General features: G+C 54.5%; 9 protein-coding genes across 19 annotated transcripts; 5 read left to right on the plus strand and 4 right to left on the minus strand.

Moving 5' to 3' along the window:
• Positions 1-45,948: 45,948 nt before the first annotated feature.
• Positions 45,949-48,808, plus strand: CIMAP1A (ciliary microtubule associated protein 1A). Its single transcript, XM_089914231.1, has 6 exons — positions 45,949-46,129; positions 46,300-46,500; positions 46,985-47,086; positions 47,230-47,357; positions 48,187-48,327; positions 48,650-48,808. Exons 1-6 carry the CDS (start codon positions 46,021-46,023, stop codon positions 48,737-48,739), a joined length of 771 nt encoding a protein of 256 aa, XP_089770357.1. The 5' UTR covers positions 45,949-46,020; the 3' UTR covers positions 48,740-48,808.
• Positions 48,809-50,189: 1,381 nt separating this feature from the next.
• Positions 50,190-55,946, minus strand: BET1L (Bet1 golgi vesicular membrane trafficking protein like). Of its 2 annotated transcripts, none has more exons than XM_022565358.3 (4): positions 55,311-55,946; positions 53,030-53,121; positions 52,732-52,788; positions 50,190-52,605 (listed from the first exon to the last, which is right to left on the minus strand). In XM_022565358.3, the coding sequence occupies exons 1-4, from the start codon at positions 55,339-55,341 to the stop codon at positions 52,438-52,440; spliced, it is 348 nt and encodes a 115-aa protein (XP_022421066.1). In that variant the 5' UTR covers positions 55,342-55,946; the 3' UTR covers positions 50,190-52,437. The 2 variants fall into 2 exon arrangements, with proteins under 2 accessions (XP_022421066.1, XP_022421067.1); XM_022565359.3 differs by having other exon boundaries at positions 54,337-55,945.
• Positions 55,947-56,065: 119 nt separating this feature from the next.
• Positions 56,066-61,203, plus strand: RIC8A (RIC8 guanine nucleotide exchange factor A). 2 transcript variants are annotated; one of them, XM_022565360.2, is made up of 10 exons: positions 56,066-56,290; positions 56,583-56,630; positions 56,717-57,307; positions 57,796-57,887; positions 58,358-58,508; positions 59,365-59,460; positions 59,546-59,690; positions 59,777-59,921; positions 60,341-60,460; positions 60,861-61,203. In XM_022565360.2, exons 1-10 carry the CDS (start codon positions 56,207-56,209, stop codon positions 60,979-60,981), a joined length of 1,593 nt encoding a protein of 530 aa, XP_022421068.1. In that variant the 5' UTR covers positions 56,066-56,206; the 3' UTR covers positions 60,982-61,203. The 2 variants fall into 2 exon arrangements, with proteins under 2 accessions (XP_022421068.1, XP_022421069.1); XM_022565361.2 differs by having other exon boundaries at positions 56,068-56,290; positions 57,128-57,307.
• A 60-nt stretch (positions 61,204-61,263) lies between these two features.
• On the minus strand, positions 61,264-79,027 carry SIRT3 (sirtuin 3). 4 transcript variants are annotated; one of them, XR_002643416.2, is made up of 7 exons: positions 78,881-79,026; positions 74,119-74,304; positions 73,803-74,035; positions 71,994-72,094; positions 66,059-66,220; positions 62,690-64,878; positions 61,264-62,272 (listed from the first exon to the last, which is right to left on the minus strand). XR_002643416.2 is itself a non-coding variant. In XM_022565349.2 (7 exons), exons 1-7 carry the CDS (start codon positions 78,961-78,963, stop codon positions 63,069-63,071), a joined length of 1,005 nt encoding a protein of 334 aa, XP_022421057.1. In that variant the 5' UTR covers positions 78,964-79,024; the 3' UTR covers positions 61,264-63,068. The 4 variants fall into 4 exon arrangements, 3 of the variants coding, with proteins under 3 accessions (XP_022421057.1, XP_022421056.1, XP_022421058.1); XM_022565349.2 differs by having other exon boundaries at positions 61,264-63,098; positions 64,669-64,878; positions 78,881-79,024; XM_022565348.2 differs by having other exon boundaries at positions 61,264-64,878.
• A 711-nt stretch (positions 79,028-79,738) lies between these two features.
• PSMD13 (proteasome 26S subunit, non-ATPase 13) lies at positions 79,739-91,703 on the plus strand. Of its 2 annotated transcripts, XM_022565271.3 has the most exons (13): positions 79,745-79,910; positions 81,562-81,640; positions 83,510-83,544; positions 83,628-83,683; positions 83,915-83,958; positions 84,144-84,230; positions 85,188-85,359; positions 87,843-87,922; positions 88,003-88,128; positions 89,667-89,729; positions 90,317-90,397; positions 90,582-90,698; positions 91,260-91,703. In XM_022565271.3, the coding sequence occupies exons 1-13, from the start codon at positions 79,816-79,818 to the stop codon at positions 91,353-91,355; spliced, it is 1,131 nt and encodes a 376-aa protein (XP_022420979.1). In that variant the 5' UTR covers positions 79,745-79,815; the 3' UTR covers positions 91,356-91,703. The 2 variants fall into 2 exon arrangements, with proteins under 2 accessions (XP_089770356.1, XP_022420979.1); XM_089914230.1 differs by lacking the exon at positions 90,582-90,698 and having other exon boundaries at positions 79,739-79,910.
• A 370-nt stretch (positions 91,704-92,073) lies between these two features.
• On the minus strand, positions 92,074-93,716 carry LOC111170285 (cytochrome c oxidase subunit 8B, mitochondrial-like). The gene is made up of 2 exons (XM_022565274.3): positions 93,606-93,716; positions 92,074-92,334 (listed from the first exon to the last, which is right to left on the minus strand). Exons 1-2 carry the CDS (start codon positions 93,714-93,716, stop codon positions 92,233-92,235), a joined length of 213 nt encoding a protein of 70 aa, XP_022420982.1. The 3' UTR covers positions 92,074-92,232.
• A 3,618-nt stretch (positions 93,717-97,334) lies between these two features.
• On the plus strand, positions 97,335-107,210 carry NLRP6 (NLR family pyrin domain containing 6). The gene is given in 15 exon segments (XM_089914206.1): positions 97,335-97,346; positions 99,228-99,301; positions 100,981-101,099; positions 101,531-101,592; positions 101,594-101,876; positions 102,124-102,162; positions 102,433-103,284; positions 103,287-103,523; positions 103,526-103,633; positions 103,636-104,176; positions 105,046-105,135; positions 106,156-106,308; positions 106,387-106,415; positions 106,418-106,553; positions 106,996-107,210. Coding segments are annotated over 15 exon segments (2,874 nt in total). The 3' UTR covers positions 107,135-107,210.
• Positions 107,211-107,462: 252 nt separating this feature from the next.
• On the plus strand, positions 107,463-115,004 carry PGGHG (protein-glucosylgalactosylhydroxylysine glucosidase). 5 transcript variants are annotated; one of them, XM_089914233.1, is made up of 14 exons: positions 109,273-109,845; positions 110,089-110,372; positions 110,691-110,901; positions 110,978-111,413; positions 112,257-112,376; positions 112,816-112,947; positions 113,170-113,281; positions 113,489-113,561; positions 113,654-113,790; positions 113,953-114,086; positions 114,219-114,314; positions 114,389-114,486; positions 114,542-114,771; positions 114,874-115,004. In XM_089914233.1, the coding sequence occupies exons 2-14, from the start codon at positions 110,114-110,116 to the stop codon at positions 114,927-114,929; spliced, it is 2,094 nt and encodes a 697-aa protein (XP_089770359.1). In that variant the 5' UTR covers positions 109,273-109,845; positions 110,089-110,113; the 3' UTR covers positions 114,930-115,004. The 5 variants fall into 5 exon arrangements, with proteins under 5 accessions (XP_089770360.1, XP_089770361.1, XP_089770362.1 ...); XM_022565269.3 differs by having other exon boundaries at positions 109,276-109,845; positions 114,560-114,771; XM_089914235.1 differs by lacking the exons at positions 113,953-114,086; positions 114,874-115,004 and having other exon boundaries at positions 107,464-109,845; positions 114,542-114,676.
• A 2,303-nt stretch (positions 115,005-117,307) lies between these two features.
• On the minus strand, positions 117,308-119,530 carry IFITM5 (interferon induced transmembrane protein 5). The gene is made up of 2 exons (XM_022565272.3): positions 119,300-119,530; positions 117,308-118,693 (listed from the first exon to the last, which is right to left on the minus strand). Exons 1-2 carry the CDS (start codon positions 119,489-119,491, stop codon positions 118,481-118,483), a joined length of 405 nt encoding a protein of 134 aa, XP_022420980.1. The 5' UTR covers positions 119,492-119,530; the 3' UTR covers positions 117,308-118,480.
• Between the last annotated feature and the right edge of the window lie 3,960 nt (positions 119,531-123,490).

Raw genomic sequence — 123,490 nt, forward strand, 5'->3', positions numbered from 1 at the left:
CGCTAACACTAACCCGTACCCTAACACGTACGCTCACCCTAAACCGTTGTCGTGCCCTAACCTGTGCCCTAAACCGTCCCCGTCCCCTAACCCTAACCCTAACCCTAACCCTTACCCGAAGCCTTACCCTCACCCGTCCCCTAATCCTAACCCGTACGCTAACACTAATCCGTACCCTAACACGTACGCTCACCCTAAACCGTTGTCGTCCTCTAACCTGTACCCTAAACCGTCCCCGTCCCCTAACCCTAACCCTAACCCTTGCCTGAAGCCTTACCCTCACCCGTCCCCTAATCCTAACCCGTACGCTAACACTAACCCGTACCCTAACACGTAAGCTCACCCTAAACCGTTGTCGTACACTAACCTGTACCCTAAACCGTCCCCGTCCCCTAACCCTAACCCTAGCCCTAACCCTAACCCTAACCCTTCCCCGAAGCCTTACCCTCACCCGTCACCTAATCCTAACTCGTACGCTAACACTAACCCTTACCCTAACACGTACGCTCATCCTAAACCGTTGTCGTACCCTAACCTGTACCTTAAACCGTCCCCATCCCCTAACCCTGACCCTAACACTTCCCGAAGCCTTACCCTAACCCGTCCCCTAATCCTAACCCGTACGCTAACACTAACCCGTACCCTAACACGTACGCTCACCCTAAACCGTTGTCGTACTCTAACCTGTACCCTAAACCGTCCCCGTCCCCTAAACCTAACCCTAACCCTTACCCAAATCCTTACCCTCACCCGTCCCCTAATCCTAACCCGTACGCTAACACTAACCAGTACCCTAACACGTACGCTTACCCTAAACCGTTGTCGTACCCTAACCTGTACCCTAAACCGTCCCCGTCCCCTAACCCTAACCCTAACCCTAACCCTTACCCGAAGCCTTACCCTCACCCGTCCCCTAATCCTAACCCATACGCTAACACTAACCCGGACACTAACACGTACGCTTACCCTAAGCCGATGTCGTACCCTAACCTGTACCCTAAACCGTCCCCGTCCCCTAACTCTAACCCTAACCCTAACCCTAACCCTTACCCGAAGCCTTACCCTCACACGTCCCCTAATCCTAACCCGTACGCTAACACTAACCCATACCCTAACACGTGCGATCACCCTAAACCGTTGTCGTACCCTAACCTCTACCCTAAACCGTCCCCGTCCCCTAACCCTAACCCTAACCATAACCCTAACCCTTACCCGAAGCCTTACCCTCACCCGTCTCCTAATACTAACCCGTACACTAACACTAACCCGTACCCTAACACGTACGCTCACCCCAAAACGTTGTCGTACCCTAACCTGTACCCTAAACCGTCCCCATCCCCTAACCCTAACCCTAACCCTAACCCTAACCCTAACCCTTACCCTAACCCTTACCCAAAGACTTACCCTCACCCGTCCCCTAATCCTAACCCGTACGCTAACACTAACCCGTACGCTAACACGTACGCTCACCCTAAACCGTTGTCGTACCCTAACCTGTACCCTACATCGTCACCGTCCCCGTCCCCTAAGCCTAACCCTAACCCTTACCCGAAGCCTTACCCTCACGAGTCCCCTAATCCTAACCCTTACACTAACACTAACCCGTACCCTAACACGTACGCTCACCCTAAACCGTTGTCGTACCCTAACCTGTACCCTAAACCGTCCCCGTCCCCTAACCCTAACCCTAACCCTTTCCCGAAGCCTTACCCTCACCCGTCCCGTAATCCTAAACCGTACGCTAACACTAACCAGTACCCTAACACATACGCTCACCCTAAACCGTTGTCGTACACTAACCTGTACCCTAAACCGTCCCCGTCTCCGTCCCCGTCCCCTAACCCTAACCCTAACTCTTACCCGAAGCCTTACCCTCACCCGTCCCCTAATCCTAACTCGTACGCTAACACTAACCCGTACCCTAACACGTACGCTCACCCTAAACCGTTGTCGTACCCTAACCTGTACCCTAAACCGTCCCCGTCCCCTAACCCTAACCCTAACCCTAACTCTAACCCTTACCCGAAGCCGTACCCTCACCCGTCCCCTAATCCTAACCCGTACGCTAACACTAACCCGTACCCTAACACGTACGGTCACCCTAAGTCGTTGTCGTACCCTAACCTGTACCCTAAACCGTCCCCATTCCCTAACCCTAACCCTAACACTTACCCGAAGCCTTACCCTCACCCGTCCCGTAATCCTAACCCGTACGCTAACACTAACCCATACCCTAACACGTACGCTCACCCTAAACCGTTGTCGTACCCTAATCTGTACCCTAAACCGTCCCCGTCCCCTAACACTAACCCTAATCCTAACCCTAACCCTAACCCTTACCCGAAGCCTTACCCTCACCCTTCCCCTAATCCTAACCCGTACGCGACCACCAACCCGTACCCTAACACGTACGCTCACCCTAAAATGTTGTCGTACCCTAACCTGTACCCTAAACCGTCCCCGTCTCCTAACCCTAACGCTAACCCTAACCCTAACCCTAACCCTAAACGTAACCCTAACACTTACCCGAAGCCTTACCCTCACCCGTCCCCTAATACTAAACCGTACGCTAACACTAACCCGTACCCTGACACGTACGCTCACCCTAAACCGTTGTCGTACCCTAACCTATACCCTAAACCGTCCCCGTCCCCTAACCCTAACCCTAACCCTAACCCTTACCCGAAGCCTTACCCTCACCCGTCCCCTAATCCTAACCCGTACGCTAACACTAACCCGTACCCTAACACGTACGCTCACCCTAAACCGTTGTCGTACACTAACCTGTACCCTAAACCGTCCCCGTCCCCTAACCCTAACCCTAGCCCTAACCCTAACCCTAACCGTTCCCCGAAGCCTTACCCTCACCCGTCACCTAATCCTAACCCGTACGCTAACACTAACCCGTACCCTAACACGTACGCTCACCCTAAACCGTTGTCGTACCCTAACCTGTACCTTAAACCGTTCCCATCCCCTAACCCTAACCTTAACCCTTACCCGAAGCCTTACTCTCACCCGTCCCCTAATCCTAACCCGTACGCTAACACTAACCCGTACCCTAACACGTACGCTCGCCCTAAACCGTTGTCGTACTCTAACCTGTACCCTAAACCGTCCCCGTCCCCTAAACCTAACCCTAACCCTTACCCGAAGCCTTACCCTCACCCGTCCCCTAATCCTAACCCGTACGCTAACACTAACCCATACCCTAACACGTACGCTTACCCTAAACCGTTGTTGTACCCTAACCTGTACCCTAAACCGTCCCCGTCCCCTAACCCTAACCCTAACCCTTACCCGAAGCCTTACCCTCACCCGTCCCCTAATCCTAACCCATACGCTAACACTAACCCGTACCCTAACACGTACGCTCACCCTAAACCGTTGTCGTACCCTAGACTGTACCCTAAACCGTCCCCGTACCCTAAACCTAACCCTACCCCTAACCCTAACCCTATCCCTTACCCGAAGCCTTACCCTCACCCATCCCCTAATCCTAACCCGTACGCTAACACTAACCCGTACACTAACACGTACGCTTACCCTAAACCGATGTCGTACCTTAAGCTGTACCCTAAACCGTCTCCGTCCCCTAACCCTAACCCAAACCCTAACCCTAAGCCTTACCCGAAGCCTTACCCTCACACGTCCCCTAATCCTAACCCGTACGCTAACACTAAACCGTACCCTAACACGTACGCTCACCCTAAACCGTTGTCGTACCCTAACCTGTACCCTAAACCGTCCCCGTCCCCGTCCCCGTTCCCTAACCCTAACCCTAACCCTTACCCGAAGCCTTACCCTCACCCGTCCCCTAAAACTAACCCGTACGCTAACACTAACCCGTACCCTAACACGTACGCTCACCCTAAACCGTTGTCATACCCTAACCTGTACCCTAAACCGTCCCCGTCCCCGTCCCCGTCCCCTAACCCTAACCCTAACCCTTACCCGAAGCCTTACCCTCACCCGTCCCCTAATCCTAATACGTACGCTAACACTAACCCGTACGCTAACACGTACGCTCACCCTAAACCGTTGTCGTACCCTAACCTGTACCCTGAACCGTCCCCGTCCCTGTCCCATAACCCTAACCCTAACGCTTACCCGAAGCCTTACCCTCACCTGTCCCTTAATACTAAGCCGTACGCTAACACTAACCCGTACCCTAACACGTACGCCTACCCTAAACCGTTGTCGTACCCAAACCTGTACTCTAAACCATCCCCGTCCCCGTCCCCATCCCCTAACCCTAACCCTAACCCTTACCCGAAGCCTTACCCTCACCCGTCCCCTAATCCTAACCCATACGCTAACACTAACCCGTACCCTAACACGTACCCTCACCCTAAAACGTTGTCGTACCCTAACCTGTACCCGAAACCATCCCCGTCCCCGTCCCCTAACCCTAACCCGAAACCTAACACTTACCCGAAGCCTTACCCTCACCCGTCCCCTAATACTAACCCGTAAGCTAACACTAATCCGTACCCTAACACGTATGCTCACCCTAAACCGTTGTCGTACTCTAACCTGTACCCTAAACCGTCCCCGTCCCCGTCCCCTAACCCTAACCCTATCCCTTAACCGAAGCCTTACCCTCACCCGTCACCTAATCCTAACCCGTACGCTAACACTAACCCGTACCCTAACACGTACGCTCACCCTAAACCGTTGTCGTACCCTAACCTGTAACCTAAACTGTCCCCGTCCCCTAACCCTAACCCTAACCATAATCATAACCCTTACCCGAAGCCTTACCCTCACCCGTCCCCTAATCCTAACTCGTACGCTAACACTAACCCATACCCTAACACGTAGGCTCACCCTAAAACGTTGTCGTACCCTAACCTGTACCCTAAACCGTCCCCGTCCCCTAACCCTAACCCTAACCCTAACCCTTACCCGAAGCCTTACCCTCACCCGTCCCCTAATCCTAACCCGTACGCTAACACTAACCCGTACCCTAACACGTACGCTCACCCTAAACCGTTGTCGTACCCTAACCTGTACCCTAAACCGTCCTCGTCCCCTAACGCTAACCCTTACCCGAAGCCTTACCCTCACCCTTCCCCTAATCCTAACCCGTACGCTAACACTAACCCGTACCCTAACACGTACGCTCACCCTAAACCGTTGTCGTACCCTAATCTGTACCCTAAACCGTCCCCGTCCCCTAGCTCTAACCCTAACTCTAACCCTAACCCTAACCCTAACCCTTACCCGAAGCCTTACCCTCACCCGTCCCCTAATCCTAACCCGTCCACTAACACTAACCCGTACCCTAACACGTACACTCACCCTGAACCGTTGTCGTACCCTAATCTGTACCCTAAACCGTCCCCGTCCCCTAACACTAACCCTAATCCTAACCCTAACCCTAACCCTTACCCGAAGCCTTACCCTCACCCTTCCCCTAATCCTAACCCGTACGCTACCACCAACCCGTACCCTAACACGTACGCTCACACTAAAATGTTGTCGTACCCTAACCTGTACCCTAAACCGTCCCCGTCCCCTAACCCTAACGCTAACCCTAACCCTAACCCCTAACCCTAACCCTAAACCTAACCCTAACACTTACCCGAAGCCTTACCCTCACCCGTCCCCTAATACTAACCCGTACGCTAACACTAATCCGTACCCTGACACGTACGCTCACCCTAAACCGTTGTCGTACCCTAACCTATACCCTAAACCGTCCCCGTCCCCTAACCCTAACCCTAACCCTTACCCGAAGACTTACCCTCAACCGTCCCCTAATCCTAACCCATACGCTAACACTAACCCGTACCCTAACACGTACGCTCACCCTAAACCGTTGTCGTACCCTAACCTGTACCCTAAACCGTCACCGTCCCCGAACACTAACCCTAACCCTAACCCTAGCCCTTACCCCAAGCCTTACCCTCACCCGTCCCCTAATCCTAACCCGTACGCTAACACTAACCCGTACCCTAACACGTACGTTCACCCTAAACCGTTGTCGTACCCTAACCTGTACCCTAAACCGTCCCCGTCCCCTAACCCTAACCCTTACCCGAAGCCTTACCCTCACCCGTCCCCTAAACCTAACCCGTACGCTAACACTAAACCGTACCCTAACACGTACGCTCACCCTAAACGGTTGTCGTACCCTAACCTGTACCCTAAACCGTCCCCGTCCCCGTCCCCGTTCCCTAACCCTAACCCTTACCCGAAGCCTTACCCTCACCCGTCCCCTAATCCTAAAACGTACGCTAACACTAACCCGTACCCTAACACGTACGCTCACCCTAAACCGTTGTCGTACCCTAACCTGTACCCTAAACCGTCCCCGTCCCCGTCCCCTAACCCTAACCCTAACCCTTACCCGAAGCCTTACCCTCACCCGTCCCCTAATCCTAATCCGTACGCTAACACTAACCCGTACGCTAACACGTAGGCTCACCCTAAACCAATGTCGTACCCTAACCTGTACCCTAAACCGTCCCCGTCTCCGTCCCCGTCCCATAACCCTAACCCTAACGCTTATCCGAAGCCTTACCTTCACCCGTCCCTTAATCCTAACCCGTACGCTAACACTAACCCGTACCCTAACACGTACGCCTACCCTAAACCGTTGTCGTACGCTAACCTGTACTCTAAACCGTCCCCGTCCCCGTCCCCTAACCCTAACCCTAACCCTAACCCTTACCCGAAGCCTTACCCTCACCCGTCCCCTAATCCTAAACCGTACGCTAACACTAACCCGTACCCTAACACGTACGCTCACCCTAAACCGTTGTCATACCCTAACCTGTACCCTAAACCATCCCCGTCCCCTAACTCTAACCCTAACCCTAACCCTAACCCTTACCCGAAGCCTTACCCTCACCCGTCCCCTAAACCTAACCCGTACGCTAACACTAACCCGTACCCTAACACGTACGCTCACCCTAAACCGTTGTCGTACCCTAACCTGTACCCTAAACCGTCCCCATTCCCTAACCCTAACCCTAACCCTAACCCTAACCCTAACACTTACCCGAAGCCTTACACTCACCCGTCCCGTAATCCTAACCCGTACGCTAACACTAACCCATACCCTAACACGTACGCTCACCCTAAACCGTTGTAGTACCCTACCCTGTACCCTAACCGTCCCGGTCCCCTAACCCTAACCCTTACCCAAAGACTTACCCTCAACCGTCCCCTAATCCTAACCCATACGCTAACACTAACCCGTACCCTAACACGTACGCTCACCCTAAACCGTTGTCGTACCCTAACCTGTACCCTAAACCGTCACCGTCCCCTAACACTAACCCTAACCCTAACCCTAGCCCTTACCCGAAGCCTTACCCTCACCCGTCCCCTAATCCTAACCCGTACGCTAACACTAACCCGTACCCTAACACGTACGTTCACCCTAAACCGTTGTCGTACCCTAACCTGTACCCTAAACCGTCCCCGTCCCCTAACACTAACCCTAACCCTAACCCTTACCCGAAGCCTTACCCTCACCCGTCCCCTAATCCTAACCCGTACGCTAACACTAAACCGTACCCTAACACGTACGCTCACCCTAAACCGTTGTCGTACCCTAACCTGTACCCTAAACCGTCCCCGTCCCCGTCCCCGTTACCTAACCCTAACCCTAACCCTAACCCTAACACTTACCCGAAGCCTTACCCTCACCCGTCCCCTAATCCTAACCCGTACGCTAACACTAACCCGTACCCTAACACGTACACTCACCCTAAACCATTGTCGTACCCTAACCTGTACCCTAAACCGTCCCCGTCCCCGTCCCCTAACCCTAACCCTAACCCTAACCCTTACCCGAAGCCTTACCCTCACCCGTCCCCTAATCCTAATCCGTACGCTAACACTAACCCGTACGCTAACACGTACGCTCACCCTAAACCGTTGTCGTACCCTAACCTGTACCCTAAACCGTCCCCGTCCCTGTCCCATAACCCTAACCCAACGCTTACCCGAAGCCTTACCCTCACCCGTCACCTAATCCTAACCCGTACGCTAACACTAACCCGTACCCTAACACGTACCCTCACCCTAAACCGTTGTCGTACCCTAACCTGTACCCTAAACCGTCCCCGTCCCCTAAACCTAACCCTACCCCTAACCCTAACCCTATCCCTTACCCGAAGCCTTACCCTCACCCATCCCCTAATCCTAACCCGTACGCTAACACTAACCCGTACACTAACACGTACGCTTACCCTAAACCGATGTCGTACCTTAACCTGTACCCTAAACCGTCCCCGTCCCCTAACCCTAACCCTAACACTAACCGTAAGCCTTACCCGAAGCCTTACCCTCACACGTCCCCTAATCCTAACCCGTACACTAACACTATCCCGTACTCTAACACGTACACTCACCCTAAACCGTTGTCGTACGCTAACCTGTACCATAAACCGTCCCCGTCCCCGTCCCCTAACCCTAACCCTAACCCTTACCCGAAGCCTTACCCTCACCCGTCCCCTAATCCTAACCCGTACGCTAACACTAACCCGTACCCTAACACGTACGCTCACCCTAAACCGTTGTCGTACCCTAACCTGTACCCTAAACCGTCCCCGTCCCCTAACCCTAACCCTAACCCTAACCCTAACCCTAAACCTTACTCGAAGCCTTACCCTCACCCGTCCCCTAATCCTATCCCGTACGCTAACACTAACCCGTACCCTAACACGTACACTCACCCTAAACCGTTGTCGTACCCTAACCTGTACCCTAAACCGTCCCCGTCCCCTAACCCTAACCCTATCCCTAACCCTTGCCCGAAGCCTTACCCTCACCCGTCCCCTAATCCTAACATGTACGCTAACACTAACCCGGCCCCTAACACGTACGCTCACCCTAAACCATTGTCGTACCCTAACCTGTACCCTAAACCTTCCCCGTCCCCTAACTCTAGCCCTAAACCTATCCCTAACCCTTACCGAAGCCTTACCCTCACCCGTCCCCTAATCCTAACCCGTACGCTAACACTAAACCATACCCTAACACGTACGCTCACCCTAAACCGTTGTCGTACCCTAACCTGTACCCTAAACCGTCCCCGTCCCCTAACCCTAACCCTAACTCTTACCCGAAGCCGTACCCTCACCCGTCCCCTAATCCTAACCCGTACGCTAACACTAACCCGTACCCTAACACGTACGCTCACCCTAAACCGTTGTCGTACCCTAACCTGTACCCTAAACCGTCCCCATTCCCTAACCCTAACCCTAACCCTAACCCTAACCCTAACACTTACCCGAAGCCTTACCCTCACCCGTCCCGTAATCCTAACCCGTACGCTAACACTAACCCATACCCTAACACGTACGCTCACCCTAAAACGTTGTAGTACCCTAACCTGTACCCTAACCGTCCCCGTCCCCTAACCCTAACCCTAACCCTAACCCTAACCCTTACCTGAAGCCTTACCCTCACCCGTACCCTAATCCTAACCCGTACGCTAACACTAACCTGTACCCTAACACGTACGCTCACCCTAAACCGCTGTCGTACACTAACCTGTACCCTAAACCGTCCCCGTCACCTAACCCTAACCCTAACCCTAACCCTTACCCGAAGCCTTACACTCACCCGTCCCCTAACACGTACGCTCACCCTAAACCGTTGTCGTATCCTAACCTGTAACCTAAACTGTCCCCGTCCCCTAACCCTAACCCTAACCATAATCATAACCCTTACCCGAAGCCTTACCCTCACCCGTCCCCTAATCCTAACTCGTACGCTAACACTAACCCGTACCCTAACACGTAGGCTCACCCTAAACCGTTGTCGTACCCTAACCTGTACCCTAAACCGTCCCCGTCCCCTAACCCTAACCCTAACCCTAAACCTAACCCTAACCCTAACTCTTACCCGAAGCCTTACCCTCACCCTTCCCCTAATCCTAACCCATACGCTAACACTAACCCGTACCCTAACACGTACGCTCACCCTAAACCCTTGTCGTACCCTAAACTGTACCCTAAACCGTCCCCGGCCCCGTCCCCTAACCCTAACCCTAACCCTAACCCTAACCCTTACCCGAAGCCTTACCCTCACCCGTCCCCTAATCCTAACCCGTACGCTAACACTAACCCGTACCCTAACACGTACGCTCACCCTAAACCGTTGTCGTACGCTAACCTGTACCCTAAACCGTCCCCGTCCCCTAACCCTAACCCTAACCCTAACCCTTACCCGAAGACTTACCCTCAACCGTCCCCTAATCCTAACCCATACGCTAACACTAACCCGTACCCTAACACGTACGCTCACCCTAAACCGTTGTCGTACCCTAACCTGTACCCTAAACCGTCAACGTGCCCTAACACTAACCCTAACCCTAACCCTAGCCCTTACCCGAAGCCTTACCCTCACCCGTCCCCTAATCCTAACCCGTACGCTAACACTAACCCGTACCCTAACACGTACGTTCACCCTAAACCGTTGTCGTACCCTAACCTGTACCCTAAACTGTCCCCGTCCCCTAACCCTAACCCTAACCCTAACCCTTACCCGAAGCCTTACCCTCACCTGTCCCCTAATCCTAACCCGTACGCTAACACTAAACCGTGCCCTAACACGTACGCTCACCCTAAACCGTTGTCGTACCCTAACCTGTACCCTAAACCGTCCCCGTCCCCGTCCCCGTTCCCTAACCCTAACCCTAACCCTTACCCGAAGCCTTACCCTCACCCGTCCCCTAATCCAAACCCGTACGCTAACACTAACCCGTACCCTAACACGTACGCTCACCCTAAACCGTTGTCGTACCCTAACCTGTACCCTAAACCGTCCCCGTCCCCGTCCCCTAACCCTAACCCTAACCCTTACCCGAAGCCTTACCCTCACCCGTCCCCTAATCCTAATCCGTACGCTAACACTAACCCGTACGCTAACACGTACGCTCACCCTAAACCGTTGTGGTACCCTAACCTGTACCCTAAACCGTCCCCGTCCCTGTCCCCGTCCCATAACCCTAACCCTAACGCTTACCCGAAGCCTTACCCTCACCCGTCCCTTAATCCTAACCCGTACGCTAACACTAACCCGTACCCTAACACGTACGCCTACCCTAAACCGTTGTCGTACCCTAACCTGTACTCTAAACCATCCCCGTCCCCGTCCCCTAACCCTAACCCTAACCCTAACCCTTACCCGAAGCCTTACCCTCACCCGTCCCCTAATCCTAAACCGTACGCTAACACTAACCCGTACCCTAACACGTACGCTCACCCTAAACCGTTGTCATACCCTAACCTGTACCCTAAACCATCCCCGTCCCCTAACTCTAACCCTAACCCTAACCCTTACCCGAAGCCTTACCCTCACCCGTCCCCTAATCCTAACCCGTACGCTAACACTAACCCGTACCCTAACACGTACCCTCACCCTAAACCGTTGTCGTACCCTAACCTGTACCCGAAACCGTCCCCGTCCCCGTCCCCTAACCCTAACCCTAAACCTAACACTTACCCGAAGCCTTACCCTCACCCGTCCCCTAATCCTAACCCGTAAGCTAACACTAATCTGTACCCTAACACGTACGCTCACCCTAAACCGTTGTCGTACTCTAACCTGTACCCTAAACCGTCCCCGTCCCCGTCCCCGTCCCCTAACCCTAACCCTAACCCTTACCCGAAGCATTACCCTCACCCGTCCCCTAATCCTAACCCGTACGCTAACACTAACCCGTACCCTAACACGTACGCTCACCCTAAACCGTTGTCGTACCCTAACCTGTAACCTAAACTATCCCCGTCCCCTAACCCTAACCCTAACCATAATCATAACCCTTACCCGAAGCCTTACCCTCACCCGTCCCCTAATCCTAACTCGTACGCTAACACTAACCCGTACCCTAACACGTAGGCTCACCCTAAAACGTTGTCGTACCCTAACCTGTACCCTAAACTGTCCCCGTCCCCTAACCCTAACCCTAACCCTTACCCGAAGCCTTACCCTCACCCGTCCCCTAATCCTAACCCGTACGCTAACACTAACCCGTACCCTAACACGTACGCTCACCCTAAACCGTTGTCGTACCCTAACCTGTACCCTAAACCGTCCTCGTCCCCTAACGCTAACCCTTACCCGAAGCCTTACCCTCACCCTTCCCCTAATCCTAACCCGTACGCTAACACTAACCCGTACCCTAACACGTACGCTCACCCTAAACCGTTGTCGTACCCTAACCTGTACCCTAAACCGTCCCCGTCCCCTAACTCTAACCCTAACCCTAACCCTAACCCTTACCTGAAGCCTTACTCTCACCTGTCCCCTAATCCTAACCCGTTCACTAACACTAACCCGTACCCTAACACGTACGCTCACCCTGAACCGTTGTCGTACCCTAATCTGTACCCTAAACCGTCCCCGTCCCCTAACACTAACCCTAATCCTAACCCTAACCCTAACCCTTACCCGAAGCCTTACCCTCACCCTTCCCCTAATCCTAACCCGTACGCTACCACCAACCCGTACCCTAACACGTACGCTCACCCTAAAATGTTGTCGTACCCTAACCTGTACCCTAAACCGTCCCCGTCCCCTAACACTAACGCTAACCCTAACCCTAACCCCTAACCCTAACCCTAAACCTAACCCTAACCCTAAACCGTTGTCGTACCCTAACCTGTACCCTAAACCGTCCCCGTCCCCGTCCCCGTTCCCTAACCCTAACCCTAACCCTTACCCGAAGCCTTACCCTCACCCGTCCCCTAATCCAAACCCGTACGCTAACACTAACCCGTACCCTAACACGTACGCTCACCCTAAACCGTTGTCGTACCCTAACCTGTACCCTAAACCGTCCCCGTCCCCGTCCCCTAACCCTAACCCTTACCCGAAGCCTTACCCTCACCCGTCCCCTAATCCTAATCCGTACGCTAACACTAACCCGTACGCTAACACGTACGCTCACCTTAAACCGTTGTGGTACCCTAACCTGTACCCTAAACCGTCCCCGTCCCTGTCCCCGTCCCATAACCCTAACCCTAACGCTTACCCGAAGCCTTACCCTCACCCGTCCCTTAATCCTAACCCGTACGCTAACACTAACCCGTACCCTAACACGTACGCCTACCCTAAACCGTTGTCGTACCCTAACCTGTACTCTAAACCATCCCCGTCCCCGTCCCCTAACCCTAACCCTAACCCTAACCCTTACCCGAAGCCTTACCCTCACCCGTCCCCTAATCCTAAACCGTACGCTAACACTAACCCGTACCCTAACACGTACGCTCACCCTAAACCGTTGTCATACCCTAACCTGTACCCTAAACCATCCCCGTCCCCTAACTCTAACCCTAACCCTAACCCTTACCCGAAGCCTTACCCTCACCCGTCCCCTAATCCTAACCCGTACGCTAACACTAACCCGTACCCTAACACGTACCCTCACCCTAAACCGTTGTCGTACCCTAACCTGTACCCGAAACCGTCCCCGTCCCCGTCCCCTAACCCTAACCCTAACCCTAAACCTAACACTTACCCGAAGCCTTACCCTCACCCGTCCCCTAATCCTAACCCGTAAGCTAACACTAATCTGTACCCTAACACGTACGCTCACCCTAAACCGTTGTCGTACTCTAACCTGTACCCTAAACCGTCCCCGTCCCCGTCCCCGTCCCCTAACCCTAACCCTAACCCTTACCCGAAGCATTACCCTCACCCGTCCCCTAATCCTAACCCGTACGCTAACACTAACCCGTACCCTAACACGTACGCTCACCCTAAACCGTTGTCGTACCCTAACCTGTAACCTAAACTGTCCCCGTCCCCGTCCCCTAACCCTAACCCTAACCCTTACCCGAAGCCTTACCCTCACCCGTCCCCTAATCCTAATCCGTACGCTAACACTAACCCGTACGCTAACACGTACGCTCACCCTAAACCGTTGTCGTACCCTAACCTGTACCCTAAACCGTCCCCGTCTCCGTTCCCGTCCCATAACCCTAACCCTAACGCTTACCCGAAGCCTTACCCTCACCCGTCCCTTAATCCTAACCCGTACGCTAACACTAACCCGTACCCTAACACGTACGCCTACCCTAAACCGTTGTCGTACCCTAACCTATACCCTAAACCGTCCCCGTCCCCTAACCCTAACCCTAACCCTAACCCTTACCCGAAGCCTTACCCTCACCCGTCCCCTAATCCTAACCCGTACGCTAACACTAACCGGTACCCTAACACGTACGCTCACCCTGAACCGTTGTCGAACACTAACCTGTACCCTAAACCGTCCCCTCCCCTAACCCTAACCCTAGCCCTAACCCTAACCCTAACCGTTCCCCGAAGCCTTACCCTCACCCGTCACCTAATCCTAACCCGTACGCTAACACTAACCCGTACCCTAACACGTACCCTCACCCTAAACCGTTGTCGTACCCTAACCTGTACCCTAAACCGTCCCCGTCCCCTAAACCTAACCCTACCCCTAACCCTAACCCTATCCCTTACCCGAAGCCTTACCCTCACCCATCCCCTAATCCTAACCCGTACGCTAACACTAACCCGTACACTAACACGTACGCTTACCCTAAACCGATGTCGTACCTTAACCTGTACCCTAAACCGTCCCCGTCCCCTAACCCTAACCCTAACACTAACCGTAAGCCTTACCCGAAGCCTTACCCTCACACGTCCCCTAATCCTAACCCGTACACTAACACTATCCCGTACTCTAACACGTACACTCACCCTAAACCGTTGTCGTACGCTAACCTGTACCCTAAACCGTCCCCGTCCCCTAACCCTAACCCTAACCCTAACCCTAAACCTTACTCGAAGCCTTACCCTCACCCGTCCCCTAATCCTATCCCGTACGCTAACACTAACCCGTACCCTAACACGTACACTCACCCTAAACCGTTGTCGTACCCTAACCTGTACCCTAAACCGTCCCCGTCCCCTAACCCTAACCCTATCCCTAACCCTTGCCCGAAGCCTTACCCTCACCCGTCCCCTAATCCTAACATGTACGCTAACACTAACCCGGCCCCTAACACGTACGCTCACCCTAAACCATTGTCGTACCCTAACCTGTACCCTAAACCTTCCCCGTCCCCTAACTCTAGCCCTAAACCTATCCCTAACCCTTACCGAAGCCTTACCCTCACCCGTCCCCTAATCCTAACCCGTACGCTAACACTAAACCATACCCTAACACGTACGCTCACCCTAAACCGTTGTCGTACCCTAACCTGTACCCTAAACCGTCCCCGTCCCCTAACCCTAACCCTAACTCTTACCCGAAGCCGTACCCTCACCCGTCCCCTAATCCTAACCCGTACGCTAACACTAACCCGTACCCTAACACGTACGCTCACCCTAAACCGTTGTCGTACCCTAACCTGTACCCTAAACCGTCCCCATTCCCTAACCCTAACCCTAACCCTAACCCTAACCCTAACCCTAACCCTAACACTTACCCGAAGCCTTACCCTCACCCGTCCCGTAATCCTAACCCGTACGCTAACACTAACCCATACCCTAACAAGTACGCTCACCCTAAAACGTTGTAGTACCCTAACCTGTACCCTAACCGTCCCCGTCCCCTAACCCTAACGCTAACCCTAACCCTAACCCTTACCTGAAGCCTTACCCTCACCCGTACCCTAATCCTAACCCGTACGCTAACACTAACCTGTACCCTAACACGTACGCTCACCCTAAACCGCTGTCGTACACTAAACTGTACCCTAAACCGTCCCCGTCACCTAACCCTAACCCTAACCCTAACCCTTACCCGAAGCCTTACACTCACCCGTCCCCTAACACGTACGCTCACCCTAAACCGTTGTCGTATCCTAACCTGTAACCTAAACTGTCCCCGTCCCCTAACCCTAACCCTAACCATAATCATAACCCTTACCCGAAGCCTTACCCTCACCCGTCCCCTAATCCTAACTCGTACGCTAACACTAACCCGTACCCTAACACGTAGGCTCACCCTAAACCGTTGTCGTACCCTAACCTGTACCCTAAACCGTCCCCGTCCCCTAACCCTAACCCTAACCCTAAACCTAACCCTAACCCTAACTCTTACCCGAAGCCTTACCCTCACCCTTCCCCTAATCCTAACCCGTACGCTAACACTAACCCGTACCCTAACACGTACGCTCACCCTAAACCCTTGTCGTACCCTAAACTGTACCCTAAACCGTCCCCGGCCCCGTCCCCTAACCCTAACCCTAACCCTAACCCTAACCCTTACCCGAAGCCTTACCCTCACCCGTCCCCTAATCCTAACCCGTACGCTAACACTAACCCGTACCCTAACACGTACGCTCACCCTAAACCGTTGTCGTACGCTAACCTGTACCCTAAACCGTCCCCGTCCCCTAACCCTAACCCTAACCCTAACCCTTACCCGAAGACTTACCCTCAACCGTCCCCTAATCCTAACCCATACGCTAACACTAACCCGTACCCTAACACGTACGCTCACCCTAAACCGTTGTCGTACCCTAACCTGTACCCTAAACCGTCAACGTGCCCTAACACTAACCCTAACCCTAACCCTAGCCCTTACCCGAAGCCTTACCCTCACCCGTCCCCTAATCCTAACCCGTACGCTAACACTAACCCGTACCCTAACACGTACGTTCACCCTAAACCGTTGTCGTACCCTAACCTGTACCCTAAACTGTCCCCGTCCCCTAACCCTAACCCTAACCCTAACCCTTACCCGAAGCCTTACCCTCACCTGTCCCCTAATCCTAACCCGTACGCTAACACTAAACCGTGCCCTAACACGTACGCTCACCCTAAACCGTTGTCGTACCCTAACCTGTACCCTAAACCGTCCCCGTCCCCGTCCCCGTTCCCTAACCCTAACCCTAACCCTTACCCGAAGCCTTACCCTCACCCGTCCCCTAATCCAAACCCGTACGCTAACACTAACCCGTACCCTAACACGTACGCTCACCCTAAACCGTTGTCGTACCCTAACCTGTACCCTAAACCGTCCCCGTCCCCGTCCCCTAACCCTAACCCTAACCCTTACCCGAAGCCTTACCCTCACCCGTCCCCTAATCCTAATCCGTACGCTAACACTAACCCGTACGCTAACACGTACGCTCACCCTAAACCGTTGTCGTACCCTAACCTGTACCCTAAACCGTCCCCGTCCCTGTCCCCGTCCCATAACCCTAACCCTAACGCTTACCCGAAGCCTTACCCTCACCCGTCCCTTAATCCTAACCCGTACGCTAACACTAACCCGTACCCTAACACGTACGCCTACCCTAAACCGTTGTCGTACCCTAACCTGTACTCTAAACCATCCCCGTCCCCGTCCCCTAACCCTAACCCTAACCCTAACCCTTACCCGAAGCCTTACCCTCACCCGTCCCCTAATCCTAAACCGTACGCTAACACTAACCCGTACCCTAACACGTACGCTCACCCTAAACCATTGTCATACCCTAACCTGTACCCTAAACCATCCCCGTCCCCTAACTCTAACCCTAACCCTAACCCTTACCCGAAGCCTTACCCTCACCCGTCCCCTAATCCTAACCCGTACGCTAACACTAACCCGTACCCTAACACGTACCCTCACCCTAAACCGTTGTCGTACCCTAACCTGTACCCGAAACCGTCCCCGTCCCCGTCCCCTAACCCTAACCCTAACCCTAAACCTAACACTTACCCGAAGCCTTACCCTCACCCGTCCCCTAATCCTAACCCGTAAGCTAACACTAATCTGTACCCTAACACGTACGCTCACCCTAAACCGTTGTCGTACTCTAACCTGTACCCTAAACCGTCCCCGTCCCCGTCCCCGTCCCCTAACCCTAACCCTAACCCTTACCCGAAGCATTACCCTCACCCGTCCCCTAATCCTAACCCGTACGCTAACACTAACCCGTACCCTAACACGTACGCTCACCCTAAACCGTTGTCGTACCCTAACCTGTAACCTAAACTGTCCCCGTCCCCTAACCCTAACCCTAACCATAATCATAACCCTTACCCGAAGCCTTACCCTCACCCGTCCCCTAATCCTAACCCGTACGCTAACACTAACCCATACCCTAACACGTAGGCTCACCCTAAAACGTTGTCGTACCCTAACCTGTACCCTAAACCGTCCCCGTCCCCTAACCCTAACCCTAACCCTTACCCGAAGCCTTACCCTCACCCGTCCCCTAATCCTAACCCGTACGCTAACACTAACCCGTACCCTAACACGTACGCTCACCCTAAACCGTTGTCGTACCCTAACCTGTACCCTAAACCGTCCTCGTCCCCTAACGCTAACCCTTACCCGAAGCCTTACCCTCACCCTTCCCCTAATCCTAACCCGTACGCTAACACTAACCCGTACCCTAACACGTACGCTCACCCTAAACCGTTGTCGTACCCTAACCTGTACCCTAAACCGTCCCCGTCCCCTAACTCTAACCCTAACCCTAACCCTAACCCTTACCTGAAGCCTTACTCTCACCTGTCCCCTAATCCTAACCCGTTCACTAACACTAACCCGTACCCTAACACGTACGCTCACCCTGAACCGTTGTCGTACCCTAATCTGTACCCTAAACCGTCCCCGTCCCCTAACACTAACCCTAATCCTAACCCTAACCCTAACCCTTACCCGAAGCCTTACCCTCACCCTTCCCCTAATCCTAACCCGTACGCTACCACCAACCCGTACCCTAACACGTACGCTCACCCTAAAATGTTGTCGTACCCTAACCTGTACCCTAAACCGTCCCCGTCCCCTAACACTAACGCTAACCCTAACCCTAACCCCTAACCCTAACCCTAAACCTAACCCTAACACTTACCCGAAGCCTTACCCTCACCCGTCCCCTAATACTAACCCGTACGCTAACACTAACCCGTACCCTGACACGTACGCTCACCCTAAACCGTTGTCGTACCCTAAATTGTAACCTAAACCGTCCCCGTCCCCTAACCCTAACCCTTACCCCAAGACTTACCCTCAACCGTCCCCTAATCCTAACCCATACGCTAACACTAACCTGTACCCTAACACGTACGCTCACCCTAAACCGTTGTCGTACCCTAACCTGTACCCTAAACCGTCCCCGTCCCCTAACCCTAACCCTAACCCTAACCCTAACCCTTACCCGAAGCCTTACCCTCACCCGTCCCCTAATCCTAACCCGTACGCTAACACTAACCCGTACCCTAACACGTACGCTCACCCTAAACCGTTGTCGTACCCTAACCTGTACCCTAAACCGTCCCCGTCCCCGTCCCCTAACCCTAACCCTAACCCTAACCCTTACCCGAAGCCTTACCCTCACCCGTCCCCTAATCCTAATCCGTACGCTAACACTAACCCGTACGCTAACACGTACGCTCACCCTAAACCGTTGTCGTACCCTAACCTGTACCCTAAACCGTCCCCGTCCCTGTCCCCGTCCCATAACCCTAACCCTAACGCTTACCCGAAGCCTTACCCTCACCCGTCCCTTAATCCTAACCCGTACGCTAACACTAACCCGTACCCTAACTCGTACGCCTACCCTAAACCGCTGTCGTACCCTAACCTGTACTCTAAACCGTCCCCGTCCCCGTCCCCTAACCCTAACCCTAACCCTAACCCTTACCCTCACCCGTCCCCTAATCCTAAACCGTACGCTAACACTAACCCGTACCCTGACACGTACGCTCACCCTAAACCGTTGTCATACCCTAACCTGTACCCTAAACCATCCCCGTCCCCTAACTCTAACCCTAACCCTAACCCTTACCCGAAGCCTTACCCTCACCCGTCCCCTAATCCTAACCCGTATGCTAACACTAACCCGTACCCTAACACGTACCCTCACCCTAAACGGTTGTCGTACCCTAACCTGTACCCTAAACCGTCCCCGTCCCCTAACCCTAACCCTAACCCTAAACCTAACACTTACCCGAAGCCTTACCCTCACCCGTCCCCTAATCCTAACCCGTAAGCTAACACTAATCCGTACCCTAACACGTACGCTCACTCTAAACTGTTGTCGTACCCTAACCTGTACCCTAAACCGTCCCCGTCCCCTAACCCTAACCCTCACCCTAACCCTTACCCGAAGCCTTACGCTAACACGTCCCCTAATCCTAACCCGTACGCTAACACTAACCCATGCCCTAACACGTACGCTCACCCTAAACCGTTGTCGTACCCTTACCTGTACACTAAACTGTCCCCGTCCCCGTCCCCTAACCCTTACACTAACCCGTCCCCTAATCCTAACCCGTACGCTAACACTAACCCGTACCCTAACACGTACGCTCACCCTAAACCGTTGTCGTACCCTAACCTGTACCCTAAACCGTCCCCGTCCCCTAACCCTAACCCTAACCCTTACCGGAAGCCTTACCCTAACCCGTCCCCTAATCCTAACCCGTACGCTAACACTAACCCGTACCCTAACACGTACGCTCACCCTAAACCGTTGTCGTACGCTAACCTGTACTCTAAACCATCCCCGTCCCCTAACACTAACGCTAACCCTAACCCTAACTCCTAACCCTAACCCTAAACCTAACCCTAACACTTACCCGAAGCCTTACCCTCACCCGTCCCCTAATACTAACCCGTACGCTAACACTAACCCGTACCCTGACACGTACGCTCACCCTAAACCGTTGTCGTACCCTAACCTATACCCTAAACCGTCCCCGTCCCCTAACCCTAACCCTTACCCCAAGACTTACCCTCAACCGTCCCCTAATCCTAACCCATACGCTAACACTAACCCGTACCCTAAGACGTACGCTCACCCTAAACCGTTGTCGTACCCTAACCTGTACCCTAAACCGTCACCGTCCCCTAACATTAACCCTAACCCTAACCTTAGCCCTTACCCGAAGCCTTACCCTCACCCATCCCCTAATCCTAACCCGTACGCTAACACTAACCCGTACCCTAACACGTACGTTCACCCTAAACCGTTGTCGTACCCTAACCTGTACCCGAAACCGTCCCCGTCCCCTAACCCTAACCCTAACCCTAACCCTTACCCGAAGCCTTACCCTCACCCGTCCCCTAATCCTAACCCGTACGCTAACACTAACCCGTACCCTAACACGTACGTTCACCCTAAACCGTTGTCGTACCCTAACCTGTACCCTAAACCGTCCCCGTCCCCTAACCCTAACCCTAACCCTAACCCTAACCCTAACCCTACCCTAAACCATCCCCGTCCCCTAACTCTAACCCTAACCCTAACCCTTACCCGAAGCCTTACCCTCACCCGTCCCCTAATCCTAACCCGTACGCTAACACTAACCCGTACCCTAACACGTACGCTCACCCTAAACCGTTGTCGTACCCTAACCTGTACCCTAAACCGTCCCCGTCCCCGTCCCCTAACCCTAACCCTAACCCTTACCCGAAGCCTTACCCTCACCCGTCCCCTAATCCTAATCCGTACGCTAACACTAACCCGTACGCTAACACGTACGCTCACCCTAAACCGTTGTCGTACCCTAACCTGTACCCTAAACCGTCCCCGTCCCTGTCCCCGTCCCATAACCCTAACCCTAACGCTTACCCGAAGCCTTACCCTCACCCGTCCCTTAATCCTAACCCGTACGCTAACACTAACCCGTACCCTAACACGTACGCCTACCCTAAACCGTTGTCGTACCCTAACCTGTACTCTAAACCGTCCCCGTCCCCGTCCCCTAACCCTAACCCTAACCCTTACCCGAAGCCTTACCCTCACCCGCCCCCTAATCCTAAACCGTACGCTAACACTAACCCGTACCCTAACACGTACGCTCACCCTAAACCGTTGTCATACCCTAACCTGTACCCTAAACCATCCCCGTCCCCTAACTCTAACCCTAACCCTAACCCTTACCCGAAGCCTTACCCTCACCCGTCCCCTAATCCTAACCCGTACGCTAACACTAACCCGTACCCTAACACGTACCCTCACCCTAAACGGTTGTCGTACCCTAACCTGTACCCTAAACCGTCCCCTAACCCTAACCCTAACCCTAACCCTAAACCTAACACTTACCCGAAGCCTTACCCTCACCAGTCCCCTAATCCTAACCCGTAAGCTAACACTAATCTGTACCCTAACACGTACGCTCACTCTAAACTGTTGTCGTACCCTAACCTGTACCCTAAACCGTCCCCGTCCCCGTCCCCTAACCCTCACCCTAACCCTTACCCGAAGCCTTACGCTAACACGTCCCCTAATCCTAACCCGTACGCTAACACTAACCCATGCCCTAACACGTACGCTCACCCTAAACCGTTGTCGTACCCTTACCTGTACACTAAACTGTCCCCGTCCCCGTCCCCTAACCCTTACACTAACCCGTCCCCTAATCCTAACCCGTACGCTAACACTAACCCGTACCCTAACACGTACGCTCACCCTAAACCGTTGTCGTACCCTAACCTGTACCCTAAACCGTCCCCGTCCCCTAACCCTAACCCTTACCCGAAGCCTTACCCTAACCCGTCCCCTAATCCTAACCCGTACGCTAACACTAAACCGTACCCTAACACGTACGCTCACCCTAAACCGTTGTCGTACGCTAACCTGTACCCTAAACCGTCCCCGTCCCCTAACCCTAAACCTAACCCTAACCCTAACCCGAAGCCTTACCCTAACCCGTCCCCTAATCCTAACCCGTACGCTAACACTAACCCGTACCCTAACACGTACGCTCACCCTAAACCGCTGTCGTACCCTAACCTGTACCCTAAACCGTCCCTGTCCCCTAACCCTAACCCGAAGCCTTACCCTAACCCGTCCCCTAATCCTAACCCGTACGCTAACACTAACCCGTACCCTAACACGTACGCTCACCCTAAACCGTTGCCGTACCCTAACCTGTACCCTAAACCGTCCCCGTCCCCTAACCCTAACCCTAACCCTTACCCGAAGCCTTACCCTAACCCGTCCCCTAATCCTAACCCGTACGCTAACACTAACCCGTACCCTAACACGTACGCTAACACTAAACCATTCTTGTTCCCTAACCTGTACCCTAAACCATACCCATTCCCTAACCCTAACCCTTACCCGAAGCCTTACCCTAACCCGTCCCCTAATCCTAACCCGTACGCTAACACTAACCCGTACCCTAACACGTACGCTAACCCTAAACCGCTGTCGTACCCTAACATGTACCCTAAACCGTACCTGTTCCCTAACCCTAATCCTAACACTAACCCTTACCTGAAGCCTTACCCTAACCTCTACCCTAATCCTAACATGTACACTAACACTAACCCGCACCCTAACATGTACGCTAACACTAAACTTTTGTCGTACCCTAACCTGTACCCTAAACCGTACCCGTACCCTAAACCTAAGCCTAACTCTAACACTAACTCTAACCCTTACCTGAAGCCTTACCCTCACCCGTCCCCTAATCCTAACCTGTACACTAACACTAACCTGAAAGCTAACACATACGGTAACCCTAAAGTGTTGTCGTATCCTAACCTGTACCCTAAACTGTACCTGTTCGCTAACCCTAACCCTAGCCCTAACAGCTTCCCGAGGCCTTACCCTAACCCATACCCTAATCCTAAACCGTACACTAACACATTCACTAACACGTACACTAACCCTAAACCATTTTCGTACCCTAACCTGTACCTAAAACGTACCCTTTCCCTAACATTAACCCTAATCCTAAACCTCACCTTTACCCGAAGCCTTACTGTAACCCGTACCCTATTCCTAACCCGTACACTAAAACTAACCCGTACCCTAACACGTATGCTAACCCTAAACCTTTGTCAGACCCTAACCTGTACACTAAACCATACCCGTTCCCTAACCCTAACCTTAACCCTAAACCTAACCCTAACCCTTACACGAAGCCTTACCCTAACCCATACACTCATCATAACCCATACACTAACACTAACCCATACCCTAATACGTTCACTAACCCTAAACCGTAGTCATACCCTAAACTTTATCCTAAACCGTACCCGTTCCCTAAACCTAACCCTCATCCTAAACCTAACACTTAACCGAAGCCTTACCGTAACTCGTACCCTAATCCTAAACCATACACTAACACTAACCCGTACCTTAAAACGTATGCTGACTCTAAGCCATTGTCGGACCCTAATCTGCAGCCTAAACCGTACCCTTTCCCTAACCCTAAGCCTAAACCTTATCGGAAGCCTTACACTAACCCATACCCTAATCCAAACCATACACTAACACTAACCCATAACCTAACACGTACGCTAACCCTAAACCGTTGTCGTACCCTAACCTGTACCCTAAACCGTATCTGTTCCCTAATTCTAACCCTGAACCTAAGCCTAACCCTAACCTTTACCCGAAGCCTTACACTAACCCGTATGCTAATCGTAACCCATACACTAACTCTAACCCGTACCCTAACACGTACCCTAACCCTAACCCATTGTCGGACCCTCACCTATACCCTAAACTGTACCTGTTCCCTAAACCTAACCCTATCCCAAACCCTAACCCTTACCCTAAGCCAACCTCACTAATTATTAGAGAAATGCAAATCAAAACTACAATGAGGTATCACCTCACACCTGTTAGAATGGACATCATCAGGAAATCTACAAACAACAAATGCTGGAGAGGGTGTGGGAAAAGGAATCCTCTTCCACTATTGGTGGTAAGGTAAATTGATACAGTCACTATGGAGAACAGTATGGAGGGTCCCTAAAATCTAAAAATAGACTTACCATACGATCCAGCAATCCCACTACTGGACATATACCTAGAGAATATGATAAATCAAAAAGACACATTCACCACAACAATGTTCATTGCAGCTCTACTTACAATAGCCAGGACATGGAAGCAACCTAAGTGTCCATCGACAGATGAATGGATAAAGAAGATCTGGCACATATATACAATGGAATATTACTCAGCCATAAAAAGAAATGAAATTAAATTTTTTATAGTGAGGTGGATGGACCTAGAGTCTGTCCTACACAGTGAAGTAAGTCAGAAAGAGAAAAATAAATACCGCATGCTAACAGAGATATATGGAATCTAAAGAAAAAAAAGTTTATGAAGAACCTAAGGGCAGGACAGGATTAAGGACACAGACGTAGAGAAAGGACTTGAGGACACGGGGAGGGGGAAGGGTAAGCTGGGATGAAGTGAGAGAGTGCCATGGACATATATACATTACCAAATGTAACATCGATAGCTACTGGGAAGCAGCCACATAGCACAGGGAGATCAGCTCGGTGCTTTGTGACCACCTAAAGAGGTGGGATATGGAGGGTAGGAGGGAGATGCAAGAGGGAGGGGATATGGTGATATATGTATATGTATAATTGATTCACTTTGTTATACAGCAGAAAGTAACACTCCATTGTAAAGCAATTATACTCCAATAAATGTGTAAAAGGAAAAAAGAAAGAAAGAAAGCCCAGAGATAAACCTACACACCTATGGTCAACTAATCTATGACAAAGTAGGCAAGACTATACAATGGAGAAAAGACAGTGTCTTCAATCAGTGGTGCTGGGAGAAATGGACAACGACATGTAAAAGAATGAAATTAGAACACTCCCTAACACCATACACAAATATAAACTCAAAATGGATTAGAGACGTTAATGTAAGACTGGACAGTATAAAACTCTTAGAGGAAAACATAGGAAGAATACTCTAACATAAATCACAGCAAGATCTTTTTTGATCCGCCTCCTAGAGTAATGCCATAAAAAAGAAAACTAAACAAATGGAACCTAATGAAACGTAAAAGCTTTTGCAAAGCAATGGAAACTACAAACCAGACGAAAAGACAACCCTCAGAATGGGAGAAAATATTTGCAAATGAATCAATGGACGAAGGATTAATCTCCAATATATATAAACAGCTCATGCAGCTCAATATTAAAAAAAACAAACAACCCAATACAAAAATGGGCAGAAGACCTAAATAGACATTTCTGCCAAGAAGACATAGAGATGGCCAAGAAGCACATGAAAAGCTGCTCAACATCACTAATTATTAGAGAAATGCAAATCAAAACTGCAATGAGGTATCACCTCACACCTGTTAGAATGGGCATCATCAGAAAATCTACAAACCACAAATGCTGGAGAGGGTGTGGAGAAAAGGAACCTTCTTCCACTGTTGGTGGGAATGTAAATTGATACAGTCACTATGGAGAACAGTATGGAGTTTCCTTAAAAAACTAAAAATAGAATTACCATATGATCCAGCAATCCCAATACTGGGCATATACCCAGACAAAACCATAAATCAAAAAGACACATTCACCACAATGTTCATTGCAGCACTATTTAAAATAGCCAGGTAATGGAAGCAACCTAAATGCCCAGAGACAGACGAATGGATAGAGATGTGGTACATATATAAAATGGAATATTACTAAGCCATAAAAAGGAATGAAATTGGGTCATTTGTAGAGACGTCGATGGATCTAGAGACTGTCATACAGAGTGAAGTAAGTCAGAAAGAGAAAAACAAATCTTGTATATTAATGCATATATGTGGAACCTAGAAAAATGGTACAGATGAACCGGTTTGAAGGGCAGAAATAGAGACACAGATGTAGAGAACAAATGTATGGACACCAAGAGGGGAAAGCCATGGTGGGGTGGCGGTGGGAGGAGTTGGGAGATTGGGATTGACATGTATACATTTATATGTATAAAATAGATAACCAATAAGAACCTGCTGTATAAAAAATAAATAAAATTAAATTAAAAATAACATTTTTTAAAAAACGGAAAAAAGTTATTTCCTTCACATACATGTATTTATATGAATAAATTATTTCCATGCTTATATCTATAAGTACAAAAAAGAGGAATAAAATCTACCTTGAACCAAAAAAGAAAAAAACACAGAACCCACCAGTTATACAGAGGAAAACCCTATCAGGGCACTTGCTCCAGTTGTAAACAATTCTGAAGTTGGTCAGTGGTGGGGAATCGTCTCCCATTCAGCCAGCAGCCCCCATGCAACAAGCGTCCTCATTGCCAAGCTGGGGGACCATGCCGAGGCGTCTGTGAGTAAACGTGAGCTGAGCCCCAGGCCAGCTGCTGCTGAACTGTTCCCACCCTTCCCAGGTAAAACACCTGAATATGTACAAGGACTTGAAAGCCTAGAGGAAGGGCCATGGAGCCACACCACCGACAGGACGCCATCCGACTTGGTGCCTGCAGGCCAGCCAGGATTGTCCTGGCCCCGGGCGCTCTTCTGGAAGCTTTCCATTTCCCTGCCTGAGGCACCCCTCCTGTCCCGGCCCCCACTGCTTTTTTCCTTCCTCACCTCTGTCCGGGGAGAAATTCCAGTGGCAGTTACGGGTGACACATCCTCTTTAGCAGGTGGCAGCCCGGCAACTCCTGCAGAAAGTCCAGCAGAGCCCCACTCACACCGGGCCACCCACAATGCCGTGGCCCCTCACTCCCACCCACCAGCCCAGCCCCGACACTGCTGACGGGGCAGAGAATATGGCGTCAGGCACAGCTGCAGGGGCTCTTGCTCCCTGGAGCGGTGTTTATATTGACCTCAACCCAGGCACACCTGGGGAGGGCTGGCCCGCACGGTAAGGCTGCCCAGGTCAGCCAATCCTCACCCCTCAGGGGCTCACAGTTGCAGAAAATGGGCCTTGCTGCACCGGCCAGGTCCAAGGAACAGGTGTGGGCTCCTGAGTCAGGATACACAAGGGGCTGCGGCTCCGGCTTGTTTTCTAATCATTTTATCTGGCCCATGAGTGGGAGACAACTTCAAGAAAACCCTCTCCTAATGAGAGGAACCCAGGAGTCAGGGAGAGGAGGGGTGGGTGGTGGGTGGAGACACAGGCCTGGTGCCCCGGCTGCAGTGGAAGCCTCTGGAAGACCAGGCGGAAGGAGGCCACACAGAGTGAAGCCCAGGGTCACAGACGTGTCCCGGAGCTGCTGTTTGTTAGTTCAGGTCCTGCTCTGAGGTGCTCTGTGTCAGCTCTGACCGACAGGTGGGCTGGGGGTGCTCTGCAATGAGGGCTACATGCACGGTTCCTGTGTGCCCAGACTTGCTGGGTGCCTGCCCAGGTGAGCTCCATATCCCGGGAGGGGCCTGACCACGAGAGCCCTGTGTGCTGCTGGGTACCTGCACATGTGATCTCCATTTCCAGGGAGGGGCCTGGCCACGAGAGCCCCGTGTGCTGCGAGGGGGGCGTGTGTATGAGCGTCCTCTCTCTGCAGCCCGCACAGAGTTGCTTGGCTACTTCCCTGTGGGCAGCGCTGGGATGAGATGAGAACCGGGAGATGCCACGGGCCCCCTGAACCCCTGTCCATCTAGAGTGATGGGGTGAGTAGCCGGGTGCTGGCCACTGTGCTGCGTGAGGGAGGCCCCACGGGTACCTCTTGTGTCTTCCACCTGACACCACAGAGGCCTCCCCCGGGCAGAGCAGACAGCCTGCCTGGGGCAGGTGGGAGCTCCTGGTGACGCTGCAGGGGACATGAGAGGGACGGACCAGGCAGGAGGGGGTGGGAGCCCAGGCAGAGCCATGGGGCTCGGGGCCGAGGGGGCCTTTCTGGGTCTGAGCTGGGAGTGGACGTGCAGGTGGTGAGTGTGATCCAGGAAAGCTGCCCTGGTGACGTGAGGCTGATCCTGCTTCAGTGACAAGCTTCCGGGTGACCCCAGAACAGGATAGTGAGACGGATCCTGTTAGAAGAAGGTAAGTGAATCCCCCCAAGAGGAGGCTCTGCGAACTCGTCCCGGGAAGGGGGTGAAGGGAACAGGCGTGGAAGCTGTGGGGAGTGGGCAGTCCCCCTGGGCGGGCAGCGGGTGCAGACCCCACTCCGTGGTCCCACAGCTGTGCTTCCGGCTGCATTACTTGGCCTCTCGGAGCCTCAGCTTCCCGGTCTGCTCATGGGGTGATGGTAGCATGGACTGACTAGTGATTTGCTCAGAGCAGGGTAGCAAGGGGTCTAATGGAAATTCCACAGAACACCGTCAGTATGGGAATCGCAGGCCCTGTTTCCCACAGGTCTGTCTTCAGGATCGGGAGAGCAAATCCAAGCAGACTTGCAGCAGAGCCTGGGGACGGGCTCCGTTTGCTGGGTCCCCCTGTTTCCTGAGTCTCAGAAGGAGCAGCTCCAGTGGGCAGTGGCAGCTTCATCCCACACCTGGGAGCATCCAGACCTCAAGTCCCAGCAGCCCCGAGCCCTGTGTCTGGGCCCCCGGGAGGCAGGTGGGACAGGCCGCCATCCCCCTCAGCCCTCTTCCTGCCCAGAACATTCGGGGTCCGGGCCGTCATTAGGGAGAAGCAGGGATGGGGGTGTCCCATATGGGAACAGGACATGGAGCAGCTTGTGCACGTGGACGTCCACACCGGGAATGTGGGTCGGTGGGACACGGGCACCGGGAGGGGCAGGCGGTGGGCCTGCGGAAGCAGGGTGGGGCTGGGGGTCGGGGTGGGGGGGTACGGGCTTCGCCTGTACCGGGCCTCAGACTCCACGGGGCTTCCCTCCCCTGGTCACTGGGCAGGAGGGGCCAAGCAGTGTTGGTGGAGGGGCCCCTCGCGTCCCCAGGCCCTAGCAGCATCAGCCCTCCAGGCTCTGGGTCCGGGAGCCTGAGGGGCACAGGCCCAGCTGTGCCCGCAGGGAGGCCTGGAGGGGTCGGGCGGGAAGCACGGGTGTGGTCTCGCCTGTGCGGAAGCTCCCGAGCCACTGTCCAGTGGGAGCCCTCACCTCGCACGTGGGTTTCAAGTCCATGGCTCAGATCACCTTCTAGCCACTTGGTTTGTTTTCTAGACAAAAAGTCCTAATATCTCCTATGTCCCCTGCCTGTGAAAAGGCACGTCTCACCTGGCACCAGGTGCTGCCTCTGGTCCCACCTGACTGGACGCCCAGCAGCCAGTGTCACCACGTCACGACTGTCAGGGGTGTCAGGCGTGGGGGGACGAGAGCACATGGTCCAGGCCCACGAGGAGCCGTGCCGTCCACGGAGCCGGTGCTGTGGCTGTAGGTGTTTCCTCCCCACCCCGCGGGCAGAGACCACCGTCCCCTTACAGACTGTTACCAAGTGAAGTCATGTGCACCCTGCTCGGGCCCCAGCCTGCGAGGCGCTCTGCCTCAGCGGGGAAGGTTTCCTTTTCCCACGTGGGTTCAGGTAGGCAAATAACAGAACCAAAGCCGAGACCAACACAGCACAGGCTCTGTTCAGTGGCCAAAGAGTGGAGAAGCGGGAACTGAGCTCACAGATCACCTTCTCGCCCTCCTGGAGACAGTGGTCTAATTTTAAAGAGTAAAGACAAAGGGAGGAGGAGTGAGGCTAGTGGTGGGATGAAGAGGCCTTCCGGGGAAGGGGCGGGGCTTCTTCCAAGGGGCTGGGGTACCACCTCCTTTTACCCGTTTCTGGTCCTTCATGTCCAGTCATGGCCGCCGGTGGGTGTGTCACTTAATATGCTGATATAGTAAACTCAACACGTGATGAGACTCGGGGTCGGTTGGAGGTCACACTCGTTGCCATCCTGGTCCCAGCTGGTTCCATGTTTGTTTGTTTGCAGCGTCCTTTCTTACCTCTGGACCCGTTAAATACTTAGGGGAACTCCTGCTGAAGGTGGGGGTGCAGGACAGCCCTGTGAAAGGTGGGTGCACGGGTTTGAGCAGGGCCTGGAGCAGCTCTGACAACAAGAGGCGGAGGCTGAGACGGGCGGGCAGTCTGACGCCCACACTGGGGCCTGTGGTCGGCATGCGGAGGGGGTCAGCCGGCGGCACGTGTCAGGGAAGGTTCTCGGTGTTTACACAGAAGATGTGAACGTGGCCCCCAGAAGCAGAGCTGCCTGCGGATGCTGCTACAGAAACCCCTGATTCTTTCCTCAGAAAACTGGTGGGCGGTCATTCAGGCAACAGGGCAAACAGCTTGCTCTAGAGGCTCTTGTGGGGAAGTGGGGACTTAGCCACAGGGGCTCAGCCTGCATAACCCCAGAAGCCCTCCCAGGACAGCCCCAGGACCGCTTCCGGAATGGCAAGCAGAAGTGGGTCTTCCACCTACTAGACGTGGAGGAGAGGGCTGGGGTCTGCAGGGCCGCCCTCACCTTCAGGTATTGGCTGGAAGGCTCACAGGACCCAGCACATGCTTGTGACTTGTGTCCTCACAGCTGAGATGGGTCACAGCACGCAGTAGGGATGCCCGGGAGGGAGGGGCCCTGCTCCAGTCACCTCATGACCCTTCATGCCCCCTCCTTCCCTCGAGGGTCTCTAGGGTGTCTCTTCCCCCAGCGACGAAGGGCAGAACCATGACAGTTACCACCCCCGTCCCCCCAGGGAAGCTCATTAGAGACTTGGCACCTGGCTGGGGACTGGTCACGTGGTGTTGTCTGCCCTCACCCTCCAAAATGCCAGTGCCCAGAAGGGCAGCCGGGGTTCAGCATGAACCACATGGTTTGTGCAATCAGCACAGGAGCAGGGGGCTGCCCCTAATGGGAGGCGGGAGGGTTTAGATCAGGCCAGAGAGCTGCTCACCAGCTGCATTAGCTTCCCGGGGCAGCTGTGACAAACGACCACAAACGGAGGCTCAGAGCAACAGAAACCTGTCCTGAGACCAGACGTCTGAGGTCAAGGTGTCCCAGGGCTGCGCTCCCTCCAGAGACTCCAGGGGAGGGTCCTGCTTGCCTCTTCCAGCTTCTGGGGGCTCCAGGCATCCCTGGGCTTGTGGCCGCATCCCTCCCGTCTCTGCCTCCGTCTTCACATGGTGTCTCCTGTGTGTCTGTGTCTCTCTGCTTGTCTCTTAGAAGGACACTGTCACTGATTTAGGGCCACCCTGATCCAGGATGACCTCATCTTCAGATCCGTAACTAATTATACCTGCAAAGACCCTACTTCCAAATAAGGTTCCATTCTCAGATTCTGGGGGACATGACGTGGACATAACTTCTGGGGGCCCCCCATTCAACCCACTATAGCACCCAGTTCCCAGATGCCAGCCGACCTTCCTCAGGACAGCATCAGGCTGGTGATGTTCTGTGTTTCCTCACGGAGTTGTCTCTTGTTTCTTGTGGTAGCAGTAAGGTTGGGTGGGGGGCGCTTCTGGCTGACCTCCCGGTCATCCAGGGACCATGCTGACGTGTCCTTCCCAGGAGGGTGTGAGCACAGCCAGGGCTCCCTGTGAATACTCCACACTGACCACTCGGTGGTCAGACACCTGCATGGGCTGGACCGGTCCGCAGCACCTTCTACCACATCCATAGCCTGGTGGACTCTGTGCGGGCCTATGACCATGAGGTGTGGACTGGCAGGATCAGTGGGAGCCCCCCTGCCTGCCATGTGGCCTCCAGCCCACCACAGGCCCTCCAGTCCTGCCATGGACACCCCCATCCCATTAACCCCCAAGAGACCTTCTGGGAGGGGTGAGAACTTGACCATGAAGAAGACAGGGCAGGCCCTAACTGCAGCAGGTGGAGGCAAGTACTGGGGGTGCTTGGCTATTTGTCCCCCAAAGACCCCGAATGTGGGCTCTGACTTGATGGGTCCACCTCCACCTGGGCTCACCTCGGGGGTCGCTGCAGGGATAGTGCGTCCTTGGGAGATTTCCAACTCTCCCCACATCAGCCTCACTCCCTGGGCCCCCCTGGGCCCATTAATAGTCTTTAAATAGTGTCTCTCACCCAACAGGCCTGCGTGGGAGATTTTAATATTGTGTGGGAGTCCAGCGACCAGCGCCCATGTGTCCTGTGTGTCTTGGGAGGGGAGGGAGCCTCGCTCTCACATTCCTGCCCCAGTGCACCTGGGTTCGGGGGCAGCAGACCCAGGCTTTGTTCTGGCAGAAGCTCCCTTTCTGTGAACAGGTCTTCCCCCACTCCCTTTATCCTCACTGGAGGCTCAGGAGGCCACAGCATCGGGGCAAATCCAGCACCAGGACCCCACCCTAGGGAATCTCTCAAGAGTAGGGACCAGGCCTGCAGGTGGAGGGGAGGAGGGAGCCGGCCTCTTCAGGATCCCCGGGGCTAGGAAGCCTCCTACGCAGGAGGGCCTTGGACTCAGCTTAACTGCCACCCAGGGTCTCCTACCCCTCCCCTGGTAGGGGGGCCCTTCAGATTCCAGGGCCCCAAGATCCTCCCCACCGACTTCTGACCCCAACTGCAGGGTGGGGGATCCCCTCCGAGGCTTCTTTTTTCTTGCTCCCAGAATTCCCTGAAGCTGTTATACTCAGGGCGGGATCAGGGCTGCTCCCTGCAGGGCCAGACCCTGATGTCCGGCCAGACCCCAGCCGGCAAGAAAAAGGAAGCCCCGTCTCCGCGGCTGAAAACACCAGTGTGGGACGTTTGCCGTCCACTTCACCTGGCGGGGAAACGGGCACACTGAAGTGGAGAGTGATGGGGTGCAGGTGGGAAATGCGGGTGCTCGGAGCCTGGAGAGGAGGGTTCCTGAGAGGGTGAGGTCACAGGGTGCAGGAGGGGGCCGGGAGATGGGCAGGGGGACGGGCAGTGCGTGTCCGGCGCTGGAGCACGTGCATCCTCGCTTGGGCCGGCCCCCTGCCCTGAAGGCTGCGTCTAGTAACACAGGGGACCCTGGAAGGCGGTTTGCTGTGTGGCCAGTTCACTAAAGCTGGGTGTCTGTGGGCACATGGGCCCAGCTGCAGTCCCGGTGAACACACTGTTCTCTCCAGGGAAATGAGGTGGACACTCAGTTCCCGGTCTGTGGATGGTCTAGTCCTCTGGGTGTCTTGTCTTTTCTTGGGGGTCACTGGAGCTTTATCCTCACTCCGTGGGGTACAGGAGGGGAGGGATGCACACGCCCTGGGCTCACTGTGCCTGGGCTCCTGGGGAGGACCTCTCTGGCCCACATGTTCACAGGCCTCAGTCACCCCTGCTCGACAGCCCCCCTCCAGAGACTCGGTAAGAGGACCTGCCCTGTGAAACAGGGCGCCTGGGTCGGGGGGCTTGTGGGTCCCTTCTCAGATGGCCACACTCAGGTCTCGGGGTGGGGTGGGGTGGCCTGTGGCCACTCGCCGAGGTCACCACGCCACTGCGGCTCCTTTCTGCGGCCTGAGGTGCCCCGTGGATGGCTGGGTGAGGGGGGAAGGTCGCCGTGACAGGGGTGTATGGATCAGGAGTCCTGGGCCCTGGGTCCCTCACCGAGGAGGAGTGGGGGTCACGCCCAGAGGGGGGGAGGCGGGTGACGGTCCTGGGTGTCAGCAAGCACAGCGCCGCGCCCCACAGGCCGGGTGTGGGATTCCTGCGGGCCCCGCACAGAACACCAGACAGGGGATGGGGTTGGGACAGGGGACGCTTCCTCTCAGGCCTGGAGCCTGAGGTCAAGGTGCTGGGGGCCCACTCCTCTGCGGGTTCTGGGGTCAGTCAGTCCCAGGCCACTCCCAGCCCCGTCTCCATCTCTGCCGTCACATCGCCTTCTCCTCTGTGTGTCTGGGTCCAAATTCCCCCCATGAGGAACCCCCGCACACAGGTCAACCTGGGCAGCTCTGTGGTGGCCCATCTGCACACAAAGTCCCAATCTGAGGTCCCAGGGAGTCCATCTTCCCGGGGGAAGATGTGAGCGGCGGGGGGGCCTCCAAGGCTGGAATCCAGGAGCCTCACAGAGGAAGAGGTGTCCTGACTCAGGGAGGACAGACAGACAGGCAGAGGCGGGAGGGAGGCCAAGTGGGCAGTCACCCCTGTCCTCTGGGGGATGAGGAGTCTCTAGAGGGCCGGGCTGGAGCTGGCGTGCAGGACGCAGAGGTCAGAGGCAGGTGGCCTGGTCTGGGATGTGTGGGGTCACATAGGGCAACCATAACCCAGTCCCAGCCCTGATGCTAACCCTTCAAACCACCAACACCAAGCCAAATCTAATCAAGTCACACAAATACATCATAAAAAAGAAAAGTACAGCAGTATACCTCATAAATATGAACGCAAGAATCCTCCACAAAATTAGAGCAACACGAAACCAACAGAACATTAAATGGATGATGCCATAAGCAAGTATCTCTACACCAGAAATGTCAGGGTGTTCAACATATTAAAACTAAGCAATGGGGCTTCCCTGGTGGCGCAGTGGTTGGGAGTCCGCCTGCCGATGCAGGGGACACGGGTTCGTGCCCCGGTCCGGGAGGATCCCACGTGCCGCGGAGCGGCCGGGCCCGTGAGCCATGGCCGCTGAGCCTGCGCGTCCGGAGCCTGTGCTCCGCAACGGGAGAGGCCACAACAGTGAGAGGCCTGCATACTGCAAACAAAAAAAAACGAAAAAAAAACCTAAGCAATGTATTGAACAACTATAAAGATGTGAAGTAAAAACACATGATCGTATCAATTACTGCAGAAAACGCTATAATCAAAATCCAGCGCTATTTCATGATACAAACACTCAAGAAAGTAGGAACAAAAGGAATTTTGTTCAATATGAAAAGGAGTAGCATACAAAGCCACAGCAAACATCATACTCCATGTTAAAAACTGAAAGATTTACTCCTGAAATCAGGAACACCACCAGGAAGCTGGCCTCCACCACTGATAATAGTGTACTGGAAGTTCTACCCAGAGTTTTGAGGGAAGAAACAAAAGGCATCCATATGTGAATGGAAAAATTAAAACTGTGTCTATTCACAGAGCATAGGTCACATCATCTTATATATAAAACTACCTATAATCAGCAAAGAAATTATTTGAGCTAATCAACTAATTAAGCAAAGTTATAGAACAAAATATCAATTCATGAAAATCTGTCTTATATGTATACGCTAGCAAAAAATCTGAAAAAGAATTTATGAAAACAATTCCATTTTTAATAATGTCAACATCAATATTTAGGAGTATATTTAATCAAGGTACAAGACTTGTTTTATGTATGTAAATTTGTACGTTTGAAATTACTGGAAAGTAAATTACTTTTCAAAATATCATGTATGTCAATAGCACGCCAGAAAAGCAAAGAAAACATCAAGCTTCCATATAGAAGCCAAGCTTTACCCATATCCAGTTCACCCAAAGTCCGCGTGTCATTTAGAGGCACTGGGGGAAGGTTATATTAGGAGCCACTGTCCTCCGTGTTGTGGACGACCTGGATACGGTAGAAACCGTGGGATTTTGGAATTCCAATTTTCCACTTCATTCCACAAAAAAACTATTAGAACTAATAAATGAATTCAGTAAAGTTGCAAAATCAATACACAGAAATCAGTTGCATTTCTAAACACTAATAATGAACCATCAGAAAGAGAAAGAAAGCAACCCTATTTACAATTGCATCGAAAAGAACAAAATACCTGGGAATAAAGTTAACCAAGGATGTGAAAGACCTGCACACTGAAAACTTTAAGACATTGATGAAGAAATTGAAAAACACACCAATAAATGGAAAGACATCCTGTTCTCATGGAATGGAAAAATTGATATTGTTAAAATACCCATTCTACCCAAAGCAATGGACACAGTGAATGCAATCCCTCCCAAAATTCCATGGTATTTTCCCCAAAAATAGAGCAAATCCTCCTAATATCTGTGTGGAACCACAAAGGACCCCAAATAGCCAAAGCAACCCTGAGAAAAGAGAACAGGCTGCAGGCATCTCCCTCCCTGACTTCACACTACATCACGAAGCTACAGTCACCAAAACAGCGTGGAACTGGCTCAAAACAGGCGCAGGGACCAGAGCAACAGAATAGAGAGCCCAGAGATAAACCCACAGGTATGTGGTCAGTTAACTCACAAGAAAGGAGCCAAGAACAGACGCCAGGGAAAGGACAGTCCCCTCAATAAACGGTGCTGGGAAAACCGGACGCCACACGCCAAAGAACAACTCTGTGCTCTGTCTACACCATACACACAAACTGGCTAAAACCCACAATTTTCCACATCAGCTCCTTCCCCTCCTGGGTCCTCTGAAGATGGAGCCCCTCCGCGGTCAGCCACGCACAGGAACCTTCTCCCCACCTTCCCTCACCTCTTCTCCTGCTGCACTGCTTCCTGGCAGGTCCTGAGGAGACCCGGCTCCTGTCAGTGTCGATGTGACCCCGCACTATCCCAGAGCTGAAGCCCTGGACAGCCCTGATGAGACCCAGATCCCATCAGCTGTGTACAAACCCAACTCTGAGTGTGGAACACGGGTCAGCAACGAGGGCTACACGCCCCCCATGGGCCATCAGGGAAGTGCAGACCATGCACGCTCACAGTTCAGCGAGACCCCACTCCCAGTGGGCAGATCGGCTACACACACTAGCCTTTGGAAATTCAAACTGAAATGCAGTCAAATATCCTGCCGTTGAAAGGGTGGAGTTACAATTTACAGCCACTGTTCTCCAGATCCCAAGGAGTACTGAGACCATGCAGGGTTGCAATGAAATGCTATTTTCTTTTATTCATGGGAGCATAGCTGAAGATTTCCCAATTTTGCAAAATATACCTTAGGGGACTACAAGACAGAACAGAGCTCTGATCACCCATACTTAATTATTCACTGTCAGTTTGTGAAATATCAAGCAAACAGCAAACCAATGCAGAACAGTCTCTCACGGTCGCAGTTCCCTAGGCCCAGAAAAGGAGATTCCCAATCAACGGCCCATGAGTCAGAGACGAAACCAAAGGACCCAGCTTGAATCCAAAGGGGAGAAACCCAACCAATGCCCCATCAGAGATGGGGCCAAATGACCAAGCCTTAGTCCCAACCAATGCTCTGCAGTAAGCCAAGCCAAAGCAATAGGGAAGAATACCCTGGTGTCATCACATGTGAGCTCCATTACCAGAGATGTCTCAACCACCCAATGCAAGTACTGGTACACACATACATACAAACAACAAATACAATCACACAGACAAGAGATCAGATGAGGCGTAGTCCAAACATTCCATTCCCACTCCCAGATGGAGGCCTCCAGACAGATTGGCCCAGCTCCTAAAAGACAAACGGGCCCAGAATGGTTCACAACAAGCCCAGGGTGGCTCACTGCTCGCAATGGAATGAACCCAGATGGAACGGGTAGAATTCCCAGGCTGTGCAGAGTGGAGTGAATCAGCCCCAAATGACACGGAGTGCGGACTGGAGAGCTCAGGACATTCCTCATCTCCAGACAGCCTTGGGCCGGGATGGTCAGTGTCTGTCAGGAAGAGTCCCTTCGAGTTCCCTGGAGCAAAATGAGCTCTGGCAGCTGCTGGGGACTCAGGGAAGGGGATGCCCCGGCTGGGGTCCACCCACCATGGATACAGACTCCTGGCTGGCTCGACAGAATTGTTGTCAATCCCAAGTTCATGTGCCCAACACACAGTGAGGACAAACAAACTGAAACGTCAGAGTTTGGAGCAGAGAAAGGTTTATTGCAAAAGCCAAGCAAGAGAACAGGTGGCTCGTGCTCAAAACACTGGAACTCCCTGATGGTTTGGGGGGAAGAGTTTTTAAAGGCAAAATTTGGGGTGAGGGCTGCAGTGTGTGATTTTCTTCTGATTGGCTGGTGGTGAGGTAACAGGGTGGTGCTCCAGGATTCTTGTGCTCAGCCAGAATTTACCATCCTCCGCTGGTTGGAGGCCTTAGTTCCTGCAGAAGAACTCAGAGACATATTGTTATGTACATCTCTCGAGGAGGAACCAGGACCCTGCCTTATGCTGCTCTATTATTAGCTGACTGCTCCTCCTTTATTTCTGTATTCCCTCCCCTCCCTAATTAGTAACCGTTTGAATCTGTCCTTTGGAACTCTGGGAATGTCCAGGAGGCTGAAGCCTTTTTCCTACAAACAAGAAACAGGGGACATGGAAAGGCTTTTGTAGCCAGGAGGGCCCCTCCTGCTTGGTTTCAATATTTTTCATCGTAACTTGATGAATACAGTTATTGATAAAGATATATGTAATTTGAATACAATGATGATGATGTAAAAAAAAAGACTTTTTTTTTTAGCTTTATTACGAACAAAAACGTTAGCTCTAAACCATATAAGGTCTAGACCATTTTCCGATATGATAGTTACCCAGGGGAGGAGTCCTGCTAAGAAAATTTGACTACCGAATGAACTCTCAGTGTTTCTATAAGAAAAGCAGCCGTGTTCAGTCCTGCCTCATTAACAAGGTGAATCAGACAGTCTGACATACTGACTTGTCTGATATCTTCAGTATTTAATAACCTTAGTATTTCTGTCCCAGAACGGAATGTCACATATTTTCATGAGGGCACCTAAGGTCATAGAGCACAAATAAATGTTCAAGAACTAGAAGAACAGAGCCTTTGCAGGTTGCGGTGATGAGTTCCATAATTTAACAAATGTGATCTTGGTATTTGCACGTCTCTGAAAATTAGAACCAAACACGTTATGAATTGATAGAACCTGGTGGGTTTTTTTTTTTTTAAGAACATTTTGACTGTAATTTTCCATCAGAACAAGATCCATGACTAGAACGTTAATGAATGCAGAATCTATTTGTCCCTCCCCGTTAGCCAAATGCAACCTGAAGACAGAAGGCTGGGAGCCTCCTCTGGCTCAGGGTGAGATAAAGCCGAGGGGAGCGTGGTCTGAGGACCACGGGGAAGCCTGCAGCACTAGTGCTAGGGGGTGGCTTTTGTTGTGCTGTGTTCTGCTTCCAGATGGGTGACGTTACAGCAGGAGTAGATGCTGGTGATGTTACCGAGTCCAAGCTCGCTCTGCTCGCCGCACGACAAGCCAGTAAATCGGAGACGAGGCAAGGAGGCAAGGAGCACGACATCATTCGGAAAGCCGGCAGACGGAGAAGATGGCGGACTCGGTGCCCCCAACCATCTTATGAGGGATCTGGGTGCCACTTTCTTTTATAGGATCAGAGAGGGAGAGGCGGTGAGGAAGTCAAGTCAAAAGGACTATCAGTCTTGCAAAACGGGTGAGGGGATGTGTTACTTTCTTCTTTCTTGCGGCCATTCACAGGTAGGCAGGGTCAGATTGTCTCCCTGTGAGCTGAACAGAGGCACTTTAACATTCAGGCAGAGGGTTCCCTGGGGCAGGCTTTATGTATGATTATAGTAACAAAAGCAACGAAAAGCAAAGGTTAACGTCAAAGAAACAGATCCAACATGGAGTCAGAATTGGCTCTTCCCCGTTACACTGAGAATGATGCAGTAGAGATAAAAACATGATACTGCAGAAAGAGATGACAAAGCCTTCATGTGGGGAGAAGTAATAGAGGAGGGTTGCCATTGGTATGCGTGAAGACAGGTCATCTCTTGCAACAGGAAGAAACACAAACCTGGAAATGAAGGCAGGTTGATAGATTTGGTGATAAGACTATGTGTAGTTTTTTTTCTGACCTATTCAGTTTCTGAGGCCCAGAGGGTAAGACAGGAGGGGCAGTGTGACAATAGCCATCTCAAAGTATGGGAGGACACCCATCCTGGGAATCTAGAAGTCGTGGGCAGCACTAAGGCCCCACCCAAGGCGAGGTCTTGACATGAGGTCAGCACACCCTGCTGAGTGGGCAAGTGGAGAGGAAGAGGTGGAGTTATCCAGTGTCGGGGGGAGAGGGTGGGACAGGAAGGGGGTTTGACCGTGAGCGAGGGAATGTTCTTAACCATGGTGCGGTAGATCCAGGCCAGGTGGACTGGATGTGTGTAGGACTGTGACGGTTGGCCAGAGCAGTTCCTGAGTAACTGCTGCGCACCAGAGGCAGCGAGCTGAGGGAAAGGACATGGCCAGAGGCAGGGGCACCTGAAAAAGAAATTGAGCAGGGAGTGCAGTTATTGGTATTGCAAAGACCAGGGGATAACCTTGACAGTGACTGACTGAAGCGGGTGGAGGGCAACACCACAGGAGGGGAGGAGGCCAGGCGAACGAAGGTCAAGGTGTGGGATGGGCTAGGTATGTGCATAGCAAAGTCACCAAGAATGGTACCTGGAGGAGTGAGCAGAGCAAGACAGAACTGAGAGGCTCAAATCCTCAGCAACCGTGAGAGATTGTTGGGGATTCCGTAACTGACGGCGCCTGTGAAGGGCTGCAGGAGCAACGTTCAATAGCATGTGATTCCAGGGGCCTGGTGTTTGGGGAAAAAGAAAAACCGCAATCCAAACGTAGTAAAGGGGGGCACCCAGCCCACCTCCAGTCGGGGCAGCTGTTTTGTTGTGGGAGGGGGCGGCAGATCACTCTCAGAGACTGAGACTGTCTTTGCCAATAGTTTATTCAACACAGGTTCACGGCGGGAGTTACAATAACTGCTCAAGCCAGTAGCATACAGGATAATGTCTCTTTACAATAAGCCAATAAAGAAATAACATAATCCAAACAAGCGACAGGTGAATTACACTGTTGTCCCACACAACAGTGACAGGAAGGTGACAGGAATAAAGTCCACATCTAGTCGAGGTGTACCTCTTCTGTGAGATTCTTGAGAGAGTCGGCTTAACCAGCCGGGAGCCGGCTTCCAGTGCCCTGTTGCTAGGGAGTGACCCTGACACAGCTCACTTCATTCTTAAATCAAAACAACTTTTCTTCCAAAAAAAACTGATTTTGGTCTTGGTCATAAAACAACTGGTGGATTAAAACAACTTCACTCAAGTCATAAAAAAGTGCATTTGAAATCATATCAAACCAACACACAGCACTCTGGAGACTGGGAGAAAAGTGCAGAGGAAGGGGAATAAATGCTGGGCGGACGGTCTCCACTGGGGCCGGAGGGATTCAGAAGGGCAGATATCCAGGCCCTGCCCCCGGAACCCTGCTTCCATGGGTCTGGACTATGTCACAGCCCAGGGACAGCGCCTTTAAACATCTCTCCAGGTGGCCCAGCAAGCAGCCAGAGGACCACTAAGTTAAAGAAGATGATGTGGGTCCATCAAAGCATAATCAGAGCAAGGCCTGTCCCACTGACCAGAACCCCCTGGGCCTTTGGGGACGGGGAGGGGCTCAAATTTGCCGAAAGCAGTCTCACTCATGAAGCCACATTGTTTTGTTACAGATGACCTCATTACACGTTATTTCTCCTATATTCTTGGAATTGTGAGCAGAAGTAGGTTATATCGCCCATGGATTTCATTTCATGTTAGCAAAGGGGACTACAGACTATTTGTTATAAACAGACACTCAAGTGGATGAGAAGCTCTGAGTGCTCAGAGGATACAGGACAAGGGTCTGTGGTCTGTGACACACTCAGGGACAGCTAGGGGCAAGTGAGGGGCAGGGTGACAAGCAGAGGCAGGGTAACCAATCCGGACAAGGTTGGTCTGGAGGTGTCAGTACTGAATGAGGAGCCCCCGGGGGCCAGGTAGGGCCTGAAACCCTGGATCCTCACAGGGACCCTGTGGAGAGTGGGCCTGTCCTGCAGGATGCCATTGGCCACCAGGTGGCAGCATGGGACAGGAGAAGAGGGCCCACAGCATAAGGGCCAGACTGCAGCACTGCTCTAGGGGCCATCTAGTTATGGGCCCAGGTGTTGCAGCCCCCTTTCTCCATCATAGCACTGGACTGTCTCCCCCAGATCCTAGACTTCCCCAGGCTGGATGACCACAGAAGGAAGCTGAGTCACACTGCAGCCCCTCCTCACTTCCTGCAAGTGACTGTAATCCCACCAGGTCCCAGAGATGGCCCAGCTCCTCACCCCTCAGTCACTCTCAGGCCCACCCTCCATCCCCTGGAGGCTGCTGCCCACTTCGGGCCTCCCGTGGCCCTGGGCCCATCTCCTACCGCCCAGATCTGCAGACCCCAGGAAGTCCCCCACCCCTGCCCCAGTGGAGACCTCCAGGCTGTCTCAGGGATCAGAGCCCAGCGCTGGCCCGCAAAGCATGCTGAGTGGAGGGGGGATTCCTACCCCAAAAGAAAGGCCTGGGCCTAGCCCAAGAGCCTGCCACTCTCAGCCACAAGCCAAGCGAGGCTAGAGGCCCTCAGCATCCCCAGCCACACCACCCTTCCTTGCTGACCAGGCTCCCGTTGCCCCCTTACCTCTGTCCACTCACCCCAAACGTTTGCCAAGCACCCCTCACACAGCACCCCAGGCCCCTTGCTGCTCGGCAACCACTGCTGGGCAGGGGGAGAGGACACACCCTCGGCTGCCCCACCGCTGCTCGCACTGGCTGGGTCCTGATGGGCAGGTCGGACCCGCCCCCAGGACAGGTGCCTGTGAGGCGTAAAGCAGGCCCAGGCAGCTCCTGAGGAGCCTGCGCGTCCGCCATGAAGGGGGGCGGCGCCCTCCTGCTAGTGGCGCTCTCCTTGCTCGGCACCCGTGCTGAGTCTGTGCGCTGACAGGTGCTTCTAGCACATTCGGGGGGCTGGTGTCGGGGGAAATGGGCGGGAACGTGGGAAGCTAGAAATCCAGGCACTGGGCCCCGCAGTGATTGGTGCCCACCTTCCCAGGCACCCCAACCCACCTCCATCACAGAACACAGATGTGGACAATGACCCTGTTGCCCTTGGCGACCCCAGTCCCCAGGCAACCCTACCCCAACCCCAGCCCAGCTCAACCTCTCTCCCAGCCCCTATGTCACCACCAAGCCCAATGTCACCAACCCAGCCCAGCCCAGGCTGACCCTGACCCCGATCCAAGCTCCAGGTCAGCCAACCTCACACGGAGGGGAAATTCCCACTGAGTCAGAGGCTTGGCTTTCCTTCCTCAGTGACGCTAGGGAACCCAGAGCGGAAAGAGGCCGCTGAGGTTAGGGTGACGGGAGGGGTCTGCGGGCAGGTGGAGCTGAGGGATGTTTTGGAGGAAGATCTGGGGCAGGTGAGGGGGACATTGATGGGGAAGGTCTGGAGACCGCTGAGGTTAGAGGTGGGAGGTCTGGGGGTGGAGCTGGAAGGAGTCCTGACCTGGCCTCATCTCATCCCAACACAGGACTGGCCACGGGGGAGGACAACAACGAGTTTTTCATCGACTTCCTGCAAACGCTGCTGGTGGGATCTGCAGAGGAGCTCTGTGAGGGGCCCCTGGGCAAGTACGACGTCAGTACAGATGCCAAGGCAGCGGTAACCAAGCTCAAGTCCTGCACACATGGCCTGCAGCCCATGCACAAGGCGGAGCTGGTCAAGCTGCTGGTACCGTGGCCAGGGAGGCACCCCACTCCCTAAAGGCCTGCAGCCCTAGCAGGACCCACAGTCCTACTCCTCAGGCCCTCCACCAAATGCCATAGCCCCTCATCATCCACCCAGTGCAGCAACCCCGTACCCCAGCACCCCACAGACACCCTGACCTGCCTCAGCCAGCAGGGGTGGACATCCCAGACCTCATTGCCTGCAGAGCAGCCCTCAGCCTCCCCCTACATGCACATACATGCATACGCACACGCTCACACCTGACACACACACAAATGCAAACACACATGTGCACACCCCGCTTCCCCAGCTGCTGGAAGGGGACCTGCTGCCATGTCCAGAGCCCACCATCCCCCCAGAGGCTGGCCCGGGCCTGTTTGCCTGATGGAGCCGTGGCTCTCTAGTTACTCATTACCGGGCACGGGAACCCCAGGCCTCTTGGCCCACACGTGTCTGCCTTCCGGGTGCAAGTGCTGGGCAGTCAGGACGATGCCTAGTGGACCCCAGATGTGGCTCCAAGCAGCCGTAGGACCAGCCGCACAGGCAACCATGACGACGACACCCCTTCCACTTCCCTGTGCATGAATTTATCCTCAAGCCATCCAATCAACAAAGCCTCCTGCAGCTCAGCCTCCGGCTCCTGTCTCTCCCCACCCTCAGGCACACAACTACAGGCTCACACATAGGATCATGTGAGCGGAGCACACACGTCTAAGTAACCCCACACAGAGGGCAGACCCACCAACAGAAATCCAGGCAGAGGCCCTTGTAGGCAGGTGGACAAAGCAAGACAGACAGATAGGCGAGACATGTAGATGCAGGGAGGCATCAGGACACAAGAAGGCCTGCGGAGGCAGAGGTCGGGGGCAGGGGCTCAGAGCGGGGAAGGGCAAAGAGCCCCAGAGAGAGGAAGCGGCCAGGGCTGGGGGAAGAGGCTGGGTGCTGGCGCTCTGCATCTGAAGGTTATCATTTTGAGACAATAAATGTGCACAATATACACATGACACGGGTCCAGGGGATTGAGAAGTCACCCAAGGAAAGAGACGGAGCCCCAGCCGGAGCCCCAAGAAGGACATGCTAAGGAGGACACTCAGGGTCCGACGGGCGGGCACAGCCAGCATGATGCAGGAGGGAGAGCAGGGTCAGGGAAAGGGCCCTCAGCAGAGCAGCAGCTTCCGATGCCAACTCCTGCCCCCACCCCAAACCAGGGCAGCCCTACTGCACCCTGGATCCCAGCATCCCCAACAGCCAGAGCCTTCTTGTGCCTCAGTTTCCCCAGCTCAGTCCTTCCCCGGGGGCAGGACTGAGGAGGTTCAGCTCTGCCCCTGAGGACCTTACTCCTCGGCCACTCGGACTCTGGGTCCCATGGCCTCACTGTCCTAGTCCAGGACCTAGTTGTCCCCTTCCTGCCCTCTGCGCCTCTGGCCTGCACCCTGCAACAAGGAGCAAAGACCCGGTCCCGAGCCAGGCATGGGCGGGGGGGCGGGTTCCACGGGCTGAGGTCATTGTCTCCATCACACGGACAGTGATCTAGAACCCACCACCCCACAGAGCCACATTCTAGAGCTCAGGGGCCGGGCCCCTTCCCCAATTCTCGAAGCCCCCAGGGGGAGAGGAGAGAGAAGGAGAGGCCTTCCTCGCCATGCTCCTTTTCTGGGACTCCCTGGCACCGAGGCCGGTGCGACGGGATTGCCTCTGAGAAGGCTCGGTCCATAGGTTGCTCTGAGCATTGCTCCTGGACTAAGGAGGTGAGGGCCCCTCCAGAGCAGACCCCTGCTCAGCCCACGGCACAGTCTCATCCCAGAAGTTCCCCCCGTTTGCCCACTGCTCCTTGCCCAGTCACGTCCAGGGTCCTCTGAGTGGGAAGCACCTGCGCAGACCCCCTCAGAGCCACTGTGGGGTGGCCCGTGAGCGCTGAAAGAGACATGGGCTTGTCCACGAGGCTCCGAGGCTCCTCCCCTTGCGGGGGGACGGGTTGGTGCGGCAGAATCTCCCACTGCTCTGAAGTCTGGGCCTCAACTCGAGACCCCACTGAGGAGGCTGTGGCCTGCAGTTCTGCCCCTCAGTGGGGGCAGAGGCAGTGATGGGGGTGGAGTGCCCAGGCCTCCTAGCACCTTGTCACCCTTCCATCCGTGGACAGAGCCAGGCATGGCGGAGGAGGTATGGGTGGGCACCTGGAGGCCCCATCGCCCCCGGGGACCCATCATGGCCCTCTACAGCAGCCCCGGACCCAAGTACCTGATTCCACCCACCACAGGTAAGCGCTTGGGAGCCTGGGAGGGGGCAGGAGCCAGGTCTGCGGGGAGCCCGGGGATGGCCAGGGCTCATCCCTGACTCCCAGCCCATCAACCCCTCTGGGGTCAATGGGGGGTCTGGGGGAGAAGGGCAGGGTCTGGCTCCAAGCTGCTCAGAGCCCCTGCCCCACAGGCTTTGTGAAGCACACGCCCGACAAGCTGCGTGCACCGGCCTACAGCTTCCACGGGGCCCCCACGCTCCTGGCAGAGAACTGCTCCCCGGGGCCCCGCTACAGCGTGAACCCCAAGATACTGAGGACTGGCAAGGACATCGGCCCCGCCTACTCCATCCTGGGGCGCTACTGCACTAAGACCACGCTGACCCCCGGCCCTGGTGACGGACTCTGGCCCAGCCCCAGCCCCGCTCCACCCAACCCTGCTGGTGGCCACTGCAGGCCTGGCTGCAGTGTGAGGGGTGTGAGGGGTACAGCCATCCTCACCCTCCTGACCCACCTTTCTCCTCATGAAGGGATATCATCAGGCCTGGAGGTGGAGCTGTGACCCCACTGCAGCCTCTGAGACCCTAGTGCCCTACTCTGACCTGGGCCTTCCTTGGCCAAAGTCACCGCACCAGGCCCAAGTCAGACTCGCCCTCCTTCTCAAAGCAGCCCCTGCCTCCCCCCAGCCCCTGCAGCCAGCATTTCCATCGTGGACACCCGTGCACAATCCTGGTCGCCACTCACTGGGGCCCAGAGGCCCCAGGCCTGCGACGTCGCAGGTCTTCCTAGAACCGCCCGAGCAGGCCCGGGCACCTGTTTGCATCTGCTGGATGGTCCTCCCTGTCCCAGCACCCACACCGTTCCTCCCCCCACCCGCAGGCCACTACTTTCCAGAGAAATCTACCAAGCATGTGTTCGACTCGGCGCCCAGCCACTCCATTTCTGCCCGAACCAAGACCTTCCGAGTGGACAGCACCCCAGGTCCGCCACAGCCCCGATGGCCTGTGGCTGACCGGGTCGAGGATCCCGGGCAGGGCGGGTGAGGGGGGCTGGCCTGATGGGGGTGGAGACTCTGGGCACAGGATTCCGTCCAGCCTGAGACTCGGCACTTGCGCCCCCGACAGGCCCCGCTGCCTACATGCTGCCCGTGGTGATGGGGCCCCACACTGTCGGCAAGGCCTCCCAGCCCGCCTTCTCCATCAAGGGCCGCAGCAAGCTGGGCAGCTTCAGCGACGACCTGTACAAGGCAAGGGTCACCCGGCTCGGGCAGAGCACTGCTTACCCCCTAGAGAGACGGCCCATCGGGCCCCTTCCCCCAGAACCTAGGACCCACCAGCCTGACCCCCATCCTCCCGAAGCCTCTCAGCTCCTTCATCCTCTTGGAGCCTGCCACACGTCTGTCCCCACCCCCACTGGTTTACATCCCAGAGGTGAGGAGGGGCAGACAGTGGAGGAGGACGAAGAGGCCGAGGCTCGGCATGGAGACCGATGGTGCTGAGGAGAGACGAACACCTCAACACCCAGTGTGTGGGTGCTGCCTGAGTGGGGTGCTGCCTGAGGGGCGAGGAGCAGTGTGAGACATGGTGGCATGCAGGAGGAAGCTGACAAGAGGAGAAAAATAAGCTGGGACATATTTGGGGGAGGAGGGTTCTGGCTGCAGAAACAGCCAGTGCAAAGGCCCTGAGGTGCTTGTGTACCCGGGAGCTTGGGGAGCCTGGGGAGCCTGGCAAGGTGGCATCACAGCACCGCTGACCTCACCAGCCCAAGGCCCTTGAGTCCGCAACTAGGAAGAGTCCTCTCTCACACACACTCATGGAAGGGACAAGTCTGGGGCTGGCACAGACTGGGGTGTCATTGCCACGGCGAGGCTGAAGGGAAGGTGACATCCCACACAGAGAAGGGCCCCAGAGCACTGGGGTACTGTCACATGGTATGGCCATCGTTTGGAGACAGAAGAGTCCCCTGACACACAGACACACAGTGACTTGGGGCCTGAAACCCAGTGTCTGATGCCAGCCCCTGCCCTCTGGGGTCGCACGCCCTGGCAGGCCGAGCCTGTGTGAGCCTCTTTCACCTCCCAGACCCCAGGTCCCGCAGCCTACCGCCAGACCGATGTCCAGGTGACCAAGTTCAAGGCTCCACAGTACACCATGGCTGCCCGAGTGGAGCCCCCGGGGGACAAGACCCTCAAGCCAGGACCAGGAGCCCACAGCCCTGAGAAGGTCTGGCAAGAGCACGGCCCGGAGGGGTGGGGTGGGGACGGGCCTGTAAGCCTGCAAGGGTCACGGGGGCCAGGCACCATCAGAACACTGTGCGTTCCAGCACCAGCCTTCCCCAGCCGGCAGACTCTGTGTCCCCAGTGTCCCCAAACACTGGTGACGGTGAGCGCTGCCGAGTGTCACCACATGCCAGGCTCTGAGAGGGGCTTCCTGCTGGTCACCTTGGCCGGGGGGTTAGGAGGTACAGCAGCCCCGGCCCCAGTGAGGGCAGAGCCTGCGGGGCGGGGGCGGGGGTGCCGGCCCCTCACAGCCTCTCCTCTCCCAGGTGACAGTGACCAAGCCCTGCGCCCCGATCGTCACCTTTGGCATCAAGCATTCTGACTACATGACACCCCTGGTCGTGGACGTGGAATAGCCCTGGCCCCGCCCCACCCGTCACGCTAAGCCTCTGCACATCGTGTCCCCCCAACAACAGACTCCCCGAGCTGAGGGCTTTGGGCGGCTCCTCTACCAGCTGGGCTGCAGCCGGCCTGGCCCTGCAGGGCAGAGCATGCTTGCTCGGACAGTTGTGACCAGCTATTTTTTCTATGCTTTCCCATTTGCTAAATGTGCTTCCTGCTGTGCCCAGATATACAATAAATCACGGATTCCGTTAGCGATGGTTCGCCTTGAGGGAGGATTAACATTTTCCAGAAAGGGGCCCCCACAGGCGATCATGCCAGCCCCTGTCAGGTCCCACCCTAGCTTCCAGGGCCTGGGGTCTGAGCAGAGAGGAGGGCTCAGGAGCATCAGACGCTGCTATGCCTGCCCTTCTGATTCTGCCTGGAGCGCTGCCCTCCGCGCCTTGCTGTATCCTCCAAAGACGGTCACACCTGCATTCGTCCCTTCCCATGTGGTCCTCTCCCTGTGTGACTGCCTCTCCCCTGCTGAGGTGGGGTCTGTGTCCCTCCCCTGGAATCTAGAGCCTGTGACCGTCCTGAATAAAGTGATGCTATGTGACTTCTGAAGCCAGGCCATGCAACGTACAAAGAAAACAGCTTCTGCCTGGCCGTCCCTCTTCTCTTTGCTCACCGTCACACCAGCCACCATGTTGTAAGGAAGCTCAACACATGGCAACACAGTGAACCCAGCTGGGCCCCCAGCTCACACCAGCAATGACCTATAGACGTGTGTGAGCCTTCAGCAAGTGGCAGTGCCAGTCTCTTGTCTCCAAACAGAGACCTTAACATCACAGAGCAGAGACAACTGTCTCCACTCTGTCTCAAACTCCAACAGTAACCGTGAGACATAAACTATTACTGCAACTTTAAGTGACTACATTTGAAGGTGATCTGTTAAACATCAAAGATAATACGGGAAGCATAAGATCTGTGCAGGGAAGGGGGTGTCTGAGCTGTGATGAAGAAGGGCATTTCCAGAGGATGCCCTGGAGTCCAAGGCCAGCCTTGAGGAATGAAGTCTAACCTTCACCCTAGCCCTGGGCAGGCAGCCCTGTCACCCCCGTGGGACCGCGGGCTGCAGCTGCACTAAGCATAGCACAGCTGCTGACCCTCCCTCAGCTGTGACCGTGTCAGGCTACTTGTCCTAAACACCTCACCTGCATCCCTTTAATCCTGAAGAGGTAATGCTATCATCTTCCCCACCTGAGTCACAGAAACTCGCGCAAAGGAAGGTCCAGCGGCAGGAAGCGGCGAGCTCACGTCTGCCCGCCTGAGGGGATGAGTGAGGAGGGGAGAAGGGACCCAGGAGAAGGAAAGCAGCAGAGTCCAGACCACTGGTGCCCACGGCCAGTTTACGGAGCAGAGTCAGTTCCAGACAAAGCTATCTGAAGTCCCCAAGGAAATGAAAACACCAAAGGCTATGGGTTTACTTCATCACGAAGCTCTTTATTCCAAATTTTTATTGCTAAATGTGTTGTCCATGAATCATGGGATAGAACCTGGCAGTTCATCCTCACCTGGCACAGAGGGAGGCTCCAAGTCCTTCTGTTTTATGGTCTCCGGGATCAACCTCGGCAAACCCCACTTACCCACAGGATTAGGTGCTCAGTGTACAGGGCTGAGCAGGGAAGGCACCACAGGAAACCCTGCCGACACAGCGGCAGCAGGGGTGCCATGCTCCCTTCAGGAATTCACCTAACACAATGAGAGTAGGAAGCAAGAAAGTAAACCAGAAAGAAACTAGAACCCAGACCCCCAAATAGCTGGAAGGGCTGCAAAGAGCCGTGGAGGTGGAGAAGTGGGGAGGCACAGACGGAGACCTGAGGAGAGAACACAGCAGCCGGTGTGCCACCCTGAAGGCAAACTCTAAATTCCTGGTCTGCCTTGGCAAGACAAGGGGGAACACCACATAAAAGCATCTGCGGGGGGAAGGCTGCCATGGCTGAGCCACGTTCTCAGGAAGCAAGGTTACCAGACCCAGACAAGGTGGGGGCCGCGGAGCTCAGGTCTGGGTGTATCTGCAGGGCCTGCGGCAACCAGATGGAAACACTGCACAGGCAGCAGCTGTTGAGCTTGGTGACCGGAGGACAAAGCCCCGCGACAAGGTTCAGTGTGAGATGAGAAGCAGGCGAAGCCAAAGCCGCAGCGCACAGGGCGCTGGGGGTCAAGGCAGGACCAGAGACCTGCGAAGGAACGTCCAGGAGGACAGGGAAACAGCCAAGCCCCAGAGACACGGAGACAAGCAAGGCAGTCTCACCGGGGGAGACACAAGCACACGCTGGACGAGACGGCGCACTCAAGTCGCAGGTACAGTGGAAGGGAGGGCACCAAGGCAAGCGTGCGAGGTGAAGCCAGCCTGCCAGGCGGAGGACGAGGGTAGGCGCAGCAGCGGCACCAGAGGCGCGGTGCCCGGGGCCAGAGACCAGCAACGTGGGGCAGCAGGTGCGGCTGGCGCGCGTGACCGCGCGTGGCACGAGCGTGCGGGGAGGCGGACGGTGAGCCAGTAGCCCTCAGGGAGTAAGGGGGGCTGACTAGGAAACCAGAAGGTCGAACAAGGGCAGGGAAGGACACAAGCCGGTGACTCGTTTCTTACAAGTGTTTTTTGTGAAGACAAGGATACTGAGGTCTCAGTGGGGTAAGAAGCCACTGGTCTGGCTCGGCCTGTGGTTCAGTTCGAGGTTCGAGTGAGCAGGGGACTGACCGAGTGGGCGCTGAGGGCCCAGGGAGAGGTGGGCAAACACCGCAGTGGAAGGGCCAGGCTTGGTGGGAACTGCTCGCTGACCCTCAGAAACTGACCTATAGGTCCTATGAAGAGCCCTTACTTGGAAGCCTCCATCTATACCCACGAAAGTCCCTCCTCACACCCTGCCTGACTCTGAAATGCCAGATGGACTTGTTTCCAGAGATCTGGTCTCCTGGAAGTAGATCCCTGGTGCTCTGGGTAGATCTTGAATCGTGAGAAAGTATCACTTTCTGCACCTGGATACATGGCCAGGAGATCACCAGAATGTGAGCCCCATGCTTTCAGCGAAGGCTGCAGTTCCCAACTCCATCCACAACCCCTGCCCTTCCCTGAGGGTCGGGCTTCAGCTGTGGGACTGGAAGGCAGGAAGAGGCCTCTCGGCAGGACCCCTGACTTCCACTGGTCCACGGATGCCGAGCGGCTCTGGGCAGGAGCAACTGCCATCTCTGGGTTGAGAACACTCGGCTGAAGGTGACAGCGATGATCTGAGGTTCACCGCCACACCCCCTTCCCACGTCAGCTCCAAGCATCTCAAATACCAGACGTGGCCTTATCCAGACAAGAACAGCGTAGAAGAGCCTTGAGATGTTCAGAAACTCGAGGGCCAGGGGAAGAGCTGCTGTTCACAGGTGACCGTGTCCAGGATTCCCAGCTGCTCTGCTTGGACCTGACTCTGCTGGGGCTTCTAGCACCCAAGGTGGCAGAGGAAGTGGGCCTTGGCTACCCCATGAAGATGGGCCCCTTGCACACATGGGACCAGCTAACACAAGCTCACTGGGTCAGAGGCTCCCAGCCACACAGGAACAAGATTCCTAAGCCACAATCGTCGTTTCAAAGGAGTATTTTGTCGTTAAGTTCTCTGGCCCAGGACGCCAGGCAGAGGCGGACCATGCTTGCCCGAGGCACCCGCAGAAGCCAGCTCCCACTGGCTCACGTCCTTGGCCTCGACAGGAAGTAGGAGAGGATGAAGAAGACCACGATCAGGCCCACGGCCATACCACACAGAAGCTTCCGGTTGTCTCGCCCAGACCGTGCCATTGTGGAAAAGCGCTTCACGCTCCCCGTGAGGAGGCCCGTCACACTCGTGAAATCTGTGTCCTGAGGAAGGAATCCCATCATCGTCACACAGGGGCGGCGACCCCACAACACACACACATGTGGGGGCTGCACAGCAGGCGGTGGGGAGCAGAGGTGACCGTGACACTCACAAAACACGGGCCTTACCATGCCGCCCAGGCTCTGGTTCTGGTCTTCCACGTCCCTATCAATGTCCAAGGCCAGCTGGTCAGAACACAGAAGAGGCAGGGTCAGGCCAGGACAAACACAGCGGACAGCACCTGACCCCCAGCAAGACCAGCAGAGGTCAGCAGATCCAAATGCCACCTGGGCCGCACACAAGTGAGTGTGCCACAGACGGGACAAGGATGGTGGAACTACCTGAAACCCTTCCAGGTCTTCACCCTCCCTCCGATACCCCCTCCAGGATGCTAGGTGGAGGCAAAAGGAGAGGACCACCACTGACCGATTTGAGCCTGGTGACCTTGGAGGCCAGGCTGTCAGCCATCCGCTTGTTCTCCCGGTCTAGAATCTCCTCCACAGCGCCGGGGCTCTGAGCTGCAAGTAAAGACAGAGGTTGAGGGCATGCATCCACCCACGAGCATCCCCTGGACGCCTGCACCTCAGCCCTTTGTGGCCTCAGGGCTCTCACTCCAATCCCATCTGGCCCAGTCGGGTGTCCAGAGGTACTGGGCCCTCCTGAGTCTACTGAGCAGGTCCCGCCCTAACCCAGGATCCAACACGTGGACTCCACACACAAGACAGGCTGTATAAACAAGTGTGCGTGAGCACATGTTCTGTGTACTCATCCAGGCTGGGATGCGTAGGCACCTCCAAAGGGCTCAGTCCAACCAGCACTTCCTGACATTCTGTGACAGAACCTGTACCATCCCTCCATGGATATCACCAGCGACGTACACAGAACCTGTTCTCAGAGAAAACCAGTGAACTCTGGTAAAGCCTTAGGAAAGCCTTAGTAACAAAGGTTGAGACTGATCCCAAGAGCAGGGCCTAGGTCTGCTCACTTCTGCACCCCACACAGGGCCTTGTATTGACACCCAGAGCATGGTGTTTGCTGAGACCTGGCCCACGACAGGGGCTGGGCTTGGTGATTTAAAATTACCATCCTATCGGGTAGATGACAACTGCCTCCCCCAAAGTTCAGAGTGCATATTTGCCTTGGCCCAGATACCTCAATGAGACTTATCTAATAGGAGCACAGCCCTAAGAACCACGAATGTGTACAGACCCCAAAATTAGAGGCGTTAGCGTCCTACCAACCCCTTGTATCCATTAATTCCTTAAAGGTCACAACAGCCCAGCGAAACAAGCATCGGCATTCCACTTGGCAAATGAGAAGAGGGGCTCCCGGGGGGCAAGTGGGGCACCCTGAGCCCGAGTCCGTACGCGACCTGCTTGGGCCCTCTCATCACGCGCAGCCCCCACTCCGAGGGGGCTAGCCTCCGGGACCCGTCGACCAGGCGGCCCGGCCGAGGTCCCGGACAGAACCATCTCGCAGGGGTGGGGACTGCGGGCCTCCGGACCCCGCAGCTTCACGGAGCAGCTGGGCAGGAGCGCCCACAGGGCCCCAGGGACTCCTCCACCGCGCTGCTGGCTGCAGCCCGGCCGCCCTGCCCCGTCGCCGCCCGCCCCGAGGGTCTCCCGGACGAGGCCACTCAGCGGGACGGGGGGCAGGCAAAGGCGGCTCCTGCGGGCAGCGGCGTCGGTTCCAGCGGGCCCCGCCGCCATCCGCCTCGGCTCTCCCGCACTCACCCCGAGCCCAGTCCGCCATCCCGTACAGCTCCGACCCGGGGATCCGTCTCCGGCTCGGCTCGGCCACAACCTCCTCTGACGTGGCACACTCGCGGGAAGTGGCTTCCGGTCCCGCCCCTTCCGCCTCAGGCCGTCCGACTTCCGGCCGAGGTCCAGGCCGCGGGGGTGCGGCAGTGGGCAAGGAAGGATCTGACGTTTCTTCCACAGCTTGGCTTGGGGATGGGGCGAGCCCTTTGCTTTTGGGACCCCTGGGTGGTTAGTGTCTTTAGTGTCAATTAGGGTGCCGACAAACACTCCCGCAACCATTCCCGCCTAAGGCGGCTTCAGGTCCTAACTGTGAAGAGCTCACGGGCCCTTTCCCAGGCGAGAGAGGCTCCTCGCCGCGACCCCGCCCGGGTCCTGAGGCCCGACCCGGCCCGCCCGGCTGCGGTGCGGCTAAGAAGCGGACTCGGTGCGAAGGCCGGCTCCAGTTACTGCCGACGGAACAAAGTGGAGATCAGTGCCTAGAAAGTGCCTGGAACCAGCGAGCAGTGCAGAAGTCGCAGGGGTGAAGCACTCCGAAGAAAACAAGAAACCAGGAAGAGGAGTGGGAGCGTAAGGGGAGTGGGGACGGTAGGAGCCAGTGCTTCTTGACTTTGCACCTGGGCACTGACAAGGGGCCTGACACAAAGTAGATACTCAACAAAGCCTTCTTGCCCAGTGGATGGACTATAAGTTACCACCCAACGTAATGGAGCACTTGCTGTGTGTCATTTAGTCTGCCTGACAATCCACTGAAATGGGAACTTTTATCATCTCTGCTTTTCACGTTGTAAACTGAGTCCAGGCCAGACCAACAGGTGTGCCTGCTTAAACAGCAAGGAAGTCACCGCACATGACCAGGCTTTGCCTTCATCCTGACCTCCCCTCCCCACTCTCCCCTTTCTCTCGGCCACAATAATGACGTTTCTATCTCCCACCACGGCCATTCCCACCTTTGCACTGGCCACTCCTTCTACTTTCCATGACCCTCTTTCAGATCCTTTCCTGGTTCACTTCTTACCAACCGGTCTCAGCAAAAATGGCACTTCTTCAGGTCTCCCTGCAGTCCACCAAGCCCCTTTTCTTATTCGATCACAACACTATGCCTAAAGTCGTCTCGTTTGCCCGTTTTTCTTGGTCTTCACCTCTGGCACATAAGCTGCACGAAGGCAGGGACCTTTGGGTCCTGTTCACCCGCATCCCGGCTCCTCGCATGCAGTAGGCACTCAAACGCCTGGTTAGAAACCGAGTGGTCCCGGGGTTGCAAAATCCTTTCCACCTCGGCTTTCTCCTGGACATCTCATTCGTTCTGTGCATCAAGAGGAGTGTTGGTGTTCGTGTGATGGAAGGGTGGGGGGCTGAGGTCCTCTCCTACAGGGAATTCCGGCCCAAGAAGCGAGGCTCGCCGCTCGGTTCAGGGGCGATTCGGGCCCAGAGGTCGGACGATCACCGAGTCGGATTTTGAAGCCCAAGTTCACTTGGCGGCAAAGCCTTTGGGTCCTAGAGGGGGGCTGTTCCAGGGCTCGCCACTTTAAGGCGCGCGCAGCCCAGACTACGCCGCGCACACCCTGTCCCGGCCTTCTCCGCGCGCCTCCCAGGCCCCGCCCCGCGGCGCCGCGCACGCCTCGTCCCGGCCTCCCCCGCGCGCCTCCCAGGCCCCGCCCCGCGGCGCCGCGCACGCCTCATCCCGGTCTCCCCCGCGCGCCTCCCAAGCCCCGCCCCGCGGTGCCGCGCAAGCCCGGTCTTGGCCACCCCAGTGCGCCGAGCCTGGGCGGGGCGGGCAGACGGAGGCCGGGAACCGTGAAGCGAGGTGCTTCCCGCTTTCCCGGCGCCGGGTCCCGGGCCCGCCATGGAGCCCCGGGCGGTTGCGGATGCCGTGGAGACGGGGGAGGAGGACGTAGTTATGGAGGCTCTTCGCGCATACAACCGGGAGGTGAGCGGGAGTTGTGGACGCGGGACGTTTAGGGAGGAGGTGGGGCCGGGTGGGGTCCGCACGCGTGGCCGGCGGCGGGGGCGTGAGTGGTGAGCGTGGCGAGGGGCTGAGGGTGGAAGGGAGCGCGGCAGGGAGGAGCGCCACGTCTCTGAGGAGTTGCTGTGGGGGCTGGTGTGGGGGGCTGGGGCGCCATCTGTTCCGAGCGGTGCCTGCGGCCTCAGGTCCCTCTCCACGGAGCCCGGGTTCTGCCGCGGTGGGCCTGCGCCTTCTGAGCCTCTGGGTCTCTTTGCAGAACTGCCAGAGTTTCACGTTTGATGCTGCCCAACAGGAGGACAGGAAGGTGGGTGCTCAACGAAGGGTAGAGGGGCAGGGACGGGTGGCCCAGGTAGAGGAGCCTGGTGGAACCGCTCTTCTCCCTGCCCACAGAGACTGGCGGAGCTGCTGGTCTCGGTCCTGGAGCAGGGCCTGCCACCTTCCCGCCGCATCATCTGGCTGCAGAGCATCCGCATCTTGTCTAGGGACCGCAGCTGCCTGGACTCATTCACCAGCCGCCGGAGCCTGCAGGCACTTGCCTGCTATGCTGGCATCTCCGCCTCCCAGGGCTCGGTCCCCGAACCCCTGGACATGGATGTTGTGCTTGAGTCCCTTAAGTGCCTGTGCAACCTTGTGTTAAGCAGCCCCGTGGCACAGGTGCTGGCGGCAGAGGCGGGTCTAGTGGTGAGGCTCGCAGAGCGAGTGGGGCTGTACCGCCAGAGCAGCTTCCCGCACGACGTCCAGTTCTTTGACTTGCGCCTCCTCTTCTTGCTAACGGCACTTCGCGCCGATGTGCGCCAGCAGCTGTTTCAGGAGCTGCAGGGAGTGCACCTGCTGACCGAAGCGCTGGAGCTGACGCTGGGAATGACCCCTGGAGAGAGGCCCCCTGAGCTCCTGCCTCCCCAGGAGACTGAGCGAGCCATGGAGATCCTCAAAGTGCTCTTCAACATCACCTTCGACTCCATCAAGAGGGAAGTGGACGAGGTGAGGGCTGATCTTAGCCTGTGGGTGGGGTATAACAACTTGGACGTTTCTTGGACGTGCTGCTTTGCCAGGTATCTTCAAATTTCTCCACGTCAGGCCAGGAAGAATTCTTAGCCTGTCAAGAGAAGGCAGGGAGATGCCCATCCGGGACAGGGCCCTCAAGGAAGTTTTCTCAGGGCGGTGGAGAGCATAACTGGCTCTTGCAGCTTGGCAGGAGGGCTGTTTGGTGGGGGGAGGCTGTGAGAGACTCATCACCACGCCTCTGTGAGCATGGGCCTAAAGTGCAGAGCAGGTCCAAAGGGATCCGTCAACGTTCTTAGTCAGGAGGGTGCTCTTCAGGTCGCGTGGGAGAGGACAGCATCCAGGTGTACAATAGAGGTGTGTAATTAGCGTGCGTGGGCTTGCGGTGGGCCAGACGGTGGAATCTCAGCTGGCAGCGATGGGGACGAGTGGGGCGCTCTCACAGGAATCTTCTTCTCTTTGGTCAGGAAGACACTGCCCTTTACCGGCACCTGGGGACCCTCCTGCGGCACTGTGTGATGGTTGCTGCTGCTGGAGACCGCACAGAGGAGCTCCACGGGTGAGGGTGGTGCCTGTCGTGCGGGGGGCGTTCTGCTCGCAGGTCTCCCTGGTGGTTCCTAGCTCTAGAGTCTTCTTCACCTGGGTGAGACGGACGTCAGTGTATTTCCGGGGAGCTCCGGCATTTACAGTACACAGCTAGGACAAGAGCTGTGAGTCCGGGGACAGGAACGTGCCAGTGGACTTTGGGTAGTGTCACGGACAGTATGGTATCTGTAAGGCAGCGCGCTTATTCACGTCCATTGTTGCTGACCTACGCATAGGCAGGTTCTGATTTTTGACTGCGTTGCTTCGACCCAGATGTGTACTAGGTCGGCCGTTCGCAGGGAGTGTTGCCCTCAGCTCTGGTACCTCGTGCTGTTGCTCAGGCCCCCTGCGCTGGTTTATATCATGGCCCCAGCAAGTGGTGGCAGGCGTTGTACCTGGGCTCGGGGATTGGATTTACCAAATGCCCCTTTCATCTGTCCCTAGCCACACGGTGAACCTCCTGGGGAACTTGCCCCTCAAATGTCTGGACGTTCTTCTCACCCTGGAACCCCACGAAGGCTCTTTGGAGTTCCTGGGAGTGAACATGGATGTGATTCGTGCTCTCCTTAGTTTCCTGGAGAAGCGTCTGCACCAGGTGGGCAGGGGGAGCTGCTGTGGCTCTGGTCCAGGCTTTCCCGCGCAGCTGTGGTCGCTGCGTTTTTGTAGTCCACGCTGGGAGGTGGAGATCAGCCCCCCAGTGTGATTCAGGTGACGCTCCAGCTCCTCCACGGTCCGGCCACGCAGGAGGCTGGACCCTTCTCCCTGAGAAGTATACGGAAACAGTTTTCAGAGTCTAGCAAAGGACTCATTTTCTTAGATCTCCTTGTGGGTCTTTGAGTGGCCTTGAGAAGCCCGCCCACCCGTAGTCCCTGTTTGTGCCCCTAAACTCAAACTGTCACTGAGCACAAGCAGCCCTTGGTGACGAGCATCGGCTGTGCCTTGGCGTCCCTAAGGGGACCCGCAGGGCCTTCAAGCCAGAGGCTCCCTGATTCCTGTGGCTGCACCCCAGGGCATTGGCCAGCCAGTGCTCTAACCAGCCACCCTGGCGTTCGCAGACGTATCACGCAAGCCAAAGAGATTCTGTAGGGCCCCGGGGAATCCATGTTGCCTGCGTGCCCTGGGAGCTGGTTTGTGTTCTGGTGGTGTGCTAACAGCTTGGGACACTCTGTTTTCCCCACCATTCTGGTGTAAAGGGAGGGAAGTGAGACTCAAAGCAGTTGAGTGATTTGCCTCAAGTTGCAGGGCATGCGAATGGCCCTGAGTTAGGGTCCACGCCTGTCCTTTTCGAAGCTCACACAGACACCCACTGCCCTCTCTGAGCCCCTCAGCTGGGGCCCCTGTGGCGGGGCCTCGTCCCGAACGCTTCTTGCCAGGACCATCTGGTGTGTGTGCCTAGCTCCCCTGGCCTCGAGTCAGATGGGCGCAGTCCAGTGACAGAGGCTCCTCTGCAGACGCACAGGCTGAAGGAGAGTGTGGCTCCCGTGCTGAGCGTGCTGACGGAGTGTGCCCGCATGCACCGCCCCGCCAGGAAGTTCCTGAAGGCCCAGGTACGGGGCAGAGGGGCCGCGGTCAGGCCCTGGTCAGAGACCCTGGTCGTTCCAGGCCTGGGCTCAGGGACAACTACATCCCCAGGTGCTGCCCCCGCTGCGGGATGTGAGGACCCGGCCTGAGGTGGGGGAGCTGTTGCGGAACAAGCTGGTTCGCCTCATGACGCACCTGGACACCGACGTGAAGAGGGTGGCAGCCGAGTTCCTGTTTGTCCTGTGCTCTGAGAGCGGTGAGTCGGGGGGCCGGCCCCTTGCCTGCCCCTCGCCTGCCCCTCCCCAGCCACGTTTGCACACTGACCTCTGCCCTGCCCTTCAGTGCCCCGATTCATCAAGTACACAGGCTACGGGAATGCTGCCGGCCTCCTGGCTGCTAGGGGCCTCATGGCAGGGGGCCGGCCTGAGGGCCAGTACTCGGAGGACGAGGACACGGACACAGACGAGTACAAGGAAGCCAAGGCCAGGTGTGTGCCCCCCACATCCTCGGGCTGCCCTCACTCGGCCCCCATTCCTATTCCCACACCCATTTGGGCCCGTAGGGTGGGCAGGACAGGGTGACCAGCAGGTAAAACCTTACAGAATCAGGCTGCTGTTCCCAAGTGACACGTATTCTGACATCAGGGTGTTTTGTTGAGAACACCGGCTGAAGGGGGCCGAGCAGTGCCGGGGACCGGGTGGTCCAGACAGCAGGAGCTGGTTACCTGCTGCTCCAGGAGGGAGGGCTCTTCTGCAGTTGCCTCGCCTTCCCCGCACCCAGGAAAATGGGTTTCTTGCCATTACAAGCCCAAGCAGGAAGATAAGGAACTCCACTCACCCCACACAGCCTTCTTTTGTCCTGCAAAGTCACTGATGCGTTCCCCATGCTCCCTCTCTTGTGAAACAGCATAAACCCAGTGACTGGAAGGGTAGAGGAAAAGCCTCCCAACCCCATGGAGGGCATGACAGAGGAGCAGAAAGAGCATGAGGCCATGAAGCTGGTGAACATGTTTGACAAGCTCTCCAGGTATGTGCCCTGGCAGGAGGGGCCCAGCGCTAGGACAAAGGAGAAGGACCCACGTCCTGTCTTGCGAGCCACAGGAAGTGGGATCACAGTGGGGCTTAGGTTCTGGCAGGGCTGCGTTACTAATGTTTGAAATCACCTGTCTTGGAGAAAATTCTCTAGCCAGGGGTTAGGGCTGAGATCAGTATTAGGTCTATCTTTACAGTTGATGAAAACTGAGGCCCAGAAAAATTAAGACACTGCCTAAGGTCTCAGAGCTTAGGTAGCAGTTAGGATTTAGGCCTGACTGAAACAGTTCCCACCCAGGCTTCCCCAGTAAACAGGAGCAGCTTGGTGGAACAGAAGGTCGCAGCCAGGGGTGAGCAGGACCCGTGCCCATCCCTACCACGCCTTTTCCCCGCAGGCACAGAGTCATCCAGCCCATGGGGATGAGTCCCCGGGGTCAGCTCACATCCCTGCAGGATGCCATGTGCGAGACCATGGAGGGACAGCTCTCCTCGGACCCTGACTCAGACCCTGACTGAGAACAGCTGCTCTTCTACTGCCCTTCAGAACTGGTGCTGCTTCCAGAGGAGTCCTGGGGGCCAGGACCTGGGGAAGCCACATCCCTCCCTCCAACTCGGAGACCCTTTTCTCTTTACTCCCACACTTCTATTCGTGATTTGCCTTTGGTCCATTTTCTTCTCTTTAGGGCTGCAAGGGTCTTGTCCTACGAACTCTGGGAACTCAGCCTTGCTTTCCGCAAATGAAGTGGTTTCTTTTATGTGTGCCTGAGGGCAGGGCTTAACTGAAGGCAGAAATGTACATGGGTTTGGGAGGGCGGGGGCTGAGTGTGGGCTGAGTGAGACACAGCACATCCACAGCTGGCATGCAGGCCCAGAACTGGTGTTGGGCAAGCACCACATTTCACAGGGGAAAGAACCTGCTGGAACTTTATATGCTAATGCCAGAAACACACAAGGTATGATCTGCTGTTTTTGTCCCCACTGAGTGCACGGCTGGTAGCCTTTTGCATTCTCGGTCCTGGCTCAGTGCCCATGTTCTCTGGTTGTGACAGTCGGGTCTCGATCCTTCCCACTGGTTTCAACCATAAATACATGAAGGATAATGTCTCCCCTGAAACCATAAGTCTAGATTTCTGTCATGCACCACAGAGCTTCACAGAAACATTATTCTGGAATAAAGAGTTCCAGGCAGGGATGTTTGTGTGTGAATATATGTGCAAGATACCAAGTAAAGGCACGTTAAGCAGAAATAGAATCATGTTTTTCTTACAATTCACTTTTCCCAGGTGCGTATGCGTGTCTTGTTCTTTTTTTTTTTTTTTTTTTTTTTTGCTGTACGCGGGCCTCTCATTGTTGCGGTCTCTCCCGTTGCGGAGCACAGGCTCCGGATGCGCAGGCTCAGCGGCCATGGCTCACGGGCCCAGCCGCTCCGCGGCATGCGGGATCTTCCCCGACCGGGGCACAAACCCGTGTCCCCTGCATCGGCAGGCGGACTCTGAACCACTTTGCCACCAGGGAAGCCCGCATGTCTTGTTCTTGAAGAGTGAGGCCACCAGGTCTCCTGAGGAGTCTGTCGGTGAGATCTGCTCCGGCCCAGTGGGGAAGACAAGATGCCAGGAAGGAGAGAGCACTGGGGGGGCAGGGTTGGGGCAACCCCAGAAGAGGCCTGTACAGAAGCAGGGAGACCACAGTATGTTCTGCCCAAACAGCAGTGTGGCCTGAGCACAGGTCAGGGAGCCAGGCGAGGTTTCCAAATGAGTACTGCCTTCTGTCTTAGAGGTTAATTCTAGCAGCATTACTGGAAGAAGGCCTGATGGAGGAGAGTAGAGACAGGGAGACAGGAAGCTGCTGGAATGGTCTGGAACAGATGAGTTTCTGGGGGTTGATGTGAAAGGCATCGGGGTCGAGTGAACAGGATGGGATGACCTTCATGAGGGGTGCTGGGTGCTCTGAAGGTCCCATGGACTTGAGGTGGAAGAGGGCACTATGCCCATCTCTGAGATGAATCAGGGACAAATGTTCTCAGTCCTCGGGTTGTTTCAGTAGAGGAGAGACACCCACACACCCCCAAGCTCCCCTTTCCACGTTCATCTTCCCTTTTAGGAGACAAAAATGAAGGGATGCCCAGTTTCTCTATTACAGTTTACTTCATGCCAGAAATGAAGGACAATCTCTAAAAATAAACCTACTAAAGAGGCCACAGCGCTAGAAAACCCTAGTGCATTACCTGGGACCCAGGCCCACACTTGGGGTGTGACTGGGGCTGCTCGACCCAAGTGGACAGATGCTAAACCTGCCCTTCAGATGGAGTCCAGTCTGGGGTTCCAGGTTGTCTGAGTCCAAGAGGTTGACCATCAGAAGAACGCTTGTGGCATTAAGAGCTTCAGCAAAAAGTCAGGCCAGGCAGCTCCTGCACATCTGTGGCTGGGGTGGCCCCAAGTGCACAGACTCTCATGCCCTGGGAAGACACTCCAGGAGCAGCCTCAGGTCGCATGTTCTGGTTCAGCCAAAATTTGTAAGCGTGCCCGAGCTGTTCTTCAGGCAGAGGGCTCGTCAGAAGTGGGCAGTGACTCCCATGTAGCCATTTCTGGCGTGAGGAGCAGCCCTCACTCTCCTAATTTGTCCCAACCATCAAGCTGGAGCACAAAGGAGAGAGGAAACTGGTTATCTGAAAACATACCTGGGCACATCTCAGGGCCTGGAATTGAATTATTTCCTAAAACGGAAGCTTTTCTGTCTGCAAATGCTGCTGTTCAACCAAGTTAAGACGATGCCAGCAGGGCTGGGCAAAACTGGGTGGCTAAATGGAGGGCTTCGCTTAAGTAACCAGTCAAGATGTACTGAAGTACGTTCACTGTTTGGAAAAGTAATCCATCTTAGACTTCAGCTCATCCCTTAGTGTTTATTCTTGGACAGCAACTCTTTTAAAATAAGTAAACCCCTAAAATCGTAACTTTACACAAATTTCTGTGGAACTAGAAAATAGCACAGGTCAAATCCTATAGGACTATAATTCTAAACGTCTATAGAGGCTACTTGACTTTGTCTTGCTGTTATATGGAAGTAGGAAGTCAGCCACCCAAGCCTCCTGTGTAAGCTGCCAGGCGGATCTGACCAAGATCTCTACTCCCCTGTGAGCAAGGCATCTGCTACGGTTCCTCTCGCGGTGTAAAGTGTAAGCGTCCGTATTAGCCGGACTCTGCTTCCATTAAGCGGCCCAGCAACGTGACTTTAACGTTTGACGGTCTTTATTTCCTCCATATAATGAGATGAGAAATGGCACCATCCTACATCTTATCCCTAAGAGCCCTAACTCTGGATTGAAAGGCAATGATGTCTAATACCATGAAAACAATATAACTGCAAAGTCTTATATCTTTAAAAAGCCTCATATTCTTCTTGCTTTGGTTCAAATTGGTAAGAAATCAGGCTGTAGCCAGAGGCTGGGGGCTTTTGCCAGTGGAGGTGAGAGGAAAGGGCTGACTCATGGCCCTGAGTCCTGAAGCAGCCACAGCCAAAGGGTGAGAGGTTTCCCAAGATAGCAAGAACATAACTTACAGCATTCTAGTGAAGTCCACTTTCAGCAGTGTTATACCTGGCTGTAATCATAAATAATCCTCTTTGAGACAACTGGACTTAAAATGCTTAATGCTGCCCCCTGTAGAAAATAACCCCTCACATCAAGGCTACACATGCTAACTGATTCTCACGGGAAACTGCATTTTCTGCAACTTCACTTGTTTATAGGAGGTTTGCCATCTAGAGAGATCAAGGCGCTCTCACTTTCTACGCTCAGATGATACGTCAACTCCTCTCACTCTTATTATCTCCTAAAAGCATCATCCCACACAGGTTCAGAGAACTTCAGAATCCCATCTTATCCTGGAGTGCTCCTTTAGTTTGGGGTACAAAGACAGCTGAAGTGTGACAACTGCAGAGCGACAGCCCTGTCTGCCTGGACCCTCATCTCCACTCTGCCACTCAGCAGGAACGAAGCATCAGTTTCTTCATCTCTAAACAGAGGTATTAAGAATCACAGCACCCGATTCATAAGCACATAGATGGCGCCAAACAGTGCCTGGTACAGGGTTAACAGCAATATTACCTATTACTGTTACTGTTTTAGCCAAAGAGGGCGCCATTCCAGGTTGACCAGACCCCAGAGTAGAAGAGATGGCCCCTCCCATGACTCTCAGCCGTCCCTACCTTTCCAGTTTCCCGCTGGATGAGGTCCCGCATCTCCTCCGTCCAGCCCAGAAGCTCCACCAGCCTTTTCACACCGTGAACCACGTCCCCCAGCTGGACCACATCCCTGCCCCGAGGATGCCTAGCCAAGGACCCCACCAAGTCCCGGTTGATGAGCAGTCGGGGCACCGAGCTCCTCACGGCCTCAGACAAGCTGGCGAAAGGTTCCACCTGAAAAATTGCCCAAACGTGAGGAGCACACTGCCCGCCCTCCCAAGCCCTCGGGACCTTTCTGCCACAGCCCCTGCAGCCTCGGAGGGACAGCACAGACTGACAGTGGGACCTTGGATATGGAGAAAACCCAGCATCCGTTTCATTTCTTCAGTAGCACTCCCACCGCTGGGTCTCGATGCCCTTGTTCCCCCACCCCAGCCTCCCTCTCATCCACGCCCCCTTTCTCTTCCGACATCTCCTGGGTCCTGTGGGTCTCCCTGCTAAAGTTCATGCACACCACCTTACCTGCCCTCCTCATCCACACTCACCAGTGACATGACAGCTCGTATATCTGGTCTCACTCCCTGAGAGCAAGGGCCCGGCCCCTCACAGAGGGGCCGCCACTGAGGGGTTCCTGACACACACACTGCAACAGGGCCTGGCACACAGCAGGCAGATTCACTGAAGAAACACACAGCTCTGGGCCTCTGACTGGCTGGGGCCCCAGGCACAGGTCTTTCTGGCCCCTCTGCCCCTTGGTGCCTGCATCCAATCAGGCACAGCCCATTTCAGGGTCTCATCACGTCCTTTAGAAGTCTCCTGAGCTTCAAATCCGGATGCATCTCCCAGGCACCTCAAACACACGTGTGCAGGACACTCAGCATCCCTGATCCAGATTCCCCCTCCCCAGCAAAGGCCCTGACCCCCACGAAGAGACAGACACCTCTCTCTTCGGTCCTCAAAGTGACGCCAGGCTCCGAGTCCAGCCGTTCCCTCTCTGCCGTCTCTCATAGCCCCGCAGTCTGACTGTGCCCAGCCTCCTGGACATCTGCTCACTTCAGTCCCTGTCCCCAAGTCTCTCCGATCCCGAGGATGACCAGCTACATCCCTGGTTTCACTGCCTCTACACAAGGTCGGTCTCTGTGATACGACCTGGGAGACCTGCTCCCGCCTCACGTCTCCCACACCCCTTCCCCTTGCGCACTGTGCCCACCTGCACTCTGGATACCTCCAACGCTGAGCGTCCTCCCTGCTCCCCATTCTAGGCCTGGAACACCTCTGCCTCCTCGCATGTTGAATCCACTCACCTTCCAGAGGTGTGGCCCCAGAGCATCTGTCCCACCAGCCCCACCTCCTCTGCCTCGCTCCGCCAGCCTCCTCCCCACATGTCTGTGCACCGCAAGGCCTGCTGACAAACCTCCAGAGAGGTCCCAAGGATGAGCAGCAGGTCTGCCATGGGGAAGTCAGCCAGATGCAGCAGGAACCTGTGGGGCAGCATCTCCCCAAAGAATACGATGTCGGGCTTCACAACGCCAGTGCAGACCGGGCAGCGTGGGACCGTGTCCACCATCACGTCGGCCTGGGGTGACACAGAGAGAAAGGGGGCCCAAGGAAGCTGTCACAACACACTTTGAACGGAAAAGGCAAAAACAGCTTCTTATTGAGAAACTGTCAAACGTTCCACAGCTGAGACAGCAGTACAGTAAAGCCCCCTGTATATAATGGACCCAGCTTCAGCAATTACTGACACTCTGCCAGTTTCATATAGCACCCCAGAATTGGGGGAGCTTGCAGTATTTGAAAGCAGATCCTGGACACCATACGACATCCAACGCATTGAACACTACGCTCTGCACCTGGGGTGCTTATCAGAGATATGCAGGTGCTGAGGAAACACAGCTGACCTTGGAACAATACAGGGGTCAGGGGCACCAACCCTCCGCACAAATGAAAATCTATACAGAACTTAGAGTTAGTTAACCCTCTGTACAGATGGTTCCTCTGTATCTGTGGTTCAACCAACCATGGATCAAGTAGTCCTGGAGTACACATTTATTGAAAAAAATCCACATATGAGTGGACCCACACAGTTCAAACCCGTGTTCAAAGGTCAACTGTACTGATTATATAGTCCTCAGAAGTACTCTGCAGGCATTTGGCCAACAACAGGCATTATTCAATTTGTCCCTGATTTTAGCTGAAGTGATCCTGACATCATCACCTTAGCCCTGAAGACATTCAGGTCGGCTTCAACTCACTGACTGGAGTTATGAGTCACAACATTTTCCACAGACTTCTCCTTGCAGGCCAAGGTGAAGCAGATGTAAGCTATTATTATACCCTGCTACACCTGGATTCATGCTTGGGCTAGACATTAGAGGAGGAAACTAAGGAAAAAGACACCTGGCTTCTAAGATAAACCTTTACAGCTAATGGGATTTGGTTTTGCAGGCGGAACCCAGTAAGGAGCAGCAGAAACGACAGACAAAAGAGATGGGCTGGTCAACGACTTCAGATATTCGCAGATACAGATTAGAAACTATATTATGGGTAAATTTTTAAAAAGACAGTCTTGAAATATCTATTGGAGATAGAAAGCTATACAAAATAATGTCGTGGATTTAAAAAAGAACCAGATAGAACTTCCAGTAATAAAAAGCAGAGTATCGAAAATTAAAGCTCAGTGGAAGGGCTTTATCCTCTATGACAGAATAGAATATCGATAAACTGGAAAGTAGATCAGGAGAAGAACTCAGAATGCAGCACAAAGAGGAGCAGGATGGGTGTAGAAAAGAGCCGCCAAGGGCTGCGGACAGTGTGAACCAGTCTCAGAGGTGTTTCACCCAAGGTCCACACAGAGAGGACAGGACATGGTGGGGCAGGCACTGTCTGAAGGGATCATGACTGAAGATTTTTCAGCAAAAATGAAAGATATCAAACCTCAGATTCAGAAAGCTCTACAATTTTTAAGCATAACAAACAAAAGGAAATCCATACGGAGACAAACCATAGTAAAGTGCAAAACTCCAAAGAGAAAAGTTTTTTAAAATATGCAGAGAACAGATAGCAACAGACTGATTCTAAAGTTGATATGGAAAGCAAAAGACTCAGAATAGCCAACACAATCTGGAAGAAGATGATCGATGAAAGAAAAATATGGTAAGTCAGGCTTCATTAAAATTAAAGACTTCTCCTCTGTGAAAGACAATGTCAAGAGGATGAGACGACAAGTCACAGACGGGGAGAAAATATGCAAAAGACACATCTGATAAAGAACAATAAGAAAATGGGCAACCCAGTTAAAAACTGAGCCCAAGACCTCACCAAAGAAGATATACAGATGGTAAGTGAGCACATGAAACAAGTTCAACATCATATGTCACTAGGAAATTGCAAATTAAACAATGATATTCCACTACACACCTATTAAGAACGGCCAGAATCAGAACACTGACAACACCAAGTGCCTATGAGGACGTGGAGCAACAGGAACTTACATTCACTGCTGCTGGGAATGCAAAATGGGGCAGCCCCTTGGGAAGACACAAACTAAACACAGTCTTACCATAGCATTCAGAAATCACGCTCCTTGGTGTTTACCCAGAGGAACTTATGTCCACATAAAAACCTACACATGGATGTTTATAGCAACTTTATTCATAATTGCCAAAGCAATCAAGATGTCCTTTAGTAGGTGAATGGATAAACAAACTGTGTTACATCCAGCAAATGGAATATTAGCCTAAAAAAAAAAAAAGTGCTTATCAGGCCATGAAAAGACATGGAGGAACCTTAAATACATAATGCTAAGTGAAAGAAGCCAGTGAGAAAAGGCTGCATATTGTATGATTCCAACTCTGTGACATTCTGGAAAGGGCAAAACTATGGAGACAACAAAGAGATCCGTGATTGCCAACCTAAATGTCCATCAACAGAGGAATGGATAAAGAAGATGTAGTACATATACACAATGGAATATTACTCAGCCATAAAAAATAACAAAATAATGCCATTTGCAGCAACATGGATGGACCTAGAGATTACCATACTAAGTGAAGGAAGTCAGACAGAGAAAGACATATATATGATATCACTCATATGTGGAATCTAATTTTTTTTAAATGATACAAATGAACTTATTTACAAAACAGAAACAGACTCACAGATTTCAAAAACAAACTTATGGTTACCAAAGGGGAAACGTGGTAGGGAGGGATAAAATAGGAGCCTGGGATTAACATATACACACTACTATATACCAACAAGGACCTACTGTATAGCACAGGGAACTCTATATTCTGTAATAACCTAATGGAAAAGAATCTGAAAAAGAATGAATATATGTATATGTATAACTGAATCACTTTGCTGTACACCTGAAACTAACACAACACTGTAAATCAACTACACTCCAATAGAATTTTTTTAAAAATCAGTGTTTGCTAGGGGTTGGGGGCAGGAAGGGAATAGGGTTGACTGATTAGTGGATACAGGGTTTTCCTTTGGGGTGATGAAAATATTTTGGAATTAGATAGAGGTGGCAGTTGCACAACACAGTGAATGTACTAAATACCAATAAACTGTACACTTTAAAATGGTTAATTTTATGTTATGTGAATTTCACCTCAATAAAAAATAAAAGACAGGATCCTGTGCCACGTTGATATTTCAGAATTTCATCTTTATTTAAGATTTTCCACTCTATCTTACTCTACTTTAAAAAACCCATTCTAGGGACTTCCCCAGTGGTCCAGTGGTTAAGAATCCACCTTCCGCAAGGACACACAACGGAGAAAAGACAGTCTCTTCAATAAGTGGTGCTGGGAAAACTGGACAGCTACATGTAAAAGAATGAAATTAGAACACTCCCTAGCACCATACACAAAAATAAACTCAAGGGGCTTCCCTGGTGGCGCAGTGGTTGAGAATCTGCCTGCCAATGCAGGGGACACGGGTTCGAGCCCTGGTCTGGGAGGATCCCATATGCTTCGGAGCAACTAGGCCCGTGAGCCACAACTACTGAGACTGCGTGTCTGGAGCCTGTGCTACGCAACAAGAGAGGCCGCTGTAGTGAGAGGCCCGCACACCGCGATGAAGAGTGGCCCCCGCTTGCCACAACTAGAGAAAGCCTTCGCACAGAAACGAAGACCCAACACAGCAAAAATAAATTAATTAATTAATAAACTCCTACCCCCAACATCTAAAAAAAAAAAACTATTAAAAAAACAACAACTGTATATAAATAAACAAATAAATAAATAAACTCAAAATGGATTAAAGACCTAAATGTAAGACCGGACACTATAATACTCTTAGAGGAAAACATAGGAAGAACACTCTTTGACATAAATCACAGCAAGATCTTTTTTGACCCACCTCCTAGAGTAATGGAAACAAAAACAAAAAGAAACAAATGGGACCTAATGAAACTTAAAAGCTTTTGCACAGCAAAGGAAACCATAAACAAGATGAAAAGACAACCCTCAGAATTGAAGAGAATATTTGCAAACAAATCAACGGACAAAGGATTAATCTCCAAAATATATAAAGAGCTCATGCAACTCAATATCAAAAAAAGAAACAACTCAATCCAAAAATGGGCGGAAGACCTAACCTAAATATACATTTCTCCAAAGAAGATATACAGATGGCCAAGAGGCACGTGAAAAGATGCTCAACATCACTAATTATGAGAGAAATGCAAATCAAAACTACAAGGAGGTATCACCTCACACTAGTCAGAATGGCCATCATCAAAAAATCTACAAACAGGGCTTCCCTGGTGGCGCAGTGGTTGAGAGTCCGCCTGCCAATGCAGGGGACACGGGTTCGTGGCCCGGTCCGGGAAGATCCCACACGCTGCGGAGCGGCTGGGCCCGTGAGCCACGGCCGCTGAGCCTGCGCGTCCGGAGCCTGTGCTCCGCAACGGGAGAGGCCACAACAGTGAGAGGCCCGCGTACCGCAAAAAAAAAAACAAAAAAAACAAAAAAAACCCATTCTAGGATAAAGAAGATGTGGTGTATATAGATATATACAATGGAATATTACTCAGGCATTTAAAAGACTGAAATAATGCCATTTGCAGCCACATGGATGAACCTAGAGATTATCATACTAAGCAAAGTAAGTCAGAAAGAGAAAGACACATATCATAGGATGTCACTTATACGTGGAATCTAAAATACCACACAAATGAACATATCTACGCAACAGAAACAGACTCACAGAGAAAGAGAACAGACTTGTGGTTGCCAAGGGGTAGGGAGGTGTGGGAGGGATGGAGTGGGAGTGGGGGATTAGCAAATGCAAACTATTATATATAGGATGGATAAACTACAAGGGCCTACAGTAGAGCACAGGGAACTCTATTCAATATCCTGTGATAAACCATAATGGAAAAGAATGTGAAAAAGAATGTATACATATGTATAACTGGTCACTCTGCTGTACAGCAGAAATTAACACAACATTGTAAATCAACTATACTTCAATAAAATTAAAAAAAAACATTCTATTCCCAAATATTCCCAGAAGTACACAGAGGTGTAAACATGGGTATCATTACTGTATTATTTTTAATAGTAAAAATCACAAACATCATAATATATCCCACAACAGGTGAATTGCTAAATGGAATGCTCTATAGTTACTAAAAACAGTAAGTAGAGCTATAGTTATTGACACAAAATATCCATGAAATTTTGCTCAGTGACAAAGCATGTTGCACAATATTAATCTTAATGATCCCATTGATGAAGAAAAGTTGTAACTGTGTGTGGGTGTAGCACCCAGAAATGTGCATGTATGTTTGTATATACATATCTTTCTTTTTTTAAGGCCTGGAACATTATACACCAAACTGTTAAAAGTGGGCTACAGGAACTGGATGAAGGCAGATTCATTTCTCCCTATATATTTCTCTATTGCCTTATTTTTTTTTTAATCTGAAAAGATCCTATGGCCCAATAAGTTTATATTTACAGGTACTGGGAGTTAGGACTTGCACATTTTTAAAAAATTGAAGTACAGTTGGTTTACAATATTGTGTTAGTTTCAGGTGTACAGCAAAGGGATTTGGTTATACATGTATATATATATGTATGTATACATATTCTTTTTTTATTCTTTTCCCTTATAGGTTATTAAAGCTATTGAATGTATAGTTCCCTATGCTATACCGTAAATCCTTGTTGTTTGTATTGCCTTAATTTTTTACAAGTACATATTAAAAACATTTTCCTAGTATTACTGTTCTGTTGTCCTTCCGACATGATGCTTATGCAACACCGCTTCTCCAGCTTACTCCCAGTGAGAAAGGCAGAAGGGAGAGAACTGTCAGTGTGACAACTCACCCAAAAGTCCTCCCCTGGGAAGGGTCTTCGGCAGACGGTGCAGGTGGCAGAGGCAAAGGATCCATGAGCTTCAACGAGCTTTGAGGCAGGGATGCCAGACGCTGAAATTCAAACCAAATCTAAGTGCTGCTGCCCCCAGCTTGGGCGGAAGCCCCTTAGTGTAACCTCTGGGCTGAGCAGGCCCTTCAGGAGTCACCGCCCTTGGTGGAAGCCCGACGGTCCCGCCTCTGTCACCTACAAACGACACCCCACTGATCAGAATAACCTCAGGGGCGAGGCTCCAACATGGAGCCGAATCACAGTTGAAACAAAGCCTGTGAAAACACAGTAGAAAAAACATTTAAGTCCAGATAAAAGTACACCCAATACTAAGAAAAACATTTTCTATGCTACAGACACCTAGTAAAAGTGAGAAAATATTATAAATACATTTCCAAAAACCTGTAGAAAAACAGACAAAAGGTAACTTATCATGAAGTTTCTGTTATCACCATGAGCTCTGGAAGACTGTAGGTACACAGACTTGGTCCTAGCTGCAGTGGTTCCCCACTGTCCTCACTGTACATACGCCGAAGCTCACAGCCACACACTCCCGCCTTCCCACAAGGCCTGCCCTGCTGCAACTCCAGGAGAGAGACTGTCCCCATGGGGTATTCACTGCTGCCTATGTGGTTCCAAGCCGTAGAGTCCTTCTAGCAGAGAAACATTTTCCTGGAGTCGAGATAACTCCATTTTTCAAATCACAACACACCCACAGCCTGGCTGAGCTGCCGCTGGCTTGCTGAGAGTTGCCTGTCAGCACCTGTCAGCGTCACTGCACGTAAGAAGAGGCCCCGCCAACTGCTTCTCTAGGGTGCACGGCCAGGGGTCCGTATGACAGTATGACCCATGAATCACTGGTTGTGGCCGCCACCTAGACAGTCAAGAAATCACCACACACTGAGTTTGATGAACTTAAGGAATTATGAGTGATTTTTCTGTGTGACAATGATATCATGGTTGTGTTTTAAAAGTCTTTATCTTCTAAAGATATCCATTGCTAGATTTATGTATTAAATTTATGATGAGAGGGATCTGCTTCAAAACAGTTGGGGGTGAGAGAGAGGTGGGGGTAGGACACAGATTAAACAGGACTAGCCATGATGAGGTGATGAGGACATGAGGATTCATTACATTCTTCTCTTCATTTTTGTGTGCTCGGAAAATCCCATAATGAAAACTTTAAAAAAGAAATCATCAGGGGACTTCACTTGTGGTCCAGTGGTTAAGAATCCGCCTTCCAATGCAGAGGACATGGGTTTGATCCCTGGTCGGGGACCGAATATCCCACATGCCACGGGGCAACTAAGCCCACGTGCCAAGACTAGAGAGCCTGTGTACCGCAACTACTGAGGCCACGTGCTCTGGAGCCCGTGCGCCACAACTAGAGAGAAGCCCACGCACCGCAACAAAGATCCTGTGTGCCGCAACTAAGACCTGATGCAGCCAAATAAATAAATAAATAAATATTTTAAAATATATACATATAAAAAGAAAAGAAAAGAAATCAACGGATCAGAAGCTCCCAATGTCAACTTTAGTTCTATCCCAAACTCACAGCCCGGAAAATGGGTCCACCAATGAGGTCCCAACAGTGATACTTAAACACACAGAGGACATTTTGGGGGGGGGGGACAAAGGTAAAACTTTTTGGCTCAAAATCAGTCACAAGGATGGGGAATAAGCACTGGGCCTCAGCCCCACCCAGAAACAGGCACCTGAGCCTTCCCTGCAGGAGTGAGAAGATGTGAGACAGGACGGAGGTCTCACCTCTCTCAAGCCCATCGATGTTCTGTGTGTAGAGCCGCAGAAGCAGCCCCTTGTCATGGAGCAGTCGCAGGAAGTAGTGAGTGGCATTAGGCCTATAGTTCCCAGGGTACAGCTCCTTGGCAAAAGTGAAAAACGGCGTGGGATCGCGAAAGAAAAATGAGAGCTCAAAAATGGCCTCGGGGTAGGGGATCTTGTACTGCTGGAGGTTGCTGTAGTATCCAGTCCCTGGAGATCTGCAGAGAGAAGCAAGAGGCTCTGAGCCCTTCAGGAGAGAGCCCCAGGCAGCCAGGGAGGAGCACGGGGACCGCACAGGCACCTGAAGTCTGGGACGCCGCTGGGTGTGCTGATGCCGGCCCCCACCATGACCACCACCCTCTGGCAGGCTCTGGTTTTAATCAGCTCAGCAATGTCCTGCAGGAGAAACTTCTGACTGTGGCCTCCACTTCCAGAGACACTTGAGACACCGGCAGAAAAAGATATGGGCCTTCCTCCACCTGCAATACTGGCAGGAAGAGAGCAGTCACGTAACCGATGATAATCCAGTTCATGCTAGCAAGAATGAGCCATGTCTCCCCTCCCCAACCCCACCACTGAGAATGACCACACACTTCCCTCCTGCCCCCCAAACGACCACCCTTCTCACCATGGATAAAATACAAACTCAGAAATCAAGACATATTTCCGGTTAATGGCAACTGTGCAAATAAGGAAAGTATCATTTCACAGTTCCTGTTATCAAAGGCTAGTGCTGAAGGCTCAAGCTAGAGCCAAGGGCATCCCTTTGTGGGGTCTCTGGGGATACTCTCTGCAGAGCCATACACCCTAACATACATACCTGGGACGTGACAAATACTCAGTGACATTTAAAGAAAGTTAAACATCTCAGACTTTACACCAAATATTACCAGGATGATAAGTGGGTTCAACAGACCATTCCAAAAACAAACATTCATATCCTAACAGTGAGCGATTCAAACTGCTGCAGAGACTTCAACGTCCGCAACTACTCAGGAGGCTGCTCATGTCACATGGCAGCCAAACAAGTCACAGAACCCAGGCAAGGCAGTGGGCAGACTGGACCTCGGGGTCTCCCCGCAAAACTCCAGAGACCAGGAGCTGAGACGCTCTCAACAAGTTTAACTGTCAGGGGTATGAGGTGCTCTTCCACACACAAAAAGAGCAAGACACACAGTAAACAAGTCACAGACTTCGGAGAGGTATCGGGACTCGATAAGTGACTCCAAACCCAGGAAAGCACCAGGAAGAAGACGAGGGCAACACAGACAGCATAGAGCCTGGAGCGACACCTGAAAAACGTCCCACTGAAGCAAGTCTGCAGCCACTGGGGGCGCGCAGGCTAGAGACGAGTGCGGGCCTGAAGGCCTTCTGGGTTTACTGATCTGCTCTCAGGGCCCTCATCTGGCAGCTGCCTGAGCTGCACAACTTCATCACCGCCTGGTATCACTGGCAGCTCGCCCAGAGTTCAAGACAGCCAGCCCCACCACACAGGGCACCTTCCTCACACCCCAAGGGCTGGCAGCTACCACACCCATCCTCCAGGAGAAGGGCCTGGTGACCCGCCTCCAGGACTCGCCCTCCACCCTGACAGGAAAAGAGATTAAACCAACTGAAACGACAGCCCTCCCCAAATGATTGATAAATCTAAAGTGAATACAGACATGAAAACAGGAAACAGAGTATTTATTTTACTCATTTGTGATACAAGCAAGAAATACGCGCCCTAAAAGCACATCTTTAGATACAAGTCAGGACAACCCAGAGCTTATCTTCCAGGAGTGCGACCCTAACTCACTCCCTTGTTTGCTCTGTCTTTGGTTTTTCTCTTGCTCCTGAAAAATCTGCACAGACCCACCTGCTTACACACGGCTGGTGAGGTTTGCCCAGACGCCCTCTGCCCGCCAGAGCACCCTAACATCTTAGCACAACACACCCCGCCCCAGTGATGGCTTCAACCCCGCTACTCCCTCTCACAGACCCCTCCTTTCCTGGTTCTTGTATACACCCTAAACCCAGCTCCTTTGTCTGAAAAGACCTTTTTCCACCTCAGCATGTCCAAAGTCTCCCAGAGTCAAGGCCACCTCCTTCATGAAGCCACTGCTGAACCCAGTGAGAAGTCACTTCGCCCTCCTCTGAAAGGTGACAGTACTGGCTCCCCCTCCTCCCTTTAGGGTGCCTCTCACCCCTTCCCTTCCTGCACTCTCACACTCCACTCTGGGGTAAATGACAGTGCAACTCAGGGGCTTGCTGGCCACTCAGTCCATTTGTGATGCCTCTCCTGACACACAAAGCATCATTTTGGTTTTCCAAAGAACAGACCTCAGAAAGGTGTGTAATGAGAAAGAGGAACATGGCAAGGGAAGGCAGGGCCGAGGGCACCAAAAGGAGAGGCAGAGCCCTAGCTCACTGCCTGTCTCACCAAGCCGCTCAAGCAGCCTGAGCCTCGGCTGCCGAAGCTAAAAGCAAGGGAGCCAGAGACGATTCCTACAGTCTTTTGGAAAAAATCCACAGCTGTAAACCTCCCAGCAGAAAGTACAGGAAATAGATGCAGCAGGGATAACAATGCTTCCCCACTCCTCCCCAGGCTCTTGCAGAGAGGCCCCTAGATTCTGAAGAAAGTTCTGCTGCATCAAAGACTTGCATAAAATCACCTGTGAAGGCAGCTCTTCTGAGTGCAAAAGTCAATGAAATCTCCTAAGAGGGTTTTCCAATGAAAACCAGTCAGATGGTTAGGAAGGAAAGAGAAGGTTCTGGTTCCAACCACAGCTATTAAATGCCCCCCTGCACACAGCATCAACAACATCTATTCACCTAAGGTCCTCACCCAAACATTTACTGAGCTCCTCCTAAATGCAAATTATTATGAGAAGTGCAAAAGGAATGAGAGGGAAGTTGTGATACTGTGATTTATAATAAATATATATTTTGGTCTCTGTCCCTGAACCCTCTGAATTTCCTAAGAGCAACGGGAGCATCTTTCGTTACAATATTTGGTCTTCTGGCCTCAGTTCCTAAAATCACTTCAGAGCCGTGAAGGTGAAATGCGTGTCTTGTTATTCATAACAAGCCTCTTACAACTACACTGAGTTTATGGTAAGAGGTGACTATTGGAAATCCCCTAAGGATGGGGATATAGTTGCCAGGGGGACCGACCACAATTAGAGGGTTGGAGCCTCCATGGAAACCCAAAAGGAGGGGGGTTCAGAGAGCTGCCAGGTTGGTGAACCAGAAAACTTCCACGTGCCAGGCCCTAAACTCCGCAGCGACAGAAGCTCCTGTATTGGGAACCCTTCCAAACCTTGCCTTATATACATATCTCTCCATCTGGCTGTTCATTCATATCCTTTAATATCCCTTATAATAAACCCGCGATCTAGTAAGTAAACTGGTTTCCTGAATTCTGTGAGCCGCTCTAGCAAGTGAATCCAACCAGAGGAGGGGGTCGTGGGAACCTCCGATTTGCAGTCAGTTCATCAGAAGGACAGGTGAACCTGGATTGGCAGCTGAAGTGGTGTCAGTCTTGTGGGACTGAGCCCTTAACCTGTGGAAGCTGGTGCTATCTCCAGGCTGACACAGTCAGAATTCAGTTAAATTTGACACCCGGTCGGTGTCTGTGGAAAAGTGGAGAGTTGCTTGCTGGTGTTGAAAAAATACCCATGTTGTAGAAGTCATTACCATTGTTGAGTGCCTACTTGCATGCAGGGTATTACTCAGGGTACTTGATGTGTATTTCTCATCTATAAGTAAAACGTCTGTCGCTGAAAAACACCCAGCAGAATTTTACCGAATGTCTAGAACATACTGAATGACTTAAAGTATATGCTACATGGAATGAGAGTTACTGGGAGTAGGGGTGCTCTGAGGGGCAAGCATGGGTGCTGCCTGGGAAAGGGCAACAAAGGGCAATTTCTTAAAAGAGCCCTAAAAAGGCACAACTTCCAACTTGCAGACAGCCTGTGCAAACGGACTGCTCCTCGCAGGCACCCTCCAGCCTTCTGCTTGATGGCGGGGGCAGCGGGGTGGGGAGAGTGGGAGCAGGGTTTACTGAATGATGGCGGTCTCCTGATCAGCACCTGGTGGCCCGGGTCACTATTTAGCCATGCCCCACCCACACAGCTGCCTGCAGATTCTGGAACTGGAATAAGCTCCATGGAGGCAACAGTTTGTCTGACCCCTGCTCCATCCTAGCATCTAGAACAGTCTGGTAGATAATGAGTCCAATTAAAAGTTTCTTGGATGAAAGAAAGACTCCTCCTTGGTATTTCTTTATGAAACTCTTCGATATTTTTGGTAGTTGTGTAAGAAGGCATTAAATGAACGTACCATTATTTACGTAAACACTTGACCATTAGTGGGCATTTAAGTTAGTTTCCTAACTACTCTGATTAGCAACTATGGGCCTTAAGATTTTTCCACTTGTAGGTTCAGTTCCTAGACAAGAACTCAAAATGTGCAATTATTGTGTATGAACCTGTGAAGGGGTATGAACATACGCTGGTGGGAGTATTAACTGCACCACCTTTATGTGGGGGCAATAAAATGTAGACGCATAAGTTCCACTACCAGAAATTTATCCAAAAAGTGAGGTACAAACAAGGTTATTCAACACAGCATTATCTGTAGTAACTAAAGATTAGAACCCATTTCAACAAGAGACTCGTTAAAGTATGAAACATCCATATAATGGAATTCTACAGATTAGTATAAAAGCCTCAGAAAACATTTATGTTTAGAATGGAAGTAACTCCAAGACATGTTAAGTAAAAAAGGACAGGTACAGAATAGATTCTAACTAAAAAGGGGGCGGGATGTCAAGAATAAACAAGTAATGTTGCTTATACACGCCCAAAATACCCCGGGAAGAAACGAGAAACCAATGCCATGGGTGTCTCCGGAACACCCTTCAGGGCCGCGTGAGCAGGGACTTGCCATTTTCAGGTCCTCCAATCGTCCCGCCGACCACGCAGGGGGAAGCCTGACTCCCCCGCTCGCCTGAGCGGGTCAGTCTCCGCCCTGGGCCCCGCCCGCCACCCCCGCCGCCGCAGTCACCCGGAACAAACCGAGGCCGGCGGGTCCAGGGCCGCGCACCTCCCAGGCCCCAAAGCCTGAGGGCGGGAACAACTGAACAAGCCCACAGCGCCATGTTCCTCCAGAGCCCGCAGCGTCAGGTGCCCAGGGGTCACGTGCGCGCTCCGCCCCCGCGCGCGCCGCACCCCCGAAAGTCCCTCCCCTGCAAGCCCTTATCACACCCTCGCGCTCTCTTTCCCCACCTCCAGCGCGCCCCGCCCCTCTCGGTGCACCCTCGCCCCGCCCCAGCGCGTCCTTACCACACCCTCGCGCTCTCTTTCCCCGTCCCCCAGCGCGCCCCGCCCCTCTCGGTGCACCCTCGCCCCGCTCCCGCAAGCCCTTACCACAGCCTCGCGCTCTCTTTCCCGGCCCCGGCAGCCCAGGTGGAGGTGGACGGAAGGTGGGGCCGGTTTCCTAGTCTGATGATCTCCCTCCTCTGGGACCCGAGACCAAACCAGGAACCTGCATTTCTCTACCCTCGCTCCCACCTTTTTTCAATTGAGATGGCGATGATAACTAACACTTTGGGAGTGCTTTCTATGGACAGACATGATATTTATACTTAGTCCTCGCAAGCCACTACTAGGAAGGTAGTATTGTTATCATCCCACTTGAATCGGGAACACTGGGTCACAAAGGCCGAGGCCACACAGCCAGTCAATGGCTGGTTCGACCCAGGCGCCCGTACTCTTCAATGCCAGAGTAGCACGGCCAGCTGCCAGGGGATTCCGGTACAAACCTTGAGGAGAACTCTGCCCGAAGGAAATAGGCACGGTTACCATGACAACCAGGAGCGCCCCACGTCGCGTATGGCGTTCCCGGCCTGCCCCGCGCGACGCGGCGCCGGAAGTGAGTGAGCACTTCTGGCAGCCCTACCCCGCGGCCTGGCCGTCCCCGCAGTACCGCTGTCCCGGCGTCTTCTCCCGTCATGAAGGACGTACCCGGCTTCTTACAGCAGAGCCAGAGCTCCGGGCCCGGCCAGGCCGCCGTGTGGCACCGTCTGGAGGAGCTCTACACTAAGAAGTGAGCGCCGAGCCAAGGGGACCCGGGCGTTCTGGGATGGGAGAGCGACACGGAGTGGGTACGGGGGAGGCCCGGGACCTTGATGGACTGAGGGCGTTCAGACCCGTGTGGAGAGAGTGGGGACAGGCTAGACCGAGGAGGTGCGCTGAGGAACCCGGAAGGCAGGGCCGACGAGGGAGCGGGGTGACATCCCACAAGGACCGAGGAGGAGAGCCATAGGCTGGGTTTTGGGATCTAGGGTTCACTGCCTTCCAGACCGAGGGGCTGTGACTGAGGCTTCGAAACTCCCCTTCCTTCTGGTCTTACGAAGACGGTTCAGGGCTATGATTTTACCTCTTGATTCCAGTCAAACAAGCAAAACATCCTTTCGGGGTCAGGCTGCCATATATTTTGTATAACAGATAACGGTGTCTTGTCCTTAGCTTTGTCATAGTGGCACTGTAGCTGCAGTTATCTTTCTCGGCAGTCTGGAGCAGATAAACCAGAGGCCAGTGCAGTTTATTTTTTTTTTCCCCTGTTGATTCTGCCTCAGGTTACACGGTGGGGTGCAACCACTTCTCCCCTCTCCCATGGCCCATACTTTTTATTGCATTTCATGTTGGGCTTTGTGCCCCTAGAGACGTCTCAGTTTTGCTTAGAAACAGGGTGAATTTCAGAACAATTAAATTGTCAGTTGATGAGCAATAACCTCTTTTTAAATGAATCGAATGAGTTGCTGGCATTGGTTTAGTGATGTTCCATAGAAAAATACACCTCTTGTAATACCTCCCTGTTAACAACCCTAGCTTTTAGCATAGTGCCTCTCACATGGATATTCAGTATGTGTTGGTTTTTTTGTTTTTGTTTTTGTTTTGCGGTACGCGGGCCTCTCACTGTTGTGGCCTCTCCCGCTGCGGAGCACAGGCTCTGGACGCGCAGGCTCAGCGGCCATGGCTCACGGGCCCAGCCGCTCCGCGGCATGTGGGATCTTCCCGGACCGGGGCACGAACCCGTGTCCCCTGCATCGTCAGGCGGACTCCCAACCACTGCACCACCAGGGAAGCCCTCAGTATGTGTTTTGATGATGTTCAGCAGCCTTCTGCTATTAGCAATTTTTGAGAGAAAATTCTTAGTTTTTGGCAAATAATTGCATGTGTAGCACTTTGTATTTTTCAGAGCATTTTATTTGCACTCTTAGAAATCAGCCTTTGGTTTCAAGTGTGCTATGTCATTGTTCTAGAGGCTTTCTGTATTAGCTCATTCAGTCCTTCATCCTGTTTAAAGATGAGGAAGCTGAAGCTCAGTTTAAGCTCCTTCCCTGAGATACTCAGCTAATAGGTAGAAGAGCCAGGAGTTCAAATTAGGCATGTATGATTCCAGAGTTCTTGTTTCCAGTCAAGCCTCTCAATAACGCTTTGAGGTAGTCTGGAAAGGTGTTCTCCATTCATAGCTGAGGAAACTGAGTCTTAGAGAGGCTAAGTGATCTCAGGGTGACATAACCACTGAGTAGCAGAGCCAGGGAAAGAACTCAGCTTTAAAACACATCTGCTTTAGCATTCTTGTATTACACAGTAGAGACTGGTTAGTATTTGTTATTTGATAGGACCATCAAGGGTGAAGATGTCTGTGACTGACGCTAGGTTATAGGTCTTAAGAGCCTTGTGTTTTTCAGGTTGTGGCATCAGCTGACACTTCAGGTGCTTGACTTTGTGCAGGACCCATGCTTTGCCCAAGGAGATGGTCTCATTAAGGTAAATGATTTGCCATGCTAGGTCAGAGTATATAACTGTGTTCAAGTACTTTTTAAAATAATAGGTGGGCTTTACGATAATAATATATATATATATATATAAGCCTGTTCAGCCACCACTTTTTGTCAGGTGCTGTTTGTTCTGAGTGCTTTACACATTTACTCATTCACTTGTAACAGCATTGGGAGATAAGTACTACTGCTGTCCTATTTCTGTCCTATTTTTTTTTTTTTATGTAGAGGCAGACACCAAGAGATTAAGTGACTTGCCATAGATCACAGCTAATAAGTGACAGAAGAGGATTCAAACACAGACATTCTGGCTTCTTCTAAAATCCCAACCTAAAATGCTCTCTCTTAGCATGCCCCTGTATCTTATTGTTTATAGATTTTTTTTTTTAATTATTTGGCTGCGCTAGGTTTTAGTTGGGGCATGAGGGATCTTCGTTGCCACGTGCGAGATCTAGTTGCAGCATGCGGGCTCTTAGTTGCAGCATTCGGGATCTAGTTCCCTGACCAGTGTTCAAACCCGGGCCCCCTGCACTGGGAACGCGGAGTCTCAGCCACTGGACCACCAGGGAAGGTGGACAACTGTTATAACTGCCGTCACTCCTCTTCCCTCTCCCCCACTGGCGCTGCTTGTTTGCCCGAACACTTTGTCCTGGCAGTGTGGAAGATGTGCTTCGCTGGGGGACGGGAGGCTTGGGGGGGGAATGCCGCTTAGTATCATGCTGCCTCTGTAATAGAGCACTTCTAGAATTTTGTCAACAGAAAAATACACTCTCTGCCCCAGCCTTTCCCAGATTCCCTGACAAACCCACCCCCACCCCAGATTTGTTCACTGGTAGCCTACTCTTTGAAGTCTTTCCTGACATCTCTCCTTGTTGTCTTTCTCTTGGATTCTGGATGAATCAGAGGAACTGATTCATGCATTGGAACTGCAAGCTAGTTCATAACGGTAGCTTGAATTATTTGCCCTGAATACATTACTTTATATGTGCTCACAGTGAAGCTTACCACTTTGTTATTCCACCATCTGGGCTTCTAAGATTTTCTTGTGGTTTATATCTACCAGTTTGACATTTTACTACTCAAAGGAACTTGTAATCGTCTGTAAGTCTGGAGATTTTGCTGGGCATGCTGTCTTCTGGAATATGTGGGAAAATGATAAATTAGAGCTGTCTTAATATTTGTTCCCTAAGGTTCTGTATCATTGTTATGGATAATTCATAATTGTTCGTCTCTCTTCTTTGGCTTCTTGTCTTTAAATCACTTTCTACTCATAGCAGAATATTTGCAACCTCTCTCATTGGCTGCTCCAGCTATGTGCTTTTTTCTTTGCTTTTTAACTCACAGTGTTGTCACTTATTTGTTTGCAAGTCTCTCTTCTCTACTAGGCCAGAAGCTCCTTAAAAGCTCAGCTTTTGTCTTATACATTCTCTGTCTGTAGTGCCTAGCAAAGGGTCTGAGTAAGTGCTCAAATGTTTGCCGAATGGCCAAGCTATTTGATAATGAGACGTAATTAGCCTGCCACCTTCTGACCTCTGTCAGGTTAGTGAACCTTTCAGACTGATAGTCTGTTTACTCAGCATACTTTGGAGGACGAATAGAGAAGTTGGTCTTCGGGAGATTCTCACAGGGCAGGGTTCTAATTCCCAAAGATAGAAAAAAAAAAAAAACCATAGCTTTCTTCAGTAATTGATTGGTGATCATTTATGTGAACTTAATAAGCCCCAATATGGGTCTTCTGTCATTCAGCAAACATTTACGCAATGCCTGCTGCGTGATGGGCATCACGGTAGTGTCTGAAGTTTTGCTTCTGCCGAGTGAAAGACGTCCTGTAATTACTCTCCATGTTTTGGTTCTACAGCTTTATGAAAACTTCATCAGTGAATTTGAACACAGGTAAAACTCTTTTGTCAGTTTTTGTTTTTGAAAATGGATGCATTGATATTTGTTGACACTCAAAGATGTGGTTTTTATTTCAGGGTGAATCCTTTGTCCCTGGTAGAAATCATTCTTCATGTAGTTAGACAGATGACTGGTGAGTCTCACTTTGTTTCATAAAGGAATAGATCCTAATGGTAATTTAAATGATCTTGAAGTATAGGTTATTTGAACTTTTGCATTTCAGTAGAAAATGTAAAATTCTAAGTTTTGTATTTTATGGTCTAAACCTAAAGATTATCCCACCTAAAAATGTCCTGGTTGGTCGAAACTAATCTGTAAAGATACTCTGTAGGTGGTTCTTCTGACTTTGTTCTCTCTTTTCTAGATCCTAATGTGGCTCTTACTTTTCTGGAAAAGACTCGTGAGAAGGTAAATGTGAAGTTTGAGCCAGATCTTTTCAAATATGTTTGACTTATAGTTTGTGTCTGTGCTTACTGTTCACAACTCTAGAGACCAGTGTGTCTCTAGTCCTGCAGGTTAAATCAGTGTACAGATACCTTCCTTGTTAGTCTGCTGCCCACAGTTCTGAGGCTCCCTTGTTTCTGATTCTTTAGGTGAAAAGTAGCGATGAGGCAGTGATCCTATGTAAAACCGCAATTGGAGCTCTAAAATTAAATATCGGGGACCTACAAGTTACAAAGGTGAGATTGCCGCAGTACAGATTTATCGTTGTTTAAAGTTGTAGTGGGCAGAAATCCTATTTTTCTTCTTTATTTATTTTTAAATAATTTTAAATTACAAGAAAGTTGTAAACATAGCAAAAGAACTCTCCTTTACCCTTACCTCAGACTCCCATTGTTGACATTTTACCACTTTGCCTTGTCGTTCTGTGTGTATGTGGTTTTTTTTTTTTTCTTTTCAAAACCACTTAAGAATAAGTTGTTGATACGATGCCTGTTGCCCTTAAACAGAGTTCTCCCCTGTGTGACCACAGCCCACCCATCCAGCAGGAGCCCACACAGCCTCCCGTGGTCCACAGCACGTGGGTTCTCGCCATTCACCATTGACCCAGCCCTTTCTGCTTCCTAATTATCACTGTTGAAGATTCATGTCTGTGTTTATGCCTTTCTTACTTTCATTTTAGTGTAATTTTGGGGATAGGTGTGAGTATGGATAGCAGACCAACTTCTGTGGTCAGTGCATCATACAGGCACTCCCGACGCTCCATACCTTCAACACTTGGTATTTTCAGGCTGCTCAATTCTTACTGATCTGTTGAGATGAGATGGTATCTCACTGAAAGTTTACTTTACATTTCTTGATTACTGATTACCACTCTGCTCATGTCTCCACTTCTATAAATTGCCCGTTTTATCTTTTCTTTTGCCCATTTTTCTGTGCTGCTTATCTTCTCTTGATTTTTAAGAGTTTTTTACTTAGCCTTGGTCATATTCCCCTATGGGTTGCATGTGCTTTAAATATCTTTTCATAGTCTATAGCTTGTCTTTGTTCTTTTTTCTGTGTTTTGGATGAACTGAAGTTTTCCATTTTAACGTAGTCAAATTAGTCATTTGTGGCTTTTGCTTTTCATCTTGTCATATGTTACTTGAAAAATGTTTCAAGTTACAAAGAAAGGCAATTTCACTTCCTGTGTGTAGGAAACAATTGAAGATGTTGAAGAAATGCTCAATAACCTCCCTGGGGTGACATCCGTTCACAGTCGTTTCTACGACCTCTCCAGTAAATACTATCAAACAATCGGAAACCACGCATCCTACTACAAAGATGCGCTGCGGTTTCTGGGCTGTGTTGACATCAAGGATCTGCCAGGTAACGTGGCCAGAAAGTCCATGTCACACTAGGAGCTCACTCACACGACATAGCAGCTGTGACATGCCTGAGGCAGCCAATCTCAGGAATTATTCAGATGTGTTCATTCCTTTTAGAAGAAAGTCCATGTGGCGGGAAGAGTTGTTTAAGCTTCGTTTCTGCATTGTATTTGTCTTCAGCGTTTAATTCAGGTGAAAATGAGGCTCGCGCCTCGTAGCCCTTTTACTGCCCCTTCTCCAGGTCTCTGTGTTCTCTGAGTCAGAGGCCTCTGTGAGAAGGACAGTGATGCGGGTGCCTTAACCCCTCGCAGGATGGAGGGCACGGTGAGATCCCTGAACCTGGGACTCTTGTCGTAAAAACTGAAATGCTGGACCCAGGGGAATAAATTATGGAATTTTCAAGGGTTTGAGGGTGGAAAGAAAAGTGGCCAGTGACTTTTGGGAAAAGTGCAAAAGGAATATGTGTTTAGAAAAGAAATGTAGCCTATTTCAGCATATTTTAGATGTTTTCCACAATATACTGTTGAAGTAAGGGACCAGCCACTCCTAAAATGAAATGTAGCCTGTTTCAGCATATTTTAGATGTTTTCCAGAATATACTGTTGAAGTAAGGGACCAGCCACTCCTAAAATGAAATGTAGCCTATTTCAGCATATTTTAGATGTTTTCCAGAATATACTGTTGAAGTAAGGGACCAGCCACTCCTAAAATGAAATGTAGCCTGTTTCAGCATATTTTAGATGTTTTCCAGAATATACTGTTGAAGTAAGGGACCAGCCACTCCTAAAATGAAATGTAGCCTGTTTCAGCATATTTTAGATGTTTTCCAGAATATACTGTGGAAGTAAGGGACCAGCCACTCCTAAAATGAAATGTAGCCTGTTTCAGCATATTTTAGATGTTTTCCAGAATATACTGTGGAAGTAAGGGACCAGCCACTCCTAAAATGAAATGTAGCCTGTTTCAGCATATTTTAGATGTTTTCCACAATATACTGTGGAAGTAAGGGACCAGCCACTCCTAAAATGAAATGTAGCCTGTTTCAGCATATTTTAGATGTTTTCCACAATATACTGTGGAAGTAAGGGACCAGCCACTCCTAAAATGAAATGTAGCCTGTTTCAGCATATTTTAGATGTTTTCCACAATATACTGTGGAAGTAAGGGACCAGCCACTCCTAAAATGAAATGTAGCCTGTTTCAGCATATTTTAGATGTTTTCCAGAATATACTGTGGAAGTAAGGGACCAGCCACTCCTAAAATGAAATGTAGCCTGTTTCAGCATATTTTAGATGTTTTCCACAATATACTGTGGAAGTAAGGGACCAGCCACTCCTAAAATGAAATGTAGCCTGTTTCAGCATATTTTAGATGTTTTCCAGAATATACTGTGGAAGTAAGGGACCAGCCACTCCTAAAATGAAATGTAGCCTGTTTCAGCATATTTTAGATGTTTTCCACAATATACTGTGGAAGTAAGGGACCAGCCACTCCTAAAATGAAATGTAGCCTGTTTCAGCATATTTTAGATGTTTTCCACAATATACTGTGGAAGTAAGGGACCAGCCACTCCTAAAATGAAATGTAGCCTGTTTCAGCATATTTTAGATGTTTTCCACAATATACTGTGGAAGTAAGGGACCAGCCACTCCTAAAATGAAATGTAGCCTGTTTCAGCATATTTTAGATGTTTTCCACAATATACTGTGGAAGTAAGGGACCAGCCACTCCTAAAATGAAATGTAGCCTGTTTCAGCATATTTTAGATGTTTTCCACAATATACTGTGGAAGTAAGGGACCAGCCACTCCTAAAATGAAATGTAGCCTGTTTCAGCATATTTTAGATGTTTTCCACAATATACTGTGGAAGTAAGGGACCAGCCACTCCTAAAATGAAATGTAGCCTGTTTCAGCATATTTTAGATGTTTTCCACAATATACTGTGGAAGTAAGGGACCAGCCACTCCTAAAATGAAATGTAGCCTGTTTCAGCATATTTTAGATGTTTTCCACAATATACTGTGGAAGTAAGGGACCAGCCACTCCTAAAATGGTTAGTATAGTTTCAATTGCTGCATCTCAAGAAAAATGTATTGGAAAAAGCAACTAATGTGTCAAGAGAATAAGGGAACAGAGTTCTAGTCAAAAGAAGCTAAATGTGGTGGCTTGAAGGTAAATAAGAAGTGGTGCTGCTTCCCACGCAGGCGAGGGGATGAGGGGCACACCCGCCAGGCAGCAGACAGGCTGAAAACGTATAGTTCGGTGAAGATAAGCAACGAGTGCCTTTCCCACAAGAGCCATTTATGTGGTTCCAGGTATGATCTAAGTCAATCCAATACTTTAAAAGAGATGGCTAATCGTAGGGCTTTGTAATATAACCATTACACAGAACAGTTTCTTTACATTTTATGTGAGACTTCTAAAGCCAAACGGGACTAATTCTCGTGCCTGGCGTGTAACTGGAGCTGTGTTGTTGCCGTAGTGTCTGAGCAGCAAGAGAGAGCTTTCACGCTGGGACTAGCAGGACTTCTTGGCGAGGGAGTTTTCAACTTTGGGGAGCTGGTAAGTGGGCCTGGGGTGCAGATTCCTTAACACAGGGGACACTGTGACTTTTTGTCAGCTGACCGTCTCCGTCCTCACAGCTCATGCACCCCGTGCTAGAGTCACTGAGGAACACTGACCGGCAGTGGCTGATTGACACCCTCTATGCCTTTAACAGCGGCAATGTAGAGCGATTCCAGACTCTGAAGACCGCCTGGGGCCAGCAGGTCAGTCACAGGCGGGGCTGGCGGAGTTCATCCGTGTGTCCGCTGTCTGTTGAGTGCCTTCCCTCTACACGCCACTTTGCTCTCATTGAGCAGGTGGTTCGGTCGCTGATTAGTTGCTGTGGTAACTCAGTTACTGTGGCAGTGCTCAGGGCCACAAGCAGAGAGAGCTTCCCCTGTGTTGGGTGGAGGGGGTGTGACTGAAAGCGTCCCCAAAGAAGGACTGCTCTGTGTGTGACCTTAGGAATGAGTAGGAATTAGCTAGTGACGAGTATGGAAGAGCATATGCTCAGCAGAGGGAGAGGAAGCTTTCCGCATGTTGGCAAAGTGAGATAGGGCGCGTGGGGCTAGAGCGCGTGAGTGACGAGAGAGTGGGGAGATCATGGGGTGGGGAGGGGACAGGAGCAGAGGTGCGGGGAGTGGGGGGAGAGGGGTCTGCATGGGGGAGGGGCCGGGGAGGGAAGGAGCCTGTGTTGAGTGGGAGTCAGTGAGGAGAGCACTTAACAAGGATTTGAAGTTTAACAGTAAGGTTATTCTTTTTAAATGAAATTATTAGAAGCAAATAATTACTAAAATGTTAATGGTGATAGGAATTATGGTTGTGTTATAGTCTTTGTACTTTTCTGGAACTTTCCATCTTCTCAAAGTTCAAGGTGAACTTGTAGGACTCACACATAAGGGCACAGAGTAGATAACAATGGGCTGTGAAGAAAGCAGATGCAGCCAGCCTAACGAGGCCTGTGTGTTGGCGTCTCAGGAAGGTGTGCCACTCAGAAAGAAAGACGGCTGGCACGGAGATGTCAGGAAGAGTCAGAACTTGAGAGGTGCTTGCCAGCAGTATCTGTCCAGGCAGCAAGAGCTCGTTCAGGGGGAGGGGCCCTTTCTGAAGAGCTTGACTTGTCCACAGCTGTAGCAGAAGTGTCGCTGTCAGGGCTGCCCGTGTCGGGGTCTGAGCTACTAAACGTCTGAATCAAGGAAGCCGCTCTCCACTGTTTGGCTCTGTGCTCAGCAAATAGCCTTTAGACACAACTGCAAGGAGATTGTACAGGTTGTGCAGAAGGTGCATTCTGGTTCTCATGACAGTGCCACTTTTCGTGACAAATTAGTAACTTGCTCTTTCAGTTCAGAACAAGTCTCTGGAACTCCAGCGGTGTGTCCCTCAGAGGCCCCATTGACACCCAGCTGACTGAGCAGGCAGTGCACCCAGACCCGCTCAGGCGTTGGCTGTGCCCTCCCTGCCTTTCCTCGCGAGGAGCCCTTCTGCAGCACCTGCATACACCCTGTGGCCCTGCTCCCTGGTGTTGGTGACAGCAGCACAAATCCTACCTTGTAAACTCCTTGTCTTGGAAAATCCTTAGGCCTTCAGCTAAGCACTCTTCTAATGATTTCCTGAGAAAAGTGAAGTTCAGATCCCTTGAAGCAAATAATGAGCCTCAGTGATCTAAAGTGTTTGGACCTGCCCAGTTTCTTTTTGTTCAGTTGACGGCTGTAGAAAGAATTTCAAAGCCAGGTCAGGTAACTGGTACCGTTTCGCTTTGCAGCCTGATTTAGCAGCCAGCGAGGCCCAGCTTCTGAGGAAAATCCAGTTGCTGTGTCTCATGGAGGTAAGCGAGGCCCCGCCCACTTCCAGGCCCTCGGGCGCAGCCTGAGCTGGGCTGCTAGCTCTCCTGTCCCGCACCCTCTCCAGCACCTTTCCTCTTCCTCTGCCACCACTTGCTTTTTTAGTTTGTGTTTGGCTCTCAGCTTAGATGACGCCGCCTCCGAGAGGTATTCCCCGACCACCTGCGCTACGGGAGCTGCCACCTCATTGCGCTTGCCGTTCTTTGCATGCTCATCCGGTTTCCCACAGTAGAATTTAAGCTTCTTGAGAAAAGGGACTTTGTGTTTCTAGTTCCCCATGGAATTCCCAGCTCCAGGTACAGCCCTGGCACATGGCAGCCTCAAGTACTTGTTCAGGAAACGAATAGTGACTCTTGTAGAAAACTACCATAAATCGTACTTCACATTCTTATCTAGGAATTGAAAGCTTAGTGAGATAAGATATATGACTAATATTAAGAAAGTTTTAGTATGTGTGGTACTGATAAGGTCTATATTTTCAGAGCAAGTATTGACAGACATATCCCTTATCAATCAGTTCTCTGACAATCTTTTTCTGGAAAAATAGTTAATAAACAAAAATTTTTTTCAGATGACTTTCACACGACCTGCCAATCACAGACAACTCACTTTTGAAGAAATTGCCAAAAGTGCTAAAATCACCGTGAACGAGGTAAAAAGTTCTTAGACTCGGGATGGTGCAGCAGCAAAGCTGCTCCTCGGGGGCGGTCAGGACTCCTGTGTGAGATCACAGAAAGAAACTGCTCCTCGTTCCCCTCGTGTTTCACAGCCGGCGGGGTCCGCAGGTACGTGCCTGTGGGCACCAGGGTGTCTTACACGACCCCCTCTCTGCACAGGTGGAGTTGCTGGTGATGAAGGCCCTCTCGGTGGGGCTGGTGAAAGGCAGTATTGACGAGGTGGATAAGAGGGTTCACATGACCTGGGTGCAGCCCCGCGTGTTGGATTTGCAACAGGTGATGTGCTTGAAATACATAGTTCAGCTTTGCGGGTGTTTTGGGTTGTATCTGTGCTGCCTTAGTTTCATTTGGATGGAAGCCATTTAGGAAGAAAGCATTATTAGACAGGAGATTTCGGAGAATGAATTACTGCTCTAGGGACTAAGGGCTTTTCAAAGAACCTAATTGAATGCAAGCTTGAGATTTGAGCCCTGCATTTAAAGCGTGTCGTGAGAACAGTGCTGGTTGTGCTGTCGTTTAATCTTTAATTTGGTGCTCTGATCAAATACTTTCCTGGTTCCGTGATTTGAGCTCATATCCATCTTATTTATATTTGCTGGAAATTTAATCCTGTGGATTTCCTCTATTCTTGCCTGTTTTGTTTCACGCAAGTTTTTCCTCATGTCCTTCTGATAAGAATTGGCTGGGATAATCCCATCTCACACACCCTGCTTTCCCAGCTCTGATGTCCTTTTTATTAATGCTGCCCGAAAGGATTAGCTGGAAATTTAGGACTGCCCCATCAGGTGCTGTGATTCCCAAGGGCCTTAACACACGTGTGTCCTGGTTTGCCCTCAGATCAAGGGGATGAAGGACCGCCTGGAGTTCTGGTGCACCGACGTGAAGAGCATGGAGATGCTGGTGGAACACCAGGCCCACGACATCCTCACCTAGTCTCCCCTGCCCTGACTTGTATGGAGAGGTGTTTCACGGCTGATAAAACTGGCAGCTGAGAAGACCTGCCTTTAATTGGGGGTGGGGGTGGGATTCAGTTTGGAGTAGGGACTGTTGTTCTTGCTGTGAAGACTGTCACAGAGCACTGTCATCGATGGGGGTGCCCAGCCACAGGCAGACGCCTCCTTTGTGGCTGTCACCATAGCCTGCAGTGGGGAGGAGCCGCCAGGCTCAGTGATGAGGTAGCAGGAGTGTGGGCCCCCCGCCCCCGGAGTCACAAGGGGTAGCCCTAGTGTGCAGGGGGCCACTCCAGGGTTGGCCTCCATTACATCACCTGTGTGAACATGTTTTCCAGCGTGGTTTGAGAATGTTTCTATAACTAATGCCTTGCTCTGTCCTTTTCGTGGTTCTGTTTCCTTAGGCTTAGTGTCCAGGTCAAGCCTATGCCTAAAGTGATTAAAAAGCAGGAGATGGAACCTAGGGAGGGCTTGGTGGGGATTTGGCCTTGGTTTTCCTCACCGTCTGCTCTGAGGAAAGGGCATCCCTGCCCACACAGGGCACAGGGCAGAGCCAGAGCAGAGGGCGGTGGGCACAGCAGCCAAGGAAGCGAGTCCTGCCTTTATTGTTGCTCAGAGAGACATGGTGTCTATTCCTTCTGACAGGTGTCTACCCCATTGCCACCTAGTTGGCAGCTTCTGTGGCCTGAGTGCCCGGGTGCTGACAGGAACCAGCCCGCAGACAGCCGGGTGCTGGGCGTCGGGGCGGGCGGTGCGGGGTGGAGATGCACATACACGAAGAATCACCAAGGAAACGTTAGGAGGAAGGATGGTTTAATCCGATCTTCCAGTCTGTGCCTGGAGCGGTGACCGTGAAGCCTTCATTCTATGGAGCTCTTCTTGTAGCTCTCCAGGTGGTACATGACCCAGCCCGCGGGGATCAGGAAGCCGAGGAACATCACAGAGAGCCCGATGGCCTGTTCCTGGGTTGAGAAAACGCGTGAGTCCACTAGGCCCAGGCTGACTGCCTCTGAACCTGGGGCCTAACCAGAGCAGGGTGGAGAGCTAGACAGGCTGCCCTGGACCCTCGGCCCAGCCGTGTTCATGCCGTCTGCCCCAGACAGACTTACCGGGTGTCAGGTGGAGAGACCTGCAAGGTGTGAGCAGTGACCCCTGCGGTCATGAGGGAGGACAGCCTACTGGGCTCCAGTCTGTAGGTGGGGCCTCTCATCACAGCCCCACCCCCTGCCCAAGAGCCTGGCCTGTGCCTGTGCCTTGAACTCCTTCCCACCAGGCATTACGTGCACCCTCCCTTCCGGTCACCTGCGGACTGCGTGTCAGGCATGTGTTAAGTTGCTGAGTGGCGGTCCTGTTTGAAAGCCTGGGTGGGATTCCCTGTGTGTGTGTGTGTGTGTGTGTGTGTGTGTGTGTGTGCGCGCGCGCGCGCGTACACATGCATGCATGTGTTCAGAGGCCGTCCCACCCGGCACCCTGTGTTCTTTCTCAGTGACTGCACCCTCAGAGCCAGGCTCTGAAGCGCCAGCTATATTTCACCTTCATTGTTTCTTCCTGAAACAGCCTGGACCAGTCGCCCTCCCCCTCCCCCAAGTGAATCAGACACCAGGTTGGAGACCAATCCTTCCTTTTGACTTTCACTCCCAGAGGTTTCAGAGCGACGTTTCCGGAACAGGGACAGTTAGGCTGTGTTCAGTCCTAGTCCTATGACCTTGGGCAGATGACCTTCGAGACCTTGGTTTGTTTATGCTTAAAATAGAGATAGTTGTTGACTCTCCTGGAGCTCCAGGGTCACAGACTTGCATTTTCACCTGTACTCTCACAGACCCTCAAACCAGCCCACTCTTTCCCTTTAACGGGTTGTAAACGAGCTGCACTGAGCGCCCTCCAAGCCCAGCCGTCAGCACCACTGTTTGCCAGACGGCAAGTAGGGGCCTGAGAACAGAGAGCCTCCCACCCCCCAACTGACTCTGCAGGCTGCCTTGGGAGTCTGGCCTGCAGGTGATGGCTGCAGGGACCCCTTTCTTGGACTTGGGACACTGTTGCTGCCAAGGGACTGAGACCTAGCACCAGGATCCCCTCTACAAGCAGGCCTGAGAGGACACCCCTCTCCCCTCTGTGTCCTGCCCCAAACCCACCTCATCCTGAGAACATCTCAGGACTGCCCACTCCCCCTGCCCAGGTCAGGCCACCCCCCCCACCCCCGCCTTCCATGCCCCACTGCCTTGGCGGGACCTACCGTTGGAGAAGTGGGTGTTCTGGCCGGCTTGTCAGAGATGTGTGCCTTGGGGACCACCCAGCCCCCCAGGGGTGCTTTCAGCAGCCTGACGGCGGGAGCCAACCTCAGCATGCTTGCGGGGCCGAGCTCCTCCCTAGCCCAGTGAAGTCCCGGTGTGCGCTTGGCATGGCCTCTGCTCACTTGCTTGTTGGGGCTTTTTATAGCTCAAGGAGGCAGCCGCAGCTGTCCACTCCTGTCACAGGGCTTGGCAGGAGACCTGCTTGGAACTGGGAGAGAAGGGGCCTCAGACCAGCAGCCTCCAGGCCCAATCCCTGCTGTGGCCCCTCTCCACCCGATGCTGGTGCCTTAGCCTGGGAGCCCTTCACTCATGTTTTCATGTGTTTTCAAGTCATGCAGGCCCTGATCAAACGATGTCTCCTCAGACATGTCTTGTTTTAGCTGGCGTGTCAGCCCCACAAGGTCAGGGACTGGTGTGCTCACCACGGAGTCTTTGGGGCCTAGATCAGGTTTTCAACGTTGGATGGACGGATGGACAGGTGGGCAGCTAGGAGGCTGAGTGGTGTCGGGGCTCTATGCCAGGCATTGGGTTAGACTGGAGGAATGCAGAGTCGAATCAGACATGACAGGAGACTGCGGGATCACACTCCACCGTCAGAATGACTAAGAGGTTATCGGTGAAAGTGATAAAGGCCACATCCCAGAGCGTGCTCCTCAGCTGTCTCCAGACCAGATCAGCGTCGGGGCGAGCCCAGGAGCCAAGCAGCAGCAGGACATAATGAGCACGTCAGTCCTAAGCCCGCAGACTCAGCCACAGTCTCCATCCTCACGAAGGATGATCACACCCGAGTCAGCCTGTTGGCGAATCGGTGATGTGACTACATTCCGCAAGGAACATCACCTTACCTTGCCCTTCCCTAGAAACCACGCTTGTTCTAAATGCGGGACTCGCTTCTGGGCTCCCAGCCCCGCCTTCCAGGGCCCCAGCCTGACTGTCTTCCTGTGACTTGGTTTCCCAGGAAGGAGCCAAGTCCTGGGAGGCCGGAGGTGGGAGTGTGTCCTGAATGTTAATTCAGCCACGCTGGGCCTCGGTGCCAGCCTCAGGCTGTCGGGGGCTCTCCCCCTCCTCTCGAAAAATCCCGTCCACCTGAACCTTTAATTATAGCTTTGGGGTCCAGTTGGGGATAAGGCTGTGGATCAGAGGGTCAGTCGCCCGGCCTGCGGTGTTTCTTCTTTCACAGATAAGACCTCCCGCCCCCCTCACGCAGGCCTGGCTCTGAGGCAGGCCTCCTTCTCCACCCATCCCGGCTTGAGTGGGGTGGGCCTGTAGGCGGGGGTTGGGCAGCAGAGTGCCCGCTGTGCTCCGGGGCGTCAGCCCCAGTCTAGCAAGCAAGGCCCTGGCCAGCCCAGCGCTGATGGGTGAGGCCTGGGTGAGCACCAGGACCGGGGAGCTGGGGGCCGCCCTCCAGGGGAGAGAGACTTCGCAGGCCTGTGCTCAACCTAGCCACGCCAGCTCCAGCCCCTTCACGTCCACCTCCCTCTCACCAACCTTTCCAAGCGCAAACCTGCCCTGCTCGCCTCCCATTCATGCAGCTTCTGGGGCTCCTACCACCCATGGCAGTCCGCTTCAGGCCACACCCCAACCGGGTTTTTAGTCCCCAGAACCAAACTCTCTGCAGATCCCTGCTGCCCGCACCCACACCCAGGCTGCCAGGGGTGGGAAGCCTGGCCCAGCCTCTCCCTCATGCCCACGGCCGTGCTGACCGCCCCCCCCCCCGCCCCCCCAGAGTGCAGCCCTGTGTACTGGACCAGCCTTCTCCACTGGGGTCTGCCTTTTCCTGGAAAGAAAACGATGTGCCCCATGGAGAAAGCAGTGGTGGCCAACTGGCGGTCACATTGAATAAGGTAGTGAAAGGCCCTGGGGGTGCAGGGTGGGGACGAGGGCCCCCTGTAACAGCTGGACAAACTGAGCCATGGAGAGGGAACAGGGCTTGGGGCTAGCCAGGCCTATTCTGGCCTGTCCTGGACAGGTTGGGGTTAGCAAGAGCTCTCCAGGGCTCTGGTGGACAGAAGTGTCCCTCCTTCATCCTCAGCACGTATCTATGGATCCGGCTCTGATCTAGATCTAGACCCTAGACCTGTCCCTGCTGCCCATGGGTGGGGAGAGGCGGGGATGGGGGGTAGACCAGCCACCGTGCACACCCTCCCCTGCAAAGCTGCGAGGCCACCTGGAAGGTCTAGAGTGGACACTGTGGACACATGGCACCACCCTGTGTCCACACTCGGAACCACAGAAGCTCTTGACGAAAGGCACTGACCGTGTGGCACCGCCCTCTGCAGCAGGCATTTTTAGCATCAAGGACCCAGAAAAAATGCACACAAATGCAAACATTCGCATCTTACTTTTATCGCATTGGAAATCTATTTTCACCACATAAAATGCAGGTTCTCAAAGTGTGGTCTGTAGACCAGCAGCAGCAGCATCACCTGGGAACCTGTTAGAAATCAGTTAGAAACTCCAGGGTGGTCCCAGTCATCTGTTACAAGAAGTTCCCCCACCCAGGGAATTCTGACGCACAGTCAAGTTTGAGAACCATTTTCATGTCATATAAAAACTTTATGCTTCATAACTTCATTCAAAACTAAATGAGCACTTTCCGAAAAATTAAAATCTCATCCAGGTTGCAAAACTCAGCCCCCTCCTTTAATCTACAAAAACACACTTCCGCTAAGTGCTTCTTAGGTTTTGCAGAATTTACAGAAACTGAAGCTCATGGGTAGAGACTCTGAGAGGCGGGCTGCCCCCTTCCTCCCCCCTCCCTGCTTTGCATGCCCCTCCTCTGAAACTCAGCTTCTACCCTCTTCATTCGGGACGTGCCCACAGAGAAACACTGGTGCCAGTCAGTAGGGCATTTTCACAGTTCTCTCCGTGTGATGGTTAATTTTATGTGTCAGCTTGGCTAGGCCATGATGCCCAATATTTGATCAAACATTGTTCTGGGTGTATCTGTGATGGTGTTTCTGGGGGAGATTAACATTTGGTGGACTGGGTAAAGCAGGTTGCCCTCCAAAATGAGGGTGAGCCTTGCCCAATCGGAGGACTGAATAGAACAAAAAGTTGACCCTCCCATGAGTGAGAGGGACTGCTGCCCAACTGCTTAGTCTGGGACATTGGTCTTTTCTTTTCTTAGCTTCGGACTCAATGGAAACATCAGCTCATGCAGGGTTTCAAGCCTGCCGGCTCTCAGGACAGAGCTAATGGTCGGGTGTCCTGAGTCCAGCTCTCCAGCTGCAGCTCTCAGGACTTCTCAGCCTCCATAACCATGTGAGCCGATCCCTTATAATCAATCTCTACCCATATCTATATCCTGTTAGTTCTGTTTCTCTGGAGAACCCTGACTAATACAACTGTATGCTACACTTGTCACGATCAATGAACCAATATTGATACATCATTATTAAGTAAATAAAGTCCATACTTTATTCATATTTCCTCAGTTTCCCGCTGATGTCCTTTTCCTGTTCCAGGACCCTATCCAGGGCCCCACATGACAGTCACTCGTCACATCTCCTTAGGCTCCTCTGGGCTATGATAGTTTCACAGGCTTTCCTTGTCTTTGGTGACCTGGACGGTTTTGAAGAGAACTGTTCAGGTATGTCACAGGGTACCCCTCTACTGGAACTTGTCTCCTGTTTTTCTCAGGATTCTCTGGGGGTATGGGGTTTGGGAGGATGACCACAGAGGTAAAGCACCCTTCTCGTCACATCATGTCAAGGGCACAGACTATCAAGGGCACAGACACATCAGTATGGACTCATGGGTATTTGTCTTATGCCTTGGATTATAATCAATACTACTTCATTTTGTTGCTCAAATGTTTCCAGATTTGGTGTTGGGAGTTCTTTCTTTTGGCTTCTGTGTCCCTTTGGCATACCCTTTCCATTATGGACTTTTTTTGGTTTTTTTTTTAAATTTGTTTTGAACACTTTCTTACTTACTGGCACTGTAAAATGCTCCAGACTCTCCTTGTATATTTTCTGCCCCAGTGCTAGAATAAGCCAAGGAACCCTGGTCCCTTTTATTGGTGAATGGCACTAGAAACCAGGATCTGGGCACCAGGTAGATATACAACATTATGCACCTGTCAAAATTCATAGAACTTTACAGCAAAAAGAGTGAACATTAATGTCTGCAAACTAAAAATACCACTTGGGATGTCAGGGGATCCAAGGACTAACACAGTGTATGTCATGAAAGAATCTAACCATATTACATATGTACGAATGAATCTCAGGGAAGGGAGTGGGGGAAAGATGGTGACTTAAGTAACTTCAGAAATGAGTGGAGTCTGGGACTTCCCTCGTGGTCCAGTGATTAAGAATCCACCTTCCTATACAGGTGATGTGGATTCGATCCCTGGTTGGGGAACTAAGATCCCACATGGTGCGTGGCAACTAAGCCCACGTGCCGTGATTGCTGAGCCTGGGTGCCACAACTAGAGAGAAGCTGCCGCGCCGCAGTGAGGAGCCCTCACGCCGCAACCAAGACCAGACACAGCAAACAATAAATAAATACATAATATTTTTTAAAAATGAGTGGAATCTGTAAGAATAAAGGCAAAAGAAACTGCAAATAAGCACTGTACTCTAGGTTATAAAGTAGTTTCCCATGGGGGAGTGTGTGTGTATGTTTATATATGTTTATATACATATGTTTATATGTAATTTTATATAAAATAAATATATAGGGCTTCCCTGGTGGCACAGTGGTTGACAGTCCGCCTGCCGATGCAGGGGACATGGGTTCGTGCCCCGGTCCGGGAAGATCCCACATGCCGCGGAGCGGCTAGGCCCGTGAGCCATGGCCGCTGAGCCTGCGCGTCCAGAGCCTGTGCTCCGCAACGGGAGAGGCCACAACAGTGAGAGGCCCGCGCACCGCAAAAAAAAAAAAAAAAAAGAATTCATACTGTGGAGAGAGAAAAGTGAATGTGCATTTAGGAGAAACACAGCCGTGGCCTGTGTGCGAAATCTGTCTGTGCAGCATCTCAGGGCTCAATGAGGGGATCAGTGAGGGCCGCCCTGGGTCTTCAGGATGGGGCTGTGGCCAGGGGCCCCGTGATGGCCCAGCGCTGTGCAGGGCCAGATTCTGTCCACAGCTGAGCTCTAAAACATCTGCTTTTGCGGTCTAGGCTGCTGCTTTCCCTGGCAAAGCCCCCTCTGCAGAATCCCAGCGTGTCAGAGGAGCTAAGTCAGTGACAAGTCGAAGCATCTGGGACCCCACACAGGGCTCACAGCAGTCGTCCCTCTGGCAGCTGAGGCCAGACTTTGCTCAGGGCTTGTCTCCAGGACCCTAACTCTTCGGAGACCCTGCCCCCTCCTCTGCTTTGCTGGGCGCTGCCCACACTGTGGTCTGGAGGGAGGGTCTTGTCCCTGCTCTGGGCCTGGCCCAGGTGGGGCTGCTCCAACACACCAGGCAGGCACACGGCTCCGTCCTCTCAGGCCTCGGTGGGAACAAGAGAGACTTGTTCACGTTCTTTAAAAAGCACAGAGTGCCCCTCCCACCAGGAAGTGTGCTGGCAGTGTGTCCTCCAGGCTCTCCCGTCACCCATCCTGCTCTGTGCCCAGGAGGCTGCCCATGTGGAGGGCAGCAGCAGGAGTTTAGGAGCAGGAAAGAGCGAGGAGGGCGCCCTGGAGGAGGTGTGAGTGCGGATAAACAGAGCCTTCCCCTTCTCCCTGCGCCTTCCTCGGGGAGAGGTGGGGACTGTCTGTCTTAAATAGAAACAAAACTCGTAGGTAGAATGGGAACCTCTGTGGACCCTTTCCTCCTGGGGAAGGGGCAGCAGAACAGAGGCTCCCAGGACTCTGGGTTCCCTCCCCAAGGGCAGCTCTCAAGGCTCCTGAAGGAAGCAGGACTGAACACAGGGATGACCTGTGGAGCCTGAAAGGCAGTGATGATGCCGCAGCCCCTGTTCTTGCAGACACACTCTCACAGAAATGCACACTCAGAGACATACTGTGTTCGTTTCCTGTGGCTGCTTAGCCATTACTACAAACTCGGCGGCTGAAAACAACATACATATATTCTTACAGTCGTGGAGGGCAGAAGTCCAAAGTCAGCTTCACTGGGCTGAGGCCCAGGTGATGGCTCAGCCGCTCTCCCTCTGGAGGCCCCAGGGGAGAATGTCTTCCTTCTCCAGCTGAATCTCCAGCTTCTAGGGCTGTGTTCCTTGTGCTCCTTGCCTCGTGGCCCCTTCCTCTATCCTCAAAGCCAGCAGCCTGGCCTCTTGCCTCAGTGTCACACTGCCTCCTGCCTGTGTGCCAAAGCGCCCTCTGTCTCCATCCTATGACACTTGTGATGACATTCAATAATAACTATGCAGGATAATCTCCCCATCTCAAGATCCTGAATTTAACCACACCTGCAAAGCCCCTTTTGACATTTCAGGGAACATTCACAGGTTCCAGGAACTAGGAGCTGATATCTTTGGGGACTGTTATATAGCCTACCATAGATACATTTACACAAACACAGTATTAAGGTGGCCACACCAACAGACACAGACATACACACACACCCACATTACACACAGGCAGACACTGTCAGTAGAAACCCGCATTCCTGGGGTCCCACGTGGTCACCCATCAGTCACACACATGCCTTATGTCCAAAGCTCTTCCCATCAGCCTGCTTAAGCCAGGTTTGGGAGGCCGCAGAGCACTTCCCTGTCCCATTTTCTCCTGGCTCCCGGGTGACAGCCTTCCTTTCCCCAGTGACACTGTGCATGTCCCTCCTTTGCCCCCTCTACCTAGGAAGCCCTCGCTCACCTCTGCCTTCAGAACTTAACCAATCTTGAGGCCTTAAAGTTTAAGGTCTTGTTCTGAGCCAGCCACCTCCTCCATACAGCCCACCTTGCTCTGCAGTTACCTCTCACAACCATGCCTCGCTGCCACACCCCATGGGTTCTTAGAGAACGTGAACTGAATAAAGGAACGGTAGAGAACCAAAGGTCACTGAGCAGAGCTCTTAAACACCGGTCGTGCGAAGGTGCCACAGTGCCTGAGTTTGGGAGCTTGGTGACTGTCGGACAGACATCTCAGTGTTGGCCGAGCTAGAGCACCTGGGTCTGGGGCATGGATGGGGCCGGACAATGCCCCCAGGCTATGGCTCCACTCAGGCTAGGGAGGGGTCGCCTCTCTGATCCCCACCTCTGCCCCTGAGTGCTAGACCTCGGGGCCAGACTCTGGAGACCAGCCAGAGGCTCCCGCTCTGGGTGAGTGCGGCTGGCCTCAGCGCTCTGGGTCCTCCACCTCCCCCTGCTGCCTTCCTGGGGCTTCACGCCCCATGTCCTTCACACATCCTTCCCCCGCTGTCCCCCAGCCTCAGTATTCTAGGGACTCCATCCCCCCAGAGGGCATCTGTGGAGTCTGTCCCCCACCAGGGGCTCAGTCTCTGCCTCTGGTGCAAGGCCCTCAGGCTGGGCCTCACCAAAGGGTCCAGTGAGCACGGATGTCCTGGGCAATTCCGGAACACAGCCTGGACCAGGTGGTGAGTCCAGCTCCCTGCTGAGGCCAACTGCTCCGGGCTCCTGGGGAAGAGAACGGAGGGAAAGGAGGGAAAAGGAGGAAAGGGGAGAGCACAGGCCCTGGTAGACATCTTATCTTGGACGTTTGACCTGGATGCGTGGAAAAGAATGAGCAGAAAGGTAGGTGCGGAGCAGGAAGGCACCCCCTAACTCTGGGGTCAGCGGCGGCCAGTGCCCGCCCAATGCTTTGGAACGCCTTGGAGCGAAGTCCTCGGTAGGGGTGCTGGGAGGAGAGGACGACCCTCCGGTAGAGCGCTATCGAGCGTTGGCCTGGAGCCACCTGGATAGATGGGGGCCGCGTCTAAGCCCCTGCCGCTCGTGGGCGCCCGGGGCTGGGGTCCGGAGCGGCGGGGAGGGGCCGGGGTCACCGGGGCACGGCATGCGTGCTAACCCCGTGCGCCCGCCCTCAGCACGGAGGCCCGCGCTGCCGCCGCCCGGGAGGTGCTCCTGGCTGCGCTCGAAGACCTAAGCCAGGAGCTGTTGAAGCGCTTCCGCCACAAGCTGCGGGACGCGCCGCTGCACGGCCTCCGCAAACCGTGGGGGCGGCTGGAGGGCGCGGACGCCGTGGACCTCGCGGAGCACCTGATCCATTTCGACGGGCCGGAGCGCAGGCTGGACGCGGCGCGGAAGACCCTGAAGAGGGCGGGCGTGCGCGATGCGGCGGCGCTGCTCAAGGAGCAGCGGCTGCGGAGTGAGCGTGGGATGGGGCTCGCCAGGGTCCCCGCCCTCCGTTCCCTCCCGCCTGGGCAGAGTCCTGGCCACAGGCCTCCATCCTTCAACTTCCCCAGAAAAGCCCCGGAGCTCTTCCGGCCTGGGCGCGCTTCGTCCACAAATTCGCGGGCCCCAGGGCTCCGATCCTGCAGGTGGCCCCGACCCCTGATTGCGCCCCTCCCCGCACCGCACAGTCGGCGGGGCCTCACCGCAGTCCTCCCTTCCAGGGCTCGGCCTCAGCTCCTAGGCGCTGCTCTCCGTGTCCGGTAGGTCTCTCTCGGCGGGAGGCGCAGGCCCCTGTCCGGGCCTTGAGCCCTGGGTTTGGAGTACGAGTGTCCTCGAAGTCACCCGGAGGTTCCTGACAGCTGGTCCCAGGGAGGAGCGCGGATGGGAGGGGGACTGTGGTGCAACAGGGGAAACTGAGGTCTGAGCCCGGCGGGGAGGGCAACAGGCCCCTGAGAGTCGGCTGACACAGCCCGCCTCCTCCTCGACCCCCTGTTCCCCTCTCCTCTGTCCGGCCCTTCCCTGCCCCCAAGAGTACAAGAAGAAATACCGAGAGCACGTGCTGCGGCAGCACGCCAAGGTGAAGGAGAGGGACGCTCGCTCCGTGAAGATGAGCGAGCGCTTCACCAAACTGCTCATCGCGCCCGATAGCGCTGCCCTGGAGCACGAGGCTCTGGGGCCCGCGGAAGAGCCGGAGCCGGAGCGCGCTCGACGATCCGACACCCACACCTTCAACCGCCTGCTCGGCCGCGACGGGGAGGGCCAGAGACCGCCGACCGTGGTGCTGCAGGGCCCGGCGGGCATCGGCAAGACCGTGGCGGCCAGGAAAATCCTGTACGACTGGGCGGCGGGCAAGCTGTACCACGGCCAGGTGGACTTCGCCTTCTTTGTGTCTTGCCGCGAGGTGCTGGAGCGACCGCGCACGTGCAGCCTGGCCGACCTGACCCCGGACCAGTACCCCGATCGCAACGCGCCGGTGCGGCAGATGCTAGCGCAGTCCACGCGGCTGCTGTCCATTCTGGACGGCGTGGACGAATTGCCGGCGCCAGGGCCCGCCGAGGCCGCGCCCTGCACAGACCCCCTTGAGGCCGCGAGCGGCGCGCGGATGCTGGGCGGCCTGCCGAGCAAGGCGCTGCTGCCCACGGCCCGCGTGCTGGTGACCGCGCGCGCCGCCGCCCCCGGGAGGCTGCAGAGCCGCCTGTGCTCCCCGCAGCGCGCCGAGGTGCGCGGCCCCTCCGACAAGGACAAGAAGAAGTACTTCTACAGGTTCTTCCAGGACGAGTGGAGGGCGGAGCGTGCCTACCGCTGCGCGAAGGAGAATGAGACGCTGTTCTCGCTGTGCTTCGCCGTGTGCTGGACCGTGTGCCCCGTTCTGCGCCCGCTGCTCCAGGTCCTGACCTGTCGCGCACCTCCAAGACCACCACGTCCGTGTACCTGCTTTTCATCGGCAGCGTCCTGAGCTCGGCGCCCGCGGCCGACCGACTCCGCCTGCAGGAAGAGCTGCACAAGCTGTGCCGCCTGGCCTGCGAAGGCGTCCTCGGGGGCAGGGCGCAGGTCTCTGAGAAGGACCTGGAACGACTGGAGCTTTGCGGCTCCAAAGTCCAGGCGCAGTTTCTCAGCAAGAAGATGTGACAGGCGTGCTGGAAACCGAGGTCACCTACCGGTTCATCGACCAGACCTTCCAGGAATTCTTAGCCGTGCTGTCCTACCTGCTGGAGGACGAAGGGCTCCCCAGACACCTGCTGGCGGCGTAGGAGCACTTCTGCGGGGGCACCCGGAGCTGCGTGGCCACCTCGCGCTCACTACGCGCTTCCTTTTCGGGCTACTGAACACAGAGAGGATGCGCGACATCGAGCACCACTTCGGCTGCGCGGTTTCAGAGCGCGGGAAGCAGGAAGTCCTGAGGTGGGTGCAGGATCAGGGCCAGGGCTGCCCTAGGGCGGCGCCAGAGGGGACCGAGGGGACCCAAGCGCTCCGGGGCGCTGAGGAGTCAGAGGAGGAGGAGGGCGAAGAGCTCAGCGACCTGCTGGAGCTGCTGTACTGCCGGTACGAGACGCAGGAGGGCGCCTTTGTGCACCAGGCCCTGCGCGGCCTCCGTGAGCTGGCACTGGAGTGAGTGCGCTTCAGCAGAATGGACCTGGCCGTCCTGAGCTACTGCGTGCCGTGCTGCCCGGCGGGGCAGGCCCTGCAGCTGGTTAGCTGCAGACTGGCCACTGCCCAGGAGAAGAAAAAGAAGAGCCTGATGAAGCGGCTACAGGGCAGCCTGGGAGGCAGCTCGTGAGTCCCCAGAGCAGGACGGCCCACTTCTGCAGGCCCTCTGTGTGCGGCGTGTGTGCATCTTATGCACTGAAGTGTCCATTTGGGCCTGGGGAGTGTGTCCGGACCTGACCCCTGCTCCCCAGAGGAGAGGCACGACTTCAGGCTGGTTTTCCCACCTCCTTGCAAGGCAGCTCCCAGGGTGTCCTCACCATGCCCCGCACCTCAGCACCCACATCCGAGGCAACCCTCCCAGCACTCCCCCCACCCACCACGGTGCCTTCTCATAAGTCCTGGCGTATACCACGCCCTCTGTGCCCTGAGCCTTTGCTTCTAGTGTTCCCTCCACCCAGAATACTGTTCACCGCCTATCCTCAAAGCCTCTCCAAACCATCCCAGCTGGCCTGAGACCATTTTGGCCTCAGAAATGCCCCACTGACCACCGTATGCCATGACATCTGCCCGTACCCATCTCCTCCACCAGACCCTCTGCTCCTCCAGGGGCAAAGCTCGTGCCGTTGTTTCTGTGCAGTTAATTCCAACCCAGCACCTGACTCAGGTGCTCAGCATCTGTTGGGAGAACGAATGTCAGGACGTTGACGGGCTGGGGCTGGGGCTGGGATGCCCACTGCAGGTGCAAGGACAGGCCCACCTGGTGTGTGCAGGTGACATGCCTCCATGGGACTCACATAGACAGCTTCCGTGGGGAGGCGCTTGTGGTCACAGCTGAGCGGTTTCGCTCTGGGCTTGGGGTGAAGAGGGAGGAGGGTCCTGGCCCAGCTTGGGGGGAGGGCAGAAGCAGCTCCGACACCTCAGGACGTAGGAAGGGGTCCTCTGCGGGAGTGAGGAATTGGCAGGGGCTGGGGCCTTCACCTTCCTTTCTCTCTTAGTAGCTCTCGAACCACCATGAGAACCCCGGGCTCCCCACCGCATCCACTCTGTGAGTGGACCGACCGACCGTGTGCTCTGAACACCCTGATGTGAGTGAACATGCCCCCGGCCCTTCCCCTGGAAGGGATGCAGGGCAGGACACCCTGGGCAGGGACAGAGGTGTGGCCCCGTCTGGGGACGGCTGAGAGGACAGGCTGAGAACCTGTGGCCTCTGGTGTCCCTTGCTGGGGTCGACGAGGAGGGAAGAGGGGATGGGGGCAGGGCTCCAGCACCAGCTTAGGTGCTGGTTAGGGCAGTGGGCTTGGCCCCAGCCTGAGTGGGAAGCAAAGTACAGCTGAGCATCCTCGGGGAGGGACAAAGAAGGCCAGACTGTATTTTTCTCCCCAAGGAAGGCTGCTCAGTGCTATTGTGAACTGCTGGGCGGTCCCTCTGGATTCTTACAAGCAGATATGGAAGGCGTTCAGGGCGCGAGCTCTGAGGCCAGTCCGCCGTCTGAGCTTCAGTTTCCTCCCCTGGGAAATGGAGCCAGTAGCTTCCACCTCAGAAGGTTGATGTGAGAATTAACGAGGCAGTACTTAGTACATAATCTTTCCAATGACTGTTCACCACCACCAAGTAAGCAGAAAGTAAGAAAGGCTGTAGGAACTAGTACCGAAGGGGCATGTGGTGAAACAGGCACAGTCCTGTGTCAATGGTGACAGAGGGTAACTTAACTTGGCATAAACATCAGGAGCCGAAACAGTGATCAGCTCACTTGGCCCATTAGTTCTGCTGCCCGGCTAAGTGCATGAAGATGTTCCTCGCAGCATTGTTTATAATGCCCAGCTAACTAAATAAGCTCAGCCCACCTGCACTTGGTGGGTGATTATATGGAGTTAGACGTATTAAGAACAAGGTCTCTTATTGGCTCATCCAGAAGCTGGTGGAAAATGCCCTGAGGGAAGAGGGGAGTGCAGTCCAGCGGGGACACACATGGTGACAAAGGGCAGGAGAAGCTCTGTGGGGCCCAGGGAGGCAGGTGTGCAGCCAGCACGTCTGCAGACTGAACCTCAGCCCCCAGGGAGTGGGCAGCTTGCACAGCTGGGGACCCATGTACCTCCTGACCATAGGCTGTCCCGCTGCAAACTGCCCGACTTGGTCTGCAGAGACCTCTCTGAGGCCCTGACGGAGCTGGGCCTCTTCCACAGCTGGCTCAGCGAGGCCGGCCTGCATGCGCTGAGTGAGGGCCTGGCCTGACCCCAGTGCCAGCTGCAGACACTCAGGTGAGGGCCGGCCTGGAAGGGACCAAGGGGGAGACGGGGGCTCCCATAGCAGCTCCTGCGGTCAGCACTGCCCGCTAGGGTGCAGCAGTTGGGCCTCCAGGAGGCTCCCAGTACGTGTTTGGCCTGCTCCAGCAGAGCCCAGCGCTGACTACCCTGGACCTCAGTGGCTGCCAGCTGTCGGGGACTATGGCGACCTACTTGTGTGCCGTCCTGCAGCTCCCAGGGTGCCGCCTGCAAAGCCTCAGGTAGGGGCAGCGCCGGGAAAGGTGTGGGAACACAGCCTCTCCACCCTGGCTTGGGGTGGGCGCCAGGGGCTTCCCCCAGTCCTCACAGAGGAGTCCCGCCCAGGGCCCTCCCGAGGGACCCTGCTGAAACTCAGCCCCTGGAGACCCACCCCCTAAATCCCTGGCCCCAGCCCTGGGCTTCAACCACTCCGCCAGACCAAATGTCCATCTAGTGTCTGGTGCACATGGCCACAGTCTGGACCGGCACGCTTTTACTCCCCTGAAGGCTCTGGCCCCTACTCCCTACCCGCTCCCCCAGCCTCTGACAGCCCCCTTAGTGGCCGCCTCCCGTCCCTGTGTGCCTTTGGCATAACCCAGGTCAACAGCTCCCCATTGCTCCCTCCCCGAGCCCTGGCCTCCTTCCCCCGCCAGCTCTACTTCTGTCCTCTGCACACGGCTACAGTCTAACCTCCGTGGAGCTGAGCGAGCGGTCACTGCAGGAGCTGCGGGCCGTGGGGACAGCAAAGGTGGGACTGGCCGTCACCCACCCAGCGTTGGACAGCGACCCCCAGCCTCACAAAGGGCTCGGCAGTGACCCCTGAGGCCCTGGGGGAGGGCTCTAGTCAGCCCTACGGAGTAGCCCTCCCCACTCCAAGGGCGAGAGGTTGGTGCTCTCTGCTGTGGGCAACTCTTTTGAGCCTGAGGGGCCCTGGACAAGCAGATGGGAGACCCAGACAGACACGGCCCCTTACCTGCTCCTGGACAGCCCCCGAGACCTCCCCACACCCTGGGGACAGGTATGTCTCTGTCCTCCCCACCAGGAGGAGGGGGTCCCCTCCCCTAACCCCACTGCTGCCCCACCCACGTTCCTCTCCTGGGACCCTCCAGCCCTCCCACTGCAGGCGCCCCTCAGCAACAAGGGTGACGCTGAGCGCCCCCGGGAATTGAGGACCTACAGTGTGTTGGCCTTTACCTGGTGCAGGATGACCCATTTGCTGATCCTGTGCCCATGCACAGTATGGGCACCCAGAGCCCACTACTCGGCTCCAGCCATAGGGCATCAAGCAGGGGCTGACCCTTGGCTGAAGGTAGGTGGGTCACCGTCCCTCCTCAGGAATTTGGGTCTCAGCATTAGGAGTGAAGCCATCCCTGAGGCTGTGTGGTCTGAGCCCAGAGGTGTCCACTCGCTGTCTGAGGACTTCAGGAACAGGCCAGAGGAGAGTGGACAGGAGCAGTAGCCCCTGCTCCGGATGGGAGCTGTGATGGCGCACGTGGTGGGCAGCGCCCCCGTGCACTGATGATAAATTCTCCTTGGGATTTGTTTTTGTCGGTTTCTGTTGCACTTAGCCAGGCATCCTAACGGGCGTTCATACTCTTTCCTTTGGTCCCCAGCCCATCTCAGTGGGACAGGGTTGTAGCCCCCGTTTCCTGGGTGAGCTCAGGGGAACACCCTGATGCAGGAAGCTCTGACGTGAGGCTTGGCCTCCATGGGCAGGGCCAGCGACTGACAGCCCCCGAATCCTGAAGTCTTCTCTGCTCAACCCCGCTGGACTTGGCCAGCTTCTGGGACCCCAGTCAGCCCCTCCACTTCCCCAAATTCCCTTCCATAATCCAGTTATTCATTCCACAGAACAGACCAAAACTCCCTGCCCTCCTGGAGCTGGCATTCGAGGAGGAAGGGAAAGCAGGGGGCTGGGGGGATGGAGCCAGTGGTTTCCTCTTACATGTGAGTAGTCTGGGAACATCTGGTTGTGGACGAGGCATTTGAAAACGGAAGGAAGGGAGGGACCAACCCTAAGGATGTCCTGAAGAAAAGGCAGTGGGATGGCAAGTGTAAAGGCCGCAAAGGGGCCTGTCTTGGTTGGCTGCTGCTATAACAAAATACCATACACCGGGTGGCTTGTCAACAAGATAAGTTTATTTCTCGTAGTTCTGGAGGCTGGGATGTCCAAGGTTAAGATGCCAGTCAACTTGGTGTCTGGTGAGGAGCCTCTCCCTGCAGATGGCTGTCTTCTGGCTGTGTTCTCACAGGGTAGAGAGAGGGCGAGCTCTCGGGCCTCTTATAAGGGCATAAATCCCGTTCTTGACAGCTCGTGACCTAATTACGTCCCAAAGGCCCCACCTCCAAATACCATCACACTGGGGATTAGAATTCAACGGATGGGTTTGGGGGGGATCACATTCAATCCATAACAGGGAGCGTGCTTGGAATGGTGCAGAAGCAGCAAGGAAGCCAGGGTGGCAGCAGCGGGATGGGGGAGGGGCTGAGGGTGGGGAGGGGGCCCTGGGTGGCTTGTCCTGACAGTGAGGTGGGCACCACTGCAGGCTGTGAGAACTTGACCACTCCTGGGGTAGATGTGGCTCTGGGTCTGCTGACAAGGGCTGTGGGGCCAGAGCAAGGACTGCCCTAACCCAGGAGCACGGCCTGGACTGAGGGTGGACGGTGAGAGCGGGCACGCCCTAGAAGGGGGACGCGCCGGTGGATGTAGGTGTGGGGACAGCGGGCCTGAGCAGCGGGATGGGTGAAGTCACCATGGCCTGTGCTGGGCAGGCCACGGCAAGGGCAGGTTTCAGGGACACGTTGAATCCGAGTGTCTCTGGCTGGGCGAGTGGTCAGAGCACAGTCATTCGGGTCAGACCAGGGCCAGAGAGACGAGGTCCAGACAGCCCCAGGGCCTGGAGCCTCCAGCGGGGCAGGGGGCAAGTGGGTAGACAGGCTGAGAGAGGAGGCTGGGGAGAGCCAGAAAGTGGGGCGGGGACAAAGGAAGGCGGGGCTCCAGGAGGGGGACCTGCCTCACCTCTCCGGGGCGGATGGGGGTTCAGGGAGAGAGGCAGGACCGGCGGCAAGAGAAGGAACACCTAAGCCGAAACCCCGTCCCTCTCAGTTCCACCCTTGGAGAACACTCAAGGCAGAGTTGGAGCTGGCCTCCTCGCGGCCTCGCACGCACGACTGGTCGAGGCGGCGCGCCCCGCCCGCCCCGGGGGTGGGGACGTTCCATCCGGCCCGCGCTGCGCGCCCTGGGGCGGGGACCGCGGGGCCTTCCGGTGACAAGGCCGCCCCTGGCTACTTCTCCCTCCGGGCCGGCGCCCACCCGCTGGAGCCGAGGGACGCTTCTGGGCTGCGGCGAGCCCCAGGGACGCGGCCGACGGCCCGCCTGCCCCCCAACGCCCAGCTGCTGCCGGCACCCCACCCCGTACCCAGCCGGCCTCCTGGAGGGTGAGGCCCGCCGGCTGAGGCCTCCTCCCTTCCCGCCAGCCGGACGGCTTCGAGGCGGTGCGCCCGGAGAGAGCTGGAAGGGACTGAGGCCCTAAGGTGGGAGTCCGGGGCCTCTGCTGTGTCCCTGGAGATCAGTATTGGGGGCGAGGGTCTCTGAGGGTTGAGGGTGTTTCCTGGGGTGGCTTGAGAGTGGGGTTCTGGACAGTCGGGGCTGCCCAGGTGGGTCACACACGTCCCTCCACCCGTGGGGGCATTAACCAGGTTCCAAGGCAAGCTTCGGGGTTTACAGAAAAGGGAGGCCCAACCAGTGGTGGGGGCCTCTGACTCCCCCTTTTGCAGGCCCCTCCGCTGAGCCAACCTTTCCATGGAGGATGCTGGCAAGGACGCCACCAGATTCACTGCCCATTCTCTGCCCAGTGACCCCCGGCTCTTGGCCACCGTGACCAATGCCTACTTGGGCACACGCGTGTATCATGAGACACTGCATGTGAGCGGAGTGTACAATGGGGCTTGGGGGGATACGCACCGGGCCGTTCTGCCCAGTCCCCTCAATGTCCAGCTGGAGGCCCCTGCAGGATCAGGAGAGCAGCTGACCAAGACCTTTGTCCTGGACACTAACACAGGTAGCCACTGCCTGACCTCCCCCTCCCCTCCGCCATTGTTCCAAGTGAGTGGGAGACCCGACAGAGGTCCCATCGAGAGATTGCCGACTCCCAAAGAAAAGGAAGCCCTGAGAGGCCACTTTGTGAGGCCTTCAGCTGGACGGGCCTCCTGGGCTGGCAGGAGCTGGCGGCGCCTGTGCAGCTGTCGCTTCCCAGACAGGGCACCTGGGGCTTGGAGGTGACCCCACTCCCCGCCGGCAGCTTTGGAACTGTCCTCAGCGGCCCTGAGTGGGGTGTGCAAGTTGCCCTGTCTTCCCCTCCCCACCCCCGCCCCGCCAGGCTCCTTTCTGCACACCCTGGAGGGCCCCAGCTTCCGGGCCTCCCAGCGCATCTATGCCCACCGCACGCTGCCTCACGTCCTGGCCTTCAGTGTGTCCATCACCCGCTTGGCCACAGGGAGCTGGCCCATCACTGTGCTGCTGCAGTCAACCTTCTCCCCAGAAAGCCCGGACCTGGACCTGCATCTGGGTCCTGACTTCCAGGGAGCCCGGTGAGGAGGGGGCGGGGGGCCGGCTGGGTAGCCCGGGGAGGGAGCCCGTCCCTGAGACACAACCATCCTGTTGCAGGTACCTGTACGGCCACACACTCACCCCCGAGCAGCCTGGGGGGGCACAGCAGGAGGTGCACATGCTGTGGACGCCGGTGCCCCCAGCCTTGACCCTTGGGGAAGGGGAGGAGGATGGGACGTGGGAGTTCCTGACGGTGGTGGGTGGCAGCCAGGCCGAAGCCCAGGCCTGCCTCGCCGATGCCCTGCAGCTGCAGGCCAGGCGCACTCTCTACATGGCCCATGCACAGGCCTGGGCCCAGCTCTGGGCAGGCTGTGGCCTGGACGTGGAGGGGCCCCTGCGTCTGCGCCAGGCCCTGCGTGGAGCTCTCTACTACCTGCTCAGTGCCCTGCCCCAGCCCGGGGCCCCAGGATACGTCTGCCACGGCCTCAGCCCAGGGGGCCTCTCCAACGGGAGCCGTGAGGAATGCTACTGGGGCCACGTCTTCTGGGACCAGGTGCGCACCATCCGTCCTTAACGCACACCTGCTGCAGAGCCGGCTGTACACAGAGCTGCTGCCTCTATCCTGCATGGGATGGGGCTGTGGTTGGGGAGGCCCAGGGACTATGGCAGACGGAAGGCTTCCTGGAGGAAGTAGTGTCTCGGCTGAAGGCTGTGTAGGCATTTGGTGAAAACGAGTGATGTGATTCAGGCAAGGGGACCAGAAGGTTCAGAGGCCCAGAACTGAGCAGGTGCAGGGCATCTGTCCAGGGCATCTGTGCAGGGTGCCCTCACCGCTGCAGGAAGAGCAGTTGTAGAGGGGGCTGAGGAGGCTGTGGAGACTTTAACGGGGGAAGGACATGGGCAGCCGTGGGCTCTGGGAAGACCCCTGTGGCTGTTGAGTGGAGCGAGGGTGGAGCAAGGTGAGGCAGCCAGGACCGGCTGACGGCTGGGCTTGGGAGGGTCCAGGATGCTGCTGTACATTTCCTGATGCCGGAGAAGCTGCTGCTGTGCTCCCTTTACAGGTGAGGCTCAGAGAGGCTGAGCTGCTCACTCTGGGTCGGGCAGCTAGTGAGCAACAGAGCAGGCACCCCCCCACCCCCACCAGGCTGCCCACGCCCGGACTCTGGCCTGAGCCCTGGGCAGACGCAGATGCCCGCTGGGGACCAGGCCTGAGGAGCGTCTGGGCTGGGGATGGGACTGTGGGGTTGGCAGGCAGAGGGCCCAGGACAGACCCAGATGGGGCAGGAGAGGAGGGAGCTGGATGTGGCCCATGGGGAGAGAGGATTGAGAGCGCCAGGACGAGGGGGCCCCTCGGCTGTAGCGCCAGGACGAGGGGGCCCCTCGGCTGTGCTCGCAGGACCTCTGGATGTTCCCCAGTATCCTGATGTTCCACCCGGAGGCCGCCAGGGCTCTCCTGCAGTACCGCATCCGGACGCTCGGTGGGGCCCTGTACAACGCCCAGAACCTAGGGTACCAGGTGAGGGGGACTGAGCACGTACCCTACGGGGCCCCCCAAAGGGCTGACGTCCCATACCACCCCCCAGGCCTTCATCCCTCACCCCAGCTCCCTCTGTGGGTGTGGCTGGAATGTCCTGGATTCTTATAGAGGCTCTGTGGCATCCCCCAGCCGGTACTGTACGTGTGGGAACAACAGCCTGACCGGGACCCCACAGGACGTCCCTTCACTGCCCTGCCCCAGGGCAAGTACACAGTGGAAACGGGGCAGAAGCCACCTGGCCCACGATGGGGCCACACAGAGGGCACTCAGAACCCACAGGCCCCCACGAGGTCACGCGGGACAACTGGTGCCCCCGCCTCTGTCTGCCCTCCATGGCTGAAGGCTGAGAGCGTCGAGAACCGGGGTGGGCTACCCCCGGCCCCCCGAGAGTGGAGTCAAGTCTACTCCAACCCCGCAGGGAGCCAAGTTTGCCTGGGAGAGCGCGGGCTCCGGCCTGGAGGTCTGCCCTGAGGCCATTTATGGGACCCAGGAGATCCACATCAATGGGGCCGTGGTGCTGGCCTTCCGGCTGTACTACCACACCACCCAGGTGAGGTGTCACTGTGCCACCACGTGTGACCCCCTACCTAGCGAGGCCACGCCCTCCACGCTGCCATGACTTCCTGTCCGGGCCGGGCCGGCGGAGCATCTCAGAGCCAGGCCTTCACTTCTGGGCACTCAGAAGGGTAGGCGTTGACAAGAAATGCAGTGACCAGTGGGAACTAGAATCGCAGGTGCCACGGCCTCTGATGCACCACCTCCTGCTCTCCAGGACCTGCAGCTGTTCCGAGAGGCTGGGGGCTGGGATGTGGTCAGTGCCGTGGCTGAGTTTTGGTGCAGCCGCGTAGAGTGGAGCCCCGGGGAGGAGAAGTTCCACCTGAAGGGTGAGAGCGTGGCCATGGTGGGAGGCGTGTGGATGACGGGGCAGGGGCAGGGGGAGTGGATGGTCACAGTGGGGGAGCAGGTGGGTGCTTCTCGGTTCAGCACGTGGTCACCAGCACCTGATGCGGACAGGCCCACACTGGCGACTGGCATCGGGGGCAGGTCCCTAAGACCCTGCACTGAATACCACCTTGTACTTATGTGCCCAGGAGTCATGCCCCCTGACGAATACCATTCAGGGGTCGACAACTCCGTGTACACCAACGTTCTGGTCCAGAACAGGTCAGACCCAAGAACCCGCCCCACCTCCACCATGCAGGGGGCCAACCAGGAGTGCAGGGCTGCAGCCCACCTCTCCCCATCTCTACTCCTAGCCTGCGCTTTGCTGCTGCCCTGGCCCAGGACCTGGGTCAGCCCGTCCCTAACCAGTGGCTGGTGGTGGCTGATAAGATCAAGGTGCCCTTTGACCCGAAACTGAACTTCCACCCTGAGTTTGATGGGTACCAGCCTGGTGAGTGGACTTGGAGCTCCTTCAGGGCCCTTCTCCCCTCCCACAGGACCCTTCTCCCCTCCCACAGGACCTAGTGTCCGCCCTGGATGCCCCCTTTCCAACAGAGCAGCCCCCGCCCTCCCCACCTCACCCCATCAGCAGCATCTCCCCCCTCCCCCCCAGGAGAGGAGGTGAAGCAGGCAGATGTTGTGCTCCTGGGGTACCCCGTCCCCTTCCCCCTGAGTCCTCAAGTTCGCAGGCAAAACCTGGAGATGTATGAGGCTGTGACGTCCCCCCAGGGCCCTGCCATGACCTGGGTAAGGAAACTGCAGGGTGTGAGGTGGTGGTCCCCAGGGCAGCCCTGGCCCTGCCCCACTGGCCTCAGTCTTCCTTCCCCCCCCCGCAGTGGGCCTCACCCCAGCGTGACCTCTTCTTATCTCTGTCCCCAGAGCATGTTTGCAGTGGGCTGGATGGAGCTGAAGGACCCCGGGCGGGCGTGGGACCTCCTGCAGAGGAGCTTCGCCAACGTCACGGAGCCCTTCAAGGTCAGCCTGGCCAGAGCCTCAACCTACACGCCGACCACGCCCACCTCCTGCACTGACTGCTTTGCCCCCTGCAGGTGTGGACGGAGAATGCAGACAGGTCGGGTGCCGTGAACTTCCTGACAGGCATGGGGGGCTTCCTGCAGGCGGTGCTCTTTGGGGTCACGGGATTCAGGTGAGTGCAGTGGCAGGCAGAGGGCAACCACCTGCCGCCACCCCCCTCCTCACAGACCTTCCCCTCGCCGCAGGATCACTGAGGCCGGTTTGACCTTCGACCCCATGTGTCCAGCGGGGCTCTCCGGAGTGTGCGTCTCTGGCATCTCCTACCAGGGGAGCAAGCTTGACTTTTCCTTCTCCGAGGGCTCTGTGACAGTTGAGGTCACTGCCCGAGCAGGGCCCTGGGCCCCGCCGCTGGAGGCTGAGCTGTGGCCGTCACAGAATCGGCTCCCCCTGTCCCCAGGTAGGCCGCCACTCCCAGACCCACCCAGGGGTCCAGGGCACGTGACCCCCAAGGTGGCCCCCAGTGTGTGCCCTCACCCCACAATGCCTCCTCTCCCTGCAGGACACAAGGTCTCCTTTCCCTGCTCAGCTGGCCGGATACAGAGGTCACACCTGTAGGAAGCAGGGGCAGCAAGTTCTGCTCCAAGAGTTCCCTGGAAAGATTTTTTGAAGGCATTAAACATCTGTGCAGAGCCCCCAGGACCCCCTCTGGGGCACCCTTGGGCCCTCCAGCCCCACCGAGTCCCCCCTGTCCCCCGCCCAGTCCTGCCCCTCCCCCAAAACGACCAGGGCTATTGGCTTCAGGGATGTCTCTCAGGTCCTCCCCCCCGGCCACTCCCTCTGCGGGTGCCCCTGCTGGCTGCGCCCACCCCTCCTCAACGCCCTCCCGGCCTGCCGCCCCCTCCCACCCTCCTCCACACGGCAGCCAGGCTCACGGGTTCCAAGGAAAGTCTGGATTCTTTGGCCCAAGTTCAAGACTCTGCCTCTAGCCTGAGCCCCTCCCCAGCCTAACCCCCCATAGATGGTCAGCTTTCTTGCAGCCTCACACAGCATGTCTGTTCCCGCCCTCCCTCAGTGCCCCTTCCCTAGGACCCCACAGGGTGAGGTGGGAGAAGGGCCAGCGGTTCTGCGAAGACAGAGGCAGATGCCGGCCTTGATGGGGAGCACGGCAGGATGAGGGGCGTGGGGGAGACTCAGTCTCCTGTGGGATTACTTGGGACACCGCATCGCAGCTTCACAAAGGACCCTTCTGTGTCACACGAGGGAGCATCAGGTATGGCTGGGTCCAGGTGCTCCTGGGCTGTTGTGAGCGCTCGGCATCCTCAGTCCTTGGGTCCTCTTGCCTCTGGGCCACTTCAGTCAAGTCGGATGGTCTCTGTCATATGCCTTTCCTCAGCCAGGAAGGCAGGGGAGTGGGGTGTGGAGCAAGACCCTGCATTTCCTCTGACCAGCCAGAAGGACTGGGGCCAGGTGTGCGTGAGTTCCAGGCCACGGCCCTGGGCCCACCTGTCCTGGGCAGGCTGCCCTCAGCCGAGGCTCTGCCCACTGTCTCCTCCTGGGCTTCAGCCCCTCAGTTGGCACAGCAGACTTGGGTTTCCCCAGGGTGAGGCGAGATGGTGTCTGCCATGGAAATCCTGGCGAGGGCCGAGTCTGCTGCAGCAGATCTGCCTGAGGAATGGGCAAGCTTTGTCTGCTGTGAGGAGCTGACAAGCTCCCTGCTGAACGTGAGGATTTCCTAAAGGATCAAGTTTCCCTTCCACGCGGCTGGGAAGCACAGTCACTTGCTCGCGTAGAGCAAGTAAGCGAGTCCCGTCAACGTCTGCACCCCTCCTTAATCTGCAAACCGTGCTCTCTGTTCTCAGTGGAGAGTTAGCCCGAGTTCTCCAAGAAGCAGACACCAGGCAGACAAACTGTGATGGACTGAAGCCCCATGAGGGAGAGAGGGAAGGGGGTGGCTGCAGGGAGTGTGGCCGAGCTGCAGACCAGCTCCCTGAGGGCCTGTGGCCTCAGAATGGATCCCACGACTTGGTGGGGCTCCCCCAGGGGCCCACAGGCTCTCGCTCAACCGGTGGCAGTGCCGCAAAGGCCCAGGCAGGTCTGCTGAAGCACAGCATGGTGGCCAGGGACTGTCCCCATGAAGCAGACAGTCCCCCCTTTGCAGCCCTGGAGCCAGATGTGGGCACAGGCATCAGGTGGGGGTGGTAGGTGGCCCTTCACCCACAGGACTGACGTAGCTTGATACGTGCCGCGTGTGTGTGCCGTGTGTGTGCGCACGTGCACGCACACCCATCTGTGCCTGTGGAGGGGCAACCCTCCAAGGGGCCGTGACAGGGTGGCAGCATGCGTGTGCTGGCCTGGCTGGTCCGGCCCATGACAGCCAATTGCCTGAACCTGACCAGGGTCCTTCAACCTGCCCAGGACACAGGCTGGAAGGGTTGCTGGTGACCTTCTGTGCCTGGCTTGACCGCGTATTCTCTGTCCTCAGCAACTGGGCAAGGGCTGGACAATGTCTGCTCCCCTCACCAAATGTGGAGACCAGAAGACCATCCCCTGCTTGGAGACATGTACCTGGCTACACACAGGCTGACCCCTGCTCCCAGCCTCTGTGTCCAGCATGGGTTGGTCCCTTCCTGGGCCAAACCTGGAGCTCAGTGTTGGAACGCCGTCTCCATCCTAGTCCGAGCGCTGGCCTTGTCCTTAGTCCAATGTAGGGCCAGTGCCCAGGAAGGGGCACTGCTCCATCTCCACCCCAGGCCCCGGCCAGCACAACCTCTGCCTCAGGGGCTGGTTCGGAGCAGCGCACACTCAGCAGGGGGCTGGGGTACCGCCGGCCTGCGGCCGGGACTCATCTCTGCTGGCACGCTTTGGAGACAGCTGGACCAACTGTTGGCTGTCACAAGAGGGGGACTACTCTGGGGGCTCCAAGTACAGGAGCTAGACAGAGACCCACGCCCCCAGCCCAGGCAGGGTGGGCAAGCAAAGGGAGGGAAGGGACCATGGGTGGGGTATTCAGAGCCCTGAGCCACCCTGTGGTTAAGGCCCCTGCAATTTGCCTGCCCTGTCATTAGCCCGGCCACAGCAAGGCCCAGGGGCCTCACCCCCAGCCACACAGGGTGTGCGTGTGTCTTTGGCAGCCCCCACTCTGCCAGGCTCTGCTGGGGCTGCCGGGGGGCTACATAAGGGAGGTAACTGATGCGAGAACGTGCACCCGCACAGAGGCACTGGGAAAACGCCCTCGCCCCCCACACCTCCCTTTCTGTACAATCGTGCGTGTGCAGAAGGTGCTCCTGTGCACCTGTGCGTGGTGGACGTGTGCACGGGTGACGGCGTGACCATGTCTGTGTGCCTGTGTGTCTGTGTCCAGCCCCACTGATCCAGGAAGGAGGGAACCCACTGCCGGGACAGATCAGAATTAAAGGGACGCAGGGTCACAAGAACAGTGACCCAAAGAAGGAGGTCAACACAGGCCCAGCCACGGACAGGAACGTGCAGGACAAGGACAAGTCTCACTGGTCAGGGACTCCCCTTAGCACGTGTACACACACGCTGACTCAGGGATGGGCAGGTACGTGGACGCGGAGGCACAGCACACACGTTCTGAAAGGCCGCTAAACCACAGAGCGGCAGAGATCAAAGCCCGACTTCTCAAACTTCATTCTAAAATACTCAGGCACCTCCACCCAGAAGCCGCAGGCCGCCCAGTGCCTGAGCAAAGGGGACAGTCGGGGCACCAAGCCGACAGGGCAGGGCGTCCACCATGGACGCTGGGGGCAGTCCAGGGGGATTTGGCTGCAGTGGTCCCTAGGGTAGCTCCCCTCAGGAAGATACCCTCCCCCACCCCAGCCAGGAACAGTCCTGGAAGGCACTTTCTGGAGCCAGGCGCTTTTAATTGTGAAACTGAGGCTGAGCCTGGTGGCTGGGGAGGGAGGAGCTGGCCTGGGGGCGGCGGGTGGGGGGTGGGGGGGGGTGGTTAGGGGACTGGGGGCATCGATCGAGGTGAGGGTAAGGCCCTGAGATCCCTGTGGAGGATCTTCAGGGTCAGTGTTAGGTGCCCAGGCTGGGGCTGGAGGGTGAGCCTCAGGCCCGTAGGCAAGTCAGGGTTCCAGGCGATTAGGGTGGAGCCCTGGGGTTGGGGTCCCTGGGTCAGGGCGGGGACAGGGCCCAGCCTGTCAGTCGTAGTCTGAGTCGTCGAACTTGGTGCTGAAGAAGGCGGCGGAGCCCTGGGCCAGCCGGGACAGGTGCAGGGCGCCGGTCACCGCCAGCACCAGCAGCAGCAGAGGCGGCACCAGAGCCCACACCGTGGCCAGGATGTTGTAGCACTTGGCTTTGGAGCCGAGCCGCCGGGCTGCTTCCAGATCTCCAGTCACCTTCTGGTCTCGGGCCTGCGGGCCAGCAGCAGGGCCAGCTCTCTACACCTGCCTGGGGCCTGGGTGGGGCCTGCCACCCGGTCCCAGGCAGCTGCTGGGTCCACACCTTGGAGGACCCGAGCTGGACCCAAAATCTAGATGGAGGGATGTCGTCTGAGGGGATGTTGCCCGGGCTCCACCCACTCCCTTCACTGTCCCCAGCTGGGCACATGGGCTTGGCCCGCCCAGGGGGCCTTGGGTCATCAGGGGCTCAGCCTAAAGTGGGGCCAAAAGGAGACCCTGCATCCTCCCACTCCAGCTATAGACCCAGTGGCCCTCCCAGGCCAGCATCAGCCTCCAGGGACCTGCGAGGTTAGGGAGTCCTCAGAGGTGCTGAGAGCGTTTGATGGAAGAGACCCCCTTGGGTAAGGCCCCATCGACCCTGGGCTCTTCGGGACAAACTAGACCCCCCCTTTCGTTTTTATGAACAGCACCCCAGCCTCAGTGGAGAAGCCCTCATGAGGGAGGGGCTCCCACCACCGTCAGGCTGACGGATGGCCCTGTGGATACTCCTGCACCCCAACTCGATAAGCAGCCCCCGTGAAACGCTCTTGGGCCCCCCCAAAGTGCCCCAAGGCCCACCTTGATGGAGTAAGCCAGCGCCAGGAAGCCGAGGCAGCACAGGTTCAGGTAGAGGGTGCTGAACACCGACCAGATCAAGTGGTCTCGAGGTGGGGGTAGCGGCGCCCCCAGCGTGAGGGCCGTGTGGGCGGTGCCGTCGGCCTTGTTGGGCGTCGGGGCCCGGGGGTCCTCGCGGGGGTACGACGTGTCCATTGGTTCCAGCGCCGTCTCCTCGCTCGGACTCCTGCTTCGAGGGTGGGCGACCCGGCCGCTTATAGTCCCCTCCGCCGCCCGGCTGACCGGCCCGCCGCTAAATTTAACGACAAATGACAGCCTGGGGCTGAGCGGTCGCCCCGCCCGCCCCGCCGCCCCGCCTGCGCGAGCCCACCCCCCACCCCCCAACCCCCGCAGAGTCCCCTCCCCCCCAGAAAGCCCCGCTCCCCGCGGAGAAACACTGACCCCGTAGAGGCTGGGGGCCGGTGCGGGGCCACCAGAGCCCCTCCTGTCCGGGTAGCCCAGCCTAGGGAGCCCCCTCCAAGGCTGCTGGTGGGGCCATGCGGTGGCTGCGGTCTGCCCCCCAGAGCCCCCGCCCCCGCGGACGAAAGGAGGCGGACGCACCAGCTCAGGGCCCTGGTGGGTGGGCCGCTGCCTCGGCTTGAGGGCAGGACTAGGCGGGGCTCCTCGGGACCAGGCCTGCTGAAACTACAGCCCCTCTGTCCCCAGAGCTGACCGCCTCACCTGGTCATCAGTGGCCACCCTGCCGGGTGGAAAAGAACAGTGCTCAGGAGAGAGCAGCAGGGGAGAGAGAGAGGGGGGGGTGGGGGTGGGGGGTGGCCTGTTGGGGGACCAGCTGTGACCTGGACTGTTACTGTGCGGGTGCTACAGTGAGCTCTCCAGGGCCTGCTTTGGGGACTGCCCTCCTCCCTCACAAGCTGTCAGCTGCTTCTCAGGCTCCTTGGCTGGCTGCTTCTCTTCCTGAATCCAGAGCTAGGGGGCTGGGAGGGCGGGGCTGAGCTTGTGTCTGCACCCCGGTCTCATCTCCCTCCAGAGGGTCCAGCAGCCTGTTGGCTAAAAATGCCATCTATGTGCCCATCAATCACATTTATGTCAAAGGGCCAGATTGCCGTGCTCCGCGGAGGAGGGCTCCCAGGGTCTCCAGCCTAACTCCTCAACAGGAAACCTCAGGTTCTCCCAAACCTTCTGTCTGAGCTGGGACTCCCATAGCAAAGTACCTAGACTAGTGGCTCACAAATAATAGAAATTTATGTCTCACATTTCTGGAGCCTGAAGGTCTGAGATCAGGGTGCCAGCGTGGATGGGTGCTGGTGAGACCCGCTTCCTGGTTGCAGAGGGCCGACTTCTCAGGGCTCCTCACTGGTGGAAGGAGCTGCGAAGCTCTGTGGGGTCCCTTTTATAAGAGCACTGACCCTACCATGAGGGGTCCATCCTCATGACCTAACCACCTCCTAATACCGTCACTTTAGAATTTCAGTGGGGGAGGGGGACACAAGTATTCAGTCCACTGCACCCTCTGCCCGGTCTCTGCGGGCACAGGTGGTGGCCGCTCCACCCGTCCAACTGCTCAGGCCAAAAGCCTTGGCTTACGCCTGCACCTTCTGCCACTCACACCGGATCCATTTGGCCCCACCTTCCAGAATGTGCAGAATCTCACCCCCACTGTGACCCCTGAGACCAAGCCCCTCTCACCTTCTCCTGGGTTAGCGGGGCCCCCTCCTCGGCGCTCTCACTACCCCAGCCAGAGTGATCCTGTTACAACAGAAAACAAGTTGCGCCCCCTGCGCCCCCCAAGGGCCCCCACTCACTCCAGATCCAGAGTCACTGCAGTGGCTCACAGGCCCTGCAGGGTTACTCCAGGCCACGCTCCTGGACTCTGAGAAGGACATTGAACAGGGAGGCTCTTTGTGTCCAATCCTGAAGAAGGGAGGAAAAGGAACAGGATGGGGTGGCAGTAGAAGCTGAGCTGCAGTAAGGCCCAGCAAAGGCCTGAGCTGAGCCCGCAGGAGCTCTGGAGCTTGGAGGACATTTGAGAGGTGTCCAAAGCAGGGCGACATTCTGCGCACCATCAGCTACCAGCTCTGCTAGGCCCAGTGGGTCACAGTGTGATGTGGCCCCTTCTCCGAGAGACCTAGGCCTTGGTCACCGTGACCGTCTTGGGGCAAGAGTGCTGCGCTTGGCCATTTACCATAACACTGGGCAAGAGGAGGCCCAGTGTGGCACATCCCTCCCTCCTCCTGCGGACCAGAGTCAAGTGGCCCTGCCTGTGACCCAGGTGTGGGAAACAAAGGGGCATCCAGAGATCGTAGGTCAACGGTACCATTTTGTGTCGCCTGAAGGAAGCTTTGGGAGACAGAACTTCTGAACCCACAAAGCCCAGAGCAGCAGGGCTGGAGAACGTGAAGGCACCAGTGGTCCAGGAAGTGAAGAGGCAGAGCTGCCTGGTCCTGCCCTGGGGCCCTGGGCCCATGTACTCTACCCACAGCCACACAGCACCTCCTAACGGCCTTTGACCTGTGGGCTAACTGGAGCCAGGAGGGGTGCCCACCCTCTGCTTGGTGCAGGGGGGTGGTAAGGTGTGGGACGTGACTGGCAGACCTGAGCCTGTGTTCCCATCCCTGGGGATGACATATGACGTGGACTTCTGTGCAGGGCCGGTGCTCCGAGTTCCTGAGGGGTACACGCTGCCCCTCTGGGGACAAGGGTCCAATGAAAGTAACTCGCTTGCAGCTCTGCCCCTCACCCCGGTGTTCAGGCCACTCCTGAGTGGGCTGGAGTGCAGGACCCATCCTGTGGCCAGCCGTCTCCCTCACACTAAGCTGACCAATGGAGAACCGGGCTGGGAATTCTTCCTTACCCATCATCTGGTCCCAGAGGGATCCCCCTGCAGCCCCAGGTGTGAGCAGAGAGACAGGCCTTGGGAAGAAGTGGTGGATGACACAGGGTCAGGACAACCTGCTTGTTTGACCTGGAATGTTGCACGTCCAGCCTTGAATGCACTGCTGCTGGACTAAACTGTCAACTGAAAGACAAACACACAATGCAAGGACTGTGAGGTAAGTTTTATTAACGGTGTTACTGAGGACTATAGCCTGGGAAGCAGCCTCTTGGTGCCTCTGAGAAACTGTAACAGGAAGAACAGACCTGGCACCACCTCCCCCGCCCCCCATTCTTCGGCCCATGTAGTCCATCACTTTCGTCCCCACACGCCAGGAGTTAAACAGTAGAGAAATGTTTGTTCCCGAATAGCCAGCCCATTAAGTTCCCTGAAGAGCGTTCCCATCCCACGGTCCTGGGTTACTTATGGCCATTACTTGTTGTAGATAAGTTTGCTTTCAGCCTGGAAACCTTGCAAATAAGCAGAGATAAGACTGTAAAGTAAAAATAACTGCTAAGGACTTGAGGATTTGCAGGCGCCTTGTGATCCAGCCTGTGTGAGCAAGCAGAAGAACGAAGCAATGCTACGCTTCCTTGAAGGCCAGGTGGCTCCGAGAAGTCTGCAATCTGCCTTCACCCTCTAATCTCAGATCCTCCTGCTTCCCCTTTCCCCTTCGCACAAAAGAAGCCCGAATTCTACCCCGAATTAAGATGGTTATTTAGGAACCATCTTCTTGGTTTGCTGGCCTCTGATTAAAGTCACTACTTCTTCCCCATCACCTTGTCTCTTGACTCATCGGCCTGTCGTGCGGGAGCAGCGTAAACTTGGACTCTGCACTCGGTAACAGAACTGCTCTGAAGAGGTAGGGGAGAAGCCAGTGCACGTATAGTTTTAGCTAGGAAATGCGTGCAGTGAAGCACACAGCTCGGTAAAAGGTTCCTGATAGTCACGAGGATCAGACATCTCAGTTAATGGTTTTAGTGCTTTTCTATATGAGAAAATGCAAGAAATTGGGTTCATTAAAATTTCTTCTTGGGACTTCCCTGGCAGTCCAGTGGTTAAGACTTCATCTTCCAATGCAGGGGGTGTGGGTTTGACCCCCGGTCGGGGAGCTGAGATCCCACATGCCTCGGGGCCAAAAACCAAAACATAAAACAGAAGCAATATTATAACAAATTCAATAAAGACTTTAAAAATGGTCCACATCAAAAAAAAGTCTTAAAAAGAAAAAACTTGGGGCTTCCTTGGTGGCGCAGTGGTTGAGAGTCCACCTGCCGATGCAGGGGACACGGGTTCGTGCCCCGGTCCGGGAAGATCCC

This window comes from Delphinapterus leucas, chromosome 7, assembly GCF_059928025.1.
Source record: "Delphinapterus leucas isolate spDelLeu-1000000601 "Yukka" chromosome 7, BTC_Dleu_Yukka2, whole genome shotgun sequence".
Classification (NCBI taxonomy): Eukaryota; Metazoa; Chordata; class Mammalia; order Artiodactyla; family Monodontidae; genus Delphinapterus; species Delphinapterus leucas.

What these genes read in the sequence shown, in the direction of transcription:
- CIMAP1A (XM_089914231.1), top strand. Translation starts at nt 46,021, where the DNA reads ATGGCGGAGGAGGTATGGGTGGGCACCTGGAGGCCCCATCGCCCCCGG. An exon ending in CCGAGTGGACAGCACCCCAG is followed by an intron (nt 47,087 to 47,229) that starts GTCCGCCACAGC and finishes CGCCCCCGACAG; the next exon opens with GCCCCGCTGCCTACATGCTG. An exon ending in ACGACCTGTACAAGGCAAGG is followed by an intron (nt 47,358 to 48,186) that starts GTCACCCGGCTC and finishes TTCACCTCCCAG; the next exon opens with ACCCCAGGTCCCGCAGCCTA.
- BET1L (XM_022565358.3), bottom strand. Translation starts at nt 55,341, where the DNA reads ATGGAAAGTAGAAGGAGTGGCCAGTGCAAAG. An exon ending in AGGTCACCAGGCTCAAATCG is followed by an intron (nt 52,789 to 53,029) that starts GTCAGTGGTGGT and finishes TGTTCTGACCAG; the next exon opens with CTGGCCTTGGACATTGATAG. An exon ending in ACCAGAGCCTGGGCGGCATG is followed by an intron (nt 52,606 to 52,731) that starts GTAAGGCCCGTG and finishes TTCCTTCCTCAG; the next exon opens with GACACAGATTTCACGAGTGT.
- RIC8A (XM_022565360.2), top strand. Translation starts at nt 56,207, where the DNA reads ATGGAGCCCCGGGCGGTTGCGGATGCCGTGGAGACGGGGGAGGAGGAC. An exon ending in CGCACAGAGGAGCTCCACGG is followed by an intron (nt 57,888 to 58,357) that starts GTGAGGGTGGTG and finishes ATCTGTCCCTAG; the next exon opens with CCACACGGTGAACCTCCTGG. An exon ending in TGGAGAAGCGTCTGCACCAG is followed by an intron (nt 58,509 to 59,364) that starts GTGGGCAGGGGG and finishes GCTCCTCTGCAG; the next exon opens with ACGCACAGGCTGAAGGAGAG.
- SIRT3 (XM_022565348.2), bottom strand. Translation starts at nt 78,963, where the DNA reads ATGGCGCTGTGGGCTTGTTCAGTTGTTCCCGCCCTCAGGCTTTGGGGC. An exon ending in CCCTGGACCCGCCGGCCTCG is followed by an intron (nt 74,305 to 78,880) that starts GTTTGTTCCGGG and finishes TCTTCCTGCCAG; the next exon opens with TATTGCAGGTGGAGGAAGGC. An exon ending in TCCTTGGGACCTCTCTGGAG is followed by an intron (nt 64,879 to 66,058) that starts GTTTGTCAGCAG and finishes GCAATTTTTCAG; the next exon opens with GTGGAACCTTTCGCCAGCTT.
- PSMD13 (XM_022565271.3), top strand. Translation starts at nt 79,816, where the DNA reads ATGAAGGACGTACCCGGCTTCTTACAGCAGAGCCAGAGCTCCGGGCCC. An exon ending in TGTAGTTAGACAGATGACTG is followed by an intron (nt 83,684 to 83,914) that starts GTGAGTCTCACT and finishes TCTCTTTTCTAG; the next exon opens with ATCCTAATGTGGCTCTTACT. An exon ending in TTTTCAACTTTGGGGAGCTG is followed by an intron (nt 87,923 to 88,002) that starts GTAAGTGGGCCT and finishes CCGTCCTCACAG; the next exon opens with CTCATGCACCCCGTGCTAGA.
- LOC111170285 (XM_022565274.3), bottom strand. Translation starts at nt 93,716, where the DNA reads ATGCTGAGGTTGGCTCCCGCCGTCAGGCTGCTGAAAGCACCCCTGGGG. An exon ending in GAACACCCACTTCTCCAACG is followed by an intron (nt 92,335 to 93,605) that starts GTAGGTCCCGCC and finishes TTCTCAACCCAG; the next exon opens with GAACAGGCCATCGGGCTCTC.
- PGGHG (XM_089914233.1), top strand. Translation starts at nt 110,114, where the DNA reads ATGGAGGATGCTGGCAAGGACGCCACCAGATTCACTGCCCATTCTCTG. An exon ending in CCCAGAACCTAGGGTACCAG is followed by an intron (nt 112,377 to 112,815) that starts GTGAGGGGGACT and finishes CCAACCCCGCAG; the next exon opens with GGAGCCAAGTTTGCCTGGGA. An exon ending in AACGTTCTGGTCCAGAACAG is followed by an intron (nt 113,562 to 113,653) that starts GTCAGACCCAAG and finishes CTCTACTCCTAG; the next exon opens with CCTGCGCTTTGCTGCTGCCC.
- IFITM5 (XM_022565272.3), bottom strand. Translation starts at nt 119,491, where the DNA reads ATGGACACGTCGTACCCCCGCGAGGACCCCCGGGCCCCGACGCCCAAC. An exon ending in CGCTGGCTTACTCCATCAAG is followed by an intron (nt 118,694 to 119,299) that starts GTGGGCCTTGGG and finishes GCTGGCCCGCAG; the next exon opens with GCCCGAGACCAGAAGGTGAC.